The sequence below is a fragment of the Typha latifolia genome, chromosome 9, assembly GCF_019914945.1.
Source record: "Typha latifolia isolate L0001 chromosome 9, TyphaL0001v2, whole genome shotgun sequence".
NCBI lineage: Eukaryota > Viridiplantae > Streptophyta > Magnoliopsida > Poales > Typhaceae > Typha > Typha latifolia.
Window position 1 is genome coordinate 5,712,786 of NC_133094.1, and position 144,179 is coordinate 5,856,964.

General features: G+C 39.0%; 3 protein-coding genes across 4 annotated transcripts; 1 reads left to right on the forward strand and 2 right to left on the reverse strand.

Annotated features, from left to right (window-relative positions):
• Positions 1–37,099: 37,099 nt before the first annotated feature.
• LOC140795271 (uncharacterized) lies at positions 37,100–54,126 on the reverse strand. Its single transcript, XM_073147756.1, has 10 exons — positions 53,621–54,126; positions 53,050–53,170; positions 49,681–49,766; positions 46,818–47,238; positions 46,623–46,723; positions 45,782–45,848; positions 39,985–40,212; positions 38,608–39,072; positions 38,038–38,110; positions 37,100–37,573 (listed from the first exon to the last, which is right to left on the reverse strand). The coding sequence occupies exons 1-10, from the start codon at positions 54,061–54,063 to the stop codon at positions 37,332–37,334; spliced, it is 2,247 nt and encodes a 748-aa protein (XP_073003857.1). The 5' UTR covers positions 54,064–54,126; the 3' UTR covers positions 37,100–37,331.
• Positions 54,127–67,652: 13,526 nt separating this feature from the next.
• Positions 67,653–70,462, forward strand: LOC140794611 (uncharacterized). Of its 2 annotated transcripts, XM_073146709.1 has the most exons (9): positions 67,653–67,877; positions 67,991–68,080; positions 68,479–68,538; positions 68,836–68,875; positions 68,971–69,064; positions 69,605–69,664; positions 69,756–69,847; positions 70,048–70,130; positions 70,243–70,462. In XM_073146709.1, exons 1-9 carry the CDS (start codon positions 67,762–67,764, stop codon positions 70,286–70,288), a joined length of 681 nt encoding a protein of 226 aa, XP_073002810.1. In that variant the 5' UTR covers positions 67,653–67,761; the 3' UTR covers positions 70,289–70,462. The 2 variants fall into 2 exon arrangements, with proteins under 2 accessions (XP_073002810.1, XP_073002811.1); XM_073146710.1 differs by having other exon boundaries at positions 70,048–70,462.
• Positions 70,463–70,566: 104 nt separating this feature from the next.
• LOC140794610 (RNA demethylase ALKBH9B-like) lies at positions 70,567–72,662 on the reverse strand. The gene is made up of 5 exons (XM_073146708.1): positions 72,307–72,662; positions 71,865–71,950; positions 71,488–71,798; positions 71,294–71,365; positions 70,567–71,205 (listed from the first exon to the last, which is right to left on the reverse strand). The coding sequence occupies exons 1-5, from the start codon at positions 72,608–72,610 to the stop codon at positions 70,767–70,769; spliced, it is 1,212 nt and encodes a 403-aa protein (XP_073002809.1). The 5' UTR covers positions 72,611–72,662; the 3' UTR covers positions 70,567–70,766.
• Positions 72,663–144,179: the final 71,517 nt, after the last annotated feature.

Genomic DNA, 144,179 nt, shown 5'->3' on the forward strand with positions numbered 1-144,179 from the left:
ACCATACATTAGAAGTTCTTCTTCTCCTTTTCTTTTGACTATTACTTTTTTCTTCCTTATTAGTTTCATTATCCTCATCACCAATATCAATTTCAATAGGTTCATTTTCACTAACAGCATAAAAAAGATTCTTAGTTACTGACTCTAACATCTACATTAAAAAACAAAAAACAAAAACAAAAGTACTGCTTAAAATTTTATAATACTTAATTGGTACAAAACAAAATCAGATATGACAGATACAACAATGGAGAATTAATAGAATAAAATAAATTACTGCCTTGATGTTCATGATTGGAAGACTTAGGAGTAGCAAAGCAATTTAATAGGCAATTGTAAACTCTATTCTAACAAACATGATAAATTAAAGCCACTGTTCTACCATAGACCCTGTTCAATATGTGGGAAAAAATGGAAAAATGATCTAGACCCCATTTTTTGTATCTTAGATATTATTTGGTTCAAATCAATGATTGTAAATATAAAAAAAAGTCAATAAGTAGGGATTTTGATACCACCAGAAATAGAAAAAAAATACTCTAAGGAATCAATGGACTAATGGAGGAGGACAATAGAGGATACCTCTTGCCGGCCGATGGAGGTAGATGACGCGGTGGCGGCAGCTTGGAGAAGGAAGGGGAGGCAGAGCTTAGAGGATGAGGCAGCACCGTGGGTCTATGGCAGCTTGACGAGGCGGGCACCATGGCAGCTCGAGGAGACGACTAGCATGGGGGTGCCGAAGTTCCGAACTACCGATTGCCGTGTGCCGAAGGAGGAGGAGGGAGAGGCGACGACAGTTCGAGGGGACGAGTAGGGGGAAATTAGATTTGGGGTAGGAGGCGGGGAGAGGATGTGGGACTTAGATTTGGGGATTAGGGTTTTATAATTTAGTTTTATACCGAGCTGATCGAGCCGAGCCTGAGCGAGCCGGCTTTAGCTCAGGCTCGGCTCGATATTGATTTTGAGCCTCTTTCAGCGGCTCGGGCTCAGCTCAGCTCTGACCGAGCCGAGCCAGACTCAAGCTCCAGTCGAGCCGAGCCCGAGTCGAGCCCGAGCTGCTCGACAAGCTTCACACCCCTAGTTCAAACACGTATTTTGCGTTATCTATTTCTGTGAACCTAATGCAGGCGTTCGCAAAGGCATTAGAACGCGCCCCAAACAGCGTTTGAATGCGACCTACAAAAAATTTATTTTAATAAAAATAAATAACTAATACAATTAAAAAAATACTCTAATAAGGTTTATGAGCCCACCATGCTTCCCCCACCTTGCCCTCAAGGTATAAAGTCGGGGAAATGCTCCAATATATCTGTCTCCAACTCCCATATTGCTTCATCAGATGGCTTGCCAAGCCACTGTACTAGAATCTCCATCTCTAATCTGGTACCATGATGTCATCGGCGCCTAGCAAGTACACGAACTAGCTCAACGATCTCTATCTTCTCTAATGGCTCCGGTAGAACTGATCCAACAACCTCATGATCTCCAATCTGCTCCCTCAGCAATGATACATGAAAGACAGTATGCACTCTCATCCCCTTAGGCAGCTCCAAACAATATGAAACTGAATTAATACGCTCTAACACCCAAAACAGACCGAAGTAGCAATGTGCTAACTTCTAATTTCGCATTGGACACAATGTCACCTATTGATACGGTTGCACCCTTACGAACACCCAACTGCCGATGTCGAACTCCTGCTCCCTATGGCTGCGATCATAAACTTGCTTCATTCAATTTTGAGCAAGTTTAAGATGGGCATGCAACCTCCTCAATGTGGCGTCTATATCCATGCGCCCATACACCACCTCGAATGGAGCCATGCTAATGCTGCTATGGTAGGCGGTGTCATAAGACCACTCCACCCACGGTAAGAAAACTCCAACTATCGTCTCGGCATCTCTCCAACAAAGCACCTTAAGTAGTACTCAGTGTCTCGATTGACCACCTCAGTTTGGCCATCTATTTGTGGATGGTAGGCCGAACTGAAGTTCAATCAAGTCCCATTCAATCTGAAAAACTCCATTCAAAAGTCGCTCATAAATACACAATCACGATCTGAGATAATCATGCGTGGCATGCCATGTAACCCAGCAACATCTCTAACAAAAATTTTAACCACTGACTTGGTTGAAAATGGATGTGACAATGCAGAAAAGTGCTCATACTTGCTTAACCTATCAACCACCATAAAAATAATTGAATAACCACGTACCAGCAAAAGATCCTTAAATGAAATCCATAGAAATGTCTTCCCAAACACAGTCCAGTATCGGTAGAAGCTAAAATAATCCGGCCGGTTTCAATGTGGTTGTCTTAGCCCTTTGACAGACTTTGCAAGCACGAACAAAACGCCTCAATCCTGGCCATGTGCAGCTATGTGATATCCTTCTATAAGTCCTCAAGACACACTCATGACCAACCTCTAGAGTTTGGTGGAAGTGCTCCAACAATTTCTGTCGCAATCCATCATTTGTGGGCACCCAAATGCACCCACAGTCCAATAGCAAACCATCTCGATTCTCTAACTTTAGATGGCACTCCGGATCATCCAACACCTCTGTAACAATCTCAAAATATCTAGGTCAGATGTACATGCATACCTCAGCTCGTCCAGAAAAGGAAAAGTAGGAGAAGAATAGGTTGCAAGCTCGGCGGTATCGGGTTGGCGTGATAGTGCATCCGCCGCTCTATTTTCCATTCCCTTCTTATATAAAATTTTACAATCATACCCCAGTAATTTTGTGACCCATCTCTGTTGTGCCGGAGTGTAAATACGCTATTCTATAAGGTATGAAAGGCTCCTTTAATGAATCGCCTACCGATCAAGTAAGGCATCTACTTTGTCACCGCATGCAGAATTGCCAACATCTCTCTCTCATAGGTCGATAATTCCTGGGATTTGTGTGATAAGGCCTTGCTAAGAAAGGCTATGGGATGTCCTCCTTGCATTAATATAGCTCATATGCCAACTCCCGACACATCACATTCCATAATAAACTCTTTGATAAAGTCCGGTAGAGCTAGAACGGGCGTCGTCGTCATGGATTCATCCGTATTTCAAAGGTTGTAATTGCTTCATCCATCCATACCCGGTGATGAAGCGGCAATCTTGCCATACCCGATGATGAAGCAACAATAATATCCGGTCAGCCCCAAGAATCCTCGCAATCCTGTGGTGGTAGTAGAAATCGGCCAAGCAGTCATGCAAGCTACTTTTGAGGATCCGCCACTACACCTTCCTAAATACTCCACTTGTGATACTCCCCATGGGCACTTAGACTTCTTAATCTTCAGCTGGTTTTACTTCAACAAATTCAGCACATTCTCCAAATGCCGCCAATGCTCCATTTCAGTCCTACTATACACCAAAATGTCGTCAAAAAATACTAAGACATACCTTCGCAGTAGAGGCCGAAAAATATCATTCATGAGACCTTGAAAAGTAGCTGGAGCATTGGTGAGACCAAAAGGCATCACTCGAAACTCATAGTGCCCGTCCGGAGTCCGAAATACAATTTTTTGCATATTCGCCGGGTGAACTCTAATTTGATGATACCCGGCTCTCAAGTCAAGCTTACTAAATATGGTCGCCCCTACATGCTCGTCCAATGGCTCCTTTATGACCTAAATAGGATACCGATCCTTGACGGTGATAGCGTTTAGTGGCCGATAGTAGACACAAAAATGCTATGTCCTATCATTCTTTCGCACTAATAACACGAGCGATGAATAAGAACTATGACTTGGTTGTATGAGGCCTTGCTCCAACATCTTGGCTACCATCTTGGAGATAACTTTCTTTTGCACATGCGCATACCGATATGGCCTCACGTTTGCTAGTGCAGCCCTGGGTACAATCTCTATGCGATGGTCCGTCGTTCGCCTTGGTGGCAACTCCTTTGGTTCCTCAAATAGTCCAACAATTTTTGTAATAAATTAGACAACTCGATGGTAGTATCTGCACTCATTTGAGACTCATCTCCTACTGGTCCTAACTGAATAAGATAGGCCAAATCACTCACACAAGGCAGCCCCACCATCGGCTGCACCGCTAGAATCGACGGAGACCGAACACCATTAAGCCGCACATCTTTGTTTCCTTGCTTAAATTTCATCCACATGCTCTAGAAATAAAAAAATAACGTGTCCCAAGCTTTGTAACCACTGAGTGCCTAGGGCAATGTCTGTTCCTCGCAATGCCAATGGATACAACAAGTCCACAATGATGTCGTGTCCTTGCACCCGTATACTGACCTAACGACACAAGCTCTCCACCCGAAGCTTCATGCCGTCTCCAATAGCAACGTCAAACCTCGCGGTCGGTTCAGCTTCTAAGCCCAACTTTCTCACTAACATCTCGTCTAGAAAGTTGTGTGTACTCCCGGAATCGATGAGGATGTGCACACAATGCTTTCTAACGAGTTCGTCTACCTATAATGTCCTCAGCACGGAAGTACCCCAATATGCATGCATCAATATTTCTGCTTAGATATCTTCCTCCGCGCCCTCCTCCATGGCCTCCTCATAGACCTCCTCTAAACACTCTCTATCACCAGCAACCTCATCGTCCTCCTCGAGACCATCAATGAGCATCACACTCCCGATCGATTTGGAACACTAATGACCTGGGGTGAAAAGTTCATCGCATTGAAAGCAAAGGCCTTTTGCTCTTCGCTCCTCTACCCTAGGCAGGTGTGAGAGTTCGAATGGGGGATCTTGTGCCTCCTCTAACATCGGAAGAAGGTCTCAAAGGTGATCATGGTCTAGTACTAGTAGCCGTTGTCTTTAAACCCGTAGAATTTCTAGCTGGCGTTCTAGGCGCAAATCGCCCGTCTCGGTTGCCCCAACTTATTTTCACTGCCATCTTAAGAGCCTTGTGCATTTGCTCTATTCTCACAGTCTTCTCAAAGGCCGCCTCTAGAGTGGTAGGACAAAGAGCACAAAGATATGCCTGAATCTCATCCCGCAGCCCTAAAATGAATGTCCTCATCAATGTCGATTCGGGTCAAGGTGGCTCACAACGATTACTAACTCTTTCAAATTCAGCTTGATACTCCAAAACGGTCATCCCTTAAACCATCTTGTTTAATGTGGTAGCAAAATCTTTATATGCCGCTGTCCCAAATCTGCATGTAATCCTCCTACAAAAGTCAGCCCAACCGATAAATCTTTCACCATGAATAGCCGGTCGATACTAATGCAATGCCGTTCCTTGGAGATGAAAGCCTGCCATCTAGACCTTTGCATCCTCCGCTGTCCCTTGACAATGAAAGTATTATTACACTTGAAACACCAAATCCATCGGATCACCGCCTTAGTATTTTGGGAGGTCCAAGCGTGTAGTTCTTCCTCAAATAGCATTGTCGGGTTCACAAAAGATCCTTGGTTCAGGTCTGAACCTTTTTGCTTGTTGATCTCCTTCTCTAAATCCTCGAGCACATCCTTCACTATCTCCGAAGGGATCAACATCATCCACTAAGTACCAATCTTCTTCATCGACGAAGCGCACCAATGCCACACGCCTCTCGGGTTCCACCACCGCCGGTCTTGGGTTGTGTATCGGAGGTGAGGGATGATGTGTAGGAATAGGTAAAAGAGGATCATTGACACTAACATGTCGCTCCTGGACCTGTGGAGTATTGGTTCAGTGTGGTCCCACCGCTGGTATTTTTTGAGGCACCGATCTTCGTCGAGGAGATGACGAAGCTGATCGGTTCATGATATATATCTTTAAAGCATTATGATCATTCTGCATTGCGTCAACTCTATGCAGTAATGTTTGGAACATGCCCCTAAGTTCTTCAGCCAAGCCTATGTTCACACCCATGGATGTTGGTTGACTCGGTCCTATCGTGGTCGCTCCAAAGGAATCGACCTCATTGTTAGGGTTATCGTGCATTGAGTCTTTCCTTGCCGGTGTGTTCTCCATTGATCTCCTTATCGATGACATCTTCTTTGTTTCCACCATTAATGGAGCTCTAAGTTTTGCCTAGCTCTGATACCAATAATAGGTTACGGAACAATTCCTTCAAGATATGGATTTATTATAGGAAGCAGTTCGCGCAATTGAGGGAAAATATTCACTAAAAATTCTGTCGTATTCAAAAAATTATGAGGCTAAGTGAAATCGATCGGTCACTCCCTGATCTACATTTTTTGTATTTATATAATTCATAGATTCGAGCTACAACTAGGACAAAAATATGATATAGTAAAAATAATAGTGGTGGTGACGGGTTGAGTGGATGTTAGGGTTATGGATGATAATGGAGATGAGGGTGGATGGTTGATGTTTTTTAAAGGATAAACATGAAGGGGAAGAAGTGGTCGACATCCCAAGGAAGAGGAAGGACTCGATAGATGAGGGAGATTACAAGTTAGCAGAGACCTTGCCAACGGTAGAGGTGGCTAGTTGGTGAAGAGGGAGGAGGGAGATTAGGGTAGAGAGACTAGAGAGAAGCTAGAGAGGCAAGAAACCAAAATTCCGTAAGCATTCTGATTTTGGCTACCATCCACACCTTTATAGAGGCTAGCCAATAAGCCAAAATAACAATTATTAACCGTAATTCTAGTGGACTCCTGCCGATCGCGTTCAAACACACAAAAGGCATTCTCTGTTGATACGAACGTGATGCAGACATTTGAACACCGCATCTGAACACGCCCGACCGCGTTCGAACGTGCATTTTGCGTTCTCTATTTTTGTGAATCTAATGCAGGCGTTCGCAAAGGCGTTCAAATGTGCCCCCGACCGCATTCGAACACGACCTAAAGAAAATTTATTTTAATAAAAAGAAATAACTAATATGATACGATTTAGACTTCACTGATGTCATCTCGAGGAAGGATACACCTTAGAGGTGTCTTTTGTACTGTTTTATTGTTTATTTCCAAAAAAAATTCTCTATGTCACGTTAGAACACGTTTGTGAATGCCTGCATTAGGTTCGCAAATACAGAGAATGCAAAATGTGTGTTTGAATGCGATCGAGCGCATTCGAACGCGATCGACAAAAATCCACTATTTCTAGGGTTAATAATTGCCATTTTTGAATTGTTTGGTTAGCCTCTAAAGGTGTGGATGGCAACCAAGAAGTTATTACTGAATGAATTGAGTTTTGCCCTAGTCTCCTTCATCCCATTTTCTGAACTAGATATGTTAGAAATCTCTTTTCTAGGGCTACAACATATCAAAATTTCACGTCGATCCTACGGCTGCATCTTTCAGGATCCTTTTTCGAAGTTCCATGTCAGATCTTATCCAGATCTGAAAATGGGACAGATCGAGCCTTGGCCTAAGGGGAGATCATACCAATTTGGTATCAGAGCCACCGTTTCTCGGACACACGCTTCCTATGATGATAACCAGAGCCATGGCTGCACGGCGAAATGAGGAAGACGAGATTTCCCCAATGGAGGAGGGGGAAATGGCTGCAGGAACTTTCACCCGTAGAACCGCCTAATAAAATCTAAATACCAAAGAGCCTAGCGTTCAAGCCATGATTAGGTCTCTTTTCGAGCAAATGGCCATCAATACTCAGATGATGATGGAGATGATGCGGGAAATACGGGAGTGGCCGAAACCTTCTTCAACAAGCATGGCAATCGCAAGGCAGCATGGGGAGCCCTCTGTAGCATACCAACATCCTCCACGGCCTCCCCGTTCCCCACAAAAATAGGGAAGAGTTCGTCTATCCAGCAAGATCGAGCTTCTACACCCCCCGACCCATGGTTAGCCGCAACGAACCGCCACCGGCTACAATGATATCCTCAACCATTGTAGCAGCTCTCAAAACCTCCACATCTTCGCATGCACCAGAGACCTCGTCGATAAACCGCGAAAGGCTGGCCGCACCCTTCCTGATCCCTGCAAAAATGGCGAAGAGTCCAGCTTCAAGGCAGCAGTTTCCTCTGGTGAGCTCGACGGTTGGAAAGGTTCTTTCGACGTCAGAACAGAGTTCTTTGACAAGTCGACAACCGTGCAAACCACTATTGAATGGAGGAAGACCACACATGGTCGCTAGATATCCCTCATTAGGAATCCTCATCAGTGGTGAGGGAGATGATCCGGAACCGCGAGTTCCGACACTTGGGCTGCCTTACACCACCTCCCTTTGCAACCACGGCAATTCGGCAACCAAGAAGAAATCGCATATGGCCTCTAGCGACCTTCCACCATTCTCCTCAGTCAATCGACAGTCGACCGCGACAGCGCCGTCATCGGCGATGATGTTGCAGCTTCCTGCTGAGCTACAACTCGAAGGAGAAGACCGCAATCTTCCACCCACGATAGCACCGGCCGCTAACAACCCCGTAAAGACAAAATCTGCGCTGCTTTTCTCCACCCAGATGGTCGAAAGCTTCCTGCTATGGCTACGACTAGATGAAGAAGAAGGAGATGAAGATTCTGTTTTTATCAACCTCAACCTTCCACAGCAGTCAACCGCCGCCACCTTAAGAGGGACCTCACCGGTAACTATTTTCATATTCTAGATGGCCGAACGCTCCTTGCCGTGGCTGCGACGGGACAAAGAAGAAGGAGATAAATATTTCATTTTTTGGGCCAACTTCAGCCTTCCATCGTCGTGGACTACCGCCACACCACCGAGAACCCTGCCAAAGCAACTACCGGAGGTGGTCACTGGTCTGGCTGCATGTGCTAAGGCAACTCCTATGGTAATGGCTGATGGAGAGGGAATTATGGGAGAAATATTAGGGATTTCAATTTTTTTTGAAAACCCTAAATGGTTAGAATTTCAAGATGGCTACATGGTTGGGCTTGACCAGGTTGAATTGCTAGACATGAGCTGGGTTGGACCTAAGAGCCAAAGGGGTCAAGTCAAGTGTGAGTCATCTCTAGACTTGGGGACTCAATTAAGTCAAATAAGGGACCTGATTAGAAACTCTCGACTTAAGTCGAGTTTGCTTATACCAAGACATATTTGACTTGGATCCTAATCCATGGAGTGGGTAGAATGATTATGAGCACAACCAATAGTTAGTTCGGCTGGTTGAACCTAACTTGAGTCACTAGGTGAACCTAATCAGGATCCACCAACTACATCTAACTCGACCTCCCGAGCGCAATCAAATGCACCAGATTTCTATAGCTAACTGACATTGAGTCAATTGGTTCGACCACTCGAGACCAAGTGGACTCAATGTAGACGAACTTGAATCCCACCTTGGGCCAATAGGAGTACAAATATCCAAGCTCGACTGAGGATGACCCACCGAACACAACAAGTTCGGCTCGAGTCACCTTGAGGACAATGTTGCGGAAGCATGGTGGATTGATACGATTTGAACTTCACCGATATCGTCTCGAGCATGGATACACTTTAGGGGGTATCTTTTATTCTTGTTTTAGTGTTTATTTCAAAACAAAAAAAATTCTGTATGTCACGTTTGAACACGCATGGACTGCGTTCGAATGCATTTGTGAACGCATGCATCAGGTTCGCAAATACAAAAAATGCAAAATATGCGTCGAACATGATCGGTGAAAATCCACTATTTCTAGGGTTAATAATTGTCATTTTGAATTGTTTAGTTAGCCTCTAAAAGTGTGGATGGCAACTAAGGAGTCATTATTGAATGAGTTGAGTTTTGCCCTAGTATCCTCATATTCTTCTCTCTCGTTCTCTCGTTCCCCGGCATCGCCGCTTCTAGCCTCCCTCGATCAGCCACTCACCCTAGTCCCTTATCCCTTCTTCCAATCTATCTATCACCTTGCCCTAACCCCTACCATCACCCATAACTCTTCAACCTCCACGTATTCACCGATGCCACCCCATTACCGCCGGTCTACCACCAATCATCATCATCTAGGATCTCGTGCCTCTACCCACGGATCCATAGAAGGATGCCCTAATGTTCGTCTACTTCTCGGAGGATATTTTGAGATCCCACCGTCCGATTTTTCTGAAACTAGATTTGTTGGAAATTTCTTTTCTAGGGCTACAACATATAAAAATTTTACATCGATCCGACTACCGCATCTTTCAAGATCCTTTTTCAAAGTTTCGTGTCAAATCATGTCCAGATCTAAAAACGGGATAGATCGAACATTAGCCCAAGGGGAGATCGTATCATAATACAATAAGAAAAGACTCTAACAAGGTGTATCATAGGCCCAGGGTCAGGGTTTGAGGAAAGGAGGAGGGAGGCACAAGCAAGAGAGAGAGGAGAAGCTAGGAGGGACTTAATTAATGAATTCTTTGATATTTCATCTGGTCGAGGATAATTGATTTAACCTAATCGATTAATCAAATGACTTAAATCATAATAAGAATGAAATAATAAATGACTCAACTAAAATGGAAATCGACTAGCTAAGATAACTAACTTGACTCAATGAGTCTAATGTCCCATGAAGTTGTCTAATCTCACTAGGATCACATCATAGTATGTTGATTAGACATGTCAGTCGTCAAGCAATAGGTTATTATACTATCAATGAGTAGGATGACATAAATCTAATGGTACCAGATGACGTAGGGTTAGAACTTCTTTGAGAAGTGACTCATAATTTTTGCACAAGCAATGCAATAATATTGAGCCGAGCGGGCGATGCTTACTTATAGTGATGGGCCTGATAAGTCATATGGTACCAAATTGATAGGCTCTGATACCAACAATAAGGCTACGGAATGATTCATTCAAGATGTGGATTTATTGCAGGAAGTAGTCCGCGCAACCGAGATCTAAAAGAAGAGGGAGGACTCAATAGATGAGGGAGATTAGAAGTTAGGAGAGACCTTGCCAATGGTAGAGGTGGTCGGTTCGTGAATAGGGAGGAGGGAGATTAGGGTAGAGAGAATAGAGAAGATATGAGGCAAGAAATCAATAATCCTATAACATAATAATTTTGGTTGTCATCCACACCTTTATAGAGGCTAGCCAACAAGCCAAAATATAATTATTAACCCTAATTCTAGAAGATTCCCGTCGATCGCGTTCGAACACGCTCGATCGCATTCGAACACACAAAAAACATTCTCTGTATGTGCGAACGCGATACAAGCGTTCAAACGCGCTCGACCGAGTTTGAACGCGATTTCGCATTCTCTGTATTTGAGAACCTAATGCAAGCGTTCACAAGGGCGTTTGAATGCGACCCTTTTCGTGTTCGAACGCGACCTATAGGAATTTTATTAACAACTAATGGAATAAGATAAGACCCGAACTAAATATATCAGTCCACCACACTTCCCCTACCTTGTCCTCAAGGTGAAAAGTCAGGAAAATTCTCTAAAATATTAGTCTCCAACTCCCATGTCGCCTTATCGGATGGTTGCCAAGCCACTCGACTAGAATTAACATCTCTAATCTGGTACCATGTCATCCTCGACACCTAGCAAGTATACAAACTGGCTCTACAATCTCTGTCTCCTCCAATGGCTCCAGTAGAGCTGATCCAACGACCTCATGATCTCCAATCCGCCCCCTCAGCAATAAAACATATAAGACAAGGTACACTCTCGACCCCTCCGGCAGCTCCAAATATGCAACCGAACTAATATGCTCTACGACCCGAAACGAACCAAAGTAGTGATGTGCTAACTTCTGGTTTCGCATCGGACACGCAAGGACACCTGTTGATACGGTTGCACCCTCACAAACACCCAACTACCAATGTCAAACTCCTGCTCCCTTTGATGCAATCATAAACTTGCTTCATGCAGTTTTAAGCAAGTTTAAGATGGGCATGCAACCTCCTCAATGTGGCGTCTCTATCCATCAAAGCTAAGTCCACTTCCGTCGATCCTGCAAATCTCACTAGATCATAAGTGTGTAATATCGGAGCCGTGCGTCCATACACCACCCCAAATGGAGTCATGCCAATACTGCTATGATAGGCGGTGTTGTAAGACCACTCCACCCACGGTAAGAACTTGAACCATCTTCTCGGCACAAAGCACTTCAAGTACTTTTCAATGCCTTGATTGACCACCTAAGTTTGGCCATCCATTTATAGATGATAGGTCGAACTGAAGTTCAATCGAGTCTCTTGCAATCTAAAAAACTTAGTCCAAAAGTCGCTCATATTTTCACGATCACGATCCGAGACAATCGTGCGTGACATGCTATTTAACCTAGCGACATCTCTAACAAAAATTTCAGCCACTAATTTGGCTGAAAATGGATGTGACAATGTCAAAAAGTGCGCATACTTGCTCAATCTGTCAACCACCACAAAGATAACAAAATAATCACGTAGCAGCAAAAGACCCTCTATGAAATCCATAGAAACGTCTTCCCAAACACGGTCCGATATAGGTAAAGGCTGAAGTAATCTGACCGGTTTCAATGTGGTTGCCTTAGCCCTTTGACAGACTTCGCAAGCACAAACAAAACTCATCACATCCCGCCTCAATCCTAGCCACGTGCAACTCTAAGATATCCTCCTATAAGTCCTCAAGACACCCTCATGACTAGCCTCTAGAGTTTGGTGGAAGTGCTCCAATAATTTCTACCGCAACCTATCATCTGTGGACACCCGAACGCATGCGCGGTCCAGCAGCAAACCACCTCAATTCTCTAACTCTAGATGGCGCTACGGATCATTCATCACCTCCTGTAACAATCTCAAAATATCTGGGTCAGATGTACTTGCATACCTCAGCTCATCAAGTAAAGAAAAAGTGGGAGAAGAATAGGCTGCGTGGTCTAGTATTTGTAGTCGTTATCTTTGAACCTGCAGAATTTCTAACCAGCGTTCTAGGTGCAAATCGCCCATCTCGGTTGCCCCAACTTATTTTTGCTGCCATCTTGAGAGCTTTATATTTTTGCTCCATCCTCACGGCCTTCTCAAAGGCCTCCTTAAGAGTAGTAGGACAAAGAGCATGAACATCTGCCTAAATCTCATCCCGCAGTCATGAAATAAATGTGCTCATTAATGTAGGTTCGGGCCAAGGTTGCTCACAACGACTACTAACTCTTTCAAACCCAGCTTGGTACTCCAATACGGTCGTCCTTTGAAACATCTTGCTTAATGTGGCAGCAAAATCTTCATATGTCGCTGTCTCAAATCTGCGTGTAATCCTTCTACAAAAATCAACCCATCCGATAAATCCTCCACCACGAATAACCGATCTATACCAATGCAATGCCGTTCCTTGGAGGTGAAAGTTTTCCATCTGGACCTTTGCATCTTTCATTGTACCTTGACAATCAATATATTGTTCAAGTTGAAACAACCAATCCGTTGGATCACCGCCTTGGAATTTTTAGAAATCCAAGCGTGCAGTTCTCCCCGAATAGCATTGTCGGGTTCGCGAAAGATTTTTAGTTCAGGTCTAAACATTTGTGCAAGTTGATCCCCTTCTCTAAATCAAATCCGATCGTCATCTAGGAGATGATGAATCAAATCAGTTCGTCACATATTCTTAGAAATCATTGTGATCCTTTTGAATTGAATCAACTCTATGCATCAATGTATGGAACATGTCCCTAAGTTCATCCATATTCGCACTCATGGACGTTGGTTGACTCGGTCCTGCTGTGGTCGCTCCAAAGGAATCAACCTCATGGTTAGGGCCATCGTGGATTGAGTCTTCCCTTATCGGTGTGCTCTCCATAGGTCTCCTTATTGATATCATATTCCTTATTTCTACCATTAATGGAGGTCTGAGGTTCGCCTGCTTTGATACCAATGATAGGCTCTGATACCAAATTGATAAGATCTCAAACCAAAGATAGGCTACGCAACGATTCCTTCAAGATCTGGATGTATTACAGGAGTTAGTCCGCATAACCATGGAAAAATATTCTTCAAATATTTTTCGGTAGTCATAAAATTACAAAACCAAGTATATTAGATCCATAACTTCCTAATCTACAACTTTTATATTTATGCCCTTCGAAGATTCGAACTGATACTAGGACAAAAACATGGAATAACGTAGGTGATGGTAGTGGTGACGGGTGGAGTAGATGTTAGGGTTATGGATAGGAATAGAGGTAAAGGTGGATGGTGGATGTGATTAATGGATATAGACGAAGGAAACGAAGTGGTCAAGATCCCAAAGAAGAGGGGTGGCTTGCTAGTCGAGGGAGATTAGAAGTTAGAAGAAATCTTGCCAATGATAGAGGTGAAAGGATGGTGAAGAGGGAGGATGATACGATTCGGACTTCACCGACGTCATCTCGAGCATGGATTCACTTTAGGAGTGTTTTTATTTCATGTTTTAGTGTTTAATTTCCATTAAAATAAATTTTCTGTAAGTCGCGTTCGAACGCGGGTGGAGTGAGTTCGAACGCGGTTTGTGAACGGGGTTGTGAACGTGGTGAAGAGAATGTACTGTGCGTTCGAACACAGTGCGTTCGAATGCACTGTGAACGCCTGCATCGCGTTCGCAAATACCGACAGGCGCGTTCGATTGCGCGTTCAAACGCCTGCATCGCGTTTGCAAATCCAGAAGAGCGAACTCGGTGCGTTCGAACGCGGTCGGGTGAGTTCGAACGCGGTCGACGAAAATTGTGTTTTTAGGGTTAATTCGAATTGTTGGTTAGCCTATAAAAGGATGTGGTAGGCAACCAAATTGATTATTGATTATTGAGGTTGAGTTTTGCCTTGCCTCCTTCGTCTTCTTCGCTCCCGTTCTCTCAATCCCCGGCGACGCCGCTTCTAACTTCCTCGTCCGGCTAATCACCCTAGTCCCTTAGGGGTGGCCCTCTTCTCCCCCTTCGTCCAATCTATCCCACACTTGCCCTAATCCTTCCATCAACCACAACCCTTCCACCATCACTTTTCACCGGTGCCACCACATTAACGTCGGTCCTCAACCAACCATCATTATCTAGGATCTCGTGCCTCCATCCACGAATCCAAAACAGAGCATCCTGATGTTCGTCCACTAAACGGACGGTATCTCGAGATCCACAACTCTGATTCGCCTGAAACTTGATTTGTTGGAAAGCTCTTTTCTAGGGAGACAACATAGCAAAATTTCACATCGATCCAACGGCGGATATTTCGGGATCTTATTTCAAAGTTCTGTGCCAGATCTAGTCCAGATCAAGAATTGGAAGAGATCGACCCTTTACCAAAAAGGCGTGATCGTATCAGAGGAGGGAGATTAGGGTAGATAGATGATAGAGAGGCAAAAAATCAATATTCCAATAGCATAATAAAGTTGGCTGCCATCCACATATTTATAGAGGGTAGCCAACAAGTCCTAACATAAATGTAACCCTAATTCTAGAAGATTCCCGCCGATTCTGTTCCAATGCGCCTGATCGTATTCGAATGCGCCTGATCATATTCGAATGCGCCCAATCGCGTTCGAATGCACAAAAGACGTTCTCTGTATGTGTGAATACGATGCAGGTGTTCGAACTCCCATATTTGAATGCACAATATGCATTATCTATTCTTGTGAACCGATAACAGGCATTTGCAAGGGTATTCGAACGCGACCCCACTTGTGTTCGAACGCGACTTACATCAAATTTTATTGTAATCAAAATAAACAACTAATGCAATAAGAAAAGATTCTAACTAAATGTATCAGTCCATCACCATCTCCGAATGGACCAACATCATCCTCTAAGTGCTAATCCTCCTCATCAACGAAGTGCACCGGTGCCTCACGCCTCTCGGGTTCCACCACTGTCGGTCTTGGGTTTTGTATCAAAGGTGGGGGATGATGTGTAGGCATAAGTAAAAGAGGATCATTGACACTAACATGTCACACCTCGGCCTGTGGGGTATCGGTTCAGTGTGGTCCCACCGCTAGTCCTTCTTGAGGCACCGATCTTCATCGAGGAGATGACGAAGTCGATCGGTTCATGACATATTCTTTTAAAGCATTATGATCATTCTGCATTGTGTCAACTCTATGCAGCAATGTTTGGAACATGCCCATAAGTTTATCCACCAAGCCCATATTCACACCCATAGACGTTGGTTGACTCGCTCCTGCCGTGGTCGCTCGAAAGGAATCAGCCTCACGGTTAGGATTATCGTGGGTTGAGTCTTCCCTTACCGATGTGCTCTCCATTAGTCTCTTTTTCGACGTCATCTTCCTTGTTTCAACCAGTAATAGAGGTATGAGATTCGTTTGGCTCTAATACTAATGATAAGTCCTACAGTACCAAATTGATAGTCTTTGAGACCAACGATAAGGCTACGGTTGTCCTACAAGATATGGATTTATTGTAGGAAATAGTCCATGCAATTGAGGAAAAATATTTACTAAATATTCTTCAGTAGTCAGAAAATTACGAAACTAAGTAGAATAGATCTATAACTCCCTGATCTATGTTTTTTGTATTTATGCCCTTCGTAGATTCGAACTGCAACTAGGATGAAAATACAATATATTGAGAATGATAGTGGTGGTGATGGGTAGAGTGGATGTTAGGGTTATGGATGATAATAGAGATGAGGGTGGATGGGTGATGTCGTTTAAGTGATTAAGACGTAGGTGAAGAAGTGGTCGAGATCCCAAAGAAGAGGGAGGACTCGACAAACGAGGGAGATTAGAAGTTAGGAGAGATCTTACTAACGATAGAGGTGGTCGATTCATGAATAGGGAGGAGGGAGATTAGGGTAGAGAGAATAGAGAAGATATGAGGCAAGAAATCAAAAATCCAATAGTATAATAATTTTGGTTGCCATCCACAACTTTATAGAAAATATTCGTCAAATATTCTTTAGTAGTCATAAAATTATGAAACTAAGTGTATTAGATCCATAACTCCCTTATCTACAATTTTCGTATTTATGCCCTTCGCATATTCAAACTGCAACTGAGACAAAAATATGAAAGAATGAGGGTGATGGTGGTGGTGACGGGTCTAGTGGATGTTAGGGTTATTGATGATTATGGAAATGAAGGTGGATGGTGAATGTGGTTAAGGGATATAGACAAAGGGGGAGAAGTGGTCGAGATCCCAAAGAAGTGGGAGGACTCGACACACGAGGGAGATTAGAAGTTAGGAGAGACTTTGCCAATGGTAGAGGTGGTAGGTTGGTGAAGAAAGAGGAAGGAGAGAGAATAGAGAGAAGATAGGAGGCAAGAAATTAATAATCCAATAGCATATTGAATTTGGCTGTCATCCGCACATTTATAGAGGCTAGCCAAAAGCCCTAATAATAATAAGTAAACCTAATCCTAGTGCAATCCTGCCGATCGCGTTCGAAAGCGCCCGATCGCGTTCGAACGCACATCTCTGTATGTGCGAACGCGATGCAAGCATTCGAACGCGGCGTTCGAACGCGCTCGACCGCATTGGAACGCACTTTTCGCGTCCTCTGTATTTGCGAACTTGATGCAGGCATTCGAACGCGACCCCTCCTGCGTTCGAACGCGACCTACAGGAATTTTTTTTTAATGAAAATAAACAACGAATACAATAAGAAAAGATCATAACTAAATGTATCACATTTATTTCGGATGAGTATAGGTGATGGTAAGTGCACCCAATGTCAAACATGTTGAGTAGTCATCATGCGGGTATATAGAGTTAGCATGCATTTGGTCGGACCTTGCTAACCAATATATCTATGTATATGAATTACTATTTTAATGATGTTTCGCTATTTAGATATTCATGCACTTTTCGTGTTGGTGTACTTATATCCATGTTATTCTACTAATGATGTTACAAACCAGATCTAGATCGATCTGGACGTAAGAAAATTATAAAAGTTTAGGTGGTGGTAGCCTCAAGTTAGGGTTCTAATGGTTTTTGTTTCATCTAAGTTAGAGATCGGGATGAAATGATATAAATAAAATAGTAGAAGAATGTCACAATGGGATAGATTGGTAAATATCCGACATTGCGGCAATCGTCGGAGGGTGGCAGATGGTCAAAAGTGGTAGTGGACGGCCGTAAGATAGGGTGGCTATGGGTTAGAGGTAGAATTAGGATTTCTAACTTAGATATACTCCTAGAAAAAATAAATGGCTATGATTAACTTATTTATACTCCTAGATTATCTTAGTCTTACTCCTAAGATAAACTCAAGACTAAAATAATTTTTTAATGCTTGGATGTTAGATGAATAAATAAAGAAGTCCAACCCCTCTATATATAGAGGTTAGGTACAATGAGTCATACTCGAACTTAGACTTAAAAGTTTATACACTCGAACTAGGATTTGCCTTAGAGGTTTACTTGACTTAATTGAATTTGTATTAGTGGCTTACATGACTTAATTAAATTTGTCTTAGTGGCTTACATAACTTAACTAGACTTATCTTAAGAGCTTATATAAGAGATAAATATAAATCAATTAAAAGAAATAAATTTGATCCATCGAGCGCAATGTCCTCATGATGCCATCCAATCTAACCCAATTTGTATCAAACGATAGTGTCACTTACTGAGGATTAAAGTCATCTATATTTGACAAATTGTGGCAGATTGACTCTTATCATGATTGGAGCTCAATAGCAATTTCATTTAGTAGGTCGTTAGGCTAATTTTATTTTCTTATGATATATATTTGTAATAGTTTTTTTTCCTTTATTATATCTTTCTTTCAATATGTACTCTTGTATTTGAAGAACTCTACCCATATTGTTGTATTATAGATAGATTTGTCACAACCCATGGAGCATTTTTTCGTTTTCACTATTTTGGTATTATCTGATATTGCTAACCCTCCTAGCCTCTGCATTAACCTCATGTGAGGACAACCTCACATGGAAGGCACATGGCAAGTTGAAGATGTTTCAACAAGGGATTATGAAAAACCCCTAGACACAAGTATGTATCTAAATACTAGGCAATGATATCACTCGTTCGCTTGAGTAAAAGTCCGTAGAAATATTAAGAACGAAAGCAGAGATGAACGCTAAGATTTTAACGTGGAAAAACCCAAACGGGAAAAAACCACGGATTCAAACTCGGATCAAAACCAATCACTAGAATAGTAGCAGTTACAATACTGACTCACAAAACAACCCGTCGATCCAAACGACTTTGTTCTTCTCAATCTCGCTCGCTAGAACCCACGATTCACTACTTCTCGTGATTGAAGTCCAACCTCAGTAACCCTCAAGATTGATCTTTCGTCTAGATAACCCTTAAGATGAAAGATTAACTTTTTAATGATGAGTGGAACCTTGTTAGTTGAAGAACCGATGTAGCCTCAAGAAGTCTCCTTCAATAATGCTTCTTCAACCACCCTAGAGATAGGGCATCACAATCCTTATATATGATCTCCAAGATAGGGCCAAATCCAAGTCTTTTCCGTACTCATGAAAGTTCAATTTTATCAAACTTCGTTGGTGCGTTCGAACGCGGCCCGAGTGCGTTCGAACGACATGACTTGATCTCAGGTGCGTTCGAATAGACCCGAGTGCGTTCGAACGCGACAACTTAAATTCTTCAGGTTGTGTTCGAACGCATTTGTGAACGCGGCTCTCGGTCTGTGTGAACGCAGTACCCGCGTTCGAACGCGTTTGTGAACACGATGTGAACTCAACGACTTTTGTCCAATAATCTTGCAATTCTTCAAACGAGAGATATTCTAGACTTGTGTAAAGCTCATATACATGAAAAAATATATTTAGAATATTTTGTACACAATTGCCAACAAATAAAAACCTAACAATCTCCCCCTTTGGCAATTTGTGACAAAACACCTAGGTTACAAGATATTACAAAGACTTCAAATTAAGTAATCAACAAGTCTAGAATATTTTGCACATCAATCCCTGCAAATAAACATATACCAATCCAAGATCAAGTGAAAATAACTTGAAATGAATAAACAATCCAAACACAAGTTATCAATGGAGCATAAGTTCAAAAGTACTTAAGCAGACAAAGTTCACAATTACTCCAAGCAAAGTTATAAGCAAGGTTATAAAGACTCTAATAAATTCCCCCTGTTCCCATACTCCCCCTACACACTTAGACACCTAGACACTCTCCCCCCTTTTTGATACAAATGCTAAAGACTAAGAACTCGGAGGAAACTAACGATGAAGAATCGTCAACACAGAGTCAAGTACAGTCCCCTGACGAGCTTGTTCAGCTCGTAAATCATTCACTGTCGAATGGAGATCTTGCACTTGAGTACTATGCTGATCGAAACGGTCAGAGTACTGTGGTAACTCCCCCTTAGTGTGAGATGTGTCACTATCAGAGCTATCATCAGAACTGTCGAGGTACGATGAACGACCAGCGGCGGAAGAGGGCGGCTTGAGAGGAGACGACTGGTCGTGAGCTTGACTCCGCTTAAGAGTAATCCGATCCAATGATTTGTGCGAAGTAAGGGAAGGTTCCGAAGCATCCACACGCACCCCACTCTGAGTGCACAAATTTGTAATAAAGATGCCAAACAGTAACCCCTCACGAGGTGTTTCTTTCTGTGCAGTTGTGAGTATTGAATCATAGATCACCGCAGCCAAATCAACCGAGACTCCAGATAACATTGCATGAAGAAGGAATGCACGATCCAGACTAATACTTGAATGGCGAGTCTTGGGGGTGACATTGTACAGACAAAATAGGTGAAGCATGCGAGCCACGGACGTCAGCTTCGCATGCGGCATCATGTTTCCCTTCCAACGTTCCCCTTTGATCAGTACAGTGCCAGCATATACATCGACATCTAGAAGTGGCGCAGACGTTGGATACTAGAACTCACCATCAGGAAGACGAAGCTCAGCGCGAATAACATCTGAGTCCAGGTATACAGACACCCCACAAATAGTAGAACGTATACAGCGGTCTAAAACCGTGGCATTACTAAAAAATTCCCGAACAACTTCCACGTAAGTAGTCCCGCTCATCCCACACACCGATAACCATCCTCGCTTAGTAAATATCTGTTCTATCCCCAAAGAAGAAAAATCAAAAATGACCACAAGTCGTTCACAGATAATAGGACGGGTGCCAAAATTATGTTTGTAACGCCCCGCAGCCATAGATGTTGAAAACTTGGGAGCCGAAGTAGGTGAGGAAGGCGGCCTAGGTTTCTTGGAAATTGTAGCTTTTCTAGGCATGATTGAGAAAGAAAAACAAGATGCAAAGATAGCAAGAAATAAAAAAAAATCTAAGAAATCATGAAGGCCCTAAATGAAATCCATCATCCACTTGAAAACGCTAAGTTATCACGTTCAATCACACAAGAAACATCAAGATAGTAACTTTAACGTGCTCAAAACTCGAAAATGCAAGAAATCAATCGAGATCAAGAGACTTAATTGAATAAAAAAATAGGAAAATTGATGGATGATCATACCTCGCAAAAGTGAAGAAAAACTAAGAAATTCGACCGAAAGATGCTAGATCCGGAGGAGAACGACCCTTTAAAAGGGTTTGTAGTGAGAAATTTGATAAAAAATACCAAGATATTGAAGATTTGAGAGGGAGAAAAAGAAGGGTTTCTAGGGTTTGGAAGATGGAAGATGAAAACCCTTGGGTTCGGACACAATATATAAAGAATCCTTGAGTGCGTTCGAACGCACCAGTCTACGCGTTCGAATTCAAAATTTTGCGTTCGAATGCCCCTTTTTTTTAAAATAAAAAAATCTAAGAAAAAAATCAAAAAATCTTTTTGGAGATGCACCTCTAAACATTCAAAATAGATTCAAGACATAGAATATGACAATCGAATGAAATAAGTCATACACAGATCAATCAAATCACCAAAAACATATTATAATTAATTCTAATGCATCACTCAAAATTAAATTAATCTCGATTGATCATAACAATATACATATGCAAGGTGAGCATAGATACAACACACTAGTCAAACCGACTTAGTATTTAACTTTGCACTTTTCGACTTATTCTCCATAACCGAATAGGAATTTTTCTTGTATTATTTTTTTTTTATACATAAACCATATAGGTGCAATGATGGCTTTCACACATGAGTAGGTAGCCCTTTTCTTGTAGTACATATCAAACAATGTGCAATAAGATATTCACAAACATAAAAAAAATTATTTAATTTGCAAGCAATGTACTGAGTCAAACTGGACTCTAAATAAGATGGCTTTTACACAAACTCATTGTACTCCTTTTTATTGATATTTAATGAACATATTTGTGATGACTAAGCATGAGGTCAAACTGTGCAAATCAACGTCAATAGTGAGCTATTTAAAAAAAATTTCATGATGTCATGCTCACTTAAGATTATACACACGTTATGAGTGCATTAAATTTAGTTTAATTATCATAGAAGTCGAGAGAGTGAACAATCAGAAATGATATAATATACTGCAGGATGACAGAATTGACTATCATAACTCATAATCAAGAGAAAAATCATATTTATATGCCAAGAGTATATTATTGAATCTAGGAGTGCATCAAATTTTTTTTTCTGACAAAAACTCTTGACAAATCTGAAACTAAAACCAAAAAAAAGTTCAGAGTAAAGAAAACCTAAAATGAAACGAAAAAAAATAAAAAAAAAATACAAACCAAACAAAAAAAAATCAATCCAAAGCACAAATCCCTAAAGAAGTACGAACATACTCAAATCTCTGTAAATCCAAAGGTTTTGTAAATAGATCACCCAACTGTTTCTCCGTCTCAACATGTTCTAGTGCTATTATTTTGTCTTCAACTAACTCGCGTATAAAATGATGTCGGATATCAATATGCTTTGTACGCGAGTATTGAACATGATTTTTTGAAATATTAATAGCACTCATGTTGTCACAATAAAGCACCATAGTATCTTGTTCAATGCTGTAATCTTTGACCATCTGTTTCATCCATAGTAACTGAGAACAATAACTTCCCGCTGCAATGTACTCGGCCTCCGCAGTAGATAAAGATATCGAGTTTTGTTTCTTACTGTGCCAAGTAACCAAATTGTTTCCAATATAAAAACATCCACCTGAGGTACTTTTTCTATCATCACATGAACCTGCCCAACCAGATACCTAAGTCAACTGTGCCACCGACATATTTTATAATACGTTTCACAGCAAACAAATGTGTCTTCTTAGGTTCAGACTGAAACCTATCACACACACCAACACTAAATGCAATGTCTGGTCTACTAGCAGTTAAGTACAAAAGACTACCAATCATGCTCCTATATAGTGTCTGATCAACACTTTTTCCTGAAATATCCTTACCTAGTTTGGTAGTTGTACTCATAGGAGTTCTAGCATGTTTTGCATTTTCTAAACCGAATTTAGTCACAAGATCCTTAGCATACTTAGTTTGAGCGATAAATATCCCTCTTTCCAACTGAGTAATTTGAAGTCCCAAAAGAACTTCAACTCACCCGTCATGCTCATCTCAAAATAACTATGCATAAGATCTGCAAACTCCTTAGCTTTGAGTCCCAAAACCTTTGAGTAACCTTTTTAGCGTAAAGCATAACCCTAGCCATTTCTTGCACAACTCAGTTCTTTCTTTCAACAATCCCATTCTTTTGTGGAGTTATAAGAGCTGAAAACTCATGTTGAATACCAAGAGAATCGCAAAATATAGAAAAATTTTAATTTTCAAATTCTCTGCCATGATCAGAACGAATCCTAACTAGGGTTGTAGATTTTTCATTCTGCAATTTTAAGCATAGTGATTTAAAAACTTTAAAGGTTTCAGACTTCTCACATAGAAAGGCAACCCAGGTATATCTGGAGTAATCATCGACCATTAAGAATATATAATGTTTACCTCCAAGACTTTCTATTTTTGTTGGACCCATCAAGTCCATGTGAACTAATTGAAGCACACGGTCGGTAGTAGCTGCATTTACCTTCTTGTGTGAGATCTGAATTTATTTTCCAATTTGACACGAACCGCACACTATTTTTGACATTTCTTCTATCTTAGGTATTCCTCTTACCACTTCTTGTTTGGACAGAGTAAATAATTTCTTGTGATTCACATGTCCAAGACGTTGATGCCAAAGATCTGCAATGTCGAAAGAGGCACTGTTACATTTCAGTTTATGTGACGTTCCAACAACATAACAATTATCAGATGTTCTAGATCCATAGCATATAACATTACCACCATGATCTAGAATAGTACAATCATTTTTGGAGAATTTTACATCATAATCTTTATCACAAAATTGACTGATACTCAAAAGATTTGCTTTCAAGCCCTTAACATAAAGAACATTTTCAAGAATAGGCACCCCCGGAGAACTTACCTTTCCTTTACCTATTACCTTGGATGAATTACCAACTCCGAATATCACAACTTCCCTTTCATGTTTTTCAAGATTAGAAAATGACTTGTCACCCGACATATGTCTTGAACAGTCACTGTCTAAATACCACAAATCAGAATTTAAAGCTTTCAAAGCTGTATGCACAACATAACATTTCAAATCACTTTTCTTGACTCATATAGCCTTTATTTTTATCCCATAAATAAAAGCAGTTCTAGGTTTTTGCAAAAATTTGCAATGAGGTCGAATATGCCCTAGAATGCTGCAATGATAGCATGTCAGAACAAACCATTTTCTACTCACCTTTTGTCAAGCAGTGTGACTAAAGTTTACCTTTGGTGCCATTGACGATTTACCAGTTTGTAGATTCACCTTCAGTTTAGAAGCATTCATCCAGGATTTCTTTATAAATACGGTTGATGACTACAGATATTCTTCCTTTTGTATACCTGCAGAAACGAAGACAGTTTTATTATTATTTGAATTACTAGTGTATCAAACACCATACCTGTCTTTTCCAGATATCTGCGCCTTTAGGATCTCGTCAAGTTTGTTCTTCCCTTTTAGAAATGTCACTTCCTTATTCAGTCGCTCTAATTCAATTTCATCAACCTTCATTTTATTTTTTGCATTGTCAAGTTGTTCAGAAAGGTCTTTGACACGTTCAAGTTCCAATTTGTACTTCTCCTCAAATTGAATTCTTTCTAGTTTGATTACCTTGAGTCGTTGAAGTAGTATAAGATTATTTTTCTTGAGTTTAAACGACTCTAGGTATAGGTCATTATATGCCTTTTGAATTTCAGATTCATCTTCCTCAGCTGGTAACATATCCTGATCATTTGTACTATCAGTATCAACAACAGAATCGATATTAAATAGAGAAGAGGCAAACGCAACAAAGTTTTCTTCGTCTTTTCCAGAATCATCATCAGATTCATCTGAGTCATCCCAAGTAACTTTCATAGCTTTACTCTTCTTCTTAAGGCGATTAGGGCATTCTTGTGCTATGTGTCCAAAACTAGAACATTCAAAACATCGAACTTTATTCTCAGAATTCTTATTTTTCTGTTTGACACTATTGTTGCTCACACCTATATTCGAACTCGTAGTATTTTTCTTTTTCACAAAGGCTTTGCTTTTCTCAAGTTTTTCAGCATTCAACTTGTTTGGCTTCCAAAAGAATTTATTAAACTTTTTGACAAACATGGCCAACATCTCAACATCTAAATCACCTTTATCATCAGACTCCTCTATAATTTCTTCAACTGTGGATAGAGCAATACCTTTGGACTTCCTTGGTTTTGAAAGACTGGACTCAAATGTTTGTAGATTTCCTACCAATTGTTCAACTTTCATAGAATCGATGTCCTTACTTTCCTCAATAGCTGTAACTTTCGCCTGAAACCTCTCTGGAAGAGACCTAAGGATCTTACGGACAATTCTGTTTTTAAGAATTTTCTCTCCTAGGTTGAAACTGGAGTTGACTATATCACTCAGCTTTGCATAGAACTCATTAAATGTCTCATTCTCCTCCATACGTAGAGTTTCAAAACTAGTAGTCATCCTCTGAAGTTTAGAAAGTTTTATAGCCATAGTTCCTTCATGAGTAGTTTCTAAGATCGTCCAAGCTTCTTTTGCTATCTCACAAGTAGAAATTCTTCTAAATTCTTCCGAGGAAACACAACTAAAAATTACATTTATTGCCTTACTATTCCATCCAACTTTTTCATAGTCTGACCTATCCCATGACTCCATCGGTTTATCAATAAGTTTATCATCCACCATGTACATTAGTGGACTCCAACCATTCACAATGGCAAACCATACTCGTTCATCTATAGACTTCAAGTAAGCTCTCATCCTAGCTTTCCAATATCCATAATTTGATCCATTTAGGATAGGAGGTCTAATAGATGATGGTCCATCTCTATGAAAATCCATGCCTATCTGATCACTCTTAAAGAGTGAGAGAACCCGCTCTGATACCAATTGAAAAACCCCTAGACACAAGTATGTATCTAAATACTAGGCAATGATATCACTCGTTCGCTTGAGTAAAAGTCCGTAGAAATATTAAGAACGAAAGCAGAGATGAACGCCAAGATCTTAACGTGGAAAAACCCAAACGGGAAAAAACCACGGATCCAAACTCGGATCAAAACCAATCACTAGAATAGTAGCAGTTACAATACTGACTCACAAAACAACCCGTCGATCCAAACGACTTTGTTCTTCTCAGTCTCGCTCGCTAGAACTCACGATTCACTACTTCTCGTGATTGAAGTCCAACATCAGTAACCCTCGAGATTGATCTTTCGTTTAGATAACCCTTAAGACGAAAGATTAACTTTTTAATGATGAGTGGAACCTTGTTAGCTGAAGAACCGATGTAGCCTCAAGAAGTGTCCTTCAATAATACTTCTTCAACCACCCTAGAGATAGGGCATCACAATCCTTATATATGATCTCCAAGATAGAGCCAAATCCAAGTCTTATCCGTACTCATGAAAGTCCAATTTTATCAAACTTCGTTGGTGCGTTCGAACGCGGCCCGAGTGCGTTTGAACGGCATGACTTGATCTCAGGTGCGTTCGAACGGGCCCGAGTGCGTTCCAACGCGATAACTTGAATTCTTCAGGTTGTGTTCTAACGCGTTTGTGAACACAACTCTTGGTCTGTGTGAACGCAGTATCCGCGTTTGAACGCGTTTGTGAACGCGGCTCTTTGTCGGTGTGAACGCAGATTCCGCATTCGAACGCGTTTGTGAATGCGGCTCTCTGTCTGTGTGAACGCAGATTCCGCGTTCGAACGCGTTTGTAAACGCGGTGTGAACTCAACGGCTTTTGTCCAATAATCTTGCAATTCTTCAAACCAGAGATATTCTAGACTTGTGTAAAGCTCATATACATGAAAAAATACACTTAGAATATTTTGTACACAATTGCCAACAAATAAAAACCTAACAGATTAGATGAATATTGTCCTGGGATGTTAATCGCAATACCATTAATTAGATGGGATGTTTCAACTAGATGGGTTCGTTTCGTAACCTCCTGTTCTATGATTTTGATATTCACATTCTTCTCATATTCGGACCGTATATAGGTCTAATATCGGAAGAGTTCGAGTGGTGGTGTTGGAGGCGAGTGGGCATGATCTCAAGTTGGAGGGTAAAGGTGGAGTTGCGGGTCTCTAAAACATGGTGGGGTTATGGATGGTAATTCAAAGGGTGGCTAAGGTGTTCTAGGGTGAGTGAGGGGTAGTGGAAGGAAGAGGCGAGATCAGGGATGAAGATGGAGGCGACGATAGCATGGGGTGGCTCGATGGTGGCATTCGGCATTGTGATGATGGTGGAGATAAAGGTCTGAATGTTGATGCTTCCAGGCAGGGTTTGCACGTGATAAAAAGGTGAAGGAAGAGGAGGAAGGGGAGGAAGAAGGTGGTCGAGGTCCAAGGAGGAGGGGGGATCCGACAAAGGAAAGAGGCGCGAAATCGGCCGCCAATAATGGCTTGTGGCAAAGGTTGAAGGAGGGGGAGGGAGAGCCTAGGTCAAGAGGGGAGAAGAGAGACAGGGCAACTTGATCAATTCATTAAAACATGACTAATATAGGTTGCACTCCAAAATTTATATTGGAGGCTAATCGGTTAACTTGAAAAAAATTATTAACCAACTAAAAAATAGTAAATCCATCAATAAATTGACTCAACTAACATAAGCTGAAAATAATTTAAAGTAAATGCTAAGATTAACCCTCTAACTAGAGCCTAATGTCCACGAGGTGGTATGGGCTGGCCCAAATCACATCAAGACTATGTTCACAAAGGCTTTCAACTAGAAGTATTTTCCCAAGGCAGTCGGGAGCAAGTTGTAGACTAATTTCTTTGAACTAATGAATCAAAAGAATTGAAAAGTTGGACATAGCCTTTAATGCCCTTTCCCATTTCACCACATACTTGGTCCAAGAAGATGATATTAGGGCAGAGCATTTTTGTCCAGGTTTGGGACTCAACATTAGGGAGAGACTGTCTATTTTAGGCCTACTTCCCTATGCCATGATCATGGAGCGTGCATTACTTGCAAAGGTAGATATTTTGGAGTGGATGATACGATCTCCCCTTAGGCCAAGGCTTGATCTATCCTAATTTTAAAATCTGGACAAGATCTCATACAGAAGTTTGAAAATAGATCCCGAAAGATGCAGCCGTCAGATCAATGTAGAATTTTGATATATTGTAGCCCCAAAAAGGAGCTTTCCAACAAATCTAGCTTTAGGCAAATCGAACGGTGGGATCTTGAGATCTCATTCGATTAGTAGATAAACATCAGGGAGTCTGTCTTAGATCCGTGGATGGAGGCACGAGATCCGTGGTGTTGGTGAAGGTTGGTGGACCGGCATTAATAAGGTGGCACCGGTGAGTACATGGAGGTGGAAGGGTTATGGGTGATGGTAGGGTTAGGACAAAGTGATAGATAGATTGGAAGAAGGAGGAGGAGTGGGCCGCCCTTAAGGGACTAGGGTGAGTGGTCGGTCGAGGGGGGTTAGAAGTGGTGTCGCCGGGGAATGAGAGAACGAGAGAGAAGAAGACGAAAGAGACAAGGGCAAAACTCAATTCATTCAATAATGATTCCATGGTTGCCATCCACACCTTTAGAGGCTAACCAAACAATTCAAAAATGGCAATTATTAACCCTAAAATAGTAGATTTTCGCTGACCGCATTCGAACACGCCCGCACATTTTGCGTTCTCTATATGTGCGAACATGATGCAGGCGTTTGCAAGCGCATTCGAACGCGGCGTTCGAACGCACATTTCGCACTCTCTATATTTGTGAACCTGATGCAGGCGTTCACAAGCGCGTTCAAACGCACTCCACCCGCGTTCAAACGCAACATACAGAAAACTTATTTTTCTATGAATTAAACACTAAAACAAGAATAAAAGACACCACTAAAGTGTATCCATGCTCGAGACGACATCGGTGAAGTCCAAATTGTATCAATCTACCACGCTTCCTCAACCTTGTCCTCAAGGTGTGGAATTAGAGAAGCGATCATTGAACTCTAACTCAAGCTCCTCCATAACTTGATCCTCTGCACTAGTTCCCCACATATCTGAAAATAGAGGAAGGGTTGGTGCTGAAAAGGATGCGAGCTCACTTGTGTCTGGTTGGCGAGAAAGGGCATCGGCCGCTCGGTTCTCGATCCCCTTTTTGTAGACTAGCTCGTAGTCATACCTAAGGAGTTTCGTGATCCACCATTGTTGTACTGGGGTGTGCACATGTTGCTCCATGAAGTAGGGTAAGCTACGCTGGTCCATGCGGATAGTAAACCGTTGGCCAATCAAGTAGGGTCGTCATTTGGTGACGGCGTGTAGAATTGGTAGCATTTCGTGCTCGTAGGTGGATAGTTGTCGCGACTTGTTCGACAATGCCTTGCTCATATAAGCCATGGGCCTACGCTCTTACATCAGTACGGCTCCAATGCCATCACCTGAAGTGTTGCATTCCACCATGAAGGGCTTGCTGAAATTCGGTAGAGCAAAAACTGGTGCGGTTGACATAGCTGTCTTCAATGCTTCAAAATCCTCCGTCACCTTGCTCGTCCATTGAAACCCACCTTTTCTGAGTAAGGAGGTCAACGGAGCAGCAATCTTACCGTAGTTGGCAACGAATCGTCGATACTACCCCGTCAACCCAAGGAATCCCCTCAATTCCTACTGATTAGTGGGAATCGGCCAGTCCACCATATTTTTGATCTTGCTTGGATCGGCTTCCACTCCTCTAGCTGAGATTATATGACCCAAGTACTCCACTCATGGCTCACCCCATAGGCACTTGCTCATCTTGACTTTTAACTAGTTTTGTCGTAAGATATTCAACACCTCACGCACATGCCATAAGTGCTCGCTCCAATTCTTGCTATACACTAGAATATCGTCGGTGCATTGGTGAGCCCAAACGGCATGACTCGGAACTCATAGTGGCCATTGTGAGTTTGAAACGCCGTTTTGTGCACATCTTCCGAGTCGACGCGGATTTGATGGTACCCCGCTCTTAAGTCAAGTTTGCTGAAGTAAGCTGACCCTGTAAGTTCGTCCAGTAACTCCTCGATCACCGGTATTGGGTACAGATCTTTGACGGTGATCGCACTCAAGGCTCGGTAGTCGACGCAAAATCGCCAACTCCCGTCTTTCTTTCGAACCAGCAACACCGGCGATGAGTAAGCACTTCTTCTCGGTTGAATAATCCCTTGCTCTAGCATTTCCATCACCAATTTGCTGATCTCTTCCTTCTAGACATGCAGGTACCGATAGGGATGAACATTTGCTGGTTCAGCCCCTAGAATGATCTGGATGCGATGGTCGTAACGACGGGTCGGTGGCAGTCCTTGGGGCTCCTCGAAGATATCCTTGAATTCCTATAGCAGCTCTTGCATGTCAGTGGGTATTTCCCTTGATGGTGGATGTTCTGGTTTAACAACAGCCATTTGCAATAGTAGAGCTCAGTCCTCTGCACATAGAAGTCCTAAAAGTGGTTGCAATGTCGACCCTTGTCGCTGTTGGTTTCCATCTAGCAGCACTCTTCAACCAACCATTTCTCTAAAATATAAGTGTGAGGTTTGAAAAATCAAATGTTACGGGCCCCAAGCATTGAAGCCATTGGGTCCCCAAGACAATGTCAGCACCTCGCAAGGCCAACGAATAAAAATCCAATATGAAAGTTTGGCCTTGCACCTTCAATTTCACACCTCCACAAATAAAATATGCCTGCAATGTGGTGTCATCTTCAATCATCACATCGAACCCCTCCATGGGTTCCAACTCGAACCTAATCTTCCTAAGAAGCCTCTTATCAATGAAGTTGTGGGTGGACCCGGTGTCGATCAAGATTCTCACTGTGGTTTTTTTGACTACACCGTTCACTCGCAAAGTCTTTAGCATGGCTGTCCCTGAATATGCATGAAGGGAGATTTTGACTATCATGTCTTCCACGGGCTGCTCCTCAGCTACTTCTCCTTGTTGTGCAGCCACACCTTCATCTTCAATGGCAATCTCATCCTCTACCTCCTCCAATCCGTCTATTAGCATCACCGATCCCATCAGTTTAGCGCAGCGATGTCCGGGTACAAACTTCTCATCAGAACAAAAGCATTGGCCTTTGGCTCTTCGTTCTTCTACTTGAGCAGGTGTGAGTGCTCATTCCGGACCTTTAGGTGCGTACTTCACATCTTGATAGGGCTTCAGGGTTTCTCGAGGAGGCACTATTGCAGCAACGGTTCTTGGTATGTCGGTAACATTTCCTGCCGCTATGGTTGGTTGAGCTAGATTTCGGCTTCCTTAGCTCGTCCAATTCTGTTTGACGTGTAACTTCATGGCTCAATGTTTATCTTCCATGAGTACTGCATCTCCTTGAATGGTTGATGATCCCTCCTTCGATTTTGGTTAACTCGACGCGGTTCTGGTTCGTATTGCCCCGCCCACAAATCTAAATCTCCAAGACGATCTCCATAGTGGTTCGCTCGTCGGATGGGCTCACCTACGACTGGACCTGGTGGAACCATCCTTGCTTGTCTCTGCCCATAGGGTGGTGGCAACAAAGACTCTTGTGGGTGTAAATTCTAAACCGGTGGAGGCGGGTTCATAGGGGTGGACTCGTGTCGTGGGGTCGATGCTGCATTTTCATTCGCCATGGCTTTCCTTGTCACTCGTAATTCCCGCATCACCTGGTTTGAATGGCCATTTGTTTGGAAAGAGACCCAAACATGGCTTGAATGCTAGGCTCTTCCGTATTCAGATTTGGTCATGTAGTTCTGCGGGTGGAAGTCCCTACAACCGTTTCCCCCTCCTCTATTGGGGAAATCTCATCTTCCTCATCTCGCCGTGCAGCCATGGCTCTAGTTGTCATCATAGGAAGCACGTGTCCAAAAAATGGTGTCTCTAATACCAACTTGATACGATCTCCCCTTAGGCCAAAGCTCAATCTATCCCGATTTTCAGATCTGGACAAGATCTGACACGAAACTTTAAAAATAGATCTCAAAAGATGCAGCTGTCAGATCGACGTGAAATTTTGATATGTTGTAGCTCTAGAAAGGAGCTTTTCAAAAATTTTATTTCAAGTGAATCGGACGGTGGGAGCTTGAGATATCGTCCGATTAATAGACAAACATCAGGGAGTCAGTCTTGGATCCATGGATGGAGGCACGAGATCCTTGGTGTTGGTGAAGGTTGGTGGACCAGCATTAATGGGATGGCACCAGTGAGTACGTGGAGGTGGAAGGGTTATGGGTGATGGTAGGGTTAGGGCAAAGTGATAGATAGATTGGAAGAAGGGAGAGGAGTGGGCCGCCCACTAAGGGACTAGGGTGAGTGGCCGGTCGAGAGGGGTTAGAAGCGGTGTCGCCAGGGAATGAGAGAAGAAGAGAGAAGAAGACGAAGGAGATAAGGGCAAAACTCAATTCATTCAATAATAATTCCATGGTTGTCATCCACACCTTTAGAGGCTAACCAAACAATTCAAAAATGGCAATTATTAACCCTAAAATAGTATATTTTCGCCAACCGAGTTCGAACGCGCCCGATCGCGTTCGAATGCACATTTTGCGTTCTGTGTATGTGCGAACGTGATATAGGCGTTCATAGGTGCGTTCGAACGCGACATTCAAACGCACATTTCGCACTCTCTGTATCTGCGAACCTGATGCATGCGTTCACAAGCGCGTTCACAAGCGCGTATGAACACACTCCACCCGCGTTCGAATGCGACATACAGAAAACTTATTTTATTATGAATTAAACACTAAAACAAGAATAAAAGACACTCATAAAGTGTATCCATGGTGGAGACGACATCGGTGAAGTCTGAATCGTATCAGTGGAGGGCACTAAACTATGATAGAAAGTGTTCAGTTCATTAGTATTGTTGTGGTAGAGATGCACGTTGTTCTAGTGTGAGCTCAAGGTTAGGTGGCCCCTTCTCTCAAATCAAGACCAACTTATCATCCATACTCAAGTACACTACCTTCGGGCTCCTTCTCTCAGCAGTCGTGGCCGGGGATCAACTAGAGCTAGCTCACCTCACCAATGTGGTGGTCCTCGCATTAGTCGAGTCTTTGCAATGACTAAATAGGATGCCTTGGCCTCTAACAAGGTGGCAAAAGGTATTATGACCTTATTTTCTTGACATATTAAAGTTTTATTTGATCCGGAGGTAATGCACTCCCTTATTTCTTATTCCTTCATGTCTCATGGTGATAACTCTATGGAGTTTCTTGATGAGCCCTTCTTGATATCTATGTCTTCAGGTGATGTATCTGAGATTAACCATGTTCTTTATTCTTGCATTATTAGATTTGGTGAGTGAGATTTCCAGTGGACCTCTCACATTTGGAGATGCAGGAATTTGATGTTATCGTAGGAATGAATAGCTACATCATACCATGCTAGAATTGACTGCTTCTAGAAGGAGGTGGTGTTGCAATTTAATGATGACTAGAATGTCCGATTAACAAGACGCGTTCAAGCTTCTTGTTTCATTTTTTTTTCCACTTTCATACTGGACAGCTAGTTAAAGGAGATTACTCTAGTATCATTGCAAATTTGTTGGTTGTACCAGTGATGCCCCCTACCTGAACGATGTTGTTGTCATCGTGAGTTCTTTGATGTTTTTCTAGACGACATTGAAAGGCTACCCCAAGATCAAAGAGTCAAGTTTGCCATTACCCTAGTCCCCGGGGGCAGGATCCATTTCAAAGGCACCCTATCAGATGGCACTCACAAAGATGTCGGAGCTCCAAAAATAGATTGATGACCTTCTTAGCAAAGGATTCATTTGCCCTAGTTCCTAGGGTGCTCTAGTGCTATTTATTAAAAATAAGGATGGAATCTTTTGATTGTGTGTTGACTATCGGAAGATGAATCAATGACTGTGAAGGACAAATATCCTCTACCCCACATTAAAGATCTTTTTGACTAGCTTTGTGAAGCCTCCAAAATCAATCTAAAGATGAGCTATCATCAACTCCGAATAAGAGAGGAAGATATGCATAAGACAGTGTTTCAATCATGTCATGGTCACTTCGAATTCTTGGTAATGACCTTCAAATTGATCAATGCACCGACTATTTTCATGGTCCTGATGAACATGATTTTCCACTCATACATGGACCGTTTTGTAATGATGTTTATAGATGATATTTTGATTTATTCTTTCAACGAATTAGAGCATGAGCAACATCTTTAGTTGGTCTAGCAGACCTTGAGAAAGGAGCATATTTCTGCTAAATTTTTTAAATGCAAATTTTGGTTGCAAAAGGTGGTCTTTCTAGGCCACATTACCTATAAGAATCAGTAGTTTGAGTGGGAGCAAGAGTGAGGAGAGCATCCAAGAGTTGAAGCATCATTTTACTACTGCCCATGTTCTAAAAGCACCTAGGGTTTTGGGTAAATTATGATGCATCCATCCGCTGTCTAGGAAGCACCAAAAACGGGTATTCGAACGCCAAAACATGAGGGCACTTATTCCTCAATGGGGCTAATGCATTCGAACGCCCATCCAGTGACGTTCAAACCCCTATACCCGAGACTACAACTGAAATGAAAGTCTCGATGATAACTAGGTTCGACTCAGTGAACCTAATGCCCCCTATAAGGTGGCCCAATCGAGTGGACCACATCATATGGAGGTCAAGTTTCAAGACCAAAATAGTATGGGTCAAAAAAGGAAATTAGATTGCACCCCAAAGCGGTGATCTTTACAAATGATCTGCATCTAAATAAACGGGCTAGGGGGATCTTTTTGAAAAATTTTGACCTCTAGCCTTAGATTTTGGGCGGATTTTTATGTCATTATCTTTTGGCCCTTGTATTCTTCTTCATATGAGTTTTGCTTGCATATTTTATTATGACTCGACAGATTTTCGGAGTAATGAGTTTTTATTCTTTTACTTCTTTGTTTTTGCTTTGTTTTCTTTTTATTAATGTCTTTTCTTAGGTTTATTTCCAGAAAAGAAAATCTGACAAATACATAAGATCAAAAACACTTAGAACTGGAACATAGATTTGGAGTCACTTTGAAAAGAACAAGACATATGTTTAAGTACATATATTTCAGTATTGAAAACTGAAGCATGTCGATAGTACATTCAAATTTAATTAGTGAGATCATTTGGATATGTTTCTCCTTTTTTATATACATAACATATCCTTAAAAATAATTAGTATGACGGATAATATTTTCCAAAGTAATTTTCAGTGATTTGAAAATCTGGCTCCGCCCCTGCCTACTCGTCTCCAAATTCAATAAATCTGTGGGATGGAATGCAAGACAACTATAATTTGCTCCATATTTGAAACACAACAATAGCAGGGCCATTTATATATATCACAGACTGGGAACAAAACAATAGCCGGCAAATAGCTCCTAATAGCATCTCAAGAACTAAAACAACTCACCCTCAACATCAACGGTAGAGGAATCAAACAGAGAGATAATCATCAGCCTCAAAATGAAATTTAGAAACCACTAAATATCGCATTGGGGACTATTTAAGTTCATAGTATTCTCTAATGTTTTGAAATGTGGTCGTGTGTGGTAGACGGCCACAAATGCCTAGCGCCTAAGCAAAAGGCGGAAGGCCACAAAATGGTGTAGCATTTTTTAAATCAAAATATAAAAATATATAATATACATTATACACTTATATATAAGTTGTAACCAATATAATATATACAAAAAATTTAATAGTGCACTACACCTAAATACTAAATAACATAATCACAATTCACAACATAATAACAAATTCACAACGATAATGTCTAATAAGAAATAACATAAATATATTATCAAATATTTAAAATTATCACAATCATATGTAATTAATAAAATTAATAATCAACAGAATAATAGATTAGCAATCAACCTTCAATAAATTAAGTGATTAACAAATTAATAGATTAAGTTATTAACAGATTAAAAAATGTATAAAATAATTCAGCAGATTAACTGATTATTGATTATCAGGGAAAACTGAAAACACAATCGATAAATACTTCAACTAATTTCTAATTTCTCTAACTACGCAGCATTACATATTAAGTACTAAGAATTAACAAATTAAGATAGAAAATTAAATTAAAAAAATACAGTTCGATGTGAGAGTGAGATTGTTAGAGAGAGGGAGAGTGAAAAAGAATGAGAGTGTGAGAGTGAGAGTGAGAGTGAGAGTGAGAGTGAGAGTGAGAGTGAGAGTGAGAGGGGGAGAGGACCATACCTTCGTCACCAAACATCGTCCACGCTTCATCAAAGCGTTACTGCCACCGCTATTGCCTTAGCTACGTGGTCGCTGCTTGCCGGGCATGGAAAGAAGAGCCGGAGATGACGATCAAAGAGGGGTTAGAGTCTTAGGTTTTACAGAGAGGAGAGCAGCAATTTTTTTATATACTAATAAACGATTAGTTATATTTAATGGATTAAATCAAACCAGTTTCCAACCCCTGCTAGCCTCCAGGTGTTGTCACCAAAAACCTTCCCCGATTGACAGAACGTCCCGCTACTGACACTTGAAAAAGCAGCTTTCAAGGTCTCGTCGCTTCGGTGAATCACTTGAGCCCTGATACATTTTCGGTGCCATGGAGCTAGACCAGTGAGCTATTACGCTTTCTTCAAAGGATGGCTGCTTCCAAGCCCACCTCCTGGTTGTCATCGCTCGATCACTTCCTTTTCCACTAAGTGATTGCTTAGGGACCTTAGCGTACGATCTGGGCTGTTTCCCTCTCAGGCGACCCGCCATGGCAGCACGCCTCCTTGAAGCAGCGCCATTTGCCTCTGCAGGCTGCGGATGGTCCCCATCGTGTCGGCCACCAAAACCACTATTCAATACCATAATATTCTCACAGAATTACTATATGGCTACGGTAACCTAGAACGATAATTACAACAAAAGGGAGGCAAGGAAAAATGTAAGATTTGAACTTTACTAATATAAAATGCATGATGTGAGATATAATGTTTTTTAATGATTTATAATAAACTGGTCATGATGTTCTCTTCTCTTCCTTATGTTGTAATCTTTACATGCTACAGAACTACTAGACTCACTTTTCTCTGGATATATACACATTACCTACAGAATTTTTGACAATCTGTACATTAATGAATGCTCAATTTTGTCAGATATTGCTGCAGCCTCTGCGAATTCAGCCTTCTACTCGACCCAGTTAATGTCCAAATCTTTGAGTTTCATAAGCCACTTCTGAGTATCTTGAGAAATGTATGGCTTATTGGGCATCTTTTCTTGACCATTTGTATCACTACATGCTAAATCAAGTTGCCCCTCTCGTTCGGAATAGGACTGGTTTCTGGAATGTCTCAGCTGAAGAGATAGGAGACGAGAAACCTCCTGTAGGCCTCCCCATTTTTCCAATGCACGGGCAATATCATAACGCCCTATGGATAAAAATAGGAAGGTCAGAAGGATAGGATGACGAAAATGACAATACACAGATTCTACAATAAAAACACAAATAGTCAATTTGCCACTTTGTGCATGTATTCAACAAATAACAGTATGTTTCTAGCATCTCAAATATATCTTAACTATGCACAAGACTTTGCTCATATGCCTCCAAATTTTACTAGTAGCGATCTTCAGTAAAACCCTTAAATCTACTGTATGGAACTTCATCTACTGTGCCATGATCCTAATGGAACTTTGACTAAATTTCTTAGGAAAGAAAGGTAACCACATAAGCTCCCACTGGTTAGTCCACCTATAATTTGAATGGCGTTAGCTTTAGCGCTATTAAAAGTCTGTTATCCATACTAACCATGATAACAACATAAATCTCCCAAGATGTTACCTTAGGTATGCAAGGTTAAATAGTACACAAAAGATAATCAATGTTCCTTACCTGCCCGCTCAAAAGATTTTCTGCTGGGCATATAAGCAGGATCCATTCCCCAGTTCTTCTGGAATCGCTCTATCTGCAAATTATGATAAGCCAATTTATGGAATATCTTATCAACAAGCAAAACTAAGAAAACGACAAATTATAATTTAGCCTCCTCTGGTTTACTCGATCTTAATATAACTTCAAACTAAAATACTTAACCCGCTACGGTACAAACCAAATTGTAACTATTAGATTTTTCATCCAAAAATAGTGTTTCATTAGTGCTAATATTTCTCACTGAATAAATTGCAAAATGATCAAACTACTCCTACCTTCTTCAAATCAGATTTCTGTAGGGGTAATTAAGTTTTTTACATCCTAGTTAATAGTTGCATCTTGGTCAGGACCAAAGAGGGTAAGTTGAAATCAAGCCAAACCACAAGGGATTAAATTATAATTTCCCCTATGTAAGGAAATTACAGTATTGGAATTAATTCAACTAATTTATTTGAGTCTGTAAGGGACAGATTATAGAAAATCCCAAAAGAAAAGCTGCACTGCCAATCAGAGAATACATAATTGTGTTACCTCTTCTTGCAAGTTTTCAAGGTTATCCCAGTATCCTTTTGGTTTTCTATGCTTGTAAGCAAGAGAAAGATTCATCAAGCTTGCAATCTTTCTAAACCCACCCATGCGAGTTATTGCCTTTTCAATATCCACCCTACCATGCAAACGGAGCTGCTTCCTCATAGGCATAAACCCATCCTGACCATACCTTGAAATAAATGTCATCAATTCAGCTCTGAGAACTTCAATATCTCTTTGCAAGCCTGGAACCTTCGGTCTCTGTTTCATGGAGTTTGAGAGAGTATTTGAGACAATAGAACTGGAGACCTGTTCTACTGGCCTTCTCTCCTGGAAACTCGCAGAATTATTAACTGAAGCAATGAGCCCATCCGGAGAATCTAAGAGATTGTCATCCCGGACACCTCCAGATTTTTCGATAAAATCACGGATAGCACATAAATTTGATGGCAGATCTTCATATATGACCTGAGATATAAAAAACTGTTGACTTGTTGAAATCCAACACAAAGAAGAGGATTAAGACAACATTTTGGCATACCATAATAAAGATCCACAGAATACTATCAAATATCAAATGACTAACAAATTCATCAGTGATGGCATTTTATGCCAAAAGACTGGAGCAGGATATCATTACAAGCTAAGGAAAAACCTGTTCCTTTCCAGATCACCTTCAGGAAGACTAGAACCCAGATACTCATAGGGGAAGCAAATGGTTGAACCAAATCATGTAGCAAGTGGAGGACATAATTCATTAACCAATACACATACGACTCATTTTGGACACAATAGAATATGGCGGACATCATGTGAAGATATGTAAAATCTTAGGAGAGTAAGTAAGTACTATATTTCTTGGTGTCTTGATGTTGCTGATAATTTCAACTTGGTTGTGAAGAAAAAGATAAAATACCACAATAACTGGAAAGACTTTAATACCCCAGATTCTCTGAGAAAATTACAAAAAAGTGGAACCTCTAAAATCACAGAGAATAGCTAGGTAGTGCAAAATGCTAGATGATATATATAACCAGCTAGTACCAGAATAATAAGGCAGAACCTATCTAACTAAATTTTGATAAAATAATATCAGAGATAAAAGAAAAGAATGATACATTCCCAAAAAATATTCTTAGAATAAAAGTATCATCAGACTCCGGAATTAGAGCATATAACAAAGGTTGTTCATGAGAACACCAGCAGAATAGTCTCCATAGGAGCTCCCAGAATAACCACCAACTATTTCAGAAATATATCTCACAAACCATGCAATTTAATATTCTGAGAAATAGTAAAAGGACAATCTGGATCCCATATAGAACTTTCTTCTGTAGATTCCAGCCATAGCAATAATAAGAAGCAGCAGTAAGTACCTACCTCTTCTACAATAGCCTCAGAGAGGAAAGTATCTTTGTGGATCTTTGTCTCAACCATGTATTTCAATAGAGTGTGATGGTTTCCAAGCTGTTCTAGAAGCAACTTTCCTTGAAAGGAATCAAAGTCCCCCTCAACTTGTTCAAAGCTGATCTCACGTTCAAGTTCCTCATGCAAATCCAAAACAACGCGAGCATGAAGCACCATGTATAATAGGCCTTTGCAACCTTCCTACATAATAGAATTGAATAAGTCCGAATATTTGGCTCAAAGAGCTAAACAAAGTATCTCAACCTTTCTAATCAATCTAGCTAATGAAGATGATAAGTACTCAATTGAATAAAAAAGAGGAAAAAAATGAGAAAGTTAGTTTCCTAATTCCTATCCTGACATTAACGATAAATGGGCATGCTAAAGTTGATAGTACATGCATTACACATCAATTCTAGCAATTATAATTTATACCCAATGTTTTGAATGGCAGGCGGTCATTTTTAATGCTAATATAGTATATATAAAATTTTATATAAAACTTGTAAAATTTATAATCTTAATTAATTCCTCTAGCAAACTAATTAGCTAATTAGCAATTGATTACTCTAGCAAAACAGATTAACAATAATTACTAATGACTTAATGAGAAAATTAATACAGTCCGAGTGTCCGATAGGGAAAGAATTCAAATAAATCTACATTTAAATTACTAATTAGAAAACTAACACTATCGACTTTCTTCTTTAGCAATAGCAAACTAATTAGCTCAATAATCATTATTTATTAATCAATTATCACTATGGAATAAGGAATCAGGACAGTGAATTAAACTATGAAAGAATTAAAGAAAACTAAAGAAGCAAAGCATGCTTCCCTGAATCTTTAGTTAATTAACCAAACCCTTCCACTGGTACAGTAATTAAGTGCTAATTACTATAGCAGTGAAGAAACTAGAAAGCGAAGAAAACTAATGGTGAAAGGGAGAGAGGAGGAGAAAGGGAAGAAAAAAAAACTCAGCGGCCAGACCGGAGGTGGCCACTGCCCGCTGGTTATGCTCGTTTGTCAGTATCGATTTCTCGCTGCCGCTCAAAGAGATCAAGAGAGGGAGACTGAAAATGATTAAGGGAGGTCAAGGGAAGAAGGGGATCGAAAGTTAGGGCTCAAATCAAGAGAGAGGAGAGTGAAAATAATTGGATTAGTTTTTTTAAATGGCTAATGAGTTAGCAAATACTAAAGATCTGACCCGTGTCCAAATCCCATTGCTATTGCGGGCTGACCCACAAAAACATTCCCGCTATGCACCTTGGTGGTCCGCCACGCAATTTGGCAGCCCGCCAATTATGCCCAAGTAGCTTGGCCGCCAAATACAGGTCACCATCCTTGTTTGCAGGGCGACCGCCGTGCTGGCCCGCCAAGGCGGTCGTCTTGGACGCTTTTTAAAATACTATTTATATGTTCTAGCTAAATAGGGGCATTTCACAAAAAGAAACCCTTTAATTTTCAAAATAGCAAAAAAGGGCTCTTCTGCGTATTTCTTATGTTAATTGTGTGCATTTCATTATAAAAAGATGTGCATTTAGTATTAAAAATAAGCACATTTAGTGTTAATAGTCCAATTCTTTTATTATTGAAACCTAAGGGCTTTTCTCTACAAATAACCTAATGTTGCTAAAGTACACCTTTAAATGGAGTTCGAATCTAGAATACAGAAATTTTCTCAAAGTTTTACATTCATATTTAAGATACACCTTTTAGTATTAAATATGGGTTAAATATATTTTACCCCCCTGTGCTTATACCCAAAATCACTTTACTCTCATATACTTCAAAAAATCTCAAACCAATTCTTGTACTTATGACTAAAATGTAATTGTTAGTTTTTCTATTAAATTTAATCAAGCATTATGGCCATTTTGATAATTTATTTTATTATATCAAAATCTGCATGTGTTCTCTAACAAACACGATAGACATTTTGGTCATTTTGACGTCATTCAATTAAGTTTAACGAAAAAACTAACGGTTTCACTTTAGTCATAAATATAGAAACTGGTTTGAGACTTTTTAAAATACAGGAGGACAAAGTGATTTTAAGTATAAGCAAGGATGGTCGTGCCGGTCGGCACGGGGCACTTGTTAGTCATAAATATAGGAACTAGTTTGAAACTTTTTAAAATACAGGAGGACAAAGTGATTTTAAGTATAAGCAAGGATGGTCGTGCCGGTCGGCACGCCCCATGCCGGTCAGCACAAGGCACTTGCTGTGCCAGTAGAGGCACAGCACTTGGCACGGGGTGTGCCAGTAGAGGCACAGCACTTGGCACGGGGTGTGCCAGTGGCACACCCTTGTGCCAAGCCGTGCCGACCGGCACACGTGCCGTGCTGATCTGTGCCAGTCCGGCACTGCCACGTGCCGTCTGGCACAGCCTCGTGTCGGTCATGTGCCAATATAGAGACTTTTTTTTAAATTTTTCTATTTACATCAATCTTTATCAAATCAACTTTACTTATTTTCTTAACAAACATGATATAATATGTAGAACCCTTCTGTTTTACTTTACTTATTGGAATGACAATTCATTTGCTATACCTAGATAACCACAAAGCCGAATTTATCAGAGATAGAAGAAAGGATAGGGACCATCTCAAGCTCAATATGATTATCGTCTGATTAGGGAAGGATTTGAGTCTATAAGTAGCAGGAGATCAGGAGAGGTGCGCCCACAGGATGATATAAATTCATCATCATTACCATCATATCAATCATACCCACTAGAGCCACAACACCCTTATTATACTCCATATCCACAATCTACATATGCTTATGGTGTGCCTGTGCCTGTGCCGGTCGTTTTTGTATATATTCAATATCCATATCATATCATCGAAGAATTATAAAATTCTTATTTTCTATGAAGACTATGTGAGACGTTATAACGAGCAATATTATCAGTAGATAAGTTTTAAAGAATATCGTCAGTATTTAACGCAACATTCCCATGTTATTCTTGTGCTAGCAAATGAAGTCTTTGATCCTCCTCGTCATTCTACGTTCAACTAGATATTAGTTTTAATTATTGAACTATTATTAATTATGTATTGAATGTTATTATGTGTTCAATTATATTATGAAGTATTCAATCATATTATAGAGTGTTTAATCATTAATATTAATTTTAATGAATGTATTCAATCATATTATGTGTTGAATAATATTTATATTCAACTGTTGCTTTATCTTTAATAAAATATATTATTTACACAAATAATCTAAAGATAAAATATTATAATGTAGATTTTAAATTTTAATATATATATTTAAACAAAAAAAACAAAGATTGACATACCAAAGACCCGAAAACATCTCTAAATATCCTAAAAAATTTATTAAAAACATTATAGGGGGTGTGCCACTGGCACAAGAGGCGTGCGGATGGTGGCACGGCACGGTACGTGCCACTAGCACGGCCATCACTGAGTATAAGTACAGGGAGATAAAATATATTTAACCCATTAAATATTTACCCTAATTACAAATTAGATTTAGACTATCTGAGTGCTTCAAATGTACTATCTCAAGAACAAAAAGTTGTTATGGCGAATACAAGAGCAAGATCAGTCCCACCATCATCAGAGACATTAAGTAGTATAGAAAAGCTTCCATTAGCCATAACTTCATGTGAAATTCATTACCAATTTATAACCACGAACAAGGCACTAAAGGTCATTTCTAACCCTCAAAAGTTTAGTCAAAATACTCTACATTTTCAGGGAAGTCTTAGCAATATTATATTTCTTAATCCATAAAGAATTAGGTGAAATGATTTAAAGGCAACAATGATGTAGGACAATGATATAAGAAGAACAAAATAGCAAACCTTCGGAATCTAACTACAGGGTGTTAATACACTTAAGAGAAACAAATCCACGCAATCCACCCACAAGGTGTAAGAATTCACCAACATAACAAAGTAGATAAGCTCAAATCTCAAAACATTCACTGACCTCAAATAAGAAGATAACAAGTCTTTATATAAGCAAACCCTAAAAAATAAAAAGACTAAAATATTCTAACATAAAAAGACTAAACTATCCTCAACAACAATATCTTTCTCTCATAATGTCTAATCAATGGTCTAGGTCTGGTGCTTGCACCAAATAATGTGCAGAGTTCAACATTTACCTCCAAGCTATTCAGTATTCCTTACTTTTTTAAACTATAAGGAGTAATTACCCACAAGCTACTCTAAAAGCTTCAGCTTTTAGAGAATAGTGGTTTTCAAATTTATACTCTATTAACCCCAATTAATAATGGCCTTGCCAGTAACACGTGTCGTGCCATGCTGAACGGCACACCTCGGCATGCCACTGACACACATTTAATATATTTTTACTAAAATATTTAGGATATTTAAATATATTTTTGGGTCTTCGACATGTCAATCTTTGATTTTTTTTATTTAAATATATGTATTAAAACTTATATTATAGTGTTTTATCTTTATATTAGTTTTATAAATAATCTATTTTATTAAAGATAAACCAAAAGTAAAATATAAATATTATTCGACACATAATACGAATGAATACATTCATTAAAACTAATATTAATGATTAAACACTCCACAGTTTGATTGAATACTCCATAATATAATTAAACACATAATAACATTCAACATACAATATTAATTTTTGAACAAAGAATGATGGGTATCAAAAACTCCATTTGATGATAATAGAAAAAACTTTTGGCTCCATATCATAACGGAGACTAGCTCGCAGCCGTACCGGACCGACATAGCTCGGCATGGCCATCCTTAGTCCCAATCACTTTCTGGGCTAAAAGTATTTTGATGGGCCCAAAAAGTGGATTTGATTTAAAATAGTGGAGATTTTATATTTTTAATAACAGATGAGCCCAGTAGCATTCGAACTCAAGATCTCTGTTCTGATACCATGATAACTTATCAGCTACTCTAAAAACTTAAGCTATTAGGAAAATGATAGTTATATTTCATATTCTAACAAGCAAGAATATGAACAATATAGGACACACTTGTGCAATGTGCAAATAACGGTCCAGGACGCATGTGGGCATAAAAATATGCAACAAAAGAGAATGCAGAAGTTGTACTCTTATATTGTAAAGTAAATCTCTTATTTAGTTTTTGTTGTTTCAAAGAATTCAATTTACTCTTATTGGAGGAGTAGCTTCCTCCTATTTTAGATAACTTTGATGGTTTGACATGACATTTGAAATGTAGTCTAAATTGTTAGAACAAGAAATCGCATGCTTAGAGCCCTAGTTGCTATCATCAGTAGTCACAAAACTAATATATCTTGTGGTACTAACAGCACTATCGATTTTAATATCTGATATACAAGAAATGGTTTTGTGAGATACATGGTTTCTTTAGTATCAACTTCTTCATATGGTGTAGATCATGAAAATTTGTTCGAAACACCAATTTATCACTTTGAATCTAGATCAACCTCTCTCTCCCTCGCACACACACACACACACACTCTCTCTCTCTCTCTCTCTCTCTCTAAACTATGAAGGTCAGAGAAATATGCACAACTCTTTTCTTGCATGGCAAGTCAACAAACAAAAGAAAAACAAATCTACACTCTAGTTAAAAAAAGAAAGAAGAAAACATCTAACCTAATTTAGAAAATAAAATGGCTGGAAACATAATTCAATTTTGTTATATATTATAGACTCAAGGTTTTTTACTAAAAAGAAATTCATCATAACAAGAATACCCATAAAAGATATAAGGTTCCACAAAATCTTCCAAATTACCTGTAAAATGCGAACTTTATTATTGTCCCGAAATAGAATTTTACTGATAGCCAAATTTGGCACGATCCTGTGAAACAAACTATGTCAGGATTCAACTTTTAAGGAAAAAAAGGCAGAACAATAAAAAATTTTATGCATCTTTTAGCATTTTAAAATAAATTTAGCTTCATATGTTTAATGAAATCAAGTAACCCATACAATCATCAGCAAATGAACGAAGCATTTTAATGCACTAAAACTTGCAATAATAATTCTATTAGGTCAACGATGGTCGTGTCACAAGCACAAACCATGCCTACCACCGACCGTGCCGTAAAAGAATGAGAGAAAAAGGTAGAGGATACTCACCTTCGCCGATCGCCTTCGCTTGAGCTTCGTCAGGTGCCTAGCCCAATAGAGAAGAAAGATCGAGAGAGAGAGAGAGATCCAAATTCGCAACTTAAGTTTTACCCCCCCCTCGATCTTTCTTCTCTATCGGGCTAGGGCACCCGACGAAGCATCGGCGACGGGTAGCTCAACGACAAGCTCGATGGCGAGCAACGAAGCTATTAGAAGGGGTGCAGTGAGGCACCCCTCATGCCACGTGCCAGTACGCCGCCGGCACGGCCATCTATATATTATCTATATATTAGATAATTTAGTGGATCACAAGCAAGGAATTAACAAAGAATATGCTGATTCAGTGATCCTCAGGAATGGACTCACTGTTCAAGATATTCGAGTAACTACAAATGGTCTAAGTAGCCAAAAGATGAAAGTACGAAACATATTTCTGCTTGCTGCAAATTATAGATCTTCTAGAAGGATAAAAAAAACAAGACAGAAATACATAATTACATACTCAGGCAATTTCTCATAAGCAGTCAACACATTCCATACTTCCCGAACAGGTGCTTTGACAGTGATGCTAGCAAAAACTCCTCGGTGGGCCCCTCCATTTTCCTTCATTTAAACAATTCCATCTGATAGCTAAGATACAAGTAGCTTTAAATGAGACAGATACCAGGGGGTTACTAAAATAAGATAAAAGACTTACCAATAGGCCATCGAATCTTCGAAGATGGACTTCGTCAACAATGCATGGCCTATCAAGTCTGCAGACATTTCCATATATACCCCATTTTCCATTAACCTTGGTTGATGGTAAAGCTAGCATGGTATCGGAAGCAGAACCAGAAGACTCTTCTATCAACTTATTTGATGAAAGGGTATCAGCTTCATATTTAACACCACTCATGTTCAGATTAGAAGAAATAGCAGATGCTTTAGATTCCGCACCGTTACAATTCCTATCCATTGTTGTCTTTTGATTTCCTTTATAACATATTTCAGCTCTACAAGCCAGGGCTTGAAGGTTCACAGGAAGATCTGATCTGATAATTCTCTCAAGAAAGATAGCTGGAAAATTAAATCTTGGTATAACGTTGACTTCATAAGATAAACTTGCAGTTGAAGACCTGTGAGTATATAAAATAGAAGTGCAAAAGTCAAATCAGATAATCCATAATTTCCAGCATGCAACCAATTATGGCATGATATTTCTAACAAATCATATTGAGAAATCACTATAGCAGCAGAATCAAAATGTTGAGGTCTAAATTAGATGCAAATGCAAAACAGACATCTTGAGAATAACATAGGTGACACTTGTAAATGGAATTGGTCCTGAACAAGTGCAGCATAACTAAGGGTGTAAGTCTGTTCAAGCTTGGTTTGAAATTAATTTAGAGCTTAAGCCAATGCATGCTTGGATTGATTAATTTCAATTCGAGCCAATTTCATGCTCAAGTTCCTAAATGAGCCACTCGATAAGCAATCCAAAACTATTTCAAATCAAGAATAATTCAAACCTGAATCACGCTTCAATCAAACTTGAATCCAACTTGAATGGAATCAAGCTTGAATCCTTAGATCTTAATGTAGTGGTTCTCATTTACTATCCATATAATACATATATATAATATTTATAAATATAATAATATAAATTGAGCCATATCGAGCTGGCTTGTGCTAAGCTCTACATTAAGATCTAATGCATGACACGAGTGGTGTCGGGCATTTAATAATCAAATCGTGTTCGTGTCTACCAAATATAATATATTTAATAATCGGGTCGTGTTCGTGTCAGGATGAATTTGACTCGACCTGAACTCGCTTAACACAACCCAATTGCCACCCCTAGCTAGTAGACATACTTTTAATTTACTAATTTACTTCTATTTAAATATTTTAAAGTTTGAATGCTTATAAATTTCTATAAGATATTTTCTTAATCTAAGATTTAATTCTCTGCAAATATCACTAATGATGCTCAAGTCTTGCTATGTATGAGTTAAAAAGATAATCAGCAGACTAGAACCTAGCATTCATAAACAGATTATTTGAGATAGAGAAGTGAGTTACGATTCAATTAAATAATTTTACTATTATTTGTGTTATGATTCAATTAAATAATTTTATTATTATTTGTTTTAAGTTTCAACATAATTAGTTTCTTATAAAATATATGCAATAATATATTTTAGATAGAGAGATATAGATTAAAAACTTAGCAATTCAGTACTACTAAGATTGATGTCCAACTAAATGGTGGTCCATCTATGAATGAGAAGAGATACTAAGTTTAACATTAATAGCAAAAAAGATCATAAGTCAAACTGTGTCTTTATCATAATATGAAAAAATTAAACTACATTTTCCTCAATCCGCACCAAAACACATAATCAATTGATAATGGAGAAATTAGAGAAGTTAGTTTTCTATCATTATTACAATATGAGATTAAGGGAGAGAAATTTAAAAAAGAGAGATAAAAAATAATCAGCTGATTGATTTAAATCATGTTTTTGAAAAAGAAGACATCTTAATTCAATGGATCATAAAAGGAGAGGACAGATTAATAGATTATAGAAATAACTCATGATTAGACAAAGCATTGGAAAAGACCACGACGAAGGCAAAGACTAGTATAAGTTGTTCAACAATGAGTGATAGTATAGCTACAATACTAGCGATAACTCTAATGATCCTAATGATATACCTAGTGGTGAAATCGTCAATTTCACATTTGCTGAGGAAAGTCAAAGAGGTATAGAGATTGAAGACATAAAAACTGAGGATGTACTTACATATTAGTGATATCATTATGATATTGTTCCCTATGACTATAGTTCATCGAGTATTTATTATTTGAAACCATCACAATATCTAGATGCTGGTTTTTATCCTCCTCACTATCCTCACAGAAAAAATTCATATATTGATTATTATCCTCCTCAGAGACAACAACATTAGTTTGATATTGTTAGTATGATGCAATCACATTTTATAGTACCAGGCCTTAAATATCTTTATTTATAAACTTATGGTGATTATTATGACGATGACCATAAAAATTTATGAAAGTTAGCTCGGTATTCATCAAAATCTTTAAGTAACCTAGTACTTTAATTTTTAGGCTTCATACTTAAGCGGTCCAATCCAATCTAGTCGATTGATACAGTTGATATGTATCATTTTTTCAGGAGACAACTGATCTCGATCCCGATATTTTGAAACTTAGAAATAACAAAAACCAAATCTGGTTGCTTACTAGGATGAGCTTCTTTTGTCAACCAATCAAAGCAATAGTACATTCTTCATCATCAAAAAAAATTTGGATCTGCTTGGCTTGAATGTGAAGTAATTAACACAACCAATTGTCAAAAGTACAAAAAGGAAACATAGTTCAAAGTAATTCTGCCTATAGAAATTGCATAAGTAATTTAATACTAACCTTTTTTCATGTTATTAGGAGGTATTACCATCATAGAAGGACCTACAGCATGTAAAATTACAAACGAACAAAACCAAATCGTTTGTCACATTGCTTACAGTAAATTAAAATTGATCAAACATACCTCGGACCAGCTTTGACAGACCATTGGCCTTCAAATTTCTTAAAATCCCCATCAACCATGGAAAAATGAAGCTCCCTCCTATTAGCCTAGGAAAGTAACTTCACTTTTTATGATTTAACTCAAGTGGACATAAACTTGTTATTTTTCAACATAATAAACAATCATATTTTTTGCACTATGCAAGATGTAGAAGCAAATATATTGTTAGTGGAAATATCACTAATGTAAATATAGTTCCAACACCTCCAAAGGATAACGAAAGGAAGAAAGACAGACAGAAAGAATAGAAGAAAGAAGAAAAAGAAAAAAGTCAGTGATTTAATTAGACAAAACCATTTTCAGGGCAATATGGATATAAACTACAGTTTGGAACCCTTCAAGCAAAAAGGTCCTTATTCAAATACCGAAGGACCTCCTCAAGTGCTTGCTTGGCAAAGGTTTTGCTTGCACAAATCTTCGCATACACACGAAGATAGAGAAGACCCATACAAAAATACGAAACTAAATAGATTTAAATGTGACTAGGACTAAAATGTGAGTCATAAACATGTAGGCAAGAAATGTGCTCTAATAGTCTCTAGGAATGAGAATTATTTTGATATGCAAGTTGCAACCACTCAAGACCAAGGAAAGACAATGCTTCATACCTTTCCAAGGAAAATTATGAAAAGGGAATAATGCACCTAGTTACTTTAACATGCAATGTGTAAGGAAAGACTTGGATCATGCCTTCCAAAGTAAAAAAGACAAAACGGGCATCACTTGGTGTGATGGCAAGGCTGGCTTAGTTATATTACATCCAACTTATCAATGGACCTGTAAATTATGCTCTAGGCATCCATATAATTGGATAGTTCAACAAAGAATTCTTTTAAATGGAGAGCCAGCTTCCATTGTACTTATTCCATCAGAATCCAGGTTGGCACAGAGAAATATAAAACAACAAAATAAGAAAGTAGAGAGGTAGGAGAGAGAAGAGATGAGAGAATTAAAGGCAACATGGGAAAAGCCTAAACCCAGATAAAAGAAAAGCCTAAATCTCTAGATAAAGCTCATCTAATGGCTCAGACATGGAAATAGTGGGCTGATGATCGGCATTATTTTTCCCTCTAACACCTAACTCCATATTTATCATGCCCTCTAGTCCATGAAAATTAGCAAACCTCTTAGGTGGTAGCATTTGGTAAAGATATTGCAATCTACTCATTTTTTCTTAGCAGTAGCCAGTCTACGTTGTTGCAAATAACCTTCTCATGTTCTCTTAAATGTAGTGGCAGTGAAATTCAGTATTCGGTCCTATTGCAATGCATTGGATTTTTCCCAGTGGTCAAATTGCGTAGTCCTCGTGGCAACCCACTTCATAGTTACTACCCTTCCCAAAAACTTCCATTTATCATGTGACTCTTATCTAACCTTGTTGCATGACAATCTTTACATCGAAATTGAAGTGGGTTTATCATATGTAGCTATCGGATGACCATGTGATGCAAAACGTAGTGGAGGAAAATGAAACAGAGAAAGAAGAAGGGAAGGAATGGGGTTTCACACCTCCACCCTAAGAAAAGGTTTCACACCAAAATCCTCGAGAGAACAAATCACATAAACTTTCATTCAATGCCAAAGGAAATATAACGGGTCTATATATAGACCTACAATGGAATTAAGCAAAAAACACCCTACATAGGAAATAAACAAAAGACACCCTAAATAAATAAAAATCAAAACCAAATCCCTATAGGAGGGATCATCAACTGTCGGCGTCTCCTGCGCTGGTACACACGCCATCGCGTCCTATCAGTGATGTCCGCATCACCATGTAACCCAAAAGCTAAGCTATTAATGGACCAACAATATATATTGTACCTTAGCACACCTCTCACATGTGGGCCTCACAAACTCCCTATAAATAGATAACAGATAACCACTTGTCCAGTCTCATCATACATACACTGAAATAGATAAACAGGAATTAATAAAGGATTGGTAAGATTGAACTTGAGACCTCCAAAAATGTCTTACCTCTAGCTCTAATACCATATGAAGTAACCAATTGGCCAAAAGCTTAAGGTATTAAATGATGGAGAAACAATGTATAGTATCCCTTAGTTAGACACTTAAACTATGATATGACTTCTGATTCATCATTGCATGTTTAACAAATTTCGACTAATGTGTAATTTATTGATCCTAAATTCGTATGTGACAACCATTTACTAAAATTAAATCCATTTAGATACTAAATTTAAATCCTTTTAAATACAGGATTTCCATCAATACTCTCCAGACAAAATATGCACTAGATTACCTCCACAAATGAGGCTTCCTTAGAGCATCCATAAGTCAGATGACTAGATTAACAAAATAAGCTATATTTAGTCAACTAAGTGTCTGATGTGTGAGGCTTACACTAGTTGATGTATACATAGTTGTGTCATGTGACTAATAACCAATATCTTTTTTCATCCTGCACCGATACGGAGTAAACATCCTTGATCCATCCTTGATTTCCACTTTAGTACAGCTTTTAAGCTCCTAAGTTACTTCATCCTCACAGTGTTATAGGAAGATGCTTACAATGTTTATGAATTACGATATCTTCAATTCCATCTTCCATGGCAAATGAGATCTTCAGCATAAATGAGAATAAAGGAGAGGCATACATCAGCCTTATTAATTAACAAGCTAGAGTAACTAGTTAATAGTCATTGATAACCACAATCTTTTGTCCAGTCCTTGAGAATACATCACATATATCCTTCACTAACTTGCTTCTATAAAGAAGTGTTCCTTCACAATCTCCACTAATTGCTAGTGACTAAGACAATCAGAGGCCACATCTGCCATTGCACGCGATTTCATCAGAACATGAATGCTCATAATTTTCCAGCATGAATAAACTCCATATATGTTGCAGTAAATCAGTTCCAAAATTCCAGAAAACTCCTACCTCCCATCTCTACCACATCAATAAAAGAAGAAAAGAAGTAAAGAAACTTGTCCCCTTGAGAACAGCAATTTGCCCTCACAGTACTATAGCAGATGAAGTAAAATCCTCTCTTCATAACCAGCTCCTTATGATCCTTAACACATGACCACAAAGCCTGATCTAATAACAGATTGTTAAACTACGTTGAGATAGGAGAGAAGAGGTGTGAAGAGAGGCGGGAGGAATTGGAGATAATACAAGAGATATAAAGTGGATGCTAGATCCATCCCATGCTTCAACTAGTAGTGGTACAAGCCTATTGAAAGGCATCAGAAAACAAGAAAGAAGAAAAAACATTTTAATACAAATAATGACAAGGGGGTTGCATGTCTTGGAATGTATATCACATTATGATCAATACATGGAATTTCATTAACACATACCGAATCAGGTAGCTCCTGCAGATCCAAAACCACCCGAGCCTCAATGTGCCAGTAGAGCGCACGCTGCAGTCCTCTTTGCTCTAACCATATTCTCCCTTGATGTGGGCATGGAATCCTCCCACTGCACACAAAACTCCCCCAATTTCAAAACTTTAGACCAAATTGGACAAATACAAAGATTAAAGGAACAGGTATTCTTTTTCCTTTTCCCCAAAAAAAAAAAGAGTTTTTGTTTTCGTTTTCTTTTTTTGTATATGACAACCTGATGTTAAAACTTACTGCCAAAAACTATTCCTTGTTAACATTTTCTCAAAAGTATTTGCAAAAAGATAAAACTACCTACGATTATTTAATAAAAAGGCATTTTTGGTAAAAAAAAAGAAACACACACACACACATATATATATTCTAAGGATGTTCCGTACGAATAAATAAGAGGTAAATTTTACAAAAATACGTAAACATAGAAGAATCCAATTTGCAACTATTAAAAATGAGGTATTTCGCAATAAGACTAAAATGTAGGACAATATGCGCGCGCGCAGACACACGAAAAGAAACAGTAAGTCACCTGTAGACGAGATTGGGGATGTAATCAGCAAGCCGCTCGTAATCGGTGAGGACACTCCACAGCGACTCGACGTCGGCATTGACGACGATGGAAGCCCGAATTCTCCGCTCGCGCCACGAGATTACGTCCACCTCGCACTGCACTTTGCCCTCCTCTTCTTCTCCTTCCCCTCCCTCTTCCGCTGCTCTCTGACCTCGCTTCGTTAGGCTTTTATTCCTAGATCGGTTGAGTTTTCCCTTTCGTGCTTGGATATTGGAATGGTGGTGGTTCTGACTGTCTCCGGCGGCAAGGGATCGGGAGGCGAAAACCCTAGAATTGGAGGGTGGGGGAGGGAGGAGGGGACTAGGGTTAGGGTTAGAGTCAGAGTTAGTGTTGGGGTTAGAGTTCTTGAAGGTGGGGAAAGGGAGGTGGAAGGAAGGCTGGAGATAGGCGAAGGCTCTCATGAGGAGAGCCGAGAGAGGAGTGAGTGGAATGGAATGGAACGGAAGTGGAGCGAGCCGTTGGAAGTTTCAGCCAATCTTTTTTTTTTCTTTTTTTTTCTTTTTTTTTCTTTCTTTTTTTTTTTTTTTTTTTTTTTGTGTGGCACGAGAGTAGGTGAGATTATTAGCCACTTATAACGCGTGGAATTCACGGGAGTTCAAGTCGACGTGGCGCCTGCTGCGTCTGGAATGCCCTCCGTTTTTGTGAAGATATTATTTCTCAAATACGGTCACGATATACCCCAAGTTTTGGGGATAATACAATTAACCGCCCTAGTTAGACTCGGTTTAAGTTAAATAATACTTAACTTCCATGCGGTTTATATCATTTTGCAATTGATAATTGTCTAACAACAAAGATGTTAAGAGACCAAATTATTTCTTTCATGTTAAAGAACGGTGATGAGCTCAAAAAATAGACTTTATTTAAATGTGTTGCGGGATTTATATTTTAAATAACAGATTGGCTTGGTAAGATTTAAATTCAAGATCATAATTCTGACACCATATTAACTAGTCAAACTAATCGTGTTCATAACATTTTCCATGGGGTATTTTCTCTCTATCTTTTTATTACAATTCAAACTTTGACGGAGAAGCAGGTTTAAAATGTAACATCTAAATCCTAAACATGTGCATGGCACAAGCCCATATAGTATATGTAAGGCATCTAGTAACTATAATTTATCCATAATATATAAACTAAGAATAACTTATGTCTGAATATCAACAACATAATAATAATCCTAATAGGTCTTATACAGGCCACAATATACCATCAAGAGTATCTCACTATTACATATGCACAACAGTGTATATAAAATGCATCAAGTACAAAGTTATATATTTAAAGCAACGATAAGGATAAAGACACCCTAAAAGTCATATAAGCATAACTTATCTAGGTATAACACTAACTACACTCTACTCCTCAATCACTAGCAAGACCTCTAATAGAGTATTTTGCTCCATTTGTTTACCTAGGTTTTTCGAAAAGACAAACAAAGAGAGTCATGAGCTAAAGACTCAGTTAATAGATATTATCCTAAATTAGTAATGTCAAACAAAGAGTAAATTATGTATTGGATGATATGAATCAAAAAGAAATATTATGCTATGAATGAATATATAAGCATATTCTCGATAATATTAGATGTAGATTAGATATCATGTCATGACTGATTAAGAATATAACTCTCGATAATATATAAATAAATCTCCATGTCATGCAACCACACTCTTAGATGTAGCACATATGATGCATGTCGACCACAACCATGCTATGTTGTCAAATGCAACCATATCCGAAGCATGATAACCACTCAATAATCATATGTAATTCTCAGTATCACAATTATCACCATCATCTCATTATAACATCATACTAGATAATCGTGCACGGTCAATACTTGATACCTAGTCTCATCATCATATCCGAAGGCCCAAAGCATACTCTATCATCTGTAAAGGGTATCTCAATCATAATTATATCTCGCCATCTACTAAGAGTATTAATATTTATCTAAATCAGGAACCCTTCTAGCTGATAGAAACTACGTGAGGATTACTCGCCACATATGCCATGGCGAACGACATATGTCCGAATGTTTACTGTGCACATAGACTAATGATCTTAGACGTAAGGTCATAAGATCGTAAATATATCAAGCAATCAATCATCCACCAAGCACGTCCTAACCGTCGCGCTCACTTGAGTATCCTCACGCTTTCTATCAATTATCATATCAATCAGATTTTATAATTTTTCTTCTATATGATAGATTACATGAGTATATCTAGTACTATAACAAGTCATTGCATATCAAGAATTTATATGGAAAAAGAGTCAAAAAAGATATAATGTGATGCAATCTCGTCATACATCTATTACATGCATACTCATGTTAGTCTAACTCATATGCATACTCGTGCTAGTCTATCACATATATACTCATGCTGGAGATCATCTCAACATAAACTCATAATATTAGTCATTTTCAATCATCTTAATATATTACTAACATAGTCATATCCAAGATTAATCTAATCAAATGAATAATAAAATATGCTTAATTGAAATCATCTCTAGATAAAATCATATAATTATGCTGGAGGCCAAAACTTGTATATACATAATTATATAATATATCCTAATTTAAGAAAGACATCTAGAGAATAAGATTAATCCTTGTTAAAAAGGTCCACGAGGTCTTAAACGGAGGTCGAAATCTAAAATTATTTATAACATATAATGTTAGTCTTTCTAATCATTAATATTAACTTGACTATTAGATAATTTCTCATTGTAATCATATAATATTAATTTATCCTAAATGTTATATTTGGTTTATAATCCATATTTCAATCTCCTATTACTATCAATTCCTATACTTGTTTTGTTATTTATTAACCATAATTATATTATATAATACTATCATTATTTAAGATATAATCATCTACCTATTTTTCTCTTTGATAATTAATAAAATATAAAATAAATTAATGCAAGTACCTGCATATAAGTATATGTACATAACTCTAATAATTATTATACCTAGCTATGATTAATATAGTAATTATATTGCATGTATGTAACAATCCATATCTAATAATAATAATAATAATAATAATTTAATTTAATTTAATTTAATTTTAAAAAAGGAGAGTAGAAAGAAAGACAAAAAATAAAAAAAATAATTAGGAGATCGTGCCATGCAAGTCATGGGTGCGTGCTAAATGCGTTGCTAGCCCGGCCAATTAAGCCAGGCTAGCAGGTCGAGGCGGGCCTTACGCTGCCGCCACAACATGCCGTCCGTTCTCGCCGCCACCTCTCTCTCTCTATCTCTCTCTCTATCTCTCTCCCTCTCAAACTCATTCTCTCTCATTCTTCTCTCAAACTCCCTCTCTCGCTTGGTATGCCGACGCCAACCACCTTGAATAGCCACCATCGCCTCCACCGTCGAGCAGCGTCAGTGAGTCTCCTCCCTCCTCTTTCTCCTTCTCTCTCTCTTGATTTCTCTTGCGTTCGGTCTTTTTCCTGCCTATTGAGCTCTCTCTTTTTCTCTCCCACTTGCTAACGCCAGCCTACCGTCGCCGTCGCCGCCAACGAGACCCCCCACCTCCTCTCTTCTTTTTTTTCTCTTTCTCTCACTCTCTTTCTTTCTCTCTCCCTCTCTTTCTGGCTTGGGTTCATCAAAATCGAGCCGCTGGGGAGAGGTCGGCTGCTAGATGGCCACCAGTGACTGGTCCCCTCCTCGCTGACCTAGTTACCCCTCCCCTTTTCTTCTCCTTTCTCTTCTCTTCCTCTCCTCCTTTCCCTTCTTCTTCCTCTCTTCTCCGCCTTCAGTTCCTTCTCCACCTATCTGCAATAGTGCTAGGCCGAGCCTATCACTATAGCAATAGCTATGGAATTTTAGTTTATTTTCTTTTTCTTTTATTTGTGTTATTAATTCTAATTTAATCAAGCAGTTAAATTGTGCAATAAGTTATACACTTTAATATAATTACTAGCTAATCATAAGTAGAGCAAATTTAATTAATTGTAATTATAAGTATTTTGGTACTTTTAAAATTATCAGATTAATATATCTAGTTTATTTAAAAATAATCAAATTTTATATGTTTCTATTAATGTTCATGTATACCTACATATATACAATGCATTTCTAACGCCTTATTGTTATATATTATTTTGTATAGAATAAAATGCCAAGCTTTGATAACTATTTTTATATTAATAAATAATTATTATTATATGTATAATTAGTGATTAGTTAAGTAATAAAATAATTGAATCATAATTATATATGGTATGTATTTTTATTTTTAATTATATTATTGTATAGTTGATCCATTTTATGTGTTATATCAATGGAGATTAATTATTGTAGGCCTAATATATATAATTAGAAAGTAGAGTCGTTAGTAAATAAATATAATTTATAATAAGTTATCATAATTATGTATATATAAGGTAAACCTGGTTAATTAATAAAATCTAATAAATCATCTTATTTTATATGAAAAAATTCTAATTGAATAATCGGCTAACTTCATATTATCTAAATATTTTCAGATTCTGAACCTCTTTATTTGAGACCTCGTAGACTTCGTTGGTGATGAGTTGACATTTGATTGACAGATGAGAAGAATATGTGGGTTATGTTTTCTAATTAGACGGTGAGTAGTCTTATCCCTTAGATGTCTTTATTCAATTATGATATATTATATAATTATATATATGCATATTTTGACCTCCAACATTATTATATAATCTTATCTAGAGATGATTTTAGTCGAACATATTTTATCATTCATTTAATTAGAATGATCTTGAATATAAGTATGCTAGTGATATATAGGACGATTGGATATGACTATACTATTATTACTTTATCTTGAGATAATCTCTAATATGAGTATGCATGTGATAAACTAGCATAAGTATACATGTATTAGATATATGATTGGAGATTGCATGACATTATCTCTTTTGAATCCTATTCTACCTAAATTCCTGATATGCATTGACTTGTTATGGTATTGGATATATGCACATGATTTATCATATAGAAGAAAATGCATAAATCATATTGATAGAGAAAAATTGATGAAAAAAATATAAGGGTACCCGAATAAGCACCCGGGTTTGGGGTGCCTAATGTGATGTTTATGGTAGCTGATATATAATATCTCGTAGCCCATGTCTAAAGTTAGTTGAGGTGCGCATAGACAATCGAACACTTACCGTTTGCTAGTGCATTAGTGTGGCGTATTACCCTCATGTGATTTCTATTAACTGGTGGGGTACCCGATTTGAATGGATATTGATATATCTTTAGCGTATGGTAGAATATGATTATGACTGAGATACCTTTAGCGTATGATAGGGTATGCATTGAGCCTACAAGCAAAATGATGAGATTTGGTACTGGATATTGACTGTGCACAGTAGTCTAGTATGATAATGTTATACCGAGATGACGGTGATGATTGTGATACTAAGAATTGCATATGATTCTATTATCATTTGATATATATATATATATATGGTTATCGAGTAGTTTTCATGCTTTAGATATGATTGCACTTAACATCCTAGCATTGTCATGGTTAGCATGCATCACAAGTGTTATGTTTGAGAATGATACGATGATAGTATGACATAAAGAGTTATTGATATATTATCGAGAATTATATATTTGATTAGTTATGATATATATCTGCCATACATTTATATATTATTGAGAATAAATTTATATACTCATTCATTATATGATACTCGTAAGTGATTTATATTATCCAGTATATGATTTACTTTCTATTTGACATTACAGATTCAGAGTAAGGTCTATTCACTAAGTCTTTAGCTCATACCTCTTTTTATTTTATTTTTCTAACCCTTTAGATATATGCGATAGCAATTTGAAATATCATGAGAAGATATTTTAGGGCAAAGATTATGTAAGCTATAGAAGTGAGATGGTATAGAAGATAATTATCTAGATATTAAGTTGTACTATTATTAGATATTTGTACTATATTGTATCAGACGATGAATTGTATAATACATGTCGGATTATATTATACTTGTGTATTAATGGTTCTAATTGTTTCTTGATAGTTTGTCGTGGCCTATGTGGGTCATGCCAGATTATATAGTAAGCTAGTGTATATTATTGTGGACTTGAATTTTTATATGTTTATAGGTTTATTTGGTTGATTGTATGTTCTATCTCTGAGATGAATTATGTTGAGGATAGGTGTATCTATGTCTAGCGGCCCTACCTGTCATGTTGCGTGTGCCATGTATGCCATGTGGGCGCGTCGGCGTGCACATGGCTGTCTTGGGGGGGAGCGTTACAATGTATTTCGTTAATCATGATATAACTAAATTTATTTACTAATCATGGTATAATTAAATTAAATCATAGAAATTAGTACTTTATATTAATTACAATAATTAAATAACTAATAACATAATTTTAATAATTTTTTTAAAAATCTATTGTTACACAGTGCTAGGCTTGGCTTAGCACCTTTGTGCTTTAGGGTGCTGGCTAAGAGAGGTTAGACAGAGGAAAGAAGAAGAAGAAGATGAAGAAGAAGAAAAAGAAGATGAAGAAGAAGATGGAGATGAAGGAAGAAGATGGAGAGGAAGGAAGAAGAAGAAGAAAGGGGGAGGGGGCCGAGTCGTAAGAGAGGGGAACGATCGTTGGTGGCCACATAGCGGCCAGCCTCTCGCCTACAGTTCGGTCCTCCGACGGCCACAAGTGGGAAAAATGAGAAAGGAAGAGAGCAAAGAGAGAGATAAGGAGAGAGAGAGAGGCTCACCGGCGAGGGAGAGTCAACGTGGGCTCTTCCCGACGGTCTGGCATTCACGATGATACTAGAGAGAGAGGAGAGGGAGAGTGGGAGAGAAAGAAAATTAGAGAGAGAGAGCGAGGTGGTCCCATGGCGGTGGCGGAGTGGCTAGTGCGCTCGGTCCCATCTCCACGCATTGCTGCAATGCCAATCAATGAGGGCTCGATGGAGGTGCATGGCACCTCCACCGTGGCATGCTGGGCACAAGGTCGGCCATAGCGTGGCCGGTCGCGTTGTGCCCAACTATTCCTTTTCTTAGCTAGCTTGGGTTATTACATAAAATCATGTGAACATGATGCTTTATTAGTAAGAAAAATGAGAAAGGTTACTATGATTAATGATGTTTTGTTGAATGCTAAAAGCAATTTTTTGTTGAATGCTAAAAGCAAATGGGGTAACGATTCAAGCGTACTTGACGAAAATAATTAGTGGCAATGCTTTAGAGTGCTAGAATTATTTTTGTTATTCTTATCGGATAAAAATATAAATATTTTGAAATAGTATGAATCACAAATAAGAGATTTAATGTATCTTTTTCAAACTTATTTTACCCATTTACTATCAACTAACTCAGGTTTGACGAATTATGATAATTAATTCGGTCCTCAATTCCATGTTAGTACATTAATGTCATCTACTTAGACCTCTCTTGCTATCGTTGATCGTATAGCTAAGGTGTCATGCAACTTTTTATGGGCTAGAAATAGCTCGGGTAAAGGCCTCCACTTGGTTGGCCAGGACTACGTCACTAAACCTAAAAGTGAGGGTGGTTCGGTCATTAGGGATTTACGTACTACTTGCATATCTTTAATGGCTAAGAATATTCAACTTATACTCAATGGTGGGCATGATCTCTAGATTAAAATCCTTATTGCTTGAATGGTACTCCTCACCCGTGGGTCTCTTGAAAAATTGAGGTATTGCTTTGCTAACCGGCGCCTTATCATTTCAGCCTTAAAGATCTTAAATGCGGCTTTATTAAGCTCATTAGAAATGGTCAACCCACAAATATTTGGAACGATCCATAGTTGGGTCTTCTTCCCCTTGGTCGGTGGCCAACTTATGTAAACATGCAATTCAGATACTCAATTAGCACAGTGAGATTATAGTACTATTACTCTATGTTTAGCTCATAGCACATAAACTCGATTCTTAGTATCAATCTCCTCTTCGAAATGTTGAGAACTTTTGGATCTTGAGGCCCCACCCTACTGGCTATTGTTGTGACAAATTAAGTAACACTCGCAAGTGCACGAATCTATCGAGTAGATCGGCAAGTAAGATATCAATCCCATGAGGACTTGTTTGAAAACTTAAAGTATTTGAAAATCTTAAAAATAATTTTAACATAGTTAGAAAATGGGTTTAGGAGATTTATAGGGAAAGAAAACCTTTTTATAAATTTCTTTTAATTAAATGTGAGAAATAAGGTCTTGGAATCTACTTATAGATAACATATTTCTATTAAATAATATAAATCTCTTTTTGTTCTACGATTCACCAAGAAATCAATCACTAGTGGATCGGAAGATTATCTTTGAATGAACAATTCAATTTTCATAAAAATTACATTCTTCCTCCATTCTTAGAAAATATGGAGTAAGAATTTTAAATTATTAGATGTATCATTTTAAAGAAAAACAATTAATATCTAAATTCTAAACAATAAATTTAAAGTAGAAGAAAGAAGAATCTATTTAGCAATTAAGAACACGTAAGAGATTTAGAATAAAAGAAATATGTTCTCAACAAGTTTCATTCTCAACCTTAAGAAAATTAGAAATTCATTTTAGTAGTTAATAACACAATTTTAATAAAAATAAATATGAGATTTAGCACTAGAGAGTTGCTGAATACTTCTTTCAAAAATAAAATCCAAATCCAATAAGAGATTACGCTAAAAGAAGATCAAAATATGAACTTTGCTGACTTACAAAGATTGAAATTTCTTCGAATGTGCTCTATTATTGCCAATTAAATTGAAACAATTGCAAGTTTGAATGCTGAATTTTAAACTACAACTCCTCAAAAGAAAAACCTTAATAGAAATACACAAGAAAAGACCTTTTTTCTCTTGCTCTCAACCCCTTTATTTATAGACTTCTAGGAGCATAAAAATCTGCTCCAAATCGGCTGGAAATCTACTGTGATTGTGTTTGAAATCTGCTAAATATGTGCATGAAATCTGGTAAAAATATGCATGAAATATGTTAGAAATCTGCCGCATTAGGTAGGTAATTTACTTGGCTGAAATTGCTGCTCAAATAAGAATTTGAAATTTATTTACTATTGCAATCATTGCTGAAATTTTGCTTGAATTGGAGATAAAAATTTGCTGCATTAGGTAAAAATTTCTTGCTAAAATACTACAACTTGATAGAGATTTAATTGCTGAAAATCTATTGCTTGATAAAAAAAAAGGAATTTTAACTCATTCTGATTTAGATAAGGAAGAAAGTGATTAGTAGATCATGGTTTGACTTAAGCATGACTTGAAAGATGAGAGGTAGATTCAGTTGGTTAGTAGTGTCTAAGCCTAATTCTGGTTTGAGCCCAAATTTGACCATTTTTAGTGATTAAATGAGATTCAATTGATCAAAGGTCTACATATAACTAAATATATTAATTAGTTAAAATAAAATATTAACTTTTAATAATTTGGGCATAATAAATATTACAATTTTGAATTTAACAGCTATTCCTCGTCCAAGTCAATATATACATTCTATAAACCTTCTAATGAGCTATCTCACCATTAGGATGGCTGGAGAAAAATCTGGCCCCTCTCGGTCCCCACCTGAAATCAAAGTGTTCTTGTGGAAGATGGCTTGGGGCTACCTGCCGACCAAAGCCTACTTATCTTCCTTAAAATGTTGTTGGATGATTTTGTTTGATTTGCTCTCTTGCAATCGGAACATAGACTATCTCTTCTTTGAGTGCAGAGCAGTCTCATCCCTTTGGGACCTTATGAAAAATCATCTGGACAATCGTGTCAGCCTTGAGGAGAGATGGTCGAATAGTTTTTGGATAAAGTTAGGTAGTGGGTCATTGGATCTAGATAAGGCCTAGGTTCAGGGATGATGTGCGATTTTTTTGTGGCAAATATGGAAGCTGAGAAATAGAATTACCTTCTCTAATGAGAGGGAGAAACTTAGTAATGTTTGGCTCCGAACGTTATCTCTAAATAATAAATATCATAATCACCTATACATATGAAAAATGAAGCCTAGTCTCATCCCCAACTCTATTCAATGGGACCCTCCAGGTCAAAGTCAAATCAGATGGCTCTTTTGTGAATAGATCGGAGGCTAGTGAGGATGGTTTCATAATCCGACAAACTAATAATCATCCAATCCTTACAGGGTGCAGATATGGACCATACAAATCGATGCTCACTATAGAAGCAAATAGCAATGAAGAAAGCTCTAATTTGCATAGTCCAAAGGGAATACGCTAAAGTCTAGCTCGAGTTTGACTCAAAGAACCTGATTGGCATTTTGAAAGATATCAACAACCTCTTTGGTCTATTGCCTTTGACATTGATGATATTAAAAACCTAACTAGTAATTTGGAAAAATTGTAAAGTTACTCATACATCTCATAAAGCTAATCTTACTGTGAATTGGCTTGCAAAAATAGAAAGAAGCCTTGGCTTCGGGTTACTTGGGATGAGGATTTCTTTCTAAATTTGTTCATTTTTTGCCTCCGATTTTAGTAGAAACTTTTGTACCCACTCTATAACTTAATATAATATTATTTCTTTAAAAAAAACTTTAGAAAAGCTAGTAGATACCTCTCCTACAACCAAGGAGGTCATAGGGTTGACTGTAACTCTGATTAATTTATGGAGAAAATTGTTTGATGATTTATAGCTCGGCTCAAATTCATCTTGATAGTGTGTTGGCTTGAAGGAGTAGTTCAATAATCTGACTTTGAGCGATGCAACAACGTTTTGTTTGAAGCAATAGCTTGATGGGGCTATGATTTGATGAAGCCTAGACTAGTTGGTTTAATATGTTGGCTAAAGCTTGGTGAGACTTAATTACCTTTGTATTAAAAGGTGATTAGTCTTTTGTCCACCCTATGTCTAGCATTCAAACTTATGAATTATCAAAAATAAATTCTAGCCATTTAGTTTCTCAAAATACATAAAAATATATTAGCTACTTAAATTTTATGGAACTAACTTAAAATTGAGCATAGCCACAAGGAAGTATTATATGTATATTTTGTGCAACCTTATTTTAGTCATTATTATCACTAGATATAAAATCACAATTATTATATTGTTAACATTTAATTTTACCTACTTAGAGATTCTCTACGAAGCTAATAAAATTTCTTAAGTGGATTGGTATGAATATGATTGAAACACTTACAATATTCAGGACTTCGTTAAGATTCTTTTGTGCAATATAATAAAAGTTTGTTCACCAATATAATATTTAAGATTGTGCATCTTCCAAAATTTTCAAAGGATATTTGCTATTGAGAGTTGGCAAACTTCTTTTCAATGAAAGAAATGAGTGTTCTATAATTTAGCCATATATACTTCGATTTATTAAAAGATTTATAAATTGCCAAGTGAGTAATCCAACTACCTAACAAGCGATTCGCACTCTAAAATTAAAATGCGTTTTTCATCTTTAGACTTTATTATACACTCTTCATAAGCAATATTATCAGTTAGTTTAATTAATTTAAAATTGTCAGCAGAGACAGAACCATATGAGTTAATAGGGTGTCATGAACCCCTAAAATTTTAGAGATGAGAAATAAATTAAAATAAGATATTTGAGAGATGTTGTAGTTAAATCAAGGGTTAATTACTAATTAGGTTAGTGTATGATATAAAATATTAATTTTGATGAATAGTATTTTTGTTCTTGTTTAGCTCTTATTCTAAAATAAGAGGTTGTATTCTAGAATAAAGACTTTTGCTATTCGTAAAGTTGATGGGTGCTGAATAATATCTTTTTAACATTCATCTATATTATTTTCTTTTATTCCCTAATTATTTAAGTTTAGCATATATTTACTCTTGCTAATTAATTTATAATAAAAATATAACTCTTGGAACGTCTCGTTGAGACCCTCATAGCATAACCAAATATCACTAAATATATAAGGTTCCACATATGAGCTAAGAGCACGGTGCACTACAATGCATCGAGTTCTATATTTATTATTTAGTTAATATATATATATATAATATTTAATTGTATTTTAAATCACTTAATAGGTGATGCTAGAAGATTCTCACACCTAAGCCATGAGACTAAAGGCTCTCATCCTTTTGCGATTCCATTCCACTTAGAGGTGATCATCTAGTAGGTTGGGTCGGGTTTGGCTCGGGCCTACTTGGCCAACCGGGCTGAGCACTTTGTTCGCTGCCTGCCCACCAGTTGGTCGAGCTAGGCTAGGTTCGAGTCGGGCTAGAATAGTCTAGCTCATTACTGCCCACCAGTCCGTGAAAGAGCGGGCTTGTGTCAGATTTGAGATAGGTTGGGCTTAACGGGTGGGTTGGGCTTTATTGGGTTCATCTTCCCCGATTTCTCCAAATGGGTACACAACCTTGGAAGAGCTACTACAAAACTACAACCAAGGTTTTAGTGGAAACCTGAAGGACCCTCTTCCTCCTCAACTCCTCTAACCTCCAAATCCGATGACGCCAACGGCCATGAGAAGCAAATGTAGCAAGATTGGACAAGGGGAGGGAGAGTAGGAGCCGAAGCTATGGTGACGAGGAGGATTTCCAGTCGGGGAAGCCAGCGGCGATAGGGAGGCCTTCCCGAAGGATGGATCAGAGCTCGAGGGAAAGAGAATGTTACAGTCGCCTTTGGTGAAGATGATTATCTATCCGATTTGTTAATCTGGACAAAACTTGACATAGAATGTGCAAAGGAAATAGGGATTGATCCAATCGTTGGAATAATCTGAGATTCGGACATGTTATTCTCTAGAAGTAAGGAATCCAACACAAATAGAATCTCGTCAATCGGGTTAGTAGATAGAAAGTTATGAAGAAAAAAAGACCAAAGGTCAAGAGGTGGCGGGATGGACGTGAATTATGTAGTTAGGGTTATAGGAGATGATTATGGGTATGATGGATAGGTTAGTGCTTTGAATAAGGTGAGGTGGATGAAGGAAGTTTCCAGGTATGGCTCGTCACTAGAGGGAGGAGGAAGAAGCGATGGAGGATTAATCTCGACAATAGACGAGAGCTCGAGTTGGATTCCGAGGGGGAGGAAGGAGGAATGAGAAGTTGGCTCAAGATACAAAACAAGTCCCAATAATCAATCATTCCAAGTTGGCTAGTTTTTCACATATTTGGAGGCTAGCCAATCATCCAAAAATTCTAAATAAATCATATTATGACTCAACTTATCCGTTGCGTGTTCGAATGCCCCTAATCGCCTTTGAAGGCCCAAAGAACGCGAATCAAGCGTTCGAATAGCCAAAAATCATGCTCTAGATGTGCGAATGCGAATCAAGCGTTTGAACGCTATCCACTTGCATTCGAACGCACTTGCCAAAAGTTATTTTATTTTACTAAACATAAACAGAAAATAATACAATTTGAAGCAGTTTAATTATATCCAATATGTATCTAAATCAAGAACCGTAATAGAGAAAAAAGAGGTCACCTCGATGGCGGCGAGATCGGAGTTCGGACGACCATTCGGTGGTGAGGAGATGGGAGATCATCGCCTTGCTATAGGTGGCGGGAAAAGAATGGGGGGCGATCTGTGTTGATATTGGAGAGGGTTGGAGGGGAGAGTTAAGGAAGGAATGAAGAACGAAAAATTGAGGATGAATTTAAAGGAGCTAACAAGCTGGGCTTTTCGGTCGGTTTTCAGGGTGGGCCAGCTTGTACCGCCCATCGCTTTTTTGGGCTCGAGCTAGGCTAGGCCAAATCAGGTTCAAGTCAAGACTTAGCCGGTATGGACCTGGCGGGTTCGAGTCAGGTGTGAGCGGGTTGGGCCAATTGATCACCTCTAATCTCATCTTATGAGGGTGGTGACCTATGCAACTCATGAAAAGCCCTCATAATCTCGTATTGATTTGAACTTTACTTGTTTGGACGATAATACCCCTAGATTCAAAAGGCAACCAAATGGCGCTAGCTGAATAGCTGAGGAATAATATTGACACCATCTAAAGCTTAAAATTCGAATTGCGCGCCACAATATATACACACAGAGAGAGAGAGAGTAGACGAACCGAAACTTCTCTTCGTGATCTAGAATCCTTCGATCAGATCTGGATCTCGGCATCCCGATCTCAGTTTGATCTCCGATGTCGGCAGCCAAAGGAAGCAGCAAGCGACGAGGGAAGGACTTGGAATCCTTCAGATCCGAGAAGAAGCAGCATCGAGGAATCGCCGATTTCGACGCAGATCTCGATCTATCCAGGTAGTAAACTAGTTCCTCTCTTCGTCTATTACATTCAATTTCTACTTATCTCGATCGGGATTTCTAGTTCTTGGAATCTGTGGATGAAATCTCTGAAATGGTGATGATCTCAGTGATATCAAAGGGATCATCTCGGCGTTGCAGCAGATCAGGGAAAAGGCTCAGAAAGACGGGCAGAAGAAGAACGAGGAGACGATTGGGAGGTGAATCCTTGCCACTTCTGATGAGATCTATGTATCCCCCCCACTTTCGTGGACGTTATCATTTGATTTGCTAGTTCTATGTGAGAATTACTTAATCCTATGATTTGGCATATAAAATTATTATTGTTGAGCTGGCATTCTATGTTGAATTCTCTGGATTATTTACTCGAAACCTGTGGGGAGATGCTGTTAGACATTTTGTGTAAACAAATTATATATCTGCATCATGATGTGTGAAATGGTGCATGTCAAATGGACCTTATTAGATTCCCATGCTGGGTTCTGTTGTTTCTTATTAAATTAGCGTAAGTCTTACAGAAGCATGATCATTATCTCTTAAAGTAGAACGTACTGACTCTGCTGAGATTATAAGTTTCTGATAGTTACCTAAACAACAGTGTTGCAGCAGAGATTCGAACAATGTTGGATGATACCAAGTCAAAATTTGACAAGGAAAGGTAAGAAGGAACAATTCATCTTTTTTTTATAAGTTGATTTACGTAGTTATTTACTAGTATAAAACATCTCTTTATAGTTTAAATTCTTCTAAGAATTTAATATATGTTAAATGTTGTATTAATGCATGAAATTTTGTTATTGTTCTTTAAGCGTCCGTAGGTATTTTCCTATGTGATTTTGTAGATTGTCTCATAATATCACTATAAAAGGCTGAAGTTATCAAAGAAATCTCAAATTCTCATTTATTCTACAATAAGCAAACAACTCTAACTACTGTTACTCTGTTCCATGGGCAGGCAGAGTTTCCTGAAGGCCTTATCAAAGAGTTCCAAAGAGGTCTTAGAAATATATTTCTTGAATTTTTTAGTAACAAGAGATGTTGCCCTTTCATTTGATTTATTTTGATGACCTCTAACCTGCATGATATGCAGTGTGAATTGTCTTTGAAGAATGAGTTCACTAAGTTTCAGGCATCACATGACAAGTTTTGCAAGGAGAAAGCAACTTTTTTACAGACCTTTAAAGGTACATCCAGGTTTATGTCAGAGAAAGAGCATCATATATATTTTCATTACCTAAAGCAATGTGTCTCACATTTGAAGTATTTATGATACTTACTGTGTTAATGTCATTTTGCATGAGGTAGATTTATCTTGCAGATAACGTCCTCACCGTTTTTGGAGTATGTTAATTTTTCATTTATTTTTGAATTGTAAAATATTATTTAGTTATGCAAATATATCATGACCATTTAGTTCTCTTCATGTGTGCCATTTTGTCTAAAACAGGCACATTTTGTATAAGATGAACCTTCTTGCCTGGAACATATTTTCTTGTCTCTCATGCAGATAGATGTGAGCCGTGGAAGATTGGTGCTTAATTCATGACTCTTTTCTAATACCTCTGTTAAAATTCTCTGCAAATTACTGTTGGCTAGGTTATTCAAATTTTCAGAAAACTAAGGAGCTTTTTGTAAATTCATGAAATTTGTGAAGTACTTAGTGGGCAAGGCATAATTATGATTCAACTTTGAAGAACTAACCACTAATTTCCTATGTATTTCAGAATTGTTTTCCAAATTTGAAGACGAAAAGGAAAAGTTATTTGCCCGATATGAACAACAGCGTTGAGTGACAGACTTGTTCCTATCTTGTGGGAATTCGTACTACTCTTAAGTCTTGGTAGATGCTGAATTCGTGGTTTTATGATTGGGCAGGGAAGAAGGAAAAGACTACTCTATCTGAACTTGAGAGAGTCAGCGCACAAAAGATAGCAAATGCTGAAGAATCTCTTAGAAAGAAGAAGCAGGTAATGGAATTTAAAAAAATGTCTTGAGTAGCCTACGGGGTTTTACTAGTTTGCTTGAAGCCCAGCATGTAAGTATAACTTTGGGCAGTCTTAGACTATTCTCATGCTGGTGCGTGTGATGATGCATCTTCAAGTTTCTAGATTTAATATTTCCTTACTGTTATACAAACCATAATCCCATTCTGTATTTCTTGACGCAGGATGACAAATCTTTCAGCATGTTACGCAAATCTCTCGGCTCCTTTCTGGAGAGTGCCTCTGATGATGATTTTGGACCTGATGAGTGAGGCTTCTCCCTCTAACCATATATCTAAAATTAGTACTAGTATTCTTCAGTCATACTAGAGTCCCTTCTCAAAAATTTGTTCTCTTGATATCTTTCCTTTCAACTGAAGATGCTTACCTGAAGTTCCAGTCTGGGGCAGCTCTACATACTCCTGATTAAATGTTAGGGTCTTACTATTCTCCCATTAATTGTAAAGTTGTAATTAGTTCTCTATAATCTTGACTGTTGGACATTATGATGGCATCACAGACAGCATTCAACTGTTTTACTTTCGTGTATACCAAAACATTTTGCATCTTTATTTGACAGAAATTGTTATCTTGATATCATATTTGCTCTCATCAGCATTAAAGGATAAATCATGTTTTGAGAGATTTCCAACAGTCTGCATCTCTGTTGTTACACCTTAATAACCAAGGAGGCAATGTAATAATTTTTACAAGATGGGAAAAACGGAAGTATGATATTAATAGCTGGTACATCGAAATAAGGATTCCTGCCAAACAAAAGAATGTGCAACTCAATGGCAACTAAGGCCTATACTCAGGATAGCTCACATCTGGGACAAGAATACAAAATTGAATAAGAAACCTAACAAAGAACAAAAACTCAAACAGTACATTCACGTCAAGTTCAATTCTGGAGTAAATGCCTCGAAGTGCCATTTGATCTGCTCCGACTACTGCTCCCCGAGCTAGAACCAAGTGGAGGGAAATCATCTGAACTGAAGGGGGAGTCAGAGGTTCTTCTATCAGCATAAATTTGTGGGCTTTGCTTCAACTTTTGCTCTCTCAGTTTTATATTGTTCTGCTGAATTCGTGCTGACTGAATATCAGTCTCTTGTTGCACCGGAGATCCCTTCTGCTCCTGCTCCAAAATATGTGTATTTATTTGCTGGGTTTGTACCAGTGGAATAGACTCTTGCTGCACCGGAGATGCCTGTCTTCCTACCAATTTCACTGGAGTTACGGTTGATGGATATGGTAGGGGTCGAAGATTTCGCAGCTCTGGGTCAGGCATGTATCCATATGGAAGTTTGCTATCGTCCATCTTTCTAAATGTAATAGAGATCCTGTATACAGGAAAATATAATGTAAGAACTCCAAAGAATTGATAAAATTAAGAAAAGAGATACTGCATCGAACTCTTGCAAGTAATACCTTTTGGATGGTACAGCAGGTATACAGTGCTTTGCCACATCTGCACCATTGCCCTTCAATATAAGCACAGATCTGCAAGAAAGAAACAAGTAAATGAATTATGTAGATCGATGCTAAAATGTAAGTGCAGTATCAAGAAAGAGGAGTAGTAAATAAACATTAATGGTAACTGGAAAACTGATTAATATACATACCCGAGCGGTAAAGGTATAGAAGCAGAGCCAGCAAATTCTCCCGGCGCAACTACTTTTAGCTCTGTCCCGAATAAAATGTTGCATTCCGATAAAAATGAGACTGTGCAGAATGGCCTCACGAAATCATGATGGTCGATATGTGGAGGGATGCAGTCATCTTTATCGTAGATGTTTATGATGCAGCTGTTGGGGACGCAGGTGGGTGGAAGAACATGCCACGCTACCATCCTCCTAATCATCATTTTTAACAAGGGAGGAATAGGATCAACTTCCTCATCTCTAATTATACCAGGAGGGTTTCCCTTTTTGTCCTGCATATAAATTTCATGTCAATACCAGACTAGTTATAAGATATCCAAACTATATAAAAGACTTACCACTGCATAGTTATAGCAGCAGCCGAATTGTAGCGTGACCCGCCCTTTTCCTCGCATCCATTTATGTGGCTCTGAATAAGTCCGCTCTTGAAAAAAAAATTGTGAATCCAAGTTACTTCGCAGGCATCAATTGACTATCAGTAATGTACAACATTAAAAGTATTTTTTTCCCTTAAAGAAAACCAAACTCCACAGATTTTGACAACAAATGACTGCATATTTCGTCTATCATTGTGTTGCAGTTAATCTTCTTCCTTCTGAACTATAATTACAAGATCCATCCTATTTCAACATCCTGGTTGTATTTGGCTAACCTAATCTTCCTTCTTATCACAAAATGCAGTTGAATTCGGCTAACCTAATCTTTATCCATACAAACTAAGCTGTGGAAAGCATAAGGAAAATATGAGAAGTTAAAAGAGAAGAGAAGCCAAGACAATACCTCTCAGCCTGCCCCGTCTCCCCTCCTCCTGCATATCATATACGCAATCCACAATCTTCTGCTGCTCGACGGCGCTGAAAACGCCGGTGTGGAGTTCGAGTCCCTCGAGCACGTTGATCCATCTCCCCCTCACCCTCTCCATCTGCTTAAAGTCCTTCTTCCTCTTCACCAACGACAACCGAATCGCCTCCCGCTGCTCCCTCGACAGCTGATTTGACGGCGCTGCCGCCGGAGATCTCCCGTCTTCCTCTCTCAATTCGGGAGATTTGGGTTGACCTGAAAATTCGCGGTTCGTGTTCGCCATGAATCCTTCTCTTTGTCCGTCTCTTGTCCTAGCTTTTTTTTTTGCTTCTGCACTTCTCCTCTTCTCCCATATAAATAGGAATAGGTTTCGGGAATCTGATTCGGATTAGAAATCCAAATCCGACTCGGATTAGAAATCCGACTCGGATTAGAAATCCAACTTGCCAGTTAATGGGTGTAAACGAACCGAGCTCCCGGTCGAGATCGAGCTTATTTCCGACTAAGACTCGATCTCGATTTCAAAGTCTCTTTTTTCTTTTCTTTTCTTTTTCTCTTTTTTTTTTTTTGAAAATCAGTGAGCTGTATTCAGCTGATGCACCTGCTTGCGTATAGGTGGAGTCCAAAGAAATAAAGATTACACAAATCCGGGTTTAATGGGTCCCTAAGTCTCCATACAAAGGAGAACTAGATCGATCCTAATTTGCTGCATTTTGCTGCCCAATCAACGAACTTGTTCGCTTATCTGAGTATACGCAGGATTTGCCTCTTATTCATTTTATCTATGATTGCCTCACACTCAAGGATTAAATTTCGGATGCGTCAAGGGCGCGTTGCCTCCCCATGTATAACCCTTGCTAATTCAAGCGAGTCTGTTTACAATCAATTTGGAGTTCCTACCAACTAGTCTGAGCCAACAAATGTTATTTTGATAGAAGAGATTTTAGAGGATAGATCTCTTTGTGTAAAATTGCTAGCATCTTAATAAGCTAGTGTTGTATGCATTTTAGTGTATAATAAATTCTCAAGTAAGAAACATTGAGGAGTGGACATAGGCATTGGCCCTTTATATATTTTAGTGTCATATGCTCTCTTTTTTTTATACTTATTTTGTTTAAGTTTTTATAGCATTATCGTACACATAAGCATTAAATTATTTATTTGTATTCTTTTAAGTTATACGAAGCTTTGAATTTCTTACTATCATTACAATATGCACTTATACTTAGTTGATTTTTATTTTTTTTATTTAGTTTGTAAACCCAATTCATCCCCACTCTTGAGTTGCCTAGTTGAGCTAATAATTAGTATCAGAGCAATGTCTCCATTTTTAGACTTAATCATCTTATAGAAGATTATAATAACCATAGTAGAAACCTCTCTTGCCAAAGGTCAATTAACCAATAGACCTCATTTTTAGAAGGCTAGAATGAGAATATATATCCAACCCATAAATTATGAGTTATGGAAGGTAGTTATAAATAGTTCTAGAATATCAAATATAGTTGTAGATGGAAAGGTTATTAATAAGTCCAAAAATGAATGAAATTAAATTGGTATAAAGAATATTCATATGAATGCTGAAACCATGAACTTATTATATTGTGCGTTAAATCCTAATGAGTTCAATAGAATCTCTATATATAAATCAGCTAAAGGAATTTGGAATAGATTAGAAGTTACTATTGAAGGTACTAATCAAGTTAAAGAATCAAAAATTAGTATGCTTATGCGTAGTTATGAACTATTTAGTATGAATTTCGAAGAATCTATTTTTGATATGTTTACTAAGTTTACTAATATTACTAATGCTTTGAAATATCTTGGTAAATCTTTTACTTATGTTGAAATGGTAAGAAAGGTTCTTAGGTTTAAAGAAATGCTTGGCTCTTCAATCATTCATCACTAATAAATCAAGCGAAGAAGATGATGATCTTGCTTTACTTATAAGAAAATTTAAAAGATTTCTAAGTAAAAGAAAGCAAAGTCTATGGAAAAAAAAACAAGATGCAACTAAAAATAAAATCATTTGTTATTAATCTAATAAGCCGGGTCACATCAAATACGATCGTCCTCAACTAAAGAAGTCAAGCAAAAATGACAAGAAGGCTATTGTAGCAGCATAGGGTGAAAGTGATTCAAGTAGCTTCGATGAAAAAAATAATTATGAGCTTGTAAATCTTTGCTTCATGGCAAAAGAAGATAAAAAAAAGTATGTGAATCAATTAGTAAATTTCTTATATGATGAATTGTAAAGTCCCTTTGAGGAATTACGTGATAAACTTAGAAAAATTAGAATAAAAAATGTTGCTCTTAAAAGATTATTTCTTCTCTTTCTCATAAAAATTGTTATGAAAAATAAAAATGAGGTTTTGAAAAAGAGAGTCAAAGAACTTTCTTCAAAAATAAAAATTTCTTCTTCAAAAGATTTCAAGCATGATATTGAATTTTTGAAAAGAAAAATTGAATATTTAACTTTCACACTTTTCAAGTTTGTGTAAGGAAAAGAAAATTTAAAAATACTTTACTTGAAAAAGAGATGCTATCTTATTAAAATTGACATTGATTATGATTATTCTCAAAATTAAAAGATTTATAAAATCTTGTTTTTTAAGGCAACATCTTCGCATAATCATAATATTATTTATCATTATTGTATGAATAATGGTTACGTCCTATTAGAAGTAATAGTTTTATTGAAAAAAATATGTTTGAGTTCCTGATAACCTTATTTATATTGGAACCAAAATAGTTTGGATTTAAAAAAACATGTGTAATTTTTTTTACAACTAACCTATTTGGACCCAAATTAGAGTAGGTAACATATTTCAATGAGTATTTTTTATTTTTATAGGTACGTTTAAAATCCAAAGGCATGGAAGATATATAAGTTTTTAAATAATTTATGCTCAAGATATATGATTAGAGAGAATCAAAGTTCATAACATTAGCACCCAAAGATGAAGGGCATGTCCCATTTAGAGACAATAGTAAAGGAAAAATTATTGGTATTGCTAATATCGATAAAATTCATTCTCTTACTATTAATAATTTTATTTGTTGAAAAATTAAAACATAATTGTCTAAGTATTAGTCAATTATGTGATAAAGGAAATAGAAATATATTTGAGCAATCTCATTGTACGATAGAAAATATTAAAGATAGTAAGACTTTATTTGTTACATATAGACATAAAATTATTTACATTGTTAATCTTAAATATGTTTCTTCTTTCAATATTAAATGTTTTTTTTGGCTATAAATGATAATGGTTTCTTATGGCATAGAAGACTTGCTCTTGCTAGTATGAATTTGATTCTAAAACTTTCGAAAAGACAAGCTAGTTATTGGTTGTCTGAAAATTAAATTTGAAAGGATAACATTTGTGATGCATATCAAAAAGGAAAGCAAATAAAATCATCTTTCAAAGCTAAAATATTGTTTCTACTTCAAGACCTTTACAATTATTGCATATGAATTTATTTGGTCCCACAAGTCCTAGCAATGGTGGGAAACAATATGGGTTTGTTATTATTGATAATTTTTCTAGATTTACTTGGGTTCTTTTTCTCGTAAAGATGAAGCTTTGAATGCTTTTACAAAATTTTGTACAGAGAATTTGAAAACAAGGATTTTGAAAATTTTTATAATGAACATGGAATAAACTAGAACTCCTCAACAAAATGATGTAATTGAGAGAAAAAATAGGACTTTTGAAAAAATTACTAGAACCATGCTTTGCGAAAATAATTTACTAAAATAATTTTAGACCGAAGTGGTTAATACAGCTTGTTATATCGTAAATCGAGCTATGATAAGGCTTATTCTTAAGAAAACTCCTTATAAGCTTTGGAAAGGAAGAAAACCAAATATTAGTTATTTTCATGCTTTTGGGTGTAAATGTTATGTCTTAAATAACAAAAGAAATTTTTGGTAAATTTGATGCCAAATTGGATGAAACTATTTTTCTTAGATATTCCACATATAGTAAGTCATATAGAGTTTTTAATAAAAGGACACTTGTAATGGAAGAACATATACATGTTATATTTGATGAATCTAATAATATTTTTTCTAAGAATATTGTAATTGATGATGATGTTATAAATATTGAATAAAGTTTAGCGAAAGTAACCAATTAAGATAAAGAAAGAGGAGTTACATGTGAAAATTCACAAGAAGAAAGCTCAAATATTAATCAAAGAGATGAAGGCATAAAGATGGTGCTTAAATCTTATCAAAAGAACGGAGGTATCATTATAATTATCCAAGGGATCTAATCATTGGCAATTCATCGGAAGGTATAAAAATTCGCTCTGCACTTCATAATATTTATAATAATTTTTCTTTTCTCTTAGATAGCCAAAATGTTTAAAGAAGCGGAAGTTGATAAAAATTAGATTTTAGCTATTAAGAATAGCTTAATCAATTTGAGAGAAATGTAGTTTGGATCTTAGAACCTAGACCAAATAAATAGAATTTTCAAAATAAAGTAGACGAATCCGGTGTCATAATTAAAAATAAAGCTAGATTAGTAGCCCAATGTTTCAATCAAGAAAAAGGTATTGATTTTGATGAAACGTTTGCACCGATAGCTAGACTTGAAGCAATTGGAATATTACTTATATTTTCATATTTTAAAAATATTAATTATATCAAATGGATGTTAAAAATGTTTTTCTAAATGATTATATTTCAGAGGAAGTTTATGTAGAACAATCTTCCTGTTTTCAAAATCGTGAATTTCCAAATCATGTTTTTAAACTTACAAAAGCATTTTATGGTTTAAAACAAATACCTAGAGCATGGTATGAAAGATAAGTAAATTTCTTGTTAATAATTATTTCACAAGGGAAAAACTAGATATTACCCTCTTTATAAAATTAAAAAATCATATAGTAGCCGTTAAAGGTATTTTTCGATATTTATTAGGCATTCAAAATTTAGAATTATGGCATCCTAAGAATGTTCCTTTTGATTTTATTAATTTTATTGATGCGGATTTTAACAGTTGTAAAATTGATCGAAAAAGTACTAGTGGCCATTGTCAATTTCTTGGACAATTTAGTAAAAATAAAATTCGATAGCTTTACGTATGGCCAAAGCTAAATATGATACAATCAGTAGTTGTGCTCAAATTTTATAGATGAAACAACCGTTAGAAGATATTAGATTTATTTTCCTCATATTCCTATTAAGTGTGATAATACAAGTGCAATTAATTTGACTAAAAATCATATTCAACGTTTTAGTATATTAAAATTAGACATCATTTTATGAGTAATCATGTTCAAAAATGTGATATTAAACTTAAATAATATTGATTTGATCAATATGGTACTTTATATATAAAAAGTACCCTTGATATTCTATAATTTTAATATACAAATATCATTGAAATTCAGATATTACCTATGTGTAATAGGGCCTAGAATATGACATATTCTAAATACGATTTACTCTTTTGGCTATAATTTTTCGGCCAAACATTCTTTTGATGCAATTCTAATTAGCTTGGAAAGAAAACTCATAGAACTTCAACTTATTTTCTGGCTATAAAATCCAATTCGGCCGTTTGACTGTCAACAAGTCGCTGCAAGGCAGAAAAAGAAATCTCACTAAAATCTACACATATTAAATGCTTTGCAAAATAGTGCTCATGATTTTAAATTATTTCAAATAGAAAAAGTGAATTCTTAAACCTATAAAAGGATGTTCATACCTCATGCTCAAGCAAAAGCTTGAAAGACAAAGTAAAGAATACATAAAAGAGCAATATAATTCAACCTATATTGGAGAAAAAGATAAGTTTCTACATTGACAAGTTTTCTTTCTTTCTTCTTTCTTTTACTTAGTATGATTTATTTGTAAATCAAACTCTTTAAGAGTTGTTACACACCTTGGGTGTGTTTGATTTTTATTTTAATTTGCAAAGAAAGTAGAGAAAAGCATTCGTGGTTTGTGAGTGAGAGATTAGGTAGCTCTCTTGGAAGAAGTCGGTGAACTTTTTGACTCAAAACAAATATTATTTTGAGAGAAGAGATTTTGGGAGATAAATCTTTTGTGCAAAGGTTGTTAGCACTTTGGTAAGCTAGTATTGTATGCATTTTAGTGCATAGTGAATTCTCAAGTAAGAAATCTTGAGGAGTCGACGTATGCATTTGCCGGACCACTATATATTTTGGTGTCATATTATCTCTCTTTTATTTGCTTATTTCATTTAAGTTTTCATAGCATTATCATACATTTAAGTATAAAGTTATTTATTTGCATTCTCTTAAGTTATATGAAATTTTAAATTTTCTTTATTATCACTACAATTTACTCTTATACATGCTTACTTGTTTTTATCTTTTTATTTATGTTGCAAACACAATTCAACCCCTCTTGGTTTTCCTAGATGGGCCAACACGTATAAATATCTAAATTCACAATTACCATACTTTACATAATCTAGCTGGACCCACATAGTCTATGACAAACTATCAAGTTTTGACTAATATATGGGGGTAAAAATGTAATCCAATATGTGTTAGACAAATCATTGTCCAATATAATAGAATACAAATATATATACCACATTAGTACAATTCAATTTTTATATAATCTATCTTCTACACTATCTCAAGTCTACCTAAAGGCTCGATGAATAGACTTATCACAAGTCAGTGATGTCAAACATATAGTAAATTATATACTAGATAAGATAAATCTGAAAATGAGTATCTTGTCTTGAATAAGAACATAAATGTATTTTCAATAATATATGAGTAGATAATAAGTCTTTTCTCATAAACTAATGTGTACATATATCATCAATATATATATATATCAATAATATAACTATACCGCTCTTGGGTTGAGGTGGTGTTTCAACTTTTGCGAATGGGACTTGAGGAATAACGAAACTTATAGAGATTATAGGGGACTATGAGGTGTTGTTTCAACTAAACATAAGGTCGTGCAAAGACTAAACTATGAGATGGGATGATTTAGGATTTAGATATAGTAGACGGATGGCTAGAGCTAATGGGGACAATAGTAAGTTGTGGCTATAGCTGAGAGCATAATGCAACTAATGAAGAAGGCTAGCTATAGGGAGGAGGTGATGATGAAGTGAAGGTCATAGTGGCTTGTGGATGTGATAGATGGGTGAAGCTATAATTGGCCTATAGCTATGGCAATGACAAAGACGATAACCATATTGGGGATAAAAATGACTAAGACAGAGACACAAAATGGGATAAGTTAGAGATGAAATAATGGCTAGAGCTAAGAGAATTAGAGAAATGAGAGATAAAGAGAGAGAAGAAAAAAAATTCTATTCAATAATTCACTACATGCCTAGGATACAAAGTAGAAAGGTAAGATTATTCATGTCTGAAATTGCACCATAAGGCCTATTTATAGATTACAAAATAAAGAGTTCTAAAATCGAATAAAAAATAAACTATTAAGTTTATATGAACAATCCCTAAATCTCTTATGGATTAATTTTTAGTCCCGTCTAGATAGAATTTAAGTCTAAATAAAAATTCAAATACAATAAACATCGATCATGACGTCACCAATCTAACAAAGCTAGTTTCATATATTTTGGCAATTGTATGAATATTTTTCTTATTATATTCTCAGAACTATGAAGATTATAAGATTATATTCTTAGACTAATTATGACTCAAGCTCAATTCAGACTCTTCAATTGTACTTATAACTATACCTCCTTAATTTTAGTTCCCATGCCGGTTGCTTTAGGATGGTGGTTCTTAACTTCTTACTGGCTTAGAGAAGTAATGTTTGTATATAAATTATCTTTGACAGTTAGAGGCAAAGTACTAATCTATTTTTTATCTCTGAAAGTTGATGAAGGTATGCTTCAAAAGTTTTCTCTTACGATTATTAGGTTGGCGCCTGAAACTAGATTCTAATTTTTGTTAGAAGTCATATTTAATCATATAGAAATTATCTTTGTTAATTAGAGGCAAACTACAAATCTTCTGCTTTTTTTCCTCCAAAAATTGATAGAGGTATGTTTTTAAGAGTTTGCTTTCCTTGTTCCTCGATGAGTGTTAAAAAATAAGGATGTCAAAATACTCAAGCATTTGCTCGTCTTATACTCGGCACGAAATTAAATGAGCCAATCCTGACAAGCAAATTAGGTTAGAAAGTAATTTCAAACCAAGCTTGAGTATAGGCGGCCGACTCATTAATTTCAGTCAGGCTTAGTTCAATAAGGTTGAAATTGATTTTTATATTATACATATATATATATATATATATATATATATTATGTAGTTAGTTTTTTTTCATCATATTTGATTAGAAATAGGTCAAATTTAAAAAAAAATATTAGAAACAAAGTTGCAGACAAAAATATCGTAAAAACATATATATGTTCAAAATATTTATTATTTGAAATCTAATTAGTATTATTTTAGATATATTGAAAAGCTGATCTAATCTTCTACAACTTGTCTCTAATGAGAATCTAAAAAAATAATATCTAATTTGGTAAATAAAAATAATAACGGTTGTACTTTTGTCAAGATCATAATGGATTAAGTGCTTAAGATAAAGGTATACAAAGATTTTATAAAATTAACCTAAACCATAGGAAAGGTAAAAGTACAATTTCCCTAGAATCAGTATCAAGAACGCAAATGTAATGTCCAATAGTTCATTTGATAAAAGAAAATTCCGGGTAGAAGATTTTTATCATATTTCACACTTTTTATGTGAATATAATTTCTTGTGTGCAAGAATACACGAGGTTAAATCAAATCTTTGCAAGCCCTTGGACTAGAAATATTGAGGTATAAAATAACAGACAACTAAACTTGGGTAACTATTTGTGAAACTCATTGTAACATCTCGTACTAAAATAAATCATATAAAAAAATTATTTCTAGACACGTTCCCCTATTGCCCCTCATTCTTCCATTCTCTCTCTCTCTCTCTCTTTCCGATAAGACTCAGTCAGATTGAATCCATTCGTGATACATTCGATTAATAGGATTGAGTCTATTTATCTAGTTATTTATTTGCATTCTTTTTGACAACTACCTTGTTAGTTGAGCCATGAACTCAAATATGTGCTAAATGTAAACCCAACTTATTAATTAGATAATTGAGTCCAGTCAAGTCGATTAAATATTTTAGTCAAGTCATGAGCTGCATTAGGAACCCAAGTTCAACTCAAGCTAGTCGAGTTATATTAGTTGATTGAGTCCTTATCTAGGTCGGTCTAAGATTAGTGAATATAGGTTGAATGAGAGGTTTATAGATGCTAATCCTAGACCGACCTAGATAAGGACTCGAGCAACCAATACAACTCGACTAGCTTGAGTTGAGCTCGGGTGCTCAATACGACTCATGACTCTACTAAAACATTTAATCGACTTGACGAGACTCAATTATCCAATTAACAAGTTAAGTTTGCATTTAGCACGTACCTTAGTTCATGGCTCAACTAATAAGGTAGCTGCCAAAAAGAATGCAAATAAATAACTAGAGTCCAATGTGGCCCAGATGAATCCAATCAGATCGAGACGTATTAGAGAGAGAGAGAGGGGGGAGAATAAAGGGTAATAGGGCACGTGTCCAAAAATAAATTTTTTATATTATTTATTTATCTATTTTGGTACAAGCTGTTACACTCATTGCTTGATCATCAATCTTAGACTCAACTTATTTCAAACAAGCTAGCTTCATCACAAACTCGGCTTGATTTAGGCTAAAATCAAGAATCACTCAAACTTAAACGTGTCAAGTTTGAATAGAGGTATGCTTGTTCAACCTTACATAGCACATACACCCATGCACATACATGTGTATGTTTTCTTAATTAAAAAAAAAAAAGTTAAACAAACAACTATCGGAAAGAGTTCAAATGTATCTATCAGTGGGAAGGTGTGGCGAAGGCTTCAGGATGAATATAACAGAATAAATAGACGTCTGAACAGCTTCTTTTTGTGGGAGTCCAGATCATTTTCTATTATTTGACCCAACTTTGTCACACCTATTTTGGCCTGTAATAATGTTAGCAGAAGTAACAGTACTGATGTAAAATGAAACAACTAGAGGTACAATAATGTTGGCCAACAATTAAGTCTTAACTTTTTCTTTTTTAAGTCTTTCTTCTCCTTTAATCTCTCCTTTTTGTAATGTATTTCTCTCACTAGTAATCAATTCTTTTTCTTGACTTTTCTTTAGTAGGTATTTTAACTTCTCTTATTAAATAACTAACCGTAGACCTAAAGAGTTAGTCACGTTATAGATTAAAAATGCCAACTTTCTATGTACTTGTAATATTCTTTATGACTAAAGTGTCAACATAAAAAACTTATATTATTAGCATATATAAATAACTAACTGTAGACCCAAAGAGTAAGTCACCTATTTATGTTCCCACTGAATTTTTAATATTCGTAAATCGAGCACTCCGTTTTCAGTAAAAAAATAAATACTTTAGATTAGATTAACACTAATGCTGCAATTTTTTTAATATTAAAAAAATACTTCTATCTTCTTTCTTTCACGGCATAATGTGTTTTATCTTCTCCTCTAATATCACTCAAAGCAAGAGAGAACTATTTGGATCCAACCAAAAAATTAAAGTGAATTATCCTCGTCCAACACTCTTTCTTCTATGGTCTTTAACGTGCATTGGTTTTTTGGATAAGATATTTATGTAAGGGTAGTTACTTTGGTTTGGATTTGGTAGGTTATTTTGTATTAGATAAGGTATTTTAAGTTTGAGAAATAATATCTTGGTGATCTTTTTGGTGTTCTAAAATTAACCTAAGAGTTTAGTTTAGTTAACAGAACTAATAGCAAGATAATTTTTGACGCATATTGATACCCGAGCAAAGGTAGGGTATTAAATATATTTTTCCTAAGAATGTAATATATGAAAAGCTAGCCCCATTAAATATACTGCTAGCCGAGTTAACCTCCATTAAATATATATTAAAGGTTAAGAGGTTAGATGGGTTTAAACATTCATTTTGAATGTCAAGAAACTGCATGTGCTCTTGACAAGCGGATACCATTACCATATGAGATCCATAAATTAAGAATTAGTTTTATATTATACTTTATAAATGTAGATATAATTTATATTAAATACATGAAAGCCAAACGGACTGGTCCTCCTAAAAGCTCCAAGGTTGGCTCGGTCCAAATACTTAGACAAGTTGAAGATGAGTGGGATCAAAGGGTCAAACTCTCCATAATGGAACACATGTTATAAGTACGATAATAGAAGAATCCGTTCCAAACGATTTCAATGACTCTGTCGATTCGTTAAATTAAGCAAATCGAATAACGGTACCTCGTGAAACCCGTTTAACCCAATTAATTCGTTTTATTAACTCTTCTATATTTCACTTATTTAACCTCTAATCCATCAATGTCTAACACGATTATTAAACATATTATAAAAAATGTTATCTAAAAATAGATTTTTTTTCCAAAACAAAACATTTAAAATATTATAATTATTTTCCTTTCAATTGAGGTTTTTTTTTTTAATTTTTCTTTCAACTTTGCTCTTTTTGTCATTTAGTGTTTCATTAAATATTAATGGGACACTATAAGAAAGAGAAAGAAATGACCCGCACTCACTTTCTTCTTTCTCATCATTTTTTTTTCTTCTTCATTTTCTTCATTTTCTACTTTATATGATGCTTTTAAGTTGTCTTCTTCTTTTTCTTCTTCATTTGCTGCTCCTTTTTCTATCTTTTAATTTCTTTTTAAACAAGTTTTTCTAATCATTTTTTAATTAATAATTAGAGACTAATCAAAGATAGTTATGTATAATTATGATTTATTAAATAATAAAAAATATAACTCTATATAATTATTATTTATTTTGATATAAATTTTAATGGTGAAATATGTAAATTCTACGGTATACAGAAAGTGTATAGAAAAATAATAAAAGTTATTATTATATTTGTGAAAATTATTAATATGTTTTCTCTTCTTTTTTTTCTTCTTTTTTGTTGTTGCTTCTCCTTCTTATTCTTCTTCTATCTCTTAATCGTTCTCTATTTTTTTTTTCTACACAACTCTATTTAAACACTCTTTAATTAATAAAATAAAAAATTAATAGGAGATAGTTGTGAGATAATTATGATAAAGTAAGAGACTAATCCTAATTATCTTACCACTATCTCTGATTAATCTTTTATTTAATTAATTAAAAAAAAATTAGAAAGACTTGTATAGAATTTAGAAAAAATGATTAAAAGATAGAAAAAGAAAAAGTAACAATAAAGAAAAAGAAGAAGAAACATAAAAAGAATAAGAAAAAGAAAAGAGTATACGTCTTATAGTTTTCTGACTTAAACTACAAATTTACAATTTAGCATTATTTTAGAAAAATATTTAGAAGATAATTATTTGATGTTTAAATATAATGAAACTAATTGGATAAAATTAGTGACATCATGATTTACAACTTTTATATTCAAAGTTTTTAAATTAGAATTTTATTTATGGTGAAATGAATAATTTCTAATTTAAATATAAAATTATGAATTATAGTCAGAATTTTGCACTTAAATACATAATTTCACATTTAAACACAGAATTTCGTACTTAAATGCAAAATTTTAATTTTACATATTTTCATAAAAATATTCAAAAGATAATCATCTGACGTTCAAAAATTATAAAATTAATTGGATAAAATCCGTGACATCATAATTTAGAACTTTTATATTCATAATTTCTTTAGATTATGAATCTATCTATGATTATGAAATTAATCGGATCAAATCGGTGACATCATAATTTAGAACTTTTGTATTTAAAGTTTCTTTAGATTAAGGATATATATATTTAAGTTGTAATTTATTTATAGCATCGATTAAGTTTTCTTTTTGAAATATTGATTTTAATTGTAATTCATAAGTTTTTGAAATATTTTTTCTTCTGCTGTTGCTGCTGCTCCTTTTTTTTTATCTCCTAATCTTTTTTTTTATACAAGTCTCTCTAATCACTTTTCAATAAATAAAATAAGAGATTAATAGAGATAGTGGTGAGATAAATAGCATCGATTAATAGAGATAGTGGTGAGATAAATAATTTAAGTATGAAATTCTATATTTAAGTAGTAATTTATTTATAGCATCGATTAAGTTTTTTTTTTGAAATATTGATTTTAACTGTAATTCATAAGTTTTTAAAATATTTTTTCTTCTACTGTTGCTGCTCCTTTTTTTTATCTCCTAATCTTTTTTTTATACAAGTCTCTCTAATCACTTTTCAATAAATAAAATAAGAGATTAATAGAGATAGTGGTGAGATAAATATGATTAGTTAAATAACCAAAATTATGACTTTGCATAATTATTATTTTTTATATAAATTATAACGGTAAAATATGTAAATTATGTAGTGTATAAAAAAACAACGAAAATTGTTTTCCTTTTTTCTTCTTTTTCTTCTTTTGCTACTGCTATTTTTTTCTATCTCTTAATTTTCTCTTTTTTTTCTATATAAGTATCTCTAATTTCTCTTTATTAATATAGTAAGAGACTAATTATGAAATAGTTTAAATAAAAAAAAATCAATATTTTAAAAAGAGAACTTAATCTATGTTGCGAATTATTACGGATCAGATCTAGACCGATCCGGACATAAGAAAATTATAAAAATTTAGGTGGAGATAGCTTCGTGAGATAAGGTTCTAATGGCTCTAGTTTCACATAAATCTAAGGTCGGGATGAAAAAGTTAAAAATAAAATAGTGGAGATACGTCAAAGAGGGCAGAATGGTAAATATTCGAAGTTGCAGCGGTCATCGGAGGATGGCGGATAGCCAAGGGTGGTGGTGGATAGCCGTATTATAGGGTGGCTACTAGAGGTAGGAGGTGTCTAGGATTTGGAAGGTTTGGATGTTTCTACGACTATAATCTACTCTTTGAAATATAAAGCGATCTAATGGCTAGATAAAATATAAGGACGAAAATAATAACAGGCTAAATTCAGATTTCTTCCAATGATAATTATCAACACATATCTATCCTTATTTATAGGAGTAAAATCCATAGCGGATCGGATCCACATGCGATTATTTGATTTTTTTAAAATTCAAAACAATAAGATAAAGTTAAGTAACTAACTTGACTCAACTCGACTTGACTCGACTTAATCTATGTGATCGGATCGTAACAATCCACCACGCTTTCGATACCTTGTCCTTAAGGTGACTAATTTCTCACGTCCTTGTACTCATACAACTTGTCGTGCTAATCAATGGATTCGGGTTCGTCTTTCTCGAGTCCGCTTAGGAATATGATGTGAGCTGGCTGGCGCTTGCATTTATGATTGGGGTTAAATCGGTTATCACAGTAGAAACACAAGCCTTTTCTTCGGCGCGTGATCATCTGTCGGTTAGGCTGAGCCGATGGTGTAGGCTGAGTCGGGGAGCTGCCGTCTCTAGTGGGCCATAGGCTTGGGTCGTCTTTCTTCTTTCCTCCTTGCGTATCTGGTTCAGCTAATCCAACTTGGACTCCATCAGAACAGCTAAGGAGAATACCTCGTCAGAAGTAGTGAGCTTTAAAGCCTTGACCTCAGTCTGAATTTCAAGCCTGAGCCCACTAATGTAGGTACTCTTCAGGGCCGAGTCAGACCAGTTAGTGACTCGGTTGCATATCCACTTGAACTCCTCACAGTAAGCTCAAACTATTATTGACTGAGTCAGCTTAGGTCAGACCGAACCAAGCACAAACTGCATCCGCAAAGTCTTGCCAAGACTCGAATGGCCAAGTCCGCTCAGTCGATTCGTACCACCTAATCGCCACGCCCTCCAAAGTGAAATGAGGCTAGCTGGACCTTCTAGTGGTCATGCGTGAAAAATTGTGGTCTGTCATCGTACGTGAAAAATTGCTCCGCTAGATAGGTCTAGTCTAGTGGGTCTCTTCTAGAGAATTTTGGAAAATCACGCTTAATGGTTTGAGCTTAGATCCCAAAATGTGGTCTGTCATCATGGGCGAAGTGACCTCATGGGTTGAGGATGGTCTTGTGGGTCATAGGCCCACGGGTTCGGCTCATGTCGCACCCAGGTTGCACGCGGGTTCGACTTAATCTGATGATATGGGCTCATTGAGTCATTCCACCATTCATCCTCGAGCTCGTACTCATGCTTAGGGTCTTGTTCATGGGTTCCAAACTGGTTCGCATGAGGTGGTCAAATTAGTTCACAAAAATTTAGCTTGCATCCAAAATTGTGCGCTCCATCTCCTTCATTCCAATAATCTAACCCTAACCCTAGGGCTGAATTTGGAATTCGGCCTAGGGGCGTCGCAATAAGATGCATAGGGGGCAACAACGGTTGGGATCGGTCGTGGATCGCCAGCAGTCGGCCCGTGACTAGTCCTTGCGGTGGCAGAATGGTAGCAAGCGGCGAGGAAACCTAATTATCGAGCTCGAGCTTGAGGGGCTACAATAGCGGTCGTGGCACATCCCTGGTGGGTCCACTGGCCCTCGGCGGCTGCGAAAGGGACTAGTGGCCCCATTGTGAGGGAGCTGTGATGGTGGGAAGATATGGCGGAGCCACCCCGACATAAGAGTAGCTTCCCGTGGCTGTGGCTGTCGAGTTTGGCCACCCGACGGTCGCCGATGGCTACGGCAGCCACCACTAGCTGGATGGCAGCCCGAGGAAGCCAGCCATGGCTGCCAGGGGGTGTGGGAGCGTCGGACCTACAGCCACTAACTGCGGGTTTGCTTTAGCATGAACCGCCATGGTTGGTGATCTTCCAGCCGATGCTGACGTGAAAGATAGCCTAGGCTTGGGTGTGGGGTTCCCGTGGAAGGGACTGGTCGTGGCCGTATTGCAGGGTGACTGTTGGAGGTAGGAGGTAGCTAGGTTTGGAAGGTTGGGATGTTTTTATGGCTATGATCTACTCCTAAAAAGATAAAGTAATATAACGGCTAAATAAAAGATAAGGACGAAAATAATAACTAGCTAAATTCAGATTTCTTCCCATGATAATTATCAACACATGTCCACCCCTATTTATAAGAGTAAAATCCCTTACGGATCAGATCTACATGTGGATTATACGATTTATTTGAAATTCAAAATAATAAGATAAGGCTAACCAACTAATTTGACTCGACTTAACCCATGTGGTCGGATCGTAACATAAATAAATTGCAGTATTTATTTAGAAAATTATGAATTATTGTTAGAATTTCATACTTAAACTATAAATTTTGTACTTAAATTATGAATTCTTTGTTTAGCTGCAGATAAATTTTGAATTTGAAGAAACTCTAAACATAAAAGTTCTAGATCATGATGTCACATATTTTATCTGATTAGTTTCATAATTTGTGGATGTCAGATGATTATCTTTTGAATATTATTCAAAACTGTGTAAACTAAAATTTCATAGTTTAATTACAAAATTTATATTTAAATTATAAATTTTATACTTAAACTACGAAATTCTAATTCTACATAGTTTTGTAAAAATATATAGAAGATATTCACCTAACATCTAAATAATTGGAAATGAATGAATAAAATTGGTACATTATGATCTATAATTTTACTATTCAGAGTTTCTTTAGATTAGAAATCTATCTGAAGACTTTTTTTTTGCATGAAATGAAATAAGAAGAAAAAGAAAAGGGTATAGGACACATAGTTTTCATTCTTAAATTACAAAATTCTAATTTAATATAGTTTAAAAAAATATTCAAAAGATAATCATTTGACCTCCAAATATTATAAAACTAACTGGATAAAATCGGTGACATAATGATTTACAACTTTTGTATTCAAAGTTTCTTCATATTAGGAACCTATTTGCGACGAAATGAATAAATTCCTCATTTAAGTACGAAATTCTAACTATAATTCATAAGTTTTTTAAGTAGATATTATAATTTATTTGCAATATAGATTAAATTCTCTTTTAAAATATTAATTAAAAAATTTATTAATTTTAATTTATCCTAATTATCTCATCACTATCTCTGATTAGTCTCCTATTATATTAATTAAAAAGTAATTAGAAAGACTTATATAAAAAAAGAATAATTAAGAAATAAAGAATAACAAGAAGAATCAATAATAAAAATGAAGCAGCAACATAAGAAGAAAAAGAAAAAACAGAAGAAAAAGATTAAGAAGAAGAAGAAAACTGTACAGGTTATATAGTTTTTTGTACTTAAACTATAAATTTTAAATTTAGTACAGTTTTAAAAAAAAATTTAAAAGATAATTATCTGAACTTCAAATATTATGAAATTAATTGGATAAAATCCGTAACATTATTATTTACAACTTTTGCATTTACAATTTCTACATATTATGACTCTATTTGTGTTGGAATGAATAGTTTATAATTTAAGTACAAAATTTTATGTTTAAGTACAAAATTTTATATTATAATTTACATATAAATAAATAATAATTATGTAGAGTTGTGTTTTTTATTATTTAACTAATCTTAATTATTTTATTACTATCTTTAATTAATTTTTTACTTTATTATTTAAAGAGTGAGCGAATGATTAAGGATCGGAAGAAGTAGAAGAATTAATAATAGAAAAGAAGTAGAAGTTATAGCTACGAATCTGCAGTTACAGCTAGTAAGAACTATGGGCTACGAATCTGCAGTTATAGCTAAAGAAAAGATGATCCACTGTGCACTAGATCATAATTCTAAGTTGGAAAACGTAGTATGAGGTCAAACCACTGTCGTACAATAATACATTTCTTTCGTTGTTTCTTAGGAAATAATTCAATACCTTCTGCGTCACCCTTAAACGTCAGCTGACTGACGTCTTCCACGATGACGCCACGTGGCGACGTCATCAGATGACATCGCGCATCCACACCAAAAATTCATAGATTAGGAAAGACACAACCAACTCCTCAAATTCCTCGACTGCCAGAAACGCCCCTCTCCCCAAAATCTAAACTCTCCATCTCGGGGAGGGCAATTTCGTCAAATGCCCGTTCTGAATGATTTCCATATGTTTCGAACCCATTTTAAGGCCTCGTTTATCCCGAAAGCCCAAGAGGCAAGAAAGAACGAGACGCTTCTCTCCCTCTCTTATATATATATTTCGTCCAGTTTGGTGGAGTTGGTCTTCTCCTTCCAATAATTTGACGTCATGGAAAGGAGAAGTGAGAGAACAAAGAGGCCAATTTCTGATGACCTACCTCCATTACCATCTACAATACCAGAAGCAGCAGAAGCTTCAACAAATGAAGAAGGGGATGAAGAGAAGATTGAGAAGTTCTTTGCGCTTCTTGGGAACATCAAGGCCATGAGGAATCAATGGAGGAGCAACTCCACGGCTGCTACTAATAAGAGGGCGAAGAAGGAGGAGGAGCCAATCTGGAGGCCCACTTTTAAGTTAGAGGACTTCGAGCAAGATAGCAATCTGGAGAAAGAGAAGGGAGAGAGGAAGGAAGAAGAGGGCAGTTTGGATCTCACTCTTGCACTGTAAATTAATGAATTACGATTGTTCATGTCTTGGTGTTCATGGATTTCAAAAATATTAAGCACTCCAATTTCATGATCTTGTGGGGTTTTCTTGGGTTAAATTTTTGTAGCTAACCATTTGGATGAATGAATATATGCAACCTTATTATGTAAATTAGAGGAAAGTCCAATTATACCTGTCTATGCTTAATTAAAAGAAGAAAAAGAAACCGTACCACCCAGCGACGGGTTATTGAGCGGTCGATCTCTCTTTGATGGTTCGGGAAAGAAAACAAATTTCATTTGTTTGACGATAGTGGCTCGGCTCGGCTCGGCTCAGTCTTTGTAGAGCCTTCTAGCACTCTTGAATAATAAAAGTTATACAAGAAAATTTAGTCATACCTTTTTGCCTCCCAAAGTCAGTTTGTCTCATCAGTTCATAGTCTCTCTTGAGTAGCCTTTAATTAATGCCTTTCATTTTCTCTTTCGACTTCTTGGCTAGATCCAAAATAGATTTAGTTTTTGTAGCATCACTGGATTATGAGGGTGTCTACTAATTCCTTATTTGTCATCTATAGATTTAGTAGATAGTAAAAAGAGTTTAGATAGACATTTATGCAAAAAAAATAAAAAATAAAAAAAGTCATAATGCAAATTTGAAAACATTTTACTTTTCTATTTTTTTTAGAAATGACCCCTTTCTTCTTTGAACCTATTTGGGGAAATAGATCTATCTTTCAAACTTATTGAGCAAGTAAGTGAATTTCCAAACTGTTTTTAAAGAAAAGGTAAAACCACTTTAATAAAAATGATTCATTATTAAAGTTGATGATCCTCCACTTGAATACTCTCTCAATATTATTATATATTATTTTAATCCTGTAGTTAGACATATAGAATTGCTGATCTTGGGAATAAATTGTTCTCACAAAAAAGCAATCTAACCTATTACTCTTAAATAATTTGAAAATGAACCTATTTATTAAAAATGTTTGAAACTTTGACCTATTTAGTCCTATGGGCTATGGGAGTGGCTTTCTTTTACTAAGTAAAAAAGAGAACATGAGATAGTACACCAGATTTGATGAACCATGTGCTTGCCAATTGGTGAGAAACTCTAGCGTCAGCAGATTCGCATTCCTAATCTTTGTTTAAAGAACTTTAATAAAGATCTTTCAAGGGTTCTGAAGCCCCCCACCTTTCCAGAGTACATTAGAGGGATAAATAATAATACCATCTGACAACGGCTCAGGGCATATTTATTTTTATTCTCCTGTGCGCTTTCATAGAAAGTGTAATAACCGAATCTCTGAGGTAGGGGTGAATATAACTTGGACCAGGCCCGATGCCCTATTCGGGCCTGATCCGAATCGGATCAAATACGAGCATAAAATTCCTACCCCATTTCTGTTAAGAATACAGGTTTTAAAAAAACATAATTGGATCCGGATTCAAATACAATTTTATAAGTTAATCAGACCTGAATATGAATATTAGATATTCATTAACCCACTTGTATATAAATAACTTAACCTACTACCTACTTCCATTTGATCCTCTGAAATCCTAACATTAGCCGGCTCCTATTTCCCTTTTCATCCGGATCTAAATATTAGATATTCATTAACTTACTTATATATAAACAACTTAACTTATTTGCTACCGACTCCCATTTCATCCTTTGATAAATCCTAATTAACTAACTTAATTTATTAGCTAACTCCTATTTCCCTCTTCATCGTCTCCCTCCCCTTGTCTTCATCATCTCCCTCCCCTTGTCTTCATCATCTCCCTTCCCTTGTCGGTATCCTCTACCACCACCACCTCTCCTCTCCTGTATCGTCAACAAGAACTCCTCCCTTTCCCTTGCATCACTTTGTCTCTCTCCCTTTCTTATTGCCCTATTCCACCACCATCTCCTCTTCTCTTATCACGATTATCATGTAATGGTAGGAACATGGCCGAAGATGTAACATCTCGCCAAAAAAAAAAGAGCCCATGTGTGTGACTTTCTTCTTCTTTTCTCATTTTCTTCTTCTCTCTCTTCTTTCCTCCTCTCTCACCCCCACATCCCTTTTTTCCCCAATGATTTTATTGAGCCATTGTCGCCGCCAAAGTGCTGCCAATGCATGCTGATGTTGCAAGAATCATTGGTGAGTCCATTACCCATTTTTAAAGTTAATTAGTGTTTAGTGCTTGTTAGTATCTTTCCCTTTTCCTTTCTTATCTCGACCTTGAAAAAAGATTAGTCGGCCGACGACCTCATGTCTTCTTATGCTGGCCTTGGTACCTTTCTCTCGTCGTCCCCTTGCTAGTGGTACCCTCCTTTAGTCATCTCTCATCTTGGTTGAGGCTACACATAGTAGCCTCTCCTCGCCAACCTTAGAGCTCATTTTTCGGTCATCACTGCCGGCATCTCTTCTCACTATTCTATTGGCAACCTTCCCATTCATGTGACAGGTTTTGATGTTGCCCTTGGAGGCTCTCATGGTCTGGTTATTGGTGTTGGCAATCTCCATAGCCATTGGCATGAAGAAGATGTCCTCCCTCCATTGCCACCCTAGTTGGTCAATTCGCTTGACCTGTGCACTCCTATTAACCTCGTGTTCCTTTTGGAGTAGCTTTTCTGTTTGTTCTACCAATGATTCACCGATTCACTCCTCCTTTAGTCATTCGACCCTTTCTATCGAGATGAATCGTTCATGACCTTCGGCGAGGTCCTACCCCATGGCTTCAATTGAGCTCTTACTTGGTTGGCATTGGCTACTAGTGATCACCATTGCTAGCAGCCACCTTCTTCTCCTCCCTTAGCTTGTCTCATGCTAAAGGAGAGGAGGGAGGTGAGGCATCCCAACCCAACTTAGATTGTTGGGCTGGACCACAGCCTAGCCCAAGCCCAACAACCTAAGCCCATCCCAAGTGGTATCCTTGGTTGGTTTGGACTTTGACCCTAACTTAGTGGGATAGTGTTGTGGATTTTGGGTTCATTGGAGCCCATTCGACTGCTTTGGGCCTTGGGTTAGTTCAAGTGGATTAGTTTTTTTAATTTATTTTAGTCATTTTATTTAGTTAACTATGTCAACTTGAGACCTTAGATGTTAATCATATTTAGAGGGTAGCTTTTTTGTTTATTATACTTATTATAAACTAATTTTAACTAATGTGACTATGGTTAGAGAGAACCTTTACTAATTACTCCTAATTGAGAATTAGTTCTAATTGGGGTTCAATGATCACATTCAACATGCTTTAATATTGATATGACTTGGACCGACCCAGTCGTCTTTGGCTGACCAGATCAGAGTTGAAATCTCCTAAATCTAGTTAGATTATTTATTTTTGTGATTTAATCCTCATATTAGGTTCATTTGCTTTCAACTCATTGATTTGGTTTAAGTGATGCTCGGTCTAGTCAAGCCCATTTGTACTATGACCACCTATAAATAATTAGGTGTAGACCACTTTGAGAACTATCGAATGAATTGAATTTGATCTAACTCTATCTTCAGCGCTCTCTCCCTCTCATGAGCTTCTCTCTCAAGTGGATTTTAAGGGACGCCTGACGATCATAAGGTGGTGATGGCATCGTTCCACCTCTAGGGTGCACTGTTGGGATGGTTCCGCTCAACAAGCTCACATCATCAATTTTGGACTTAGGCCAAATTCACCGATGCCTTGCGCAAACAGTTTAATCCAATTGGGTACAACAAGCTCCATGCTATGCTCAGCAAGGTGTGTCAAAAGACAATGGTGAAAGTATACGTGGAGGATTTGGATTGCATCCATAGCTGTTGTGATCCATCATAGTCCAATCTTCACTAATAAAGCCTCTTCCTATTGGGTGACAACCAAGTTGACGTCAAGGCTCTTAGGCCAAGTACTATGAAGTAGATGGTAGAGGACGCCTTAGTGATGGAGGAGAAGCATCGTGAGCTGAGGTCGCACCAACGAGTGGTTTGGATCGGTTGAGACACATGCTAAGCCAACTGACCGAGCGGAGCTATCGAAAATGTTGTAACCGATTGGAGAGCACTAATTGTTGATGCTAGGTCGAGGGCTCCTTTGAAGGTGTCCGCTAACGTGAAACATGCTCCCAGCCCCCCAGACAAATTCTCACACCTGCTCAGGTGGAGGAGCGATATTCCAAGGGGCTTTGCTTTCAATGACGAGAAGTATGCGCCTAGACATTGCTGCTCAATTGAAGGGTGCCTTTCTACTTGTCGATGGTCTAGAGGATGAAGTTGAGGACCTTGCTACTCTGGAGGGTCTAGAGGAGGAGTCTAAGGAGCTAATGGTGCGTGAGGTTAAGGAGAACAAAGAGGGTATGGCAGCTCAAAGCTCACTACATGTGAACACGAGCATGGTGGCATTGAAAATGTTGCGGATGAAGGGATTGATCAAATGGACTGCTATGCAGATCTTGATAGATACGAGAAGTACCTATAAGTTCTTAGACAAGAGAGTCTTGAAAAAGATAGGCTTGGAAGTGGAGCTGATGGTGGGCTTCGATGTAACTATAGGCAATGGGATGACTTTATCGGCTAACAGTGTATGCCACCGAGTACCATTGCGGGTGCAAGGCTTTGCCTTCACCCTCGACGTGTTCCATTGGCATTGAGAAAGTCATACTTGGTACTAGGAATTCAATGGTTGTAGAACTTAGGGTCCATCAATTTCAATTGTGGACCTACCTTTTACATTCTAGCCTGGTAACAAAACTATGCGACTTGATAGTAACCAATCGCACCTACTGAGCTCGAGCAAATTTATTGCATTTTTGGTGATTCCCATTTTTTACAGAGATGAGGAGACCTAAGGAGGATGATTCAGAGAATCAAATTGGTGGATGAAATGGCCAAGGACCCATCGAGCCATTTGAAACTCAAGAGCTGTGAAGGACTACAACTTGAGCGCGCGTTGATTCGAGTATTAAAACTACTCGTATACCTGTCCTTGATGCATCACATTCTGCCACGAAGGTCTTAGTGAAGTCAGTTAAGGCTAGGACACTCGTCATAGCTCAATTTAGTTTTAGAAATGTAGATTTAGTTTTTTTGCTCCAATTGAACCCATTTTTGCGCAGTAGTGCAGTCAAGGGTGCCGCAATCCATCATATCCCTAAAAGAACCACTTGTAGTATGTGTCATGCCAAAAATCCCTATATGCTCCTTAGGTGTTCTCGACTTAGGCCAGCCCACCATGGACAAAATCATCTCCAAATTTGTCTCTACACCATTAGCTGAGATTATGTGGCTTAGATAATCAATTCAAGGCTAAGCCTAGGTGCATTTTCTACTCTTGACTTGTAGGTTATGCGAGTCCGGGATCCCCATAACTATGTGTAGGTGGTCCATGTATTCCTTTCGAGTCCTGCTATATACGAGTATATCGTCAAAAAAAAAAAATCAAAACATACCGCTTAGTAGGAGATGGAACACGTCGTTCATTAGCCCTTAAAAAGTCATTGGGCATTGGTGAGGCCAAAGGGCATCACAAGGAACTCATATTTTCCATCATGAGTCTGGAAGGTTGTCTTGTGAACATCTTTCACTGGGACTCAGATCTGGTGGTATCTTGTGCATAGATCTAGTTTGGTGAAGATTACTACACTTGCCAACTCATCTAGGAGCTCCTCAATGACTGGAATAAGGTACCAATATTTAATAGTGATCGAGTTGAGAGTGCGATAGTCCACACAAAACCACTGTGAATTGTCCTTCTTGTGCACAAGAAAGACTATTGAAGAGTAGGCGCTATGGCTTGATTGGATGATCCCTTGATCTACCATCTCACACATCAGCAGTATGGTTGCCTCCTTTTGAGCATGAGAGTACTGGTAAGGCCGTATGTTAGCTGGACTAGCTCCTAGTGTGATCTTGCTATGGTGGTTGTAGGCTCAAACTGGGGGCAGCCCTTTTAGTTGTTCAAATACTCGTGGGTTTTGCAAGATAGAATTCAAATTAGCCTTAATATCATTACCCGGTGCTTCAGGTCCTTCTCAGATCGAAAAGCTATGGCAGCCGGCATGTGGAAGTCCTTCTAGGGCCTAAAATGACACTTTTGGGCTCAGTTTGATCCCTTATAGTTGCAGCTTCTTGCCTCTGGGTTTGAACTCCATTCGCATTGCACCAAAGTCTAATGTGATGGGACTAAGCACTTGAAGCCATTGGACTTCTAAGACCAGATCTTGATCTTCCCCTTTGTGAGTGAGGAGGCACAGATCAACCTCAAATTCGTACCCCTACACTAGCACCTTGACTCGCTCACATTTTCTTTAGTCCTAAAAATCGTGCCATCTGCAGTTGTGACATCAAACTCAATAGCAAGAGTTATGGTCAAGCCCAATCATCATACCATCTTCTCCTCTGTAAAGTTGTGGGAGTTGCTTGAGTAAATCAAAAATCTCAACTCAGCTTCGTCTGATCATTCCTTCTACCCATATGGTTCTAGGAGTACATGAACCTAAATAGGCATAGAGACTCAACTTAGCACGCATCATCTCCTCTTCTTCTGCAACCGCTTCATGGGTTTCATGCTCATCTTCCCATTGTTCAGTTTCTTTCTCTTCATTGAGGTATCAAGTAGCAAGATCGTCATAGGTTGCTTCTTGCACTTATGATCTGGTGTGAACCATTCGTCACAGTAGAAGCATAAGAGATGCGAACCATATCAGATTAGATCACATTATGAGAACATTAGGATTGATGGATTGAATATATTTATCTTTTAATTATTTCATGATGTCACCCTCTAAGGAAATGATACGATCACACCTCTGGCTATGGAGCTCTGATACCAGCTTGATACGATCTCGCCTTTTTGGTGAAGGGTTGATCTCTTATAATTCTTGATCTGGACTAGATCTGGCACGGAACTTTGAAATAAGATCCTGAAATATGCCGCTGTCGGATCGACGTGAAACTCTGATATGTTGTAGCCCCAGAAAAGAGCTTTCCAACAAATCTAGTTGCAGGCGAATCGGATGTGGGGATCTCAAGATATTGTCCGATGTGTGGACAAATGTCAGATGGTCTATTTTGGATCCGTGGATGGAGGCACGTGATCCTAGGTAATGGTGGTTGAAGGTGGACCGGCGTTAATGTGGTGGCACCGGTGAAAAGTGATGGTGGAAGGGTTGTGGTTGATGGAAGGATTAGGGCAAGTGTTGGATAGATTGGACGAAGGGGGAGAAGAGGGCTACCCCTAAGGGACTAGGGTGATTAGCCGGACGAGGGAGGTTAGAAGCGGCGTCGCCGGGGATTGAGAGAACGGGAGCGAAGAAGACGAAGGAGGCAAGGCAAAACTCAATCTCAATAATCAATAATTAATTTGGTTGCCTACCACATCCTTTTATAGGCTAACCAACAACTCAAATTAACCCTAAAAACACAATTTTCGTCGACCACGTTCGAACTCGCCCGACCGCGTTGGAACGCACCGAGTTCGCTCTTCTGGATTTGCGAACGCGATGCCGGCGTTCGAACGCGCGATCGAATGCGCCTGTCGGTATTTGCGTACGCGATGCAGGCGTTCACAGTGCGTTTGAACGCACCACGTTCGAACGCACAGTACATTCTCTTCACCACGTTCACAACCCCGTTCACAAACTGCGTTCGAACTCACTCCACCCTCGTTCGAACGCGACTTACAGAAAACTTATTTTAATGGAAATTAAACACTAAAGCATGAAATAAAAACACTCCTAAAGTGAATCCATGCTCGAGACGACGTCGGTGAAGTCTGAATCGTATCAATCCACCACGCTTCCGCAACCTTGTCCTCAAGGTTTGAAGTTTGGAAAGCGATCCATGATATCTGACTCTAGCTCCCAGGTAGACTCGTTAGTAGATTTGCCCAGCCACTCAATTAGCACTTCAGTCTCTAATCTGGTCCCATGGCGTCTTCTCCTGCGGCCTAATAATCGGACCGGTTTAGTGGGGCCATCCTCCTCCATTAGTTCGGGTAAGGCCGAACCCACCACATGGTTAGGCCCGATCTGGGCCTTCAATGCTGATACATGGAAGACCGGATGTATCCTGGTTCCTTCAGGTAGGTCCAACCGGTAAGCTACTAGACCGATTCGTTGTAGCACTCGGTACAGACCGTAGTACTTGTAACCCAACTTTTGGTTCAAAATTGGTCTCAATGTGGATTGCCGATACGGTTGAGCTCGAACGAACACCAATTGATCCACCTCAAATTCTCGCTCACGTCGGCCTTTGTCATGAGTTTGCTTCATGCAGTTTTGGGCTGTGGCTAGGTGAGTCTTGAGCAGTCTCAATGTTTCATCTCGATCAGCAAGCTCCAAGTCAAGCTCGGTCCTATCCGCCGCCGCGAGTCTATCATAGGCACGCAAGACAGGGGGAGTGCGCCAATAAACCGCCTCAAATGGGGTCATGCCGATGCTAGAGTGATGAGCAGTATTGTATGACCACTCAGCCCATGGAAGGAATTTGACCCAATCCTTTGGTCGTTCCGCCACAAAGCATTGCAAGTATTGCTCTAGTCCGCGATTCACCACCTCGGTTTGGCCATCCGTCTCGGGGTGATAAGCTGAACTCAGGTTGATTTGAGTCCCTTGCAATCTGAAGAACTCGGACCAAAACTCACTGATGAAGATGCGATCCCGGTCTGACATGATCATCCTAGGCATCCCATGCAAGCGTGCCACTTCCCGAACAAAAATTTCAGCAACCCTTTTTGCTAAAAATAGGTGAGACAATGTTATGAAATGAGCATATTTGCTCAGTCTATCCACCACAACAAACACCACCGATTGTCCCCGAACCTCCGACAGCCCCTCGATGAAGTCCATGGAGATATCCTCCCAAATACGCTCTAGTATAGGTAGTGGTTGTAGCAGCCCGCTAGGCTTGAGTGCCTCCGATTTGACTCGTTGGCAGATTTGACATTCACGCACATACTTCTTCACGTCCGTCTTCATCGCTGTCCATGTACAGTTTTGGGCCAGCCGCTTGTAGGTACGTAATACCCCTTCATGCCCTGCTATAGGAGTATCATGGAAGTGTGCCATCAATAGTCTCCGTAGCTCTTCGTTCTGGGGTACCTTGATTCGCCCGCACTCTAGTACTAACCCATCGCGCTCCTCGTGCTCGGGGTGGCTGAGGGGTTCTCTCTCAACTCCTCCATGAGTTGGACCAGCTCACTATCCTCTGCACTAGCTCTCCGCAGATCTGAGAAGAAAGGTAAGGTGGGCGCTGAGAAAGAAGCGAGCTCCCTTGCGACCCCTTCATTTGGAAGTTCAAGCAGCGGTTGGCTTCCATCTAGCAGCACTCTCTTGTCATTTCTCCAAAACGTTAATGTGAGGCTTGTAAAATCAAATGTCATGGGCCCCAAGCTTCAAAGCCATTGGGTCCCCAAAACAATATCGGCACCTTGCAAGGCCAACGGATAAAGATCCAATGTGAAAGTTTGGCCTTGCACCTTCAATTCTGCACCTCCACAAATAGAATCCGCTCGCAATGTGGTGCCATCTCCAATCATCACATCGAACCCTTCCGTGGGTTCCGACTCGAGCCCAATCTTCCTAAGGAACCTCTTGTCAATGAAGTTGTGGGTGGACCCGGTGTCAATTAAGATTCTCACTGTGGTTTTCTTGACTACCCCGTTCACCCGCAAGGTCTTTGGCGCAGCTGTCCCCGAATAGGCGTGGAGGGAGATTTCGGCTATCATGTCCTCCACGGATTGCTCCTCAGCTTCTTCTCCTTGATGTCCAGCCACATCTGTACCTTCAGCTGTAAACTCGTCCTCCGCTTCCTCCAATCCATCGATTAGCATCACCGATCCCATCGGTTTAGCGCAGCGATGCCTGGGTACAAACTTCTCATCACAACGGAAGCATAGGCCCTTGGCTCTTCTTTCTTCTACTTGGGCTGGTGTGAGTGCTCGTCCCGGACCTATAGGTGCATACTTCACATCTTGGGATGGCTTCAAGGGTGCTCAAGGAGGTACCACTTTAGCAGCAACCCTTGGTACTCCGATAGTATTTCCCGCTGCTATGTTTGGTTGAGCTTGATTGCGGCTTCCTTGGCTTGTCCAACTCTGCTTCAGGTATATCTTCATGGCCCTATGTTTGTCTTTCATAAGCACCGCATCTTCGAAGGCCTCCTTTATGGTTCTAGGCCTTAAAGCCCTCACATCGGCTTGTATGTCACCCCGCAGCTCGGAGATGAAGGTTTGCGAAGTTCTTTGATCCGTCCATGGTGGATAACATCGGCTACTAATCCTCTCAAATTCTTCTTGGTATGACCCAACCGTGGTCTTTTGCACCGTCTTTGAGAGAAGAGCATCAAAGTCTTCATATCCCGATGCTCCAAATCGCCGTGTGATATCGGCGCAAAATTCAGCCCAAGTTTCGATAGCCTTAGTGGCATTGGCTGCTCGAAACCAATGAAGCGCCGCATCCTCAAGGTGGAAGCTCATAAGCGTCACCTTGTACTCTTCCGTCGTTCCTTGGTATGCAAAGAATTGCTCCGCCCTATACAACCAATCGATCGGGTCGCTACCTTTGAACTTGGGGAATTCGAGACGTACGACTTGTCCATGGATGCCATTGTCTCGTTCCGGATCATGTCCTTGTCTAACCGGGGGAGGATGCACCATGAAGGGTTGACCCGCCCACGGATCTTGATCTCCAAGGCGGTCTCCATAGTGGTTCACATGTCGGATGGGTTCACCTGCAACTGGACCTGGTGTAACCATCCTTGCTTGCCTCTGCCCATAGGGTGGTGGTAGCAGCGGCTCTTGTGGTTGCAAAGGCTGAACCGGTGGCGGTGGGTTCAAGGGGGTGGACTCGCATCGTGGGGTCGATGGTGCTTTCTCGTTCGTCATTGCTTCCCTTGTCGCCCGTAATTCCCGCATCATCTCCATCATCATCTGGTTGTTGATGGCCATTTGCTCTGAAAGAGACCCCAACACGGCTTGAACGCTAGGTTCTTCCGTATTCTGATTAGATCGGGCGGTTCCACGGGTGGAAGTCCCTGCAATCGTTTCTCCCTCCTCTATTGGGAGAATCTCTTCTTCATCATCTCGCTGTGCAGCCATGGATCTAGTTGTCGTCATTGGAAGCGCTTGTCCGAGGAACGGTGGCTCTGATACCAGTTTGATACGATCACACCTCTGGCTATGGAGCTCTGATACCAACTTGATACGATCTCGCCTTTTTGGTGAAGGGTCTATCTCTTACAATTCTTGATCTGGACTAGATCTGGCACGGAACTTTGAAATAAGATCCCGAAATATGCCGCCGTCGGATCAACGTGAAACGCTGATATGTGGTAGCCCCAGAAAAGAGCTTTCCAACAAATCTAGTTGCAGGCGAATCGGATGTGGGGATCTCGAGATATCGTCCGATTTGTAGACAAAGGTCAGATGGTCTATTTTGGATCCGTGGATGGAGGCACGTGATCCTAGGTAATGGTGGTTGAAGGTGGACCGGCGTTAATGTGGTGGCACCGGTGAAAAGTGATGGTGGAAGGGTTGTGGTTGATGGAAGGATTAGGGCAAGTGTTGGATAGATTGGACGAAGGGGGAGAAGAGGACCACCCCTAAGGGATTAGGGTGATTAGCCGGACGAGGGAGGTTAGAAGCGGCGTCGCCGGGGATTGAAAGAACGGGAGCGAAGAAGACGAAGGAGGCAAGGCAAAACTCAATCTCAATAATCAATAATCAATTTGGTTGCCTACCACATCCTTTTATAGGCTAACCAACAACTCAAATTAACCCTAAAAACACAATTTTCGTCGACCGCATTTGAACTCACCCGATCGCGTTCGAACGCACCGAGTTCGCTCTTCTGGATTTGCGAACGCGCGATCGAACACGCCTGTCGGTATTTGCGAACGCGATGCAGGCGTTCACAGTGCGTTCGAACGCACCGCGTTCGAACGCACAGTACATTCTCTTCACCACGTTCACAACCCTGTTCACAAACCGCGTTCGAACTCACTCCACCCTCGTTCGAACGCGACTTACAGAAAACTTATTTTAATGGAAATTAAACACTAAAACATGAAATAAAAACACTCCTAAAGTGAATCCATGCTCGAGACGACGTCGGTGAAGTCCGAATCGTATCAGGAAAGTCTAGTTTACTTATGTGAGCCATCAAAATAAGTCTAAATAAGTTATGTATGCTACTAAGGCAATTTTAATTAAGTCACGTAAGCCACTAAAGTAAATTTAATTAAGTCATATAAGCCTCTAAGGCAAGTCCTAGATCGAGTCGTATAAGCCTTTAGAGTTAAGTCTGAGTAAGACTCATTATACTCAATCTCTATACATAGAGAGGCCGAGCTTCTTTGTTTATTCATCCAAGCATTGAGAAATTATTTTAGTCTTAGGTTTATATTAGAGTAAAAGTAAAATAATTTAGGAGTAAAAGTAAGTTAATCGTAGCCATTTATTTTCCTAGGAGTAGATCTAAGTTATAAACCCTAATTCTACCTCCAATCCATAGCCACCATTACCTCCAGCAGCCAGCATCACCTCTAGCAGCTACCATACCTTACGGCCGTCCACCACCACTCTTGGTCGTTCGCCCACCTCCGATGACTACTACAATATTGGATATTTACCAATTTGTCCTATTCTAACCTTTCTCCATTATTTTATTTATATCTTTTCATCTGACCTTTGATTTACGTGAAACTAGAACCATTAGGACCCTAACTTCTGACGTTACTACCATTTAAATTTTTAATTTTTTTTATGTTCGGATCAGTCCAGATCTGATTCATAATATTAGTATTATAGCTAACGTTTCTTTAATGATAATGAATAAGTGATCCAAAGCTAACCCAAGGGAGCAACTATAGAGGACCAAGAACTCATCTTCATACCGACTAGGTCTTATCCTATGCCATCACCACCAGCAGCAATCACCGATGATGAACTACCCACATGGGCGAAGGTGTTCTTTAAAGAATTTTCTAAGGAGGTCGCTAGGTCCTACGCGAAGAGCACCGAGAGGATGGAAAAGACTTTTCAAGCCTTGGCAGTAGCACTCCTTACCCAGCACCACCCCCCTGCACCACCAGCACTAACGACCATAGTGGAACCAACCTCCCAACGATATGAAAGTCCAAACTGCGAGGGTGGCGAAATGCCAGCCTAGGCCATAAGTAAAGCACCACCTCCGACCGCGGTGGAGATCTTGCCATCTCTACAAATCGTTTCCACTACTAATGCGACGCTGGAGCAACCCTTAGCGATCAGCCCATCATCTTCTTCCCTAGTCGGAGTGAAAAATAAAGGTCAAAATCCTAGTTTTCCATCGACGATGATCCAGATACTTTTGGTCTAAGCCACCATCGCCAACACCTTCCTTGGATCACCTACACTTGAGCCATGGCCTAAACCGTAGGCACTAAGACCCTGGCTCGAACCATTAGTGGCTAGGATTTGGCTCGAGCCACCCATGATTAGGGCAGACTACAGATCAAATAAGTGGACCTTGGAGTAGAACCCACCATGGGGCTCTCCTCAATGTGACACTCAAGACCCACATAGGGCTCGAGAATATGTAGTTTGGGAGCGATGGAAGGTATGGAAATCACCATGAACACCTTGAAGAGAAGGTGGTCGAAAGCGTGATGGATTGATGTGAACCGAGTCAGATCGAATCGCATCATGAGGACATTAGACTCGATGGATCAAGTCTATTTATCTTTTAATTATTTTATGATGTAAGCCTTTAAGGCAATTCCATTTTAGTCATATGAGCCATTAAAGCAAGTCTAAATAAGTCATGTAAGCCGCTAAGACAAGTTCAATTAAGTCACGTAAGCCACTAAGGCAAGTTCAATTAAGTCATATAAGTCTCTAAGACAAGTCCTAGTTTGAGTCATATAAGCTTTGATGATTAAGTCCAAGTAGGACTTATTATACCTAACCTCTATATATAGATGAGTTGGACTTCTTTTTCTATTCATCCAAGCATTAAAACATTGAGAAATTATTTTAGTCATGAGTTTATATTAGGAGTAAGATAATGTAGGAGTAAAAGTAAGTTAATTATAGTCGTTTATTTTTCTAGGAGTAGAATTAAAGTTAGAAACCCTAATTCTACCTCCAACCCATAGCCACTATCACCTCGAGTAGCCACCTTACCTTACGGTGGTCCACCACCACCCATGGCCATCCTCCGCCCCTTCGATGACCACCGCGACGTTGGATATTTACCAATCTATCATATTCTAATCTTCCTCCACTATTTTATTTATATTTTTTCATCCCTACCTCTAATTTATGTGATACTAGAACCATTAAGACTCTAACTTCTGAAGCTACCACCATCTAGATCTGGTTCATAACTATAAGCCTTTGGATCTATGATTGGATACTTTAGCAAGGTGTAAGACGCGTTGGCTACTCTTCCTTTGCCCTTCACTATCAGCCAAGGGTTATCGAGGTGGTGGAAAGCATGCACTAAATGCTCCTTGACTTGGAATGCATGCTCTTCCAATCCAATACCATTCTCAATCTGTTGATTTGCCCCATCTCTTGCAGCTTCTCCTCCATGACCTCTACACATGTATAGGTGTCCAAGAGGGTCATTGGATCACCTCAGCTTGAATTTTAGGTTTAAGTCCTCTAATAAAGCTGAGCGTTGCTGCGAGTCAGACCATCCTCTGGTTTGATTGCTGATTTAGTCGAACTTAACCTTGTATGCTTGCACCATAAATTTTTGGTGGAGCTAGTGTAGGGCTTCCTCAAAGTGATACGATCTCCCCTTTAGGCTAAGGTTCGATCTCTTCCAATTTTTAAATTTGGACTAGATTTGGCACAGAACTTTGTAAATAGATCTCAAAAAATGTTGCCGTCGGATCGACATGAAATTTTGTTATGTTGTAGCTCAGGAAAAGAAATTTCCAACAAATCAAGTTTCAGGTGAATTGGATATAGGGATCTCGAGATATCGTTCGATTAGTGGACGAACGTCAAGGGGTCTGATGAGGATCCATGGATGGAGGAACGAGATCTTAGATGATGGTGGTTGGTGGATTGACATTAATGGGGTGGCACCGGTGAAAAGTGGTGGTGGAAGGGTTATGATTGATGGAAGGATTAGGGCAAGTGTTGGATAGATTGGAAGAAGTGGGAGGAGAGGGCCACCCCTAAGGGACTAGGGTGATTGGCCGGTCGAGGGAGGTTAGAAACGGCATTGCCGAGGATCGAGAGAACGGGAGCGAAGAAGATGAAAGAGGCAAAGAAAAAATTCAATTAATCAATAATGACTCCATGGTTGCCATCCACACCTTTAGAGGCTAACCAACAATTTAAAATTAATCCTAAATAGTGTATTTTCGCAGACCGCGTTCGATCGCACTTATTTCTCACTTCTTTGGATTTGCAAATGCGATGCAGGCGTTTGCAGGCGCGTTCAAATGCACAATTCACACTCTCTGGATGTGCGAATGTGATACAGGTGTTCACAACCGCGTTCGAATGCACTCTACCCGCGTTCGAACGGACATATAGAAAACTTATTTTATTTTAAGAATTAAACACTAAAATAAGAGACCCCTAAAGTGTATCCATGCTCGAGATGACATCGGTGAAGTCCGAATCGTATCAATCCACCATGCTTCCGCAACATTATCCTTAAGGTTTGAAATTAGGGAAGCGATCTTTGAACTCTGACTCAAGCTCCTCCATGATTTGATCTTCTGCATTGGTTCCCCACATGTCTAAAAATAGAGGAAAGGTTGGTGCTAAAAAGGAGGTGAGCTCACTGGTGTTCGGTTGGTGCGAAAGAGTATCGGCCGCTCGATTCTCGATCCCCTTTTTGTAGACTAGTTCGTAGTAATACCCAAGGAGTTTCATGACCCACCATTACTGTGCTGGGGTGTGCACACATTGCTCCTTAAAGTAGGGTAAGCTACGCTGGTCCGTGCGGATAGTAAACCGTTGGCCAATCAAGTAGGGTCGCCATTTGGTGACGACGTGTAGAATTGCTAGCATTTCGCGCTCGTAGGTGGATAGCTGTCGCGACCGGTTTGACAATGCCTTGCTCATATATGCCACGGGTTTGCCCTCTTGCATCAAAATTGCTCCAATGTCCTCACCGAAGCGTCGCATTCCACCATAAAGGGCTTGCTGAAATCTGGTAGTGCTAGAACCGGAGCAGTAGACATAGCTATCTTCAAGGCTTGTGGGAATCGACCAGTCCACCATATTCTTGATCTTGCTTGGATCGGCTTCCACTCCTCTTGCTGAGATTATATGTCCCAAGTACTCCACTCGTGGCTCTCCCTAAAGACACTAGCTCATCTTGACTTTTAACTGGTTTTGTCGCAAGATATTCAACACCTCACGCACATGCCGTAAGTGCTCGCTCTAATTCCTGCTATACACTAGAATATCGTCAAAAAAGATGAGCACGTACTGACGTAAGAGCAGGTGGAAAGGTCATTCATCAGCCATTGGAAGGTGGCCGGTGCATTGGTGAGCCCAAACGGCATGACTCGAAACTCATAGTGGCCATCGTGAGTTCAAAACACCGTTTTGTGCACATCTTCCAAGTCAATGCAGATTTCATTGTACCTTGCTCTTAAGTCAAGTTTGCTAAAGTAAGTTGACCCTGTTAGTTCATCCAGCAACTCCTCGATCACTGGTATTGGATATCGATCTTTGACGGTAATTGCATTCAAAGCTCGGTAGTCAACGCAAAATCGCCAACTCCCATCTTTCTTCCAAACCAGCAGCACCGGCGATGAGTAGGCACTTCTACTCGGTTGAATAATCCCTTGCTCGAGCATTTCCACCACCAATTTGCTGATCTCTTCCTTCTAGACATGCGGGTACCGATAGGGCCAGACATTTGCTAGTTCAGCCCCTGGAATGATCTAGATGCGATGGTCGTGCCGACAGGTCGGCGGCAGTCCTCGGGTTCCTTGAAGAGATCCTTGAATTCCTACAATAGCTCTTGCATGTCAGCGGCTATTTCCTTTGGGTGGTTGCAATGTCGGCCCTTGCTGTGGTTGGTTTCCATCCAATATCACCCTTCGACCATTCCTCTAAAATGTTAGTGTGAGGTTTGAAAAATCAAATGTTACGGGTCCTAAGCTTTGAAGCCATTGGGTCTCCAAGACAATGTCGGTACCTCGCAAGGCCAACAGAGAAAGATCCAATGTGAAAGTTTGGCCTTGCACATTCAATTTCATACCTCCACAAATAAAATCTGCTCGTAGTGTGGTGCCATCTCCAATCGCCACATCGAACCCTTCCGTGGGTTTCGACTCGAGCCCAATCTTCCTAAAGAGCCTCTTGTCAATGAAGTTGTGGGTGGACCCAGTGTTGATCAAGATTCTCACTGTGGTTTTCTTGACTACACCGTTCACCCGCAACGTCTTTGGCACAGCTGTCCCCGAATAGGCGTGGAGGGAGATTTTGGCTATCATGTCCACGGGTTGCTCCTCAGCTACTTCTCCTTGATGTCCAGCCACACCTTCATCTTCAGCTGCAAACTCATCCTCCACATCCTTCAATCCATCTATTAGCATCACTTATTCCATCGGCTTAGCGCAGCGATGTCCGGGTATAAACTTCTCATCACAACGAAGGCATAGGCCTTTGGCCCTTCGTTCCTCCACTTGAGCAGGTGTGAGTGCTTATCCCAAACTTTTAGATGCGTACTTCACATCTTGGGATGGCTTTAGGGGTGCTCAAGGAGGCACCATTATAGCAGCGGTTCTTAGTACTCCGATAACATTTCCTGTCGCTATGGTTGGTTGAACCGAATTGCGGTATCCTTGGCTCGTCCAATTATGTTTCAGGTGTAACTTTATGGCCCTGTGTTTGTCTTCCATGAGCATCGCATCTTCGAAGGCCTCCTTTAAAGTTCTAGGCCTTAAAGCCCTCACATTGGCTTGTATGTCTCCCCACAGACTGGAGATAGTGCTGTGAAGTTGCTGATCAGTCCATGGGTGTTGACATCGGCTACTTATCCTCTCAAACTCTTCTTGGTATGCCCCAACCGTGGTCTTTTGCACCGTCTTTGAGAGGAGAGCATCAAAGTCTTCATACCTCGACGCTTCAAATTGCCGTGTGATATCAACACAAAATTCAGCCCAAGTATCGATAGCCTCATTGACATTGGCTGCTCGAAACCAATGAAGCACCGCATCCTCAAGGTGGAAGCTCACAAGCGTCACCTTGTATTCTTCCGCCGTACCTTGGTATGCGAAGAATTGCTCCGCCCTATACAACCAATCGATCGGATTGCCACCTTTGAACTTGGGGAATTCGAGACACACGATTTATTCACGGATGCCATTATCTCATTCCGGATCATATCCAATTCCTTGTCTAACCAGAGGAGGATGCACCATGAAGGGTTGATGATCCCTCCTTCGGTTTTGATTAACTCGCCTGGTTCCGGATCGTATTGACCCACCCACGGATCTTGATATCCAAGGTTGTCTCCATCGTGGTTCGCTCGTCAGATGAGTTCACCTGCAACTGGGCCTGGTGTAACCATCCTTGCTTGTCTCTGTCCATAGGGTGGTGGCAACAGCGGCTCTTGTGGTTGCAAACGCTGAATCGGTGGCGGTGGGTTCATGGGTATGGACTTGCGTCGTCGGGTCGATGGTGCATTCCCATTCACCATGGCTTCCCTTGTCGCCCGTAATTCCCGCGTCGTCTCTCTCATCATCTGGTTGTTGATGGCCATTTGTTTGGATAGAGTTTCCAACATGGCTTGACACTCGGTTCTTCCATATTCCGATTAGATCGGGTGGTTCCGCGGGTGGAAGTCCCCACAACTGTTTCCCCCTCCTCTATTGGGAGAATCTCTTCTTCATCATCTTGCTGTGCAGCCATGGTGGTTGGTGGTGGATCAGCGTTAATGGGGTGGCACCGGTAAAAAGTGATGGTGGAAGGGTTATGGTTGATGGAACGGTTAGGGTAAGTGTTGGATAGATTGAAAGAAGGGGGAGGAGAGGGCCACCCCTAAGGGACTAGGGTGACTGGCCAATCGAGGGAGGTTAGAAGCGGCGTCGCCGGGGATCAAGAGAATGGGAGCGAAGAAGATGAAGGAGGCAAGGAAAAAACTTAATTCATCAATAATGACTCCATGGTTGCCATCCACAACTTTAGAGGCTAACCAACAATTCAAAATTAACCCTAAATAGTTCATTTTCGTCGACCGCGTTCGAACGCACTTATTTCTCACTTCTCTAGATTTGCGAACGCGATGTAGACATTCGTAGGCGTGTTCGAATGCACAATTCACACTCTCTAGATGTGCAAACATGATGCAGGCGTTCACAACCGCGTTCGAACGCACTCCACCCGCGTTTGAACGTGGCATCCAAAAAATTTACTTTTTTTAAGAATTAAATACTAAAACAAGAGAAAAAGATACCCCTAAAGTGTATCCATGCTCAAGACGACATCGGTGAAGTCAGAATCGTATCACAAAGTTTTTGTAGTGGGTTAGATTATTTGCCTACATATGGCATCAACGAACTTGACTTAGGTCTAAAACTATTAGGTTTGATTAGCAGCCCGGAACGAAGCACATGCGTCATCTTGTAAGTGGAATGACGCGAGTTTGAATTGTTAGGGTCCCTTGGTAGTCAAATAGTTGCTCGACTCAGTGTAACCAGTTCAATAGATCTCCACTTGAAAAATTAGGAAATTCTAGTCGCAAAGTATGGACTTGAGCTCTAGGGATATGATTTTCATCTCAACCCACTTGGGCCTATGGCCGATTGTGTGTTATATACCCTTGAATCAGTGGAACTCTTTGGTGTGGGTTCTATTGGTCTAATTGCTGTCTTGGCCCTCTAGTCCACGGATTTGCTTCTTCTTGTTCAATGTTGAACTGTGCAACTTGTGGCTCAATCCGCATGCCTAGTTCAATAGGGCAAACTCAAGATTGAACTAGTTCATTACGAACCTTGGGCATTGGATCTGAATGTATCTTACGATCACTTTTTGGTGAAGATGATTTTCTACTCGATTTGATAATTTGGACAAGACTCAGCATGGAACTTATGAAGATAACTGAGATCGATCCAACCATTGAAATGATCGAAGATTTAGATATGTTGCTCCTCTATGAGTTAGGAATCCCACGCAACTAGAATCTCATCAATTAGATTAATATGTTAAAAGTTATGTATAAAACAATGACCGAAGGTCAGGAGGTAGTGGGATGGTTGTGGAATATGTAGTTAGGATTATGGGTATGGAAGGATGGCTTAGTGCTTTAGATGAGATAAAGGGGAAGAAAGGAGCTTCTAGGTTTAGCTAGTCATTAGAAAGAGGAGGGAAAAGAGACGGAGAATTAACCTCGGCCATAGACGAGAACTTGGGTTGAATTCTGAAGGGGGAGGAAGGAGGAGGGAGAAGATGGCTCAAGCCTAGATGAAAACAAATTAAAATCTTCAATAATCTAAAGAGGCTACTTTCCATATATTTGGAGGTTAAGCAATCATCCGAAAACTCTAAACAAATCCTATTACAATTCAACTTACTCGTCGTGCGTTCGAACTCACCCCGATCGCGTTCAAATGGCCAAAACACATTCTCTATATGTGCGAACATGAGATTAGGTGTTCGAATGGCCAAAACCCGTTCTCTATATGTGTGAATGAGAATTAGGCATTTGAACGCCTCATTCAAACGCCATCCATTTGCATTTGAACACACCTATTAAAAACTATCTTATTTTTCTAAAATATAAACAAAAATTAATACAAATTCAAGCGGTTTAATCATGATCACAATACACCTAAATCAAGAACCGCAATAATCCACAATGCTTCCCTCACCTTGTCCTCAAGGTGCAAAGTGAGAAAAACGGTTCATCAATTCATCCTCGTACTCCCATGTCGCCTTATCGATGGGTCAACCTATCCACTCCACCAAAACCTTTGTCTATTAGCTCTTGTCATATCACCGCAATTGGCTCGGTCAGGTCAGTCCCCACTATGATATCAAGTCCAATCTTTGTCTTCAAAACTGACACAGAAAATACCGGATGAACTCGTGTCTCCTCGAGTAAGTCCAATAAATATACAACAGGCCCAACCCTCGCCTTGATCATATAGGGTCCAAAATACTGAAAAGATATCTTTTGGTTCATTACAGGCCTTATAGTAATTTACCGGTAAGGTTGTGCTTATACATAAACCAAATCGCCCACAACAAACTCTCGCTCACAATGTTCTCGGTCATAAACCTGTTTCATGCAGTTTTGAGCTACTGTGAGATGCTCCTTTAATCTCTTCAATGTTTCATCCCTGTCGATCAACTATAAGTCCACCTCAGATCGATCTGCTACCATTGCTCTGTCATATGTCTACAACATCGACGTCGTCCATCTAAATGGAATAATGGTATGTGGTGTTATAGGACCACTCCGCCAATGGAAGATACCTCAACCACTCTTTCAGCTTCTTCGCTACAAAGTTTCTCAAATACTGCTCTAATCCATGATTAACAACTTCGGTTTGGCTGTCGATCTACGGATGATAGGCCAAACTGAGTCTCAACCGTGTACCATGCAATTTAAAAATTTTTGACAAAAATTTGTTGATGAATATACGATCTCTATTGGATACAAACGTCCTTGGCATCTCATGTAATTTAGCAACATCCCGAATAAATATTACTGCAACTCTCTATGCTGAAAAGGGGTGTTCAAAGGTAGAAAAGTTAATATCTTTGGTAAGACGATCCACCACTACCAACACCACAGAACATCCCTTAACTCTTGGGAGTCGCTCAATGAAATCCAAAGATATGTCCTCCAAAATCTGCTCTGGAATAAGAAGAGATTAGCGTAGTCCAACGGGTTTTATGGCTTCAATTTTGGCGCACTAGCAAATTTGTCATTTATTAAGGTCTATCCATTTATTAAGATCAAATCTCAAGATAATATTAAGATCTATCAATTGAATTTCAAGGACCCTCTTAACCTTGGAGGTTCATGATAGACCTAGCTTCAAAATCGGAGACCAGATCGTGAATTGGAGGGCATATTCGGACTCACATCGCTCGAAGGAGTAGGAAGACACCTACAGATCGCCTATTTTGAGGCGGTTTGTATCATTGCTATCAAATTCAGGCAGACTTAGGACCTTCATTAATAGTGGATACAAGATCTAAGGGTGGCAAAAATTGACCCGACCCGATAACCCGACACGATAACCCGGCTATTAATATGCCTCTAGTTGTAATAACTTTTTCAATTATGAAAAAACTGATTTCTTTCTTCATCAATTTCTCCAGATTTCATTGAGAAGGATCCTGACAGTATTAAAAATCCTCCAAGTCAATTTGTTTCTTTTACTGGTTTCTTATCCTTTGAGAAAAACTCGAAAAAGAGTTTTGAGCATGCCTTGTTTTTGTTGACTGTTAAAAAAAATCATGGAAAGCCTGAGCAGATCTTGTGATCAAATGCAAGAAGTATAAGAATGTCTATTTTGATATATTTGTATTTATGCAAAAGGAGAAAGTTGAATTTTGGCAACTCCAGTTGTAATTGTTATTTTTCAATCATGAAAAAATGCTTTCTTTCTTTCATCGATTGCTTTCAGATTTGGTTGAGAAGAGTTTGGGCAGTACCAATTATACTCTATATCAATTTGTTTCAAGAAGGGAAAGATGTGAATATTACTCTAATGATTCAATTAAATAGTTGGCTTTTTATACCCTCTGTCTTTCCTTTTTTTTCCTCCGAGTGAACATAGATGTAATTGTGAAGATATTTTTTTAATTGCAATTACCATTAAGTTGTTACTTCCTAATTAGTTGCAATCTTGCAGAGATTTCTACATACCAATTTACAGCTTGCTTAAATTAATTTAGCATGCTCGGTAAATTGCAATAATAGTACAAATTTTTTGATGTATATTAATCAAAAGCCCAATATAAACTTTAGCCATAATCAAAATTTTGGGAGATGAATAAAAGGTTAGAATATTATTTCATTCTTCTATATTATAAATTTCTAAATATTAAATTTATATAAAATTTATATTAAATGGGTTAGACGGGTCGTGTTAACGTGTCGGGTTAACATGACCCATTTAAGTATATGAGTTAGACGAGTCGTGTTAGCATGTCGTGTTAACCCAACCTGTTTATTAAATGGGTTAGGCAGGTCAGGTCATGTTACCGGTTTATTAATCGGGTCATGTTCGTGTTTACCAAATACAACCCATTTATTAATTGGGTCGTGTTCGTGTCAAGGTAAAATTGACCCGACCTGAATCTGATCCGACCAAAACCCGCTTAACCCGACCCGATTGTCACCCTTAACAAGATCAATGGTGGCAAAGAGACAACCCGAGGATACACTACCATAGGTAGAAGGCTCAACCTCCAACACCCCAAACTGTGAGACCAAGTGCACCAGGTTGGTCACGGTGAGTCCTAGCCAATTGGCATTGATTGGAGCGAGCACTATGGGCATGGTAGATGAGATCTGGGACATGTTTCAAGTATTGATGTAGTAGTTGAATAATGTGCAAAGTGATCACAACGCATTGAAGGAGTATGTCATGAACCAATCAACCACAACTACTCCTCGGTGAAGGCCAAAAACACAAAGAAGGAGACTTGCAGGGATTTACCACCAACTGATGCACAATCGACACAGGTACAACACCCTCATTCTAATGAACCTATTTTAGCCATTCCACCTCAATTTTAGCCTCTCTCGGTAGTGATCGAAAGGTCAACGGTGATGGAGCTTAAGAAGCGCCCAACGTTGGTCTGTTTATGTTAATGATGATGATTGGCAAAGCATTGATGACTGATAGGTCTACATAACGATTCCTTCAAGATCTGAATTTATTGTAGGAATTAGTCCATACAACTGAGGAAAACTATTCACCAAATATTCTCCTATAGTTAGAAAATTATGAAACTAAGTAGAATCGATCAGTAACTTCCTGATCTATGATTTTCGTATTTACGCCCTTTGTAGATTCGAACTGCAACTAGGAAAAAAATATGATATAGTGCGGGTGATGGTGGTGGTGACGGGTGGAGTAGATGTTAGGGTTATGGATGAAAATGGAGATGAGGATGGATGGTGGATGGTGGATGTTGTTAAGGGATAAAGATGAAGGGAATGAAGTGGTCGAGATCCCAAAGAAGAGGGAGGACTCGACATACGAGGGAGATTAGAAGTTAGGAGACCTTGCCAATGGTAGAGGTGATAGGTTTGTAAAGAGGAAGAAGGGAGATTAGGGTAGAGAAAATAGAGATAAGATAGGAGGCAAGAAACTAATAATCTAATAGCATAATAAATTTGGCTGCCATCCACACCTTTATAGAGGCTAGCCAACAAGCCCTAATAATAATAATTAACCCTAATCCTAGTGGAATCCCACCGATCTCGTTCGAACGTGCCTGACTGCGTTCGAACACGTATTTCGCATTCTCTATTTTTGCGAATCTGATGAGGCGTTCGCAAGGGCGTTCGAACGCGACTCCTTCCGCATTTGAACGCGACTCCTTTCGCGTTCGAACGTGACTCCTTCCGCATTTGAACGCGACTCCTTCCGCGTTCGAACGTGACTCCTTCCGTATTTGAACGCGACTCCTTTCGCGTTCGAACGTGACTCTTTTCGTATTCGAACGTGATCCACAGGAATTTTATTTTAATGAAAATAAATAACTAATGCAATATGAATGCGACTCCTTCCGCGTTCGAACGCGACTCTTTTCGCGTTCGAACGCGATCTACAGGAATTTTATTTTAATAAAAATAAATAACTAATGCAATAAGAAAAGACTCTAATAAGGTGTATCAATGACCTTGATATGTTCAGAGATGATTTGGAGTGTGCTCGATGATATCAGAGGCTAGAACAGCAACCATAAGGGGTTAGACCTGAACCTAGAGCTGCTTGTGACCTCGATAATGTCATTCGAGGTAGAACCATATGCTTGGATTTTCCAAAGTTCCAAGATGAAGATCCTACGGATTGCTTGTTTCAAGTAGAGTGGTACTTTGATTGTCGAGGGACAACGAAGGATGCAAAGGTAAATATGACAAGTTTCCATCTCCACTGAACAGCATTGCATTAGTACCGATCCACCATTTGTTGCCAAAGGTTTGATGACTAGGCTGAATATTCAATAAGCATCACAAAGAGGTTTGACACAGCGATGTATGAAGATTTTGCTATTGTACGTCTGATTAAATTATCTTCTATATCATCTAACGTCTATAGCTTATCTTATTTTTGCTCTAAAATATCTCCTTATGATATCTTAAGTCGCTATCACATATCATAATATCTAGAGGGTTAGAAAAAAAAATAAAGAGATAGTCATGAGTAAAATGCTCAGTGAATAGACCTTACCCCAAATCAGTTATGCCAAACGGAGAGTAAATCATGTACTTGGATAATATGAATCGAAAGAGCATCATGTCATGAATGAGTATATAAATGTATCAATAATAGATAAATAAAAAGTAGATAACATGTCATAACTGATAAAAGTATCTATTCCTCGACAATGAATAAATAGATCACAATGTCATACTATCATCATAACTCCCTCTCAAATATGACACATAATGTATTCCGATTGTGACCATGCTATTGTACGAAATGCAACCATATATGATGTATATTGACCACTCAATAATCAAGTAATCAAATGATAATAAAATCAAATGCATTTCTCAATATCTCAGTCATCAATGTCAACTCTATATGTCATCATCATACTAGACTACTGTACACAGTCAACACCATGTACTCGATCTTAACATCATGCCCTAAAACTCAGAGCATACTATGCCATCCACAAGAGGTATCTCAAATATAACCATACCCTACCATCCGCTAAGGGTATCAACATCCATCCAGACCGGGCACCCTTCTAGCTGATAGAAACCTCGTGAGGATAACTCGCCATATATGCCCTAGCGAACGACATGTGTTTGAATGTCTGCTATGCACACAGACTAATGACCTCGGACGTAAGGACACGGGATCACGACTATGTGGAGCGATCAATCATCCACCAAGCGCGTCATAACTTTCACACTCACTCAGATATCCTCACGCTTTCTATCAACTATCATATCAATTATATTTCATACATTTCCTCTAAATGACAGATCATATGTATATATCTAGTACGATAACAAGTCAATGCATAATAGGAAAAAATATGATGCAATATAGTCTCCAACCATGTAGTCAACACATGTATACCTATGCTACTCTATCATATGCATACCAATGCTACAGATCAATTAGACATAAAATTATAACAATATAGTCATATCTAATCATCTCTATTTTTCATCATTATACTCATATCCAATATCAGCCTAATTATATGCATGATAAAAATATGTAATCATCTTGATAAGATTCGGACTTCACCGATGTCGTCGTGAGCATTGATTCACGTTAGGAGTGTCTTTGTTTCTTGTTTTAATATTTAATTTCCAAGAAAATAAGTTTTCTGTAAATCGTTTTTGAACACGGGTCGAGTGAGTTCGAACGCGGTTGTGAACGCAGTTGTGAACGGGTTGTGAGAGTGTGCATTGTACGTTCGAATGCCCTGTTCGAACGCACTGTGAACGCCTGCATCGCGTTCGCAAATCAAGAAGAGGAGGACGTGACAATTGGAGAATTGGCCTTGCACCTTTAACTCCACACCTCCACAAATAAAATATGCCCGCAATGTGGTGTTGGCTCTTTAAGAAGATTGTGCTTGAATCGAAACCCACGGAAGGGTTCGACGTGACAATTGGAGACGACACCACATTGCGGGCATATTTTATTTGTAGAGGTGTGGAGTTAAAGGTGCAAGGTCAATTCTTCACATTGGACCTTTATTCGTTGGCCTTGCAAGGTGCCGACATTATTTTGGGGACTCAATGGCTTCGAAGCTTGGGGCCCGTGACATTTGATTTTACAAGCCTCACATTAACATTTTGGAGGAATGACCAAAGAGTGCTGCTGGATGGAAGTCAACCGCTGCTTGAACTTCCAAACGAAGGGGACGCAAGGGAGCTCGCTTCTTTCTCGGTACCCACCTTTCCTTTCTTCTCAGATCTGCGGAGAGCCAGCACAGAGGATAGTGATCTGGTCCGACTCATGGAGGAGCTGAGAGAGAACCCCTCAAGCCACCCCGAGTACAAGGAGCGCGATGGGTTAGTACTAGAGTGCGGGCGAATCAAGGTACCCTAGAACAAAGAGCTATGGAGACTATTGATAGCACATTTCCATGATACTCCTATGGCAAGTCATGATGGGGTATTACATACCTACAAGCGACTAGCCTAAAACTGTACATGGACAGTGATGAAGACGAACGTGAAGAAGTATGTGTGTGAATGTCAAATCTGTCAACGAGTCAAATCAGAGGTACTCAAGCCCAACGAGCTGCTGCAACCACTACCTATATCGGAGCATATTTGGGAGGACATCTCCACGGACTTCATCGAGGGGTTGCCGGAGGTTCGAGGACAATCGGTGGTGTTCGTTGTGGTGGATAGACTGAGTAAATATGCTCATTTCATAGCATTGATGCACCCGTTTTTAGCGAAAAAGGTTGCTGAAATTTTTGTTCAGGAAGTGGTGCGCTTGCATGGGATGCCTAGGACGATCGTGTCAGACCGGCATCGCATCTTCATCAGCGAGTTTTGGTCCGAGTTCTTTAGATTGCAAGGGACTCAAATCAACCTTAGTTCAGCATATCATCCCGAGACGGATGGCCAAACCGAGGTGCTGAATCGCGGACTAGTGCAATACTTACGATGCTTTGTGGCGGATCGACCAAAGGATTGGGTCAAATTCCTTCCATGGGCCGAGTGGTCATACAATACCGCTCATCACTCTAGCATCGGCATGACCCCCTTTGAGGCGGTTTATTGGCGCACTCCCCCTATCTTGTGTGCCTTAGACTCTCGGCGGAGGATAGCACCGAGCTTGACTTGGAACTTGCTGATCGAGATGAAACCTTGAGACGGCTCAAGATGCACCTAGCAACAACCCAAAATTGCATGAAGCAGACTCATGACAAAGGTCGGCATGAGCGAGAGTTTGAGGTGGATAAATTGGTGTTTGTTCAAGCTCAACCGTAGTGGCAGTCCACATTGAGGCCAATTTTGAACCAGAAGTTGGGTCACAAGTACTTTGGTCCGTACCGAGTGCTACAACGAATTGGTCCAGTAGCTTACTGGTTGGACCTTCCCGAAGGAACCAGGATACATCCGGTCTTCCATGTATCGGCATTGAAGGCCCAGATCGGGCCTAACCATGTGGTAGGTTCGGCCTTACCCGAACCAATGGAGGAAGATGGCCCCACTAAACCGGTCCGAGTCATAGGCCACAGAAGAAGACGCCATGGATCTAGATTAGAGACTGAAGTGCTGATTGAGTGGCTGGGCAAACCTAGTGACGTGTCTACATGGGAGCTAGAGTCAGATATCCTAGATCGCTTCCCAAATTTTAAACCTTGAGGACAAGGTTGCGAAAGCATGGTGGATTGATACGATTCAGACTTCATCGATGTCGTCTCGAATATAGATTCATGTTAGTAGTGTCTTGGTTTCTTATTTTAATGTTTAATTTCTGAGAAAATAAGTTTTCTATAAGTCGCGTTCGAACGCGGGTGGAGTGAGTTCGAACGTGGTTGTGAACGCGATTGTGAACGGGTTGTGAGAGTGTGCATTGCGCATTCGAACGTCTGCATCGCGTTCGCAAATCCAGAGAAGAGCGAACTCAGTGCATTCAAACGTGGTCGGGCGGGATTGAACGCAGTCGACGAAATTGTATTGTTTAGGGTTAATTTTGAGCTGTTTGGTTAGCCTCTAAAAGGGATGTGGATGGCAACTAAAAGATTATTATTGAAGAATTGAGTTTTCCCTTGCCTCCTACGTCTTCTTTGCTCTTGTTTTCTCAATCCCCGGCGACGCTGCTTCTGACCTCCCTCGATCGGCCAATCACCCTAGACCCTTAGGGGCGGCCCTCTCCTTCCCCTTCCTCCAATCTATCCAACACTTGCCCTAACCCTTCCATCAACCATAATATTTCCATCACCACTTTTCACCGATGCCACCCCACAAACACCAGTCCACCTCCAACCACCATCATCCTAGGATCTCGTGCCTCCATCCACGGATCCTAAATAAACTATCTTGATGTTCGTCCACTAATCGGATGATATCTCGAGATTCCTATATCCGATTTGCCTAAAACTTAATTTGTTGAAAAGTTATTTTTTTGGGCTACAACATATCCAAATTTCATGTCAATCCGACAGCGGCATCTTTTGGAATCTTATTTCAAAGTTCCATGCCAGATCTAGTCCAAATCAGAGAATTGAAAAAAATCGAACCTTAGCCCAAGGGAAGACCCTATCACATCTCTAGATAAAGTCATATAATCATATTGGAGGACAAAATATGCATGTACATAATATATAAGATAACCTAATTTGAGAAAGACGTGTAGGGGATAAGAATACTAACTCCTGATTAGAATACGTAAACCACGTATCCCTCACATTCGCCAATCAACCAAGTGACAACTCATTGCTAGCAAGGTCCATGGGGTCTCAAATAAGCGGTTTGGGATTTGAAAATATTTAAGTAGTATGATGTTAGCCGTTTATCCAATTAGAATTAATTTATATAAAATATAATGATTTATTAGGTTTAGAATTCCTCTTTTTATATTTATTAAATATCTAGATTTAATTATAAAAATATAACTATGGTAATATAAATATGCTATTATTATAAAATGCTATCTATGGAATAAGAATAAAAGGTTTGTTCTTTTTATATAAAAGTAGTCTAAGTATAAAATTATAAAATAATAATAAGAGGCTTAAATACGTAATTATAAAAATATAAGTATAGATAAATACAGGTAAATTAATTATTATCCGATCATATAAAAATAATTATCAAAGTTAAGTATTTTATTTTTAAACAAAATAGTATATATCAATAAGGTGCTAGAAATATTATATATATATATAATGAAGGGTATATTTATAAATCTCATGACTAGATTTAATGAAGCTAAGTATTAATATATTATATGCAAGTAATATTATATGTAAATAATACAATTAGGTGTCTATAATATAATAAACATAAAATACTTAGTTAAAATGAAAATATATAAATCTAAAATAAAACCACTGACACATAGTGCTGGGCCGAGCCCAGCACTGTTGCAGTCAGGAGACAGCAATTGAGGTGGGAGGAGAAGAAGAAACGAAGGAAGGAGAGTAGGAGCTAGGCCAGCGGGGAGGGGCTCGACCGTTGCTGGATAGCCAGCGGCCGGCCTCTCGCTGGTGGCTCAGTTCCAGCAAACCTGAGAGAGAAAGAGAAAGAAATAGGGGGGGAGAGAGAGAGAGAGAGAGACAGAAAGAGAGAGAGAGGAGAGGAGAGAAGAGGTTCACCGACGTTAGTGGAGGTGGTGGCGATGACAGCAAGTCGGCGGGGCGGCGGCGGTAGTAGAGAGAGAGAGAGAGAGAGAGAGAGTGTGTGTTTGAGAGAGAGAGAGGAGAGTGAGAGAGATCAAAAGAGAGAGAGAGAGGATAGAGTCCTTCATCTGGACAGCCCCAAGAATCCTCACAATCCTATGGTGGTAGTAGGGATCTGCCAAGTGGTCATGCATGCCACCTTTTGAGGATCCGCCGCCACTTCTTCCACTGTGATGATGTGGCCTAAATACTTCACTTGTGGTACTCCCTATAGGCACTTGGACTTCTTAATCTTCAGCTAGTTTTGCTTCAACAATTTTAGCACATCCTCCTGATACGATCACACCTCTGGCTATGGAGCTCTGATACCAGCTTGATACGATCTCTCCTTTAGGGCTAAAGATCGATCTTTTCTAATTCTCAGATCTGGACTAGATCTTGCACGGAACTTTGAAATAAGATCCCGAAATATTCCGCCGTCAGATCGACGTGAAATTTTGATATATTTTAGGCCCGGAAAAGAGATTTCCAATAAATCAAGTTTCAGGTGAATCGGAGTTGGGGATCTCGAGATATCGTTCGTTTAGTGGACAAACATCAGGATGCTCTATTTTGGATCCGTGGATGGAGGCACGAGATCCTAGGTAATGGTGGATGGTGGAGGACCGGCGTTAATGGGGTGGCACCGGATGAAAAGTGATGGTGGAAGGGTTGTGGTTGATGGAAGGATTAGGGCAAGTGTTGCATAGATTGGACGAAGGGGGAGAAGAGGGCCACCCCTAAGGGACTAGGGTGATTAGCCGGACGAGGGAGGTTAGAAGCGGCATCGTCGGGTATTGAGAGAACGGGAGCGAAGAAGACGAAGGAGGCAAGGCAAAACTCAATCTCAATAATCAATAATCAATTTGGTTGCCTACCATATCCTTTTATAGGCTAACCAACAACTCAAATTAACCCTAAAAACACAATTTTCGTCGACCCGCGTTCGAACGCGACTTACAGAAAACTTATTTTAATGGAAATTAAACACTAAAACATGAAATAAAAACACTCCTAAAATGAATCCATGCTCGAGACGACGTCGGTGAAGTCCGAATCGTATCAATCCACCATGCTTCCGCAACCTTGTCCTCAAGGTTTGAAGTTTGTGAAGCGATCTTTGAACTCTGGCTTAAGTTCCTCCATGGTATGATCTTCTGCATTGGTTCCCCACATATCTGAAGATATAGGAAATGTTGGTGCTGAGAAATAGGCAAGCTCACTTGTGTCAGGTTGGTGCGAAAGGGCATCAGCCGCTCGATTCTCGATCAGCAAGTTCCAAGTCAAGCTCGATCCGATCCGTCGCCGCGAGTCTTTCGTAGGCACACAAGATAGGGGTAGTGCGACCATAACCGCCTCAAAGGGGTTCATCCTCAGTCGAGCTCGTACTCCAACTAGTCCAAGGTGAAATTCGGGTCCATCTACATTGAGTCCACTTGGTCTCGGGTGGTCGAACCAATTGACTCATTGTCAATTCAGCAATAGAAATCTGGTGCATCCGATTGCGCTCGGGAGGTCGAGTTAGATGCAGTTGGTGGATCCAGATTCGGTTCTCCCAGTGACTCAAGTTAGGTTCAGCTAGCCAAACTGATTGTTGGTTGTGCTCATAATCATTCTGCCCACTCCATGGATTAGGATCCGAGTCAAATGTATCCTGGTATAAGCAAACTCGTCTTAAGTCCAGTAGAGGGTTTCTAATCATGTCCCTTATTTGACTTAACTGAGTCCCGAAGTCCAGAGATGACTCCCACTTGACTTGACCCCTTTGGCTCTTAGGTCCAACCCAACTAATGTCTAGCAATTCCACCTGGTCAAACCCAACAATGTAGCCTTCTTGAAATTCTAACCACTTAGAGTCTTCAAAAAAATTTGAAATCCCTAATCTTTCTCTCTTAGTTCCATCTCCATTAGCCATTGCCATAGGAGTTGCCTTAGCACGTGGCAGCTTTGGCTGAGTAGTGACCACCTCCAGTAGTTGCTTAAGTAGGGTTCCCGACAGTGTGGTAGTAGTCGGCGGCGATGGAAGGCCGAAGTTGGCCCAAAAAATAAAATCTTCAGGTCCTTCTCTGTCCCGTTGCAGCCATGGCAAGGAGCCTTTGGTCATCCGGAATACTACAATAGTTGCTGGTGAGGCCCCTCTTGGGGTGGCGACGGTTGACTGCTGTGGAAGGCTGAGGTTGACAAAAACTAAATCTTCATCTCCTTTGAAAAAACCCCTAGAAACAACTATGTATCTAAATACTAGGCAATGATATCACTCGTTCGCTTAAGTAAAAGTCCGTAGAAATATTAAGAACGAAAGCAGAGATGAACGCCAAGATTTTAACGTAGAAAAACCCAAACGAAAAAAAACCACGGATCCAAACTCGGATCAAAACCAATCACTAGAATAGTAGTAGTTACAAGACCGACTCTCAAAACAACCCGTCGATCCAAACGACTTTGTTCCTCTCAGTCTTGCTCGCTAGAACCCACGATTCACCGCTTCTCGTGATTGAAGTCCAATCTCAATAACCCTCGAGATTGATCTTTCGTCTAGATAGCCCTTAAGACGAAAGATTAAGATTTGTAGATGAGTGGAACCTTGTTAGTTGAAGAACCAATGTAGCCTCAAGAAGTCTCCTTCAATAATGCTTCTTCAACTCCCCTAGAGATAGGGTTTCACAATCCTTATATATGATCTCCAAGATAGAGCCAAATCCTAATCTTATCCGTACTCACAAAAGTACAAGATAGAGCCAAATCCTAATCTTATCCGTACTCACGAAAGTACAAGATAGAGCCAAATCCAAATCTTATCCGTACTCACGATCTTCAAGATATAGCTAAATCCAAATCTTATCTGTACTCACGATCTTCAAGATAGAGTCAAATCCAAATCTTATCCGCACTCATGAAAGTACAAGATAGAGCCAAATCCTAATCTTATCCATACTCACGAAAGTCCAATATTCTTAAACTTTGTTGGTGCGTTCGAACGGGCTCGAGTGCGTTCGAACGCGACAGCTTGAATTCTTCAGGTTGCGTTCGAACGCATTTATGAACGCAGCTCTCGGTCTGTGTGAACGCAGTACCCGCGTTCGAACGCATTTGTGAACGCGGCTCTCTGTCTGTGTGAACGCAGTATCCGCGTTTGAACGCGTTTGTGAACGCGGTGTGAACTCGACGGCTTTTCTCCAATAATCTTGCAATTCTTCAAACCAGAGATATTCTAGACTTGTTTAAAGCTTATATACATGAAAAAATATACTTAAAATATTTTGTACACAATTGCCAACAAATAAAATCCTAACATCCTTCTTCTTCATTTTGTCGTAGCCATGGCAGGGAGCTTTCGACCATTGGGGTGAGAAAAGCATTAGCCCACAAGGTCTTTACGAGGCTGTCAGAGGCTGGTGCTGTTGTGGTTGGAAGATTGTGGCCTTCTCCTTCGAGTTGTAGCTCGGTGGAAAGCTGCAACGTTATCGCCAGTGATGGCGCTATCGCGGTCGACTTTCGATTGACCGAGGAGAAAGGTGGAAGGTCATTAGAGGCCATACATGATTTCTTCATAGTTGTTGACTTGCTGTGGTTGCAAATGAAGGTGGTGTTAGGCGGCCCAAGTGCTGGAACTTGAGGTTCTGGATCATCTCCCTCACCACTGATGAGGATTCCTGATGAGGAATATCCAGCGGCCACGTGTGGTCTTCCTCCATTCAACAGTGGTTCGCACGGTTGTCGACTCGTCGAAGAACTCCGTTCTGACATCAAAAGAACATTTCCAACCGTCGAGCTTGCCAAAGGAAACTGCTGCCTTGAAGCTAGACTCTCTTCGCCGTTTCTGCAGGGATCGGGAATGGTGCAGCCAGCCCTTCACAGTTTGTCGACGAGGTCTCCGGTGCATGGGAAGATGTGGAGGTTCCGAGGGCTGCTACAATGGTTGAGCATCCCATTGTAGCCGACAGCCGTTTGTTGCAGCTAACCATGGGTCGAGGTGTAGAAGCTCGATCTTGCCTGATAGCCGAACTCTCCCCAAATTTTATGATGAACGGGGAGGCCGTGGAGGATGTTGGGTATGTTGCAGAGGTTCCCCATGTTGCCTTGTGATTGCCCTGCGTGTTGAAGAAGGTTTCGGCCACGCCCGAATTTCCCGCAGCATCTCCATCATTATTTGATTATTGATGGCCATCTGCTTGGAAAGAGACCCCAACACGGCTTGAACGCCAGGTTGTTCCATATTCCGATTAGATCGGGCGGTTCCGTGGGTGGAAGTCCCCGCAACCGTTTCTCTCTCCTCTATTGGGATAATCTCTTCTTCATCATCTCGCCGTGCAGCCATGGATCTGGTTGTCGTCATTGGAAGCGCTTGTCCGACGAATGGTGGCTCTGATACCAGCTTGATACGATCACACCTCTGGCTATGGAGCTCTGATACCAGCTTGATACGATCTCTCCTTTAGGGCTAAAGATCGATCTTTTCTAATTCTCAGATCTGGACTAGATCTTGCATGGAACTTTGAAATACGATCCCGAAATATTCAGCCGTCGGATCGACGTGAAATTTTGATAAATTTTAGACCCGGAAAAGAGCTTTCCAAAAAATCAAGTTTCAGGCGAATCGGAGTTGGAGATCTCGAGAAATCGTTCATTTAGTGGACGAACATCAGGATGCTCTGTTTTGGATCCGTGGATGGAGGCACGAGATCCTAGGTAATGGTGGATGGTGGAGGACCGGCGTTAATGGGGTGGCACCGGATGAAATGTGATGGTGGAAGGGTTGTGGTTGATGGAAGGATTAGGGCAAGTGTTGGATAGATTGGACGAAGGGGGAGAAGAGGGCCACCCCTAAGGGACTAGGGTGATTAGCCGGACGAGGGAGGTTAGAAGCAGCGTCGCCGGGGATTGAGAGAACGTGAGCGAAGAAGACGAAGGAGGCAAGGAAAAACTCAATCTCAATAATCAATAATCAATAATCAATTTGGTTGCCTACCACATCCTTTTATAGGCTAACCAACAACTCAAATTAACCCTAAAAACACAATTTTCGTCGACCGCGTTTGAACTCACTCCACCCGCGTTCGAACGCGACTTACAGAAAACTTATTTTAATGGAAATTAAACACTAAAACATGAAATAAAAACACTCCTAAAGTGAATCCATGCTCGAGACGACGTCGGTGAAGTCTGAACCGTATCGCCTCCAAATGCTGCCAATGCTTCATTTCAGTCCTACTATACACCAAAATATCGTCAAAGAATACCAAGACATACCTTCAAAGTAAAGGCCAGAAAATATCATTCATGAGGCCTTGAAAAGTAGCTAGAGTATTGGTGAGACTAAAGGGCATCACCCAGAACTCGTAGTGCCCATCTAGAGTCCTAAATGCAGTTTTGTGCACATCTGCCGGGTGAACTACAATTTGATGACACTCAGCTCTCAAGTCATGCTTGCTGAATATAATCGCCCTTACAAGCTCGTCCAACAGCTCTCTATGACTGGAATAGGATATCAGTCGTTGATGGTGATAGCGTTTAGTGCTCGGTAGTCGACACAAAAATGTCATGTCTCCTCCTTCTTTCGCACCAATAGCATGGGCGATGTGTAAGAGCTATGACTTGGTTGTATGAGGCCTTGCTTCAACATCTTGGCTACTGTCATGGAGATAACTTCCTTTTGCACAAGTTGATACCGATATGGCCTCACATTTGCCGGTATAGCCCTAGACACAATCTCTATGCAATGGTCCGCCGTTCGCCTTGGTGGCAACTCCTTTAGCTCCTCAAATAGTCCAGCAAATTTATTTAATAAATTAGAAAATTCAATCGTGGTACTTGGACTCATAATGGACTCATCTCTTGCTGGTCCTACTTAAAGAAGATAGGCCAAATCATTCGCACAAGGCAGCCCCACTATCGAAAGAGACCGAACACCATCAAGCTGCACATCTTTGTTTTCATGCTTAAATTTCATCCAAATGCTTTGGAAATCAAAAGTAACAAGTCCCACACTTTGCAACCACTGAGTGCCAAGGACAATGTCCACTCATCGCAGTGCCAAAGGAAACAAGTTTACAGTGATGTCGTGTCCTAGCACCCATATACTGACCCGGCGACACAAGCTCTTCGCCCGAAGCTTCGTGCCATCTCCAATAGCAATGTCAAACCTTGCAGTCGGTTAGGCATCCAAACCCAACTTCCTCACTAACCTCTCATTTAGAAAGTTGTGTGTACTCCCAAAATTGATGTGGATGTGCACACAATGCTTTCTAACTAGTCCATCTACCTGCAATGTCCTCGGTGCGGAAGTACTCGAATATGCATGCATCGATATTTTGGCTTGGATATCTTCCTCCGCGCCCTCCTCCACAACCTCCTCATGGACCTCCTCTGATCACTCTCCATCACCAACAATATTATGGTCCTCCTCGAGACCGTCGATGAGCATCACACTCCCGATCAATTTGGAACACTAATGACCGGGGTGAAACGTTCGTTCGCATCAAAAGCAAAGGCCCTTCACTCTTCGCTCCTCTACCTGGGCAGGTGTGAGAGTTTGAACGGGGGATCTTGTGCCTCCTCTAACATCAGAAGAGGGTCTCAAAGGTGGTCGTGCTCTAGTACTAGCAGCCGTTGTCTTTGAACCCGCAGAATTTTCAGCCAGCATTCTAAGCACAAACCGTTCATCTCGGTTGCTCCAACTTGCTTTTGCTACCATCTTGAGAGCCTTGTGTTTTTGTTCCATCCTCACGGCCTTCTCAAAGGCCTCCTCAAGAGTGGTAAGACAGAAAGCACGAACATCCACCTGTATCTCCTCCCGTAGCCCTAAAATGAATGTGCTCACCAATGTTGGTTCGGGTCAAGGTAGCTTATAACGACTACTAACTTTTTCAAATTCTGCTTGCTATTCCAATACGGTTGTCCTCTAAACCATCTTGCTTAATATGGCAGCAAATGTCGCTGACCTAAATCTACGTGTAATTCTCCTATGTAAGTCTGCCCAACCCGTAAATCCTCCACCATGAATAGCCGATCGATACCAAATGCAATGACATTCCTTGGAGGTGAAAGCTTGCCATTTGGATCTTTGCGTCCTCCGCGGTCCCTTGACAATCAAAGTATTGCTCCACTTGAAACACCCAATCTGTTGGATCACCGCCTTGGAGTTATGGAAAGTCCAAATGTACAATTTTCCCCCAAATACAATTGTCAAGTTTGCAAAAGATCCTTAGTTCCGGTCTGAACCTTTGTGCTTATTTATCTCCTTTGAATCCTCGAGCACACCCATCACCATCTCCGAATGGATCAACATCATCCTCTAAGTTCCAATCCTCTTCATCGACAAAGCGCCTCGGTGCCGCACGCCTCTCGGGTTCCACCAGCGCCGGTCTTGGATCGTGTATTGGAGGTGGGAGATGATGTGTAGGAATAGGTAAAAGAGGATCATTAACATTAACATCTCATACCTGGGCCTGTGGTGTATCGATTTGGTGTGGTCCCACCGCTGGTCCTTCTTGAGGCACATCTTCGTCGTGGAGATTACAAAGTGGATCGGTTTATGACATATTGATACACTTAATTATGATCTTTTCTTATTGCATTAGGTGTTTATTTTCATTAAAATAAAATTCCTGTAGGTCGCGTTTGAACGTAGGTAGAGTCGCGTTCGAACGCGCTTGTGAATGCTTTTGAACACCTTGTAAATGCTTGTGAATGCCTTGTGAACGCTTGTGAACGCTTTGTAAATGTCCGCATTTGTGAACGCCTTGTGAACGCGTTTGTGAACACCCACATTCGAATGACTTGTGAACACCTGTGTCACCGCGTTCGTAAATCTAGAGAAGGGGCTTTTTGAGTGCGTTCGAACGCGATCGGGCGCGTTCGAATGCGATCGGGCGCGTTTGAACATGATCGACGGGAATCCTCTAGAATTAGGATTTCATATTGTTATAGGACTTATTGGCTAGTCTCTATAAATATGTGGATGGCAACCAACTTCATAATTGGAATAGGATTCTTGATTTCTTGCCTCTTATCTTCTCTCTAGACTCCTCCCTCCTCCCTCTTCACCATCCTTCCACCTCTACCATTGGCAAGATTTCTCCTCGCTTCTAATCTCCCTCGTCTATCGAATCACCCCTCTTCTTTGGGATCTCGACCACTTCGTTCCCTTCGTCTACTTTCTTTAATCACTTTCACAATCCACCCTCATCTCCATACCCATCCATAACACTAACATCCACTCCACCCATCACCACCACTATCACCCACATTATTCTATATTTTTGTCACTACTACAGCTCAAATCTGTGAAGGGCATAAATACAAAAATTGTAGATTAGGAAGTTATAGATCCAACCCAATTAGTTTCGTAATTTTCTGACTACCGGATAATATCTGACGAATATGTTTTCTCGATTGTACGGACTAATTTCTGTAATAAATTCAGATCTTGAAGGAATCTTAGCGTAGCCTATCTTTGGTTCCAGATCTTAACAATTGGTATTAGAGCCTAACAATTGGTATCAGAGCAGGTGAACCTCAGACCTCCATAATGGTTGAAACAAGGAAGATGACATCAACAAGAAAAATCTATGGAGAGCACACCGACAAGGGAGGACTCAATGCACGATGATTCTAACCGTGAGGCTGATTCCTTTGGAGCGACCACGGCAGGACCGAGTCAACCAACGTCCATGAGTTCGAATATGGATGAACTAAGGGGCATGTTCCAAATATTGTTGCATAGAGTTGACAACATACAAAAGGATCACAATGAATTCAAGGAATACGTCGTGAATCGATTGGGTCGTCATCTCCTCGACGACGAACGGAGTTTCAAGAAGGACCAACGGTGGGACTCCATAGAACCGATACCCCACAGGTCCAGGTGCGTCATATGAGTGTATACTATTGTGGACTTGGATATTCATATGTTAACATGTTTATTTGGTTAATAGTATGATTTATTTGGTGGTGGATTATGTGATCATAGATAGGTTAGTATGTTTTATTTGATGATATCATGATTATATGTGTACATGAGAGTATCTGTGTGTGACGGGCCCCACCCGACCTGTCGCATGCGTCGCGCGTGTCGTGTGGGCGCATGGGCGAGCACGTGCCAGTGCCAGGCGGGGGCGTTATACGGTCTATTAGATAGGGTTATCGTGGATTGAGTCTTCCCTTGTCGGTGTGCTCTACATTGATCTCCTTGTTGATGCCATCTTCTTTGTTTCCACCATTAATGGAGGTCTAAGGTTTGCCTAGCTCTGATACTAAATGATAGGCTACGGATTGATCCCTTCAAGATCTGGATTAATTGTAGGAAGCCCTCCATACAACCAAGAGAAAATATTCACCAAATATTCTTCCGTAGTTAGAAAATTACGAAACTAAGTGGGATCGATCCATACCTTCCTAATCTACATTTTTTGTATTTACGCCCTTAGTAGAGTCGAACTTCAACTAGGATGAAATTATGATATAGTGCGGATGAAGGTGGTGGTAACGGGTTGAGTGGTGATAAAGTTATGGATGATAATGGAGATGAGGGTGGATAGTTGATGTAGTTAAGGGAGAAAGACGATGGAGAAAAAGTGGTCGAGATCCCAAAAAAGAGGGAGGACTCGATAGACAAGAGAGATTAGAAGTTAGGAGAGACCTTGCCAACGGTAGAGGTGGCTGGTTGGTGAAGAGGGAGGAGGGCGATTAGGGTAGAGAGACTAGAGAGAGGATAGAGAAGGAAAGAAACCAATATTAATTAAGCATAATGATTTTGGCTGCCATCCACACCATTATAGAGGCTAGCCAACAAGCCAAAATAATAATTATTCACCCTAATTTTAGTAGACTCCCGTCGATCGCATTCGAATGAGCTCGACCGTGTTCAAATGCGCTCGACCGCGTTCGAACACACAAAAGGTGTTCTCTATCGATGCAAACCCGATGCAGACGTTTGAACGTTTAAATGCGCTCGACCACGTTCGAACGCGCATTTCGCGTTCTCTATTTTTGTGAACCTGATGCAGGCATTTGCATAAGCGTTCGAATGTGGCCCTTTCCGCATTCGAACACGATATATAGAAAATTTATTTTAATAAAAATAAATAACCAATGCAATAAGAAAAGATTTTAACAAGGTGTATCATATGACTAGAGATTTATTTATACATTATCGATAATTATATATTTGATCAGTCATAATATGATATCTACTATACATTTATATATTATTGATGTTTCATGTATTGATGCAGTGGTTGGATACTATGTAAAGTGATCACACTGTGTAACACCCACCACCTAACACGAGCCCTTCACATAGGTAAAACCCACGTGATTACCACGTGACCTGCTGGTCAATGTTACAACACAATATATAAGCAAAAATCTCATATTTCCACATATAATATAGATAAAGAAGAAGCCCGTAACACCATAGGCCACAACAAGCCCACATATCCATAGACAGATGAAAAATTGCCCATGCAGGGGCTACAAGTCATTTAGCTTAATTTACATGAATAAAAATAAGAATAATAAGTCTCAAGCCAGTCTTCATTAGGTCTACTAATCTAAAAATATTTCCACAAGAAGGTGGTGAGCATAAAGCCCAGCAAGTTTTTACTTCTATAGTTTAAAAGTAATGCAATGAATGATGCAAGAATAAGTGAATATAAATTATGCGCATCATGATTAGATGAATGCATCAGTATCTCATACGCAACATGTTCATCTAATGCTCACATGCATTAGCAATTAATAACCTACCATGCAATTGATCCGGACTATCAAGTCCTCAAACTTGAGCTTACATTGAGCTTCGCCCATAGGCCATGTCAACACCACATCACATAATATGCATTATGTCAGACTACCAAGTCTGTAATATACGCTCATGTAGAGCTACGCCGATAGGTCATAGCAATCCTCTTACTTGACCACAGACATACCCTAAGGGAGGGTAGACCCTAGAGGTAGAATTAGCCGCCCATCACCGGCGAACAGCATGACCGATTGTCCGCCATCGCAGACTAAGGACCTCAGTCGTAAGCCTATCATAAAAGTTAGTATCGCACATCAATACTACGATCTGAGCCCTCGGCTCCACATTATCGCACCACCGTGCAAAAATTATGAACCATCACTCATGGACGCCCTCATCCTGCGTCATCGGGCACCGCTAGGTCTACATCATCCTATCATTCTCTCTCTATCTTAAATACTCTAAATGATTTGAGATCAACAAACTAAGATCTCAGGCATGAGCCCTAATATATATAAGTATAAAAATATCCTCCGCCCCTAACCTAGCTGGGGAGATGTCGAGTACTATTGAGACGCAGCAAGTCACCCCTTAATAGTAATGCACGTGTACAAGTGGCATAATATTACATAGCACAATAAGCATAATAAAATACATCATTATCTTGATTTACATGCCAACACACATGTTTATGCCTAATAAATATGCGCAGAAATTATGATATGCGAAATCTTACCGAATAGCAAAATAATTTACCATGCATGACGTGCAATAATAACCGTAAGAAAATCATATGTACATGCATGCTATGAATGTAATGATGTCATAAGGTAAGTTATTTTATTCTCTATACTACTCTTAGATTATATGAGTTTCACTTGCATGAGCCGCTTTCTTGATACTAGCTACAACTACGCCACAAGATCATCGTCACTACAAAGTCCACTTCGATAAGAGAAGTAAATAAAAAGCATAAGCACAACAATCCTATCACTAATTAGTTAAATAATCTTACTAACGTTCACTATAGGCTTGGGTAGGTCCATTTGTGAATTTTTATATTTATTAATTAGGTTGAGCTAGCATAGTTTGCTTAATATACTTTTCCTACTATAATATGTATTAATTCTCCGACAAGAGCAATTAATACAGATACACACAGATTACCGATTCAATAGGCTAAAAATTAATTTAACCAAATAAACACGACCTCCCTAAATCCCGAATTAGAGTTAGCTTTTTATGTGTTATCTACAACGGCACTCTCAGGCTACGGTCTAATTCATTAAAATTAATTTATAAGATAATTAATAAAGCGAATACTACTATCAACTAAAAATATTGTTTAATTAAGGCTCACAATTGCCAGCATTACAAATAATTAAATAATAACTTAAATAATTTAAAGAGATAATTAGCGAGGAATTACTCTATTAAGTTAGCACAAACCCAAAATAGACCCACAAAAAATTGACCCAAAGCGCACCTTAACTAGAAAAACACATGGGTTGGGCTATAGCCCAACCCACCCCTAAATTGAGCCGGGCTGCCTATAGCCCCACCCACCCCAAACTTGGGCCAAGCTACATGCAGCCTAGCTATAGCCCAAAAGAATGGGTTGGGCCTCACCCAGCCCAACCAGGCCCATGGGCCTCGAGCTAGGCCACACCTAACCCAACTCGACATTCGGGCCTCGGGTTGGGCTACACCCAGCCTGACATGCAAACCCAAGCTGGGCTGCACCCAGCCCGACCCGAAATGCGAGCCCAGGTTGGGTCGCAAGCCCAGGCTCGAGGCACCACTCCACTCCCTCCCTCCTCACCTAGACTAAAAGGAGGGAGGAAGGGAAGATGGCTATTAGTGCTATTAGTGGTCACCGCTAGTGATAGTTGGGGCCAACGAGCAGGCCGGACGCCCGCCGACGAAGGAAGGTACCCACGTTGCCTACCTTGCCGGTGGGGAAGACAGCCACCACCCACCGACGGCAAGGACCTAATCGGGGGGCGGGGGAGGTGTGACACCCACACTCTAAACATGTGCATAGCACGAGCCCACACGGCACGTGCATAGCACCTGACCAATCGGTTTGTTACTGACAATCAAATAAACCTGTAGCAACATCAAAATTTTATCCACAATATCTAAATTAAGAATAACTCAAGTCTAACTGTCAACAGCACACAAATAACCCTACATGGGCCCTACACAGGCCACAACACATCATCAAGAGCTTTTCACAACTACATATACACAACAGAGGTATATACATAATTATACAAGTACAAAGTCACCTGCTAAAATATAAGGCAAGGATACATATACACTTTGGAGGATATCAACTATTACATCAGATAAGATAACTCATCTGGCACACAACACTAACTACACTCTACTCCTCACTCACTAGCAAGACCTCTAAGGGAGTATCCTGCTCCTCCCGTTCACCTGGGTTTTTGAAAAGGAGAAAACAAGAGAGTCATGAGCTAAAGGCTCAGTGAATAGACCTTACTCTGAATCAGTGAAACTAAATAGGGAGTAAATCAAGTACTGGATAATATGAATCAGAAAGAGTATCATGTCATGAATGAGTAAATGAATGTGTCCTCAATACTACATAAATGAAATATAGATAACATGTCATAACTGATAAGAATACATAATACTCAACCATAAATAAAGAGGTCACCACGTCGTATGATCATCATAACTCTCCCTCAAATATGATATATGACGCATGCCGACCATGACAATGCTATGATATCAAATGCAATCATATGTGATGTATATTGACCACTCAATAATTAGGTATGCCAGATAATAATGAAATCATATGCGTTTCTCAACATCACGATCATCACCGACATCTCGGTATAATATCATCATACTAGACCACTGTGCACAGTCAATACCCAGTACCCGGTCTCAACATCATGTCCAAAGGCTCAGAGCATACTCCGCCACCCGTAAGAGTATCTCTAATATAACCATACCCCGCCACCCGCTAGGGTATCAACATCCATCCGGACCGGGCACCCACATAGTTGATAGAAACCTCGTGAGGATAACTCGCCACATATGCCCTGGCGAACGGCATGTGTTCGAATGTATGCTGCGCGCACAGACTAACGACCTCAGACGTAAGGCCAACAGGATCGCGACTATGTCGAGCGATCAATCATCTCTAAGCACGCCCTAACCCTCGCGCCCACTCGGGTATCCTCACGCTTTCTATCAACTATCCTATCAATCACATTTCACGCGTTCCTTCTAAATGACAGATCATATGCATATATCCAGTACGATAACAAGTCAATGCATAACAGGAATTTAGGTGGAATAGGAATCAAGAGAAAATGATGCAATGTAGTCTCCAACTATATCGTCAACACATGCATACTCATGCTAATCTATTACATGCATACTCATGCAAATCTATTACATGCATACTCATGCAAATCTATTACATGCATACTCATGCTACAGATCAACTCAGTAAAAATCATAATAGTAGAATCATCTCTGATCATCTCTATATATATCACCAATGTACTCATATTCCAAATCAGCATAATCGAATGCATGATAAAATATGCTCGACTATAATCATCTCTAGATAAAATCATATAATCATGCTGGAGGCCAAAATATGCATATACACAAATATATAATATAACCTAATTTGAGAAATGCGTCTAAGGGATAAGACTACTCACCCCACTGCAAATACCAAACCACCACTCATTCACGCTACTATGATAACGATCACGCCTCGATAGCTAAGTCCATGGAATCTTGAACAGGGGGGTCGGGATCTGAAATTATTTATAACAAATATGTCAGTCTTTCTATTAATTAAAATTAACTAGACAAAAGAATAGTTTCTTATTGTAATTATGTACTCTTCATTTCTATATTTATTTTTGTTATTTATTAATCATAATTATATTATTTATTTGTGTATTTAGAATATATTTTATCTGTCTATTATTCTCTTTGATAATTAAGAAAATAAAAATTAAGTTACTGCAATTAATTACGTAAGAATATATGTACATAACCCTAAAAATTTCTTAGGATTAAAATAGTAATTTATATTGCAGGCATTTTGCTAAACATGGTATAATTAGAACTATATACTAACTATGATATAATTATATTTAATTTGTATAACTTAATCACATTAAATTAACTAAGCTAAACTAATTATGCATATGTATATATATCTATATGTATATATATATATATATAGAAAGAGGAGAGAGAGAAAAAAAACAAAAATATAGAAATGCATATAGTGCTGGGCTCAGCCCAACACCATGCACAGCAAGGCGCTGAGCCGAGCCCAGCGCCTGGCGCTGCAAGGGCGCTGGGCCGAGCCCAGCACCACTTGCAGGATGCAGATAGAGGAGAGAAGGGAAGAAGGAGGAGGAGGAGAGGAAGAAGAAAGAGAAGAAGAAAGAGAAGAAGAAGAAGAAGAAGAAGAAGAAGAAGAAGAAGAAGAAGAAGAAGAAGAAGAAGAAGAGGAAAGAAAAAGGAAAAAAAGAGTTGGGCCATGAGGGAGGGGTGCGGCCGCTGGTGGCCACTCAGCGGCCGGCTTCTCGCCGACGGCTCAATCCTCCGGCGGTTCCGAGAGGAAACCGACAAGGAGAAAAAGAGAAATAGAGAGAGAGAGGTAGAGAGAGAGAGGGAGGGAGAGAGAGAGAGGGAGGCTCACCGGAGCTAGAGGAGGTGGCGGCGGCAGCGGGTAAAGAGAGAGAGTGTTTGAGAAAGAGAAAGAGAGAAAGGTTAGAGAGAGCTCGAAAGAGAAAAAGAGAGAGAGAGAGAGAGAAGGGAGAGAGAGGCGGTGGGGAGGGAGGCTGCGGCGGGGGCCCACCGCACCAGCTGGCTCGGCCAGGTTGGCCAGGCCAGCGCTTGGGGCGCGTGGCGCCCATCTCTGCTGCCACTGCATGGCACGAGCTGTCGTGCCATGCAGTGCAGGAATAATTAATTAATATATTTTTTTTAAACTTGGGTTATTACAGGAGGGGGGAGGGGGAGTGGGAAGGGGCATTGCCAGCTAACCCGAACCCATTGACATGCTCCCCTTAGCAAGTAGAAGCCAGCCGAGGGGAAGACGAGATACCATAGGTGGTCGCCGATGAGAATCCACCTCGCCTTGGCTAGCCGCTTGGCGACTCTAACCACGAGGGCACCGAAGGAAGCCACTAGGGGCAACCTTGTGAAGAGGGGAAGCTCACCAGACTGGCGCGGCAAGGCACGAAGCCGCCGGTCAGTCGGGTCACAACGAGATCGAGAGGGGAAAGTTTCAAAAAAGAAAAACTCAAATGCTAACACATTTTAAAATTAAGTTAACCTGACGAGAAAGGCAGCTTCGACCGTTCTAACAGCACTCCGACATGGCGAGAAGAAGAAAGAGGGAGAGTGAGCTAGCAGGGAGAAGGAGGAAAGAAACATAAAAGAAGGAGAATAAGGAGAACAAGAAAGAGAGAGGGGGAAGAAAGGAAAAAGGTGCACGTGCCCCGCACATGCGCGCCCCAATTTTTTCTTTTATGGTTGTTACACACTGCATTGAAGGAGTCTGTCATGAAGTGATCAACCATATCTACTCCTTAGTGAAGTTCGAAACCATAAGGGAGACCAACAGGGATTTCACCACCAAATGACGCACCATCGGCCCAAGTACAACACCCCTGTGCAGGTTTGTTATGCTAGTGACAAAGCATCGACGACCTTGATCCATTCATACAATTTACTATGTTTGGCTTCACTAATTCTGGGTAAGGTCTATTTATTAAGCTTTTAGCTCATGACTTTTTTTATTTCTTTTCTAATCCCCCCTAGATAAGAGGTACCTCATAATGATTTGAGAGATATCACGAAGTGATATTTTAGGGTGAAGATGAGGTGAGATAGATATAAGATGATATAAAAGATAGCTTATATAGAGTTTTACTAATATTAGATATATTTATACTTTATTGTATTAGATGATAATTTCTATAATACTTATTAGATTATATTTTTTATATTTTAGTCATTTTAGTTATTTCTTGATGATTTGACCTAGCCTGTGTGGGTCCTGCTAGATTTTGCAGTGGTCCAGCATGATTATTGTAGATTTTGATATTAATATGTTAATAGGTTTATCTAGATGATAATATAATTTATCATGAGTTGAGTTATGTGAGCACATGCATATCTATACATGATGACTCCTTTCGTCCTATTGTGCGCGCCATGCGCGTCGGGTGTGAGTATGTAGGCATGCACGCGCCAGCCGAACGGCAGCATTACATAGATAGTTGATTTTCTTTATTGCTTTTAATTTCGAATTAAAGTAAATGTAAGCCCAATATAGCGAATTGAATCGAACCCACTATGACTTTACTCCTATAAGTAGGAGTGATCATGGGTAAATTAGGAGTTGTGTAATGAGTATTAAATTAAGTTATTATTATTCATCTCACATTTACTATTCATTCATAGCCATTAGATCGTCTTTATTTTTCTAGGATTAGATCTTAAACCTAGAACATTTTCAAGATTCCAAACCCTGGCCACCATCTTCCTTAATAAGCCACCTACCTTTACAGCTGACCTCACCATCTCACGGTCGTTCACCACCCTCTGACAACTATCGCAACGTTGGATATTTTAGAATTCTATCTAGTTTCGACATTCTTTTACTATTTTATTTTTTGTCTTTTCACCTCGACCTCATAATCACATAATTCCAAGTCTATAAGAACCTTAACTTGCAAGCTATCATCCATTAAAATTTCATAATTTTTTTTTTCCTACAAGTGAATTTTTCTTAATTTGGTATGAATTGTGGTGAGAAAAATCTAACCTAAGAGGAAGGGGAGGAGCCAACCCAAACCTTAGCCAAAGCACCACCTCGACCGCGGTGGAGTCCCCCCCCCCCCACCCACCCACCCTACCCCTACTGTAACACCCCCTGCCCAGCACGTGCACAACCACATGCCCACATGGCACGCGCGGCACACGTGATAGGATGGGCGGGGCCGCCACGCACAAATACACCCCTATGCTCACATAATCCATCATAAAATAAATTATGACATCATCAAATTAAACTTGTTAACATATCTATATCTATATCCACGATAATCATACTAGACAACTACATAATCTGGTAGGGTCCACACAAGCCAGGACAAATTATCAAGATATAACTAAAATAACTAATACAAGCATACATTATAATTCGACCTATATTATATAAATCAACATATAATACAATGGAGTACAAATATCAAATAATGGTATAATTTAATTTCTATATAAGCTATCATCTATACCGTCTCGCATCTATAGCTCTTACCTCATTATTGCTCTAAATATTTTCTCAGGGTATCCAAGTCGTTATCATATATTATATTATATATCTAAAGAGGTTAGAAAAGAAATAAAAAGTCATGAGCTAAATGCTCGGTGAATAGACCTTACCCCAAATTAATGATGCTAAGCAGAGGGTAAATTATGTATTGAATAATATGAATCAGAAAGAGCATCATATCATGAATAAGTATATCAATATATCATTAATAATATATAAATATATAGCGGATATTATGTCTTAACTGATCAAATATATAATTCTCGACAATGTATAAATAAATCTCTATGTCATACCATTATCATAACTCTTTCTCAAATATGACACATATGATGCATGCTGATCATGACCATATTGTGATATCAAATGCAAGCACATATATATAATGACCACTCGATAATCAGATAGATTAGATGATAATGAAATCATATGCATTTCTCAATATTTTAGTCATCAATATCGACTCTGAATAACATTATCATACTAGACTACTATGCGTAGACAACATTCGGTACCCGATCTCAACATCCTGCTCATAGGCTCAAAGTATACCCTACCATATGCTAAGGGTATCTCAGTTATAATAATACACTACCATACGCTAAGGGTATATCAAAATCTATTTAGATCGGGTATCCCACTAGTTAATAGAAATCACATGAGAGTAACTCGCTACACGTATGCCCTAGCAAACGGCAAGTATCTAATTGTTTATGCGCACAGACTCAAATGACCTTGGACATGGGCCATGAGATATCGCATATCAGCGACCATAATCACACATTAGGCATCCCTAACCCTAGAGCCTACTTAAGTACCCTCATATTTTTTCTATCAATTTTTTTATCAATGAGATTATGCATTTCCTTCTATATAGTAGATCACCTGCATATATCCAGTATTATAACAAATCAATGCATATTAGAAATTTAGGTAGAAAAGTTGTCAAAAGAGATATGATGCTATACAATCTCCAATCATATATTTATTATATGCATACTTATGCTAGCTTATCTCATGCATACCTATATTAGAGATCATCTCAACATAAAGTATAAATAATCTATTCATTTCCAATCATATATATATATATATATATGTCATTAATATATTCATATCTAAGATTAGTCTAATCAAATGATTAATAAAATATAATCAATTATAATCATATTTATATAGGATTATATAATTATGCTGAAGGCTAAAACATGCATATACATAATTATATAATATGCTCTAATTTGAGAAAGGCATCTAAGGGATTAGACTACTCACCATCTAACTAGAAGACCCAATACACGCATCCTTCACATCCATCAATCAACCATCATTCATCGTTAGTAAAGTTTCCAAGGTCTCAAATAAGGGAGTTCGAAGTTTGAAAATGTTTAAGTAGTATGAAATTAGTCATTTATCCGATCATAATCCATTCGAGTAAAAATATAATAATTTATTAGGTTTAAAAATTAATTAGATTCATAGAATAAATTTAATTGTGATAATATTAATATGCTAATACCATAATTTATATTTATTAATAAGAATGCCAATTTGCTAAATATAGAGTACGTAATATAGTAATTTATCTCTTTTCATATATAATTAATGACAACTATATAAATGATTTATAAAAATATACCTATAAATATAATCTTATTAGTAATTATTTTGTGATACTTACTCTTATTTAATTAATCATAAATTATATGAAAAATAGCCATTATCATTCTATTAAACAAAAATAATATGCAAGCTTAGTATTTCATTTTATAGAAAGTAGTATATAATAATAAGATGCTAAAAATACTTATCTAAAATATAAATATAAATATAAGATTATTATTAATAAGGCTAAATGTATTAATGTCATGAAAAAAAATTCCTTCACAGCATGGCACGACAGCTCGTGCCATGTAGTGGCAACGAGGAAGGGCGCCACGCCCCCAAGCACTGGCCCAGCCAACCTGGCAGAAGAAGCTAGCGCGGTGGGCCCCTACCGCTGCCACTGCAGCCTCCCTCCCCACCGCCTCTCTTCTTTTTCTTCCTCTCTCTCTTTCTCTCTTTTTCTCTTTCAGACTCTTTCTCTCTTTTTCTCATTCAGGCTCTTTCTCTCTCTCTCAAACACTCTCTCTCTCTCTACCCGCTATCACCGTCACTCCGTCGGCCTGCCGCTGCCGCCACCACCTCCACTAATGCTGGTGAGCCTCCCTCCCTCTCTCTCTCTCTCTCTCTCTCTCTCTCTCTCTCTCTTTCTCTCTTTGTCGGCTTCCTCTCGGGGCCGCCGAAAGATTGAGCCATTGGCGAGAGGATGGCCGCTGAGTGGCCACCAGCGGCCGCACCCCTCCCCCATGGCCCAACCATCTTCTTCCTTCTTCTTTCCTCTTTTTCTTCTTCTTTTTCTTTTCTTCTTCTTCTTCTCCCCCTCCTTCTTCCCTTCTTTCCTCTTGGACTGCACCCTGCAAGTGGTGCTAGGCTCGGCCCAGCGCCCTTGCAGCGCATGGCGCTGGGCCCGGCCCAGCACCCTACTGCTGAACCCAGCACTATGTATTGTTATATATATATATATATGCAGATTATTTATTTTTAATTATATTTGATTATGTTATTAATTATTCAATTAGTTTAGTTAATTTAATATATTTAATTTATATAAATTAAATATAATTATATCCTAGTTAGTATATAATTCTAATTATATCATGTTTAGCAAAAGACCTGCAATATAAATTACTATTTTGATCCTAGGTAAGTAATAATAATTATTAGGGTTATGTACGTATATTCTTACGTAATTATTTATAGTAACTTAATTCTTATTTTCTTAATTATCAATGAGAATAATAGATAGATAATTATATTTTAAATACACTATTAAATAATATAATTATGGTTAATAAATAACAAAACAAATATAGAAATGAAGAGTACATAATTACAACAAGAAACTATCTTTTTGCTGGGTTAATTTTAATAAATAGAAAGACTAACATTATTTGTTATAAATAATTTCAAATCCCGACCCTCCTATTCGAAATCATGTGGACCTAGCTATCGAGGCTTGATCGTTGTCATAATAATATGAATGAGTGGTTGTTTGGTATTTGTAGTGGTGGTGCGTACTCTTATCTCGTAGACGTCTTTCTTAAATTAGGTTATATTATATATTATATGCATGCATGTTTTGGCCTCCAGCATGATTATATGATTTTATCTAGAGATGATTACAGTCGAGTATATTTTATCATACATTTGATTATGTTGATCTGGAATATGAGTGCATTGGTGATATATATAGAGATGATTGGAGATGATCCTACTGTTATGATTGTATACCGAGTTGATCTGTAGCATGAGTATGCATGTAATAAATTAGCATGAGTATGCATGTGTTGATGATACAGTTGGAGACTACATTGCATCATTTTCTCTTGATTCCTATTCCACCTAAATTTCTGTTATGCATTGACTTATTATCCTACTGGATATATGCATATGATCTATTATTTAGAAGGAAAATATAAAATATGATTGATATGATAGTTGATATAAAGCGTGAGGATACCCGAGTCGGCGCGAGGGTTAGGGTGTGCTTGGAGATGATTGAGCGCTCAATATAGTCGCGATCATGTTGGCCTTATGTCTGAGGTCATTAGTCTGTGTGCGCAGCAAATATTCGGACACATGGCGTTCGCTAGGGCATATGTGACGAGTTATCCTCACGAGATTTCTATCAACTATGGGGGTGTCTGGTCTAGATGGATGTTAATACCCCAGCGGGTGGTGGGGTATGGTTATATTTAAGATACTATTGCGGGTGGCGGAGTATGCTCTGAGCTTTCGGACATGATGTTAAGATCGGGTACTAGGTGTTTACTATGCATAGTGGTCTAGTATGATAATATTGTACCGAGTTGTCGGTGAGGATCGTGATATTGAGAAATGCATATAAGTTATCTTGTCTGATGTATTAGTGGATATCCTCCAAAGTGTGTATGTATTCTTGTCTTATATTTTAGCATGTGACTTTATACTTGTATAATTATGTATATATACTATCGTTGTGTATATGTAGTTGTGAAAAGCTCTTGATGATGTATTGTGGCATGTGTGGGGCCCAAGTAGGGTTATTTGTATGTTGTTGATAGTTAGACTTGAGTTATTTTTAGTTTAGATATTGTGGATACAAGTTTATTTGTTTTTCAATAACTAACAAAATGGTTAGGTACCATACACGTGTCATATAGGCTCGTGCCATGCACATGTTTAGGGTTTGGGTGCTACATTTTAGAGTGGTATTAGAGCCCAGGTTTGTTAAGTATCCGGCATATCATCAAGAGCTTTTGTACATTGTCACCTTGAGTCTAGGGAAATGTTGCCATCTTAGGGTTATGCAAGAGATAAATTTTAGGATTTAATTTGATCATTAATCAGTTGATAAATTTGTCTATTTTCACAGAAAGATGCCACCTCGTCGTAGAGGTTCACAGTCTAGTGTGACCTCAGCTGAGGCCCCTACTGAGACCCCAGAAGTTCCTTAATCTGTAGAGGAGCGTGATCCTATTTTGTGTCTCCTGGACAGTCAAGAAAGACTTATTGAGGAAATCCTTTGAGGTAGAGGAGCTGGCATATCAACAGAGAGTTCTGAGCCACCTCTTACAGCGGGCATCACCTTTAATAAGTTTATGCAGTTGAACCCCTCAATTTATAGTGGAGGTGTTGATCCACTGGAGGCCAGTGGATGGTTATTGGACATTGAGAAAATGTTGGATACTCTAGGATGTAGTGATCAACAAAAGGT

Excerpts from the sequence above, each read along its gene's own strand:
- LOC140795271 (XM_073147756.1), bottom strand. The coding sequence starts at position 54,063 with ATGAGAGCCTTCGCCTATCTCCAGCCTTCCTTCCACCTCCCTTTCCCC. Across the intron at positions 47,239-49,680 it reads TCTGTCAAAGCTGGTCCGAG|GTCTTCAACTGCAAGTTTAT; the intron begins GTATGTTTGATC and ends ATATACTCACAG. Across the intron at positions 45,849-46,622 it reads GCTTATGAGAAATTGCCTGA|GATCGTGCCAAATTTGGCTA; the intron begins GTATGTAATTAT and ends TTTGTTTCACAG.
- LOC140794611 (XM_073146709.1), top strand. The coding sequence starts at position 67,762 with ATGTCGGCAGCCAAAGGAAGCAGCAAGCGACGAGGGAAGGACTTGGAA. Across the intron at positions 69,848-70,047 it reads CTCTTAGAAAGAAGAAGCAG|GATGACAAATCTTTCAGCAT; the intron begins GTAATGGAATTT and ends TTCTTGACGCAG. Across the intron at positions 70,131-70,242 it reads GATGATTTTGGACCTGATGA|ATGCTTACCTGAAGTTCCAG; the intron begins GTGAGGCTTCTC and ends TTTCAACTGAAG.
- LOC140794610 (XM_073146708.1), bottom strand. The coding sequence starts at position 72,610 with ATGGCGAACACGAACCGCGAATTTTCAGGTCAACCCAAATCTCCCGAA. Across the intron at positions 71,799-71,864 it reads GCTGCTATAACTATGCAGTG|GACAAAAAGGGAAACCCTCC; the intron begins GTAAGTCTTTTA and ends ATTTATATGCAG. Across the intron at positions 71,206-71,293 it reads CCTGCTGTACCATCCAAAAG|GATCTCTATTACATTTAGAA; the intron begins GTATTACTTGCA and ends TCCTGTATACAG.